The sequence below is a fragment of the Schistocerca americana genome, chromosome 5, assembly GCF_021461395.2.
Source record: "Schistocerca americana isolate TAMUIC-IGC-003095 chromosome 5, iqSchAmer2.1, whole genome shotgun sequence".
NCBI classification, from domain to species: Eukaryota; Metazoa; Arthropoda; class Insecta; order Orthoptera; family Acrididae; genus Schistocerca; species Schistocerca americana.
In genome coordinates, this window is record NC_060123.1 from 687,562,969 (window position 1) to 687,684,864 (window position 121,896).

The following is a 121,896-nucleotide window of genomic DNA, read 5'->3' on the forward strand; positions in this document are numbered from 1 at the left end:
CACACGTTCGGGCCGTGTCAGGGCCGAGCGTCGGACGAGTGACGGTCGTGCTGCGGTCCGTTCCTGCAGCGGCCACACATGACCGGGGCACGTCCGTGTCTCTGTTGTTCCTTGTAGTGACTCGGACGCGGTGATCTGTGCTTCTGTTTGTGAAAGCTGTAAAACATGTTCACTAATTTTCGTAATAGTGAATTAGGACTTATAGCACTTGCTTTAGACGAAGAGGAAAAAGAACGAAGGCAAACAAGAAGAAGAAAATTATGGATCCACAGTGCCTGGAAAACAAGATCAGTACAGAGAGAGTTTCGAACATTATTTTCTCATCTCATAGATGATGAGACTAAGTTTTATGAATATTTTAGGATGACGCAGTACACCTTCTGTGAGCTCTTAAAGAAACTAGGACCAAGACTGAGAAAAAACGACACGTTCTGGAGAGTATCAGTTTCACCCAAAGAACGACTGGCTGTTTTTTTAAGGCGGAACACAAATAAATAAGAAGTTTTAAGGACAGCATTTTTATTTTATTGCTTCAGTAATTGAAAGATAATACATAAGTTAGTAAATAATACAGTTAAATTTCTACTACACTAAGAAAAGCAAATGAGGACTATTCAGTGAATTAGTTTCTGAAGCTGATGAGGATGCAGGGGAACTTGGGGGATGATGGCTTTGGTTATTTATATACGAATTGTGGGAATCCCTTTGCAGATCCAAAAGCTGCTGTGTAGGTTCTGTTGACTCGTTTTCCACAGGTGAAGGGTATGGTGTTGAAACAGATTTTACTGAGGAATTGGAGGATGATGGAGTGAATTGGTGGACTGATAAGTCATTCGTGAGTTGCTTCAGTTCAAAGTCTTGTACAATTGAAAAAATCCTACTTTTAGCTTGATGAAAAAGTAGTGGATGCAACGATTTTAGGGCTGGTGCTATACCAGCCAAAAATAGCATCAACTGGGTTTTGTATTTCTCTCTGTTTTTCAGCTTTTTTCTACCAAAATGTAAGCCATGAGCTGGCTTGATGCAGATTCTTGTGGTTTAACCTCACGCTGAAATTTGCGTTTCAGTGATGGTTTCATAAACGTGTTCTTATATGAAGTGACGGACGAATGAGCTGAGAACGTCTGGGAATGCCGAGTGCGCTCTATCAAATTCTCTGTTTCACTACCCTGGGTTTTAATGATCCATTCTTCATCTGCAATGCCTTCTTGTGTAGACTCTTTATCGTTTTCAACAATAGACTGCTCCTCTTGGGAATCTGTATCTGATTCTTGTTTATGCTCATTATTGTCTTGCGTGTATGGAACATTGGAAACTGTTTCTCGTTCTACCATGTAAGGTAGCAGGAACTTTAAGAGATCTTCACACTTATATTTATGTTGATGAACAGCACCTTGTTCTGAAACAGTTTTCCTTTTCTGCAGGGTCATCCTTAGTTGGTCACGAACAGATGCTCATTTTTTTTTGGCATTCTTCTATTCCACCTGTAGCAAAAATATTTTAAATCGCGTATTTATATTACAAGGTTTAAAATGCTACAAATATTATATAGATTATGCAGTATTTCTCATCTTATACAGTTCAATTCTTTTTCAGGTTCCTTGCTACAGGAGACTCCTTTAAAATTATTTCCTTCAGCTACAGGTTGGGACAAACCACAGTTGGAGCTATCGTCCATGACACCTCTAGAGCAGTTATCGATTTATTGTTAGAAGAGGTGATGCCTGTGCCGAATGAAGAAAAGTAGAATGCTATAGCTGAGGTGTTTTGGACAAAATGCCAGTTTCCAAAATGCATTGGATCTTTAGATGGAAAGCACGTAACAATACAGGGTCCAAACAGCTCAGGAAGTCTCTATTGGGATTACACAAAAAAAAAAAAAAAAAAAAAAAAAAAAAAAAAAAAAAAAAAAAGAACCATATTCCATTGTGCTTCTTGCTCTGGTTGACCCATGTTATAATTTCATTGCAATAGACGTGGGAGCGTACGGAAAAAAACTCTGATGAAGGCATTCTAGTAAATTCAAACCTTGGAAAGTCATTGGAAAACAATACGCTTAGCGTCCGAAAGAGTAAAACTTTACCCGGAACTGATGTTGAACTTCCAATGGTAGTTGTAGGCGATGAAGCTTTTCCTCTCAAAACATACTTGATGCGACCATATCCTGGCAGGAACTTAACAAATGAAAAGTCTATATTTAATTATCGTTTGAGTCGGGCAAGAAGAATATCCGAAAATACATTTGGTATATTGCAACAGAAATTTCGAATATTTAGAAGAATCCTTTTAGGGAGATCCTAATAACCTTACAATGATTGTGACGGCTGCGTGTGTACTGTACAACTTTATTCGAAAAATGGAAGGTTATAGGGTGCCTGAACAGAGGATGGATCAAAAGGAAACTGCTGAGGGATCCGGAAGATCATGAAATCTTTGAAACCTACCTCGAATTCGTGGGAGATCAACAGATGCTGCATTTGCTGTACGAGAACAACTCAAAAAATTCCTGAATTCTCCACAAGGGACTGTGGAATAGCAAGAACATGTCGCCTTGGCGATATAACCATGACATAAACTAAACATCTGTTTGTAAAATAAAAAGTAAATAAATATCTTTCGGGTATTAAAACTTGTATAGTTTTTATCTTACCTTTGGCTTGTAGATCTGTTGCAATTGTCTTCAAAACTCTCTCTTTGTACTCGATATTCCTGTAGTTTTCACTTCCCTGATCGTAAAGAACAGGAAACTTACGAACTTCTTCTATTAGTCGTTCCACATCCATGTTTTGTACACAGAACAGTCTTGCGCAGTTGCACAGCTTACAAGACAATTCTACCGCCAGGCCGTGTCCGTCACGTGAAAAATTAAACACGGCGAATCCCGCCCGGCCCGGCCCTGGCCCGTTGACTTGTCCCTTGCACGGCCGGTCAAGTGGGGCCCTCTACATTTGTTTTAATGATGTATTTCGTTGTCCGGGTGACGGCCGATACTCGGACACGGTCTGGACATGTGTGTCCCGACCTTTATGCGGCCACTTGCGCAAGCCTCCTCCCGGCAGGCTGTGCTGAGGGAGGCGTTCCTGTTTACACGGCGTCTCCTGCCGAGACAGCAGCAGGGGGAGGCAGGGCGCCGCTTGCTGGTCACGTGCTGGGACAATGGGCCGCCCTTCCCCCTCCTCCCACCCGCATCGCTATGGAAATGCGCCTCTGCCGGACAGCGGCCGGCGGTAGAAGTCCAGCGCCCAACTTTACGCCTCCCCTAAAAACTCTGGATTTATTGTTTTCCAGCTGCTCCGAGGCGGAAGCGGGCGCTGCTGTCAATAGCCGTAACCCTTGAGCCTCGCCCCCAACAACTCATTCTGTCCACGCATCCACTGTCACTGTCAACAGACGCTTATCACGTGTCTGGCTTCTCAGTGCAATACGCGTTAATTGTTGTCGTTTATCTTCAATGACTTTAGGCACACGTTTAATAATGGTGAAGAAAAGAGGATACATAATTCCCTGAACCCATTCCCAGGAGAAATAACGGAACAGCCCACTGTTTCCTATCTTTGGTGGCACGGTTGGTACTAAAACGATATAAAAAAATTACCTTCTCAGAGAAAATGACTTTTCTCAATTTAAAAACCACCTGTGACGAACGTACATCATTCTACCTTCACTTTCTCTTACTAAATGTCTTCTAAGAGAAAGGAGAAAGAGAGAAGGGAGCCTGTGAATAATTTGAACACGTCATACTGAAAATTACAGTTTTTGTAAATGCTACAAGCCTTCACCAGAGAAAAGGAGAATCAAAGCATTTGTGATATGGTGTTACGGCAGGATTATCAAAATTAAGCGGATGAGAAGTGAGAAGCTTCTCAACGGAATCGTCAAGTAAAAGAATATGTGGAAATAAAAATTAGAATAAGGAACAAGAATAACAGTACATTTTTAAGACTTTGGTGCATAGCTTCCGTGGTACTAGAGGAAAATGTAGAAGCAAATTATTACAGGGAAAGTCAGATATTAAAATTTACACACTGACTACTGGAAAACACTCTCTCGGCATCTGAAAGCAGAAGGAGTAAAATTGAGGAAACGAAAAGTTATCAACATTTTGTACAGAAACCAGTACGCACTCGTAGGAGCCGAAGGGTATAGTAGGGAATCAGTACCCTAGAAAGTTATTCAGTCCACACATTCACCAAACAGTAAAGTAGACCGTGGAGAAATTTGGTGTTGGAATTAATGTTCTGGGAGAAGGAATAGAAACTTTGAAGGTTTGCTGATGACATAATTTTGCCAGAGGCAGCAAGGGACTTGAAAGATCGGTCGAACATAAAGGAGAGTGATTTGACAAAAGATTTAAGATCAATAAAAGTAAAACAATGACGGTGGAATGTTGTCGAATTAAACATGATGATGCTGATACAACTAGATTATAAAGTGAGACAGTAACGGCGTTCGATGGTCTATGCTATTTGGCAGTTTAACCAGCAAAATAATTAACAATCGGCGTATCTGGCTGTCCTGTTTGCCTGGAGATGTGTACATCATAGAAGTCCGGTGCAGTGGCCGTCACGGCTTCCCCCGCCCCCCCCGCCCCCCACCGCCACCACACCCCTCCCTCCCCCGGCCCCACAGGTTTCACTGCATGACACTTTTCTCTACGTGTGGTCCAATGACGGGAACAGATATTTTGACTCTTGTGCTCTCATTCCGGTACATATGTTATAGAAAGTCCATGATCAATGGGTGAAATGACTTTTCTCAATTTAAAAACCACCTGTGACGAACGTACACCATTCTACCTTTACTTTCTCTTACTAAATGTCTTCTAAGAGAAAAAGGGAAAGAGAGAAGGGAGCCCGTCAAAAATTTGAACACGTCATACTGAAAATTATACTTTTTGTAAATGTTACAAGCCTTTACCAGAGAAAAAGAGAATCAAAGCATTTCTGATATAGTGCTACGGCAGGATTATCAAAATTAAGCGGATGAGAAGTTAGAAGCTTCTCAACGGAATCGTCAAGTAAAAGAATATATGGAAATACAAACTAGAATAAGGAACAAGAATAACAGTACATTTTGAAGACTTTGGTTCATAACTTCCGTGGTACTAGAGGAAAATGCAGAAGCAAATTATTACAGGGAAAGTCAGAAATAAAATTTACACTCTAAATACTGGAACATACTCTTTCAGCATCTGAAAGCAGAAGGAGTAAAGTTGAGGAAGCGAAAAGTTATCTACAATTTGTACAGAAACCAGTATGCATTCGCAGGAGCCGAAGGTTATAGTAGGGAATCAGTACCTAAGAAAGGAGTGAGACGGGGTTGTAGCCTCTGTGTTATCTTATTCAGTCCACACATTCACCAAACAGTAAAGTAAACCGTGGAGAAATTTGGTGAGGGAATTAATGTTCAGGGAGAATGAATAGAAACTTTGAAGGTCTGGTGATGACGTAACTTTGCCAGAGGCAGCAAGGGGCTTGGAATATCGGTCGAACGTAAAGGAGAGTGATTTGACAAACGATTTAAGATCAATAAAAGTAAAACAATGGCAGTGGAATGTTGTCGAATTAAACATGATAATGCTGACACAATTTGATAATAGAGTGAAACAGTAACGGCGTTCGATGTTCTACGCTATTTGGCAGTTTGACCAGGAAATTAATTAACAATGGGCGTATCTGGCTATCCTGTTTGCCTGGAGATGTGTACATCATAGAAGTCTGGTGCAGTGGCCGTCACGGCTTCCCCCCCCCCCCCCCCCTTCTGCTCCGGCCCCACAGATTTCACTGCATGACACATTTCTCTAGTGTGGCCCTGCGACAGTGGCCCTGTCTGCGAGTGAGGAAGATCAGAAAGTGGCATATCTCAGGGAACGGATATTTTGTCGCTTGCGCTCTTATTCCGGTACATGTGTTGTAGAAAGTCCATGAGCATTGGGTGAAGCGGATAATAACAAACCTGCGGCAGCACAACTCACCACTGGGGAACAAACATCCTACCACGGGAAGGACCTGATCAGAGAAAATGGTCACATAGCCCTTGGCAGTAATGCAGAGCAACCAGGGAGCCTGTGGAGTACCACGATATCGCAGCCCAATCATTACAGAACCCCCCCCCCCCCCCCCCCTCCTCATCTTTCACTCGAGGAATATGAACTCAGATAGAAGTTGGAATCACAGTGAAACAAGACACATCGGACAAAATTACTTTCTTCCATTGCTCCATAGTCCAGGTTTTATAGCTTCAGCATTATGTTTTCATGTTACGTTTGCATTATTTATAAGTGTGAAAGGTGGACATTGGAATGGACATTTATTTGCCGATAGTTTCAGAATGAGTGGAAATTTTATGTTACGAAAGCGAAGCAGTCGCGTGTGACATCTCTGGGATAGTTGACTTACGGCAGTAAGAATAGTATCTCTGAACTTGTGTATCTTTAGCTCAGTTGTAGGGCGGAGAGTAGTCGAGTGTCAGACATGGAGTTAGCTGGCAGAACTTTGAGCGTAGTGCATATTGGAGTAAGACTTCTGAAGAAAATTGTTAGAAATTATTAATCTGATGGAAGGACTTACAGACGCCACATTTATGGAACAGGGAGAATGGATTTGCGTAATAGATATGTTTTTAAGGTAATAGTTTTTGCTGACGCGTTGATAATGTCAGCGATTCTTGCAACAGAACAGTCCACATCCCAACCTCAGCTTAAGTCATTTCAGTTTAATTCATTTCAGTTCGCATAATAGTGAAAGTATCGCCTTGTAAGACTTTTGTAAAGAAAGTAAAGTTTTTGGTTTTCTGTGAGTTTTATGCTCTTGTGAAATAAGAGTTTAGTATACAGCATTGTCATTATAATAAACGGATATTTTCGTTGCAAGTAACAAGGTTTTTTTTTTTTTTTTAGTATGAGAAAATCAGCCCAATATTTCTCCCAGTAGTTTAGTTTTACTTCAGCATATTTAAGCTGGCCCGATTTCTTCATGCTGTACTGTTCCTGGTAATTTTGCTATAATTTTTCAAGTCAGATTCTTTTCGTATTTTGCCGGTTCTTTCATTTCTCATATCACATTGCCATTGCTCACATTATAAGCATTTTCCCTGTAATTCAGATTTTTAATGGGCCAGGGAACAGTGTGTGTTTAATAGTGTTGCTACGTAATTTCAGTGTTTCAATTTTTTTGGGCAGTGCACAGTTTGATTGTGCTACTGGTTTTTGCGCAACAGTTTTGAATTAATTTCCTGCACACTGAACACCAGTTAGTTTTGTCTTTATGTGAGTGCCTGCAATGAGATGCGCTGTTCGCAATAACAAATTCAGTTCAACCCTTTTACAACAGAGGACAGTACATTCAGTTTCTAGTAGAAAGCAGGCAAACAGTTTAATGACCATGAATGAACAAACGATCGAGTCAGAGCAAATAGCTTTCACTTGTCAACCGCTGCTTCTGATTGTCCGCCGGCTCTTTTGAAAAGCAGTCAGATAATTTTTTTTTCTTTTGCTATAGCACACAGAACATCTCATGTTCATGTACTAATAATTTCATGTTTATTCACCTGAAATAGAATAAAATTCTGAAAAGAGCGACAGTTGTTAAACTGGACATGAATCGTTAGACGATTTGTAATACAGAAACCGGACCACAAACAGTGATTAACACAGATATGGATATGCAATTCAATAACACAGATACATGTTTTGAATAGTTTGTTTCCGGTAGATCGGACCCTGTCACTATGATGAACAATACGAATTCAGATCGAAACGCAACGTTGATGTTTCAGACGCTACTCGAACAGCTTAAGCAATCGAAACTGCTACAAGAGCGATCAAGCGAACAGATGAAACAGACGCAAGGAAAAAATAATGCACAGTTCCAATAACTGAGAGAAGACGGTAAGGAGTCACAAGATTAAACTAACGTGCAGTTTAAACAGACACAAGAAAAGGTACAAAGCTTGTCGGGCGAACTCCCGGAAGAAATAAAGAAACATTTCCAGCTAATGTTTGACAGTATTATCAACTCATTACAAGTTTTAGAAACCGACACTGAGACAGTTAAAAACGCACAAAAAACCGGCCGCGCAGAAATAATGGGAAAAATTTGCGAGGTCTTCTCCAACGAAGTAGTTACCGAGATAAAAGAGCAGTCAGCATTATTACAAGGGAATGTCAAAGTAATTATCAAAAAATTCGGAACCTTAGACTTACAACCAGAAGTATGGAAAGAACAAATAAGTAACATCTGCGAATGAATAGATGAACTATGCACAAAATGGCGTATTTGCCTGCCAACAGTACTCTCGATTCCGACTACACACTGCCCGTGCACTTCACAGACATAGTCGAATATAAATATTTCAGAGGAAATCGGATAAAAATCAATAAACAACAAAAGAATGGCATGGAAACCGTATAGTCACAACTTCCACGCACTTAAGAAAAACTGAATAATAATAACCGGCGACAAGAGTTTATACCTAGTAACACAGGTCCACAATATAAAAACCTAGACTACAATAGTAACTTACGGCGTTTCGGAGATCACCAACGTGAACCGTCGAGACATGACAGCGCTCTTGGCGATATCGCCAAAACGCTGCGCCAAGGCGCAAAGACACATTTGATTGTAGGCATAGACACTTCGTCACTGTACGAAAGTTCAAAGTTTTTTGAAATTTCACTAACAAAGTTCATCCTAAGGCGTGGCTTTATTAATTTATCTATGCTTTACGAACAAACTGACCCCCTGAACACAAGCTAGAATACATGCGCGGATGACTAGAAAAGAAACCAGCAGTCAGAATGTGGTCGACTATAAGAGACTCTCAGTCACAAGAGGACTTTTACAAGGTATTTGTAACTCCACACTGGTCTCAATCAAAGCAGGATGCAATGAAACACAGTACAATCATGTTGAACGGCTTTGAACAATCGGAATTCTCAAGTCCAGTACAGGATATCGATGACATGATACGGCGGAACGAATACCTGTACCATCCGTCCAACCCACCGGAGTGTAGAATTTGCCTCACGAAATTACATACCAATTTACGTCAAATAATCTTGCAAACAGGTGTAAGGATGATTTAGAAGAATTTTTAAGCCTTTTACAAGAGCTGGTGTTAGGCAGTGATCATGCTCCAATAGGAAAATCAGCTGATCCCAAGTTTGATAATTACGATTGCTCATTCTCAGGACATGACAATGGGAACAACGGTAGATCACGTAATAAATTTCATCGTAAAAACAATCACAAAAGCTGTCATAGACACCATCCTTGCAACGCGTAAGTCTGGCACCAAAACAACTACAAAGATAGGGAGGATTTCAGAAGCCACGATTCGAATTCTTATTCCGGAAATAAACATTCTTTTGGAGACAGTCATAAATAAAACAACAACCACAATAATAATCACGGACATTCATGTAATCAGCAATGTAATTAGTGGGGTCAAACCAACACCTGGCATAACCATGGAAATTCAGGCAACAACAAATATCAGACTAACAGTCAAAAAAGCAAGTCTATATGGCAAAACTCTGGTAAATCGTCACCACAACGACAGGTAGACATGGTCAAAGTTACATCATCGACACTTACTGACAGTCAGCGATAGGGTAAAATGAATAAACGATGACTTCAGGTCCCGGCAGCTGAATGGAAAAGACAGCGAAGAGATAACTCTGTTGCCGTAACTATTAACTTTATGCAATTCGAAGATATTAGGGACATTCTGCTCCAAGAAAACGAAGTAGGACCAAAACAAATTGTAACGTGTGCGAATAATAATTTTAACGCAGTTTTGGACTCAGATTGCGCAATATCAATTATCAGCGAGTCAGCATATAATAAATGTATAGTAACAATACTTTGCCCGACACTCCCTCATTGTAAAATTAAAATACAGGGTGCGATTTCGGGAAAACCTGTTGATGTTAAACATGCGACCTTTCTGTAGTTTTCTTGTCATTGACATAGTTTTGCTATTAACTTCCTCACTGTGCCGTTGCCCTCTACTCAAATAATTTTAGGGATCGATTTCTTTGATCATTACAAAGCAGTAATGAACTTTTATGATGCAGCAATTAATCTAACAATTTTGGATCAACATGTCGTTTTAAAATTTGATGGTAAATCTTACGTTTTCTGTATAATGATTGTTTTCAATGCCCATCCGATTCTGTTAACAGTAAAACAATTTACCATTTTACAAACGACACTTACGATCAGGTAATCAATTCAAGTACACTGAGTCAGCAAAAGAGCGAGGAAGTAGAGAATTGTGATGAAGAAGAAGGGAAAGAACATAGCGGAATTTTACAAGAACATGAGGTAGTGCTAACACATAGACTTAATACGATCCAAAGATTTCAATACCAGTTTCAGGTTAGAGAGCACAACAATTTCTGTGTACAGCATTGAGTGATACCGGTTCATTTCCGAGAAAAGATGAAAGCTGTGATACAGTCGATGTCAGAAAACTGTGTTATTGAGCCAGCTGTCAGCTCCTACAAAAGTCCATTGCGCATCGTTGAAAAAAATAAATGGTTCAGTTAGGTTCGTCTTGGATTCGCGTCAGATCTATACACTCATTCTTTCGGGAACAGACAGGCCCCAAACACTTGACGAATGTTATAAAATTTCTATGGCATACAATTCCAGTTTTTGCTGACTGCAGCAAGTACACAGCTTTTTTTATGTTTTGGGACGTGTTCTGTAACTTGCCTTTTCTTTTAAACATTTCTTCGTGGACTGCACACTATTCTTCCAGACCATCTAACGAGACACATTACAGCGATGATACGTATTTCGACAGCAGAACCAAGATGGCCAGTAAATAACAAAATATTAGACATTTTTTGGATATTTTAGAAGATTCGAGCTTGACAGTAAACATAGGAAAATCACTTTTTGGTAAGACGAGTGTAAAATTTCAACAGAAGGTATTGCACCCGAACCTGAAAAACTAGATGCAATCACAGCAGTCCTATAATCTACTACTGAACGACAAGCCAGAAGCCTTTTAGAAGTAGTAAATATTTACTGCAGTTTTTTGAAATTGAAAATTTTGACTACACCAACATTTTGTCCTTTTACAGGCAAAAGCACCGTTTGGCGCTGGAATCATCAAGCACAATTAGAGTTCGATATGCTGAAAGAGGCAGTGTTAACCGTATCTATTTTAGCTCATCCTGCTCTCTCAAAAGATTTCTGCTTATCTTCAATTTCCTCCAAAACGGAAGTCGGAGCTCATCTTTCCCAAGAGCACATTGAGAATGGAATCATTGTCCAAAAGGGTATTACGTTTGCCAGTTGAGTGTTCAGTGAATCAGGAAGAAATTACTCAATCACAGAACTAGAGGCCTTAGTCATTGTTCTGGCGTTTACGAAATTTATGTGCTATTTATTTGGCAAGCATACAAAAGTTTAGTCAGCCAACAAAGCTTACAGAGTCTAATGAGCGACAAGTTAAACCACAAAGGTTACGTCTTTGGGCACTGACTTTGCAGGAATATAATTTCATTAACTATTACATTCCAGAAAAGGACTACATTATTGTTGATGCTTTATCTCATACTCCATTGGTTTAGCTGATAGCAAAACATATACTTTACAGTACACAAGTTTTAGCTTGCTTCATCTACAAAAAATAGCTTTCGAAAATTTTATCTCAGATTCATTACTGGACATAGCAGAAGAACAAAATAAAAGATCCGGTTTGGAATGACGTTAAAGGAAACTGGAAAGACAGGAGAAATACAGCTATTAGATACTTTCATTTGGTCAGAAACGGTATCCTGTTCAAACGTAGTTCTGTAAATGGTACACTTTCGGTGGTATATATTCCAGAGGAATTTGTCAATAACCTGATATGGTACATCCACTTAAGCGCCGCGCATTTCGTACCATGGAAGTGTTTCTACAAATTACAGACCACGTGCTGTTTTAACACCATGGAGAAAAGCATACGAAAAGTACTTGGGAAGTGTAAAGACTGTCAAAAAGCCAAACATTTCACCATCTCACTTTGTATCCCACTGTTTCCAGTCATACCATCCAAGCTAAAGGAATTACCAGGCATAGATTCACTAAGACCACTAGTTAGATCCAGAAATGGCTTTTCTTGTGTTTGCATCACAGTGGTGTTGACGTCTAAATTTGAATCACTCACCCCATTACCTAAGACTACAGCTGAACCAGTGTCCAAAGATTTCACTATGAAGTTGTAGGACATATTGACAAGGTCATATCAGATAACGGTCCTTAGTTTCGATTCAATGTTTGGTTACGTGAATTAAATTGGAACAAGATCCAGTCAATATTTATTTCATTATAGTCTCCACATTCAGATCCATCAGAACGTATAATGAAAGAGGTTGTGTAGACTATTCCATAGTCGTCAGTTAGCTGGTACTGCAAAACTGAGGCTGTTATTGATACTTCATTTGCTGCAAAGCGAGAACATGGTACATAATTTTGCCACCTGTTGCTTTCTCATGCAAATCAACACCATTGTGTGTAATTTGGTATTCATATTTCTTATTTGAGTTGTTTTAAAACTACATGCAACGCCCTGTAGTTGTTTTTGTTGCGTCCATTGCCTCAGAATAATGACAGCTGACGCGTGAATGCTCAGGTAGCGCCGGCCAGTGTGACCGAGCAGTTCTAGGCACTACAGTCTGGAACCGCGCGACCGCTACTGTCGCAGGTTAGAATCCTGCCTCGGGCGTGGATGTGTGTGATGTCCTTAGGTTAGTTAGGTTTAAGTAGTTCTGAGTTCTAGGGGACTGATGACCTCAGCTGTTAAGTCCCATAGTGCTCAGAGCCATTTGAACTTTTTTTTTTCACATGTAGCACGTTTCTTTCTGGTGACACAGCGCGATCTTTGCATGCAGTGACTCTACAAACTGTGTGAGACTTTTGTCTCTGTTTTCGCGATCACACCACGAATTTGATTTAACAATACTTGTACGTTTATTGACGTCAGTGGTCACAGTTTCGATTAATATTCCGGTAAATTTCTTTACTTCTTCCACAGTGTCTCTCAAATTGACTTGAATCAAAATTGCAAAGTTTACATTGCTCCTCAAGGACTAACACAATGCTACTGCACTTACTTTGATTACTTGTAACTCAGAGTTCACTGACATGGCTTGTGACAAATAAATAAAAAACACCTACAGCCGTCCTTATGATTTTATTTAATTTTGTCGCTACCAGTTTCAGCTCTTCATGCGTCATCTTCAGGCTGTTTTTGACGAGATACAGGTTGATATGATCCCCGTGCATAACACATCAGTTGCCAGCATTACTGGATACGCAGATAATGTGTCAGCACTCCAACCATCAACTGTATGTAGATTTGTCAGATACTGAAGCAGGTTGTGTCTACAGCTGTGTGTAGTCTTCGTTATAGATCTCACTGACATTACTCTGTAGATCAACAACAATGCCAATTTCGGAATCTAACCGATTACTTCGATCTACATTGCCTCATTACAACTGTTTATTAGAAATCTTAGTTTGATTATTTATCTTATCATGCTTTTTATCCTGACATTAGGTGACATTTTCTATCTGCTCTTTCATCTCTGGCGACAGATTTTGGTTTTGTTTTACTACAATATTATTTTACACACTACTGCTCTCATTTTGCAAAGTGTGAACAGATCATCATCGTGGCTTAATCTGTATTACAATCCTCTCGGTTCATTTGAAATGTCGAAGTCACAAAAAAATGTTCAAATGTGTGTTAAATCTTGTGGGACTTAACTGCTAAGGTCATCAGTCCGTAACCTTACACACTACGTAACCTAAATTATCCTAAGGACAAACACACACACCCATGCCCGAGGGAGAACTCGAACTTCCGCCGGGACCAACCGCACAGTCCATGATTGCAGCGCCTCAGACCGCTCGGCTAATCCCTCGCTCGAAGTCACATTCAGCGTATCTGGCGTCGTGATTCAAATCTTCAACACAGTCATTTGCTACAGACCCCGCAGTGCCATGCACATTATCCCAAATTATACAACCGGGGTTTGTAGCTGATGTACGTTACAAATATTACCGAATGGTAACCGCAGGCGAGTGCATAATAAAAGGTGTCCGATGGGTCCATCGTTCGGTTTCGTCCCATATCGGATCTGTCGGGAACACTTCATGTAGATTTCCCTGCTTTTTTTTTTATTTCTGCAAATGCCAGCAGCTGTAGTGTCAAAATTTCGTGGTTAAGCTAAACGTTGCAAAATGGTTCAAATGGCTCTGAGTGCTATGGGACTTAACATCTGAGGTCATCAGTCCCCTAGAAGTCAGACCTACTTAAACCTAAGTAACCTAAAATACAAGATAAAAATGTCGGCACTCGGTGTTGCCATTTCGACATCGATAGATCGTTATGTCAGAGAACGGAATCTGCAGCGTTCATGCCCTGCTGAGTCATGAGCGAACGTCTCGGCTAACTCAGATTTCGAAACCAGAAACCTCATACTAGCTGTTGTTACCACACCAGACGGTCACAGGCAGCGATGTTACGTGACTTCCGAAAACTCCAGCCAAATGTTGATGTGCCAGCATGAGCTCCTACGACAAGCAGGTGGATAACAAACCTCTTCAGTAATCTTTCCTTACAAAAGGAAAGTAGATGGTATCACTAGCATCAACTTCATGTTGCCGCGGCGAAATGGTTATCATTCGTCTAACAAAACATGACGTACGCACGGCGCCAGTTTTGCGTTTTCTGTATGCCGTATTCATGATGTTTCAGTTTTAATATCTCTGTACTTACTGCTCGGACATTTAATCAAGCCCGTACGTTAATGGCGAAAACGGGTCTCTGGACGATTTACCTGAAATTCAAAAACAGATTATAGTTTCAGATTTGTTGAATAACACTTAATAATGTAGGGTCACAAAATGCCAGAGTACACTGGACGTGTACGGTAAACTAAATATTAAGGTTTCGAGAACGAGTGGAGCTACAGTGTTAAACGGCTCACAAAATGGTTCAAATGGCTCTGAGCACTATGGGACTTTTCTAAGGTCATCAGTCCCCTAGAACATAGAACTAATTAAACCTAACTAACCTAAGGACATCACACACATCCATGCCCGAGGCAGGATTCTAACCTGCGACCGTAGCGGTTACGTGGTTCCAGACTGTAGCGCCTAGAACCGCTCGGCCACCCCGGCCGGCAAACGGCTCACACACTGCCTCAGAGATGGTCGACTTTCATTAACGATCTCATAGAACAAGGTAAGGATAATTGATGTAAAGCAGTCGGTAACTGATAAACTACGACAATCACACCATTAGTCGTCCGAGCAGGGCAATTATTTTTGTGTCAAGAATTATACAACAGATCACTCAGTGCATGTGGCGCTTCATCTGACCGACACATACGACTCTTACTGCAAGTACGCTTTATTTGTTCTACTCGTGAAATTGTTTTAATAACAGAGTGCGCAGGCATAGTCAGTCAGTCCATCTACACTGTGAGATGTTAGACCCACTGTCACACGTTCACACCAAGTATTTTACAGACAATCTCATAATATTATTGGCAGTGCTCCAGAATGTCATCGGAAACTGGTTCAAATAAATTAACACAGTTCTTTTTGCCATATCTGCTAACTTATCTACATCAGTCCCAAATGCAGCCTCGCCAAAGATGCGACTGGTGGTGGCAAATGTAACTGTTATCGTGGGCTGTGGTGTGGATCGTCTCAGTTCCTCTTCTTCCCTTTCGGCACAGGGCGAGAGGCCCCCACCAAGCAGGACGATATTTTGCGAATGACGAGGTACAGTACGAGCAGCGCCGCTGCCAGCGTGGCCACCACGAAGGCAGCGACGTCTAGCAGCAGGTACTGGTACCAGGCCAGGTCCAGCGCGGCGGACCTCAGGTGCGGCGCCCCCTGGTGCCTGATGACGTACTCCACCCAGTGGATCGCCTCCTCCAGCGGCGGTCGGGGGCGGTCCCGGAATAGCCGAGACAGCTGCTTGGCGCGCTCGTAATACCTGTAACGACAGGAAGGACAGAGCATAGTTAGAACAACATCTGACAACATAATACGGCGAAGGAATTATCCACTCCCAAGATCCTAAAAACAAAGTGTCCTGACTAAGTAAGATACAATTGCGTAATTGTACGCAGCGGGTAACGATACGCATTCAGTATTTGAAGCTTGCGATACACCAGACAGCTTACGACTACTCCTGAAATTTCTGTTCCGACACTGACAATGTTGAGTGTGTATGGATAAAGTTCAAGGCAATCGTAAAATGCCTTTTAGACGGGTACGTACCGAGTAAAACTGTAAGGAACGGGGAAAACCCACCGTGGTTCAACAACAGAGTTAGGAAATTACTGCGAAAGCAAAGGGAGCTTCACTGCAAATTTAAACGCAGCTAAAACCTCTCAAACAAACAGAAGCTTAACGATGTCAAAGTTAGCGTAAGGAGGGCTATGCGTGAAGTGTTCAGTGAATCAGAAAGTAAAATTCTATGTACCGACTTGACAGAAAATCCTAGGAAGTTCTGGTCTTACGTTAAATCAGTAAGTGGATCGAAACAGCATATCCAGACCGTCTGGGATGATAATGGCATTGAAACAGAGGATGACACGCGTATAGCTGAAATAATAAACACCTTTTTCCATAGCTGTTTCACACAGGAAGACCGCACTGCAGTTCCTTCTGTAAATCCTCGCACAAACGAAAAAATGGCTCACATCGAAATAAGTGTCCAAGGAATAGAAAAGCAACTGAAAACACTCAACAGAGTAAAGTCCACTGGACCTGACGGGATACCAGTTCGATTCTACACAGAGTACGCGAAATAACTTGCCTCCGTTCTAACAGCGGTGTACCGCAACTCTCTAGAGGAACGGAAGGTTCCAAATGATTGGAAAAGAGCACAGGTAGTTACAGTTTCCAAGAAGGGTCGCCGAGCAGATGCGCAAAACTATAGGCCTATATCTCTGACATCGATCTTGGTTCAAATGGGTCTGAGCACTATGGGACTTAACATCTGAGGTCATCAGTCCCCTAGAACTTAGAACTACTTAAACCTAACTAACCTAAGGACACCACACACATCCATGCCCGAGGCAGGATTCGAACCTGCGACCGTAGCAGTCGCGCGGTTCCGCACTGAGCGCCTAGAACCGCGAGACCACCGCGGCCGGCTCTAGGCGCTTCAGTCTGGAACCGCACTGCTGCTACGGTCTCAGGTTCGAATCCTGCCTCGGGCATGGATGTGTGTGCTGTCCTTAGGTTAGTTAGGTTTAAGTAGTTCTAAGTCTAGGGAATTGATGACCTCAGATGTTAAGTCCCATAGTGCTTAGAACCATTTTTGCTGTCGTCGAAGGCAGTCTACACTGAGATGCATGTGGCCTACACCGCCATTGCGATAGAACAGAAGTACCTGCACAACTAGTGGTGGAATGTGTGTACGAAAACATAGTCAGTGAATATATGTGTGAATTACTAAACGAAGAAGCACGTAAATTGTATAGGCAAAAAACATCTCATCGCAATTTCCTGTTTCGTCCCAGAAAGTACTGCTAAGCATATAAGGTGTTGCGCCAATCGTACCGAGTAAACTATTAAAATAAGAAATTCAGAAAGTATGGAATAAGGTAAATAAAAAATAAATGATAAACGATTAACTTTAAATACAAGTCAGCTGCCTATGAAACGTAGGTAAATCTTAAAACAACAATATCAAATCATCGAGTCAAAGTCTAAATTAATTTCACAATGTAGGGACCAGAGGTCTACAAATCGTCCTACCAGCTTGCCTGCCTGCATCTCCGCAGCAGCCATTACAGCTGCTCAGCCTGCCGCAATAGACACACGAGAGTGCACGTGTACCGGAGCACAGTGGCTACAGCACGGCGGCTCGGGTTTCCGCAAGCCTGGCGGGGTTCACGGGACCCGTCCGGCCTGCTCCAGTCCAATGCATGTGTCTGCGTACGTATTTTTACTGCAGATCAATTACCACAATGGTGGGAGCAGCACTGATGAATCAACCTCAAATGAGACTGAGGAGAAATTACTAATTGGGAAATATATACCAGTCACGAAAAAGGGTCCAGCTGGGAAAAAGTTGTGTCTATATCAGTCTGCTTCAAATAAATCAGAAGGTGTTTCGCAATACAAAATGTGTGAAACGCTACTGAACACTCATTCGGGAGCCTCGAATATGTTACGACATATTTGTAAAATTAACCAGCAGTTTGCTTACTCCATATATACACTCCTGGAAATGGAAAAAAGAACACAATGACACCGGTGTGTCAGACCCACCATACTTGCTCCGGACACTGCGAGAGGGCTGTACAAGCAATGATCACACGCATGGCACAGCGGACACACCAGGAACCGCGGTGTTGGCCGTTGAATGGCGCTAGCTGCGCAGCATTTGTGCACCGCCGCCGTCAGTGTCAGCCAGTTTGCCGTGGCATACGGAGCTCCATCGCAGTCTTTAACACTGGTAGCATGCCCCGACAGCGTGGACGTGAACCGTATGTGCAGTTGACGGACTTTGAGCGAGGGCGTATAGTGGGCATGCGGGAGGCCGGGTGGACGTACCGCCGAATTGCTCAACACGTGGGGCGTGAGGTCTCCACAGTACATCGATGTTGTCGCCAGTGGTCGGCGGAAGGTGCACGTGCCCGTAGGATCCTACGCAGTGCCGTAGGGGACCCCACCGCCACTTTCCAGCAAATTAGGGACACTGTTGCTCCTGGGGTATCGGCGAGGACCATTCGCAACCGTCTCCATGAAGCTGGGGTACGGTCCCGCACACCGTTAGGCCGTCTTCCGGTCACGCCCCAACATCGTGCAGCCCGCCTCCAGTGGTGTCGCGACAGGCGTGAATGAAGGGACGAATGGAGACGTGTCGTCTTCAGCGATGAGAGTCGCTTCTGCCTTGGTGCCAATGATGGTCGTATGCGTGTTTGGCGCCGTGCAGGTGAGCGCCACAATCAGGACTGCATACGACCGAGGCACACAGGGCCAACACCCGGCATCATGGTGTGGGAAGCGATCTCCTACACTGGCCGTACACCACTGGTGATCGTCGAGGGGACACTGAATAGCGCACGGTACATCCAAACCGTCATCGAACCCATCGTTCTACCATTCCTAGACCGGCAAGGGAACTTGCTGTTCCAACAGGACAATGCACGTCCGCATGTATCCCGTGCCACCCAACGTGCTCTAGAAGGTGTAAGTCAACTACCCTGGCCAGCAAGATCTCCGGATCTGTCCCCCATTGAGCATGTTTGGGACTGGATGAAGCGTCGTCTCACGCGGTCTGCACGTCCAGCACGGACGCTGGTCCAACTGAGGCGCCAGGTGGAAATGGCATGGCAAGCCGTTCCACAGGACTACATCCAGCATCTCTACGATCGTCTCCATGGGAGAATAGCAGCCTGCATTGCTGCGAAAGGTGGATATACACTGTACTAGTGCCGACATTGTGCATGCTCTGTTGCCTGTGTCTATGTGCCTGTGGTTCTGTCAGTGTGATCATGTGATGTATCTGACCCCAGGAATGTGTCAATAAAGTTTCCCCTTCGTGGGACAATGAATTCACGGTGTTCTTATTTCAATTTCCAGGAGTGTATTATGAAACACTGACAAGTGTGTGGAAATGTGTGCTAAGGACTTTAGGCCATTGAGCAGGATGTAGGCTTTCTAAATTTAGGGGAGACGTTGATTGAGATAAGAATAAAATGTGGCCCAGTGGATATTAAAAACCACATTCTGGTGGTACGCAACGTAGTGTGACGAAAGCTTAGTATGAAATAGAAAGCATATTCTTTCAGAAAAACGCTCTTTAAATTGGTATAATACGAGAAACGAAGTGCCTAAATGCACATTTTACCTAATGTCAGAACAGTGGCGTTGCACGCCCAGTCTTACTGATACTGATGGTTAACTTCTGTTCTTTCATTAATCAGTGTTAGACGATGTCGGTTTAACTCACCTGTACACTAACTTAATTTAAGTACGAAATATTTAGGCACTGCAGCCTTTCTTTCTCTCAGCCATTATGTCTTGCTAAGAATATGTAATTTGACGCAATATACGTGCATGTACACTGTTCCATTGTATATATGGCGTTATACGCAAAATTTAAGAAAAGGTCCTCGGAAACCTAACACTTAGCCTGATACCTTTGTAGCACCACGATTTACGTGTTACATCATGTTATGTTACTACCTGATATTCTGCCAGGCCTACCCAGTTTCTAACTACCCTACGCAATTTTTGTTTATGCTATCTTCATTACTGCTACTAATGCAATGTTAATACAAATTCATCTACTTTTTTTTAGGCGCTGTTGCCTTTGTTGATGCTCAGTCATACTGATGTACTCTCCGGGATATTATACAGGGTGATTCAAAAAGAATACCACAACTTTAGGAATTTAAAACTCTGCAACGACAAAAGGCAGAGCTAAGCACTATCAGTCGGCGAATTAAGGGAGCTATAAAGTTTCATTTAGTTGTACATTTGTTCGCTTGAGGCGCTGTTGACTAGGCGTCAGCGTCAGATGATCCTAAGATGGCGACCGCTCAACAGAAAGCTTTTTGTGTTATTGAGTACGGCAGAAGTGAATCGACGACAGTTGTTCAGCGTGCATTTCGAACGAAGTATGGTGTTAAACCTCCTGAGAGGTGGTGTATTAAACGTTGGTATAAACAGTTTACAGAGAATGGGTGTTTGTGCAAAGGGAAAAGTTCTGGACGGCCGAGAACGAGTGATGAAAATGTAGCACGCATCCAGCAAGCATTTGTTCGCAGGCCAGGAAAATCGACTCGCAGAGCTAGCAGAGAGCTGCAAATTCCACAATCGACTGTATGGAGAGTCCTACGAAAAAGGTCAGTTATGAAACCTTATCGTCTGAAATTGGTTCACGCACTGTCTGCAGCTGATAAGATTAAAAGAATCGATTTCTGTGATTTTATCCTTGCTCAAATGGAAACAGATGAATCTTTCGTTTCAAAGATTGTGTTTAGTGATGAAGCAACTTTCCACACTAACGGGAAAGTCAACCGTCACAATGTCTGTATATGGGGCACTGAGAATCCGCTGGAAACAACTCAGTATGAACGTGACTCGCCTAAGGTGAACGTTTTCTGTGCCATTTCAGCCAATAAAGTTTTTGGTCCCTTTTTCTTCGAAGGTGCTACTGCAACTGGACTACAGTATCTGGAGATGTTAGAGAATTGGCTGTTCAATCAGCTCGAACAAGAAGCACAACAATTCATATTTCAGCAGGATGGAGCGCCACCACATTGGCACTTATCTGTCCGTAACTACCTGAACGTCAACTACCCGAGGCGATGGATCGGCCGCCAGGCAGCCCGTGACAGAGCACTTCATCACTGGCCTCCAAGAAGCCCTGATCTTACCCCCTGCGATTTTTTCTTATGGGGGTATGTTAAGGATATGGTGTTTCGGCCACCTCTCCCAGCCACCATTGATGATTTGAAACGAGAAATAACAGCAGCTATCGAAACTGTTACGCCTGATATGCTACAGAGAGTGTGGAACGAATTGGAGTATCGGGTTGATATTGCTCGAGTGTCTGGAGGGGGCCATGTTGAACATCTCTGAACTTGTTTTTGAGTGAAAAAAAGCCTTTTTAAATACTCTTTGTAATGATGTATAACAGAAGGTTATATTATGTTTCTTTCATTAAATACACATTTTTAAAGTTGTGGTATTCTTTTTGAATCACCCTGTATATCATTCCTGTAAATAGCCGCACATAATTTCATTAATTAACCAGATAAAGATTGAGCAATGTATTCAACATTGAGAAATAATTTTACAGAGTAATAGCTATTCTTTCTCACGGGCTCCGAATCTGTTATAGGGGTATCGGTCTCCTGAGAAGCAAGTTATTTTACATAACACGCCATTAAAGGTTTTAATGGTTATATTAATCCAATTGCTAATGTACAGATAGCTACCGTTCTGTATCTATATTTCCATGCGCGCACGCGCATGGCTTTCAGCAATGCTCGGTACACAGGTGCTCGCCGCGTTTAGTTCCTTGCGCAGCTCTCGCGGCCTACCGACCTCGTCCGCGCAGTGGGGCCTGCTGTTTCTCTTCTGCTAAGTAATGTAGATTTATGACTGGCTACTACGGTGCTACAGTTTTACACTTGACATGGCCAAACTTTGGCATGCAGTAGTTTAGTATCTCTCGCTTCTGAAGAAGGCCAAGTTATTTTGGCTGAAACCTGGGTAAAGTGAGGCTGACGTGTTACATGTTCAATTATCACAGTTGCTGACAGGGCTGCACAATGTTAAAAATACTTATATATATAAAATGAATAGGTAACTCTGTTCTTTACCAATGACAGGCTAATTAAAGACGCATTGGTTTTCACATCATCTATATTCCAGTATATTCCACATTTGGTGGCACGTAGATGCAGCGTCTGTGGCTGTGATTTCAAATCATTTCCGAGTACAGTATATTTCGTTTATTTGAACCAAATAGCTGTTACATCCTCGAACACTCTCGAACATCTGTACTAACGTCGTAATCAAGAAATTTGTGCCCGAGTGAGACTTAGGCCGTCTACAAAAAACAATATAAAAAAAAAGGTTCAAATGCTTCTGAGCACTGTGGGGCTTAACATCTGAGGTCATGTCCCCTAGAACTTAGAACTACTTAAACCTAACTAACCTAAGGACATCACACACATCCATGCCCAAGGCAGGATTCGAACCTGCGACCGTAGGGATCGCGCGGTTCCAGACTGAAGCACCTAGAACCTCTCGGCCACACCGGCAGGCCGGCCGACCGTCTACAGATTGTTAAAGAAGATCTCATGTTTTTACCCAAACCTGCCATCGGCTCCCATAGAGACGCTATGACCGAAAGAACAGAGACGACGCATTCATATGACTGAGTCGCCTCCTTGGGTTATGAATCCACCACCTCCAGTGTGAATGCACAGCCACGTTCAACTGCGGCGGCAGTCTCAAAGTAAACAGCATGGAGGACGTGGACAGGTATTGCGGATAGGTTGCACTGTATGGGAATGTGGGTCCCCGTTGTTTCAATAAACATCGTGTCCGGGTGGCACAGTGGTTAGATCAACTGCCTAGTAAGCAGGAGATCCGGGTTCGAATCCTGGTGTAGCACGCATTTTCGCTCAGCGCCGCTGATTTCGCATACATTCCCGACGCAGCTGACACCATAATTTCCTTCCCTTCCCTTTGTTTCTCCCCCCGCCCACTTCAGATTACATAATAACAAGCACAGCTGTGGATTCTGCGTGATCTCATTTCTTTCAGACATGTTCAAAAGAACAGAGACGGAAAATCAGGCACTCTGATGACCACGTCGGAGCTCTATCGGGTGATCACGCGGGGTGATCGCTGCGTGTCTTCGACCTTACTTTTGAGGCACCACAAGACTTGGTCGTATCTGCCTCTCGATCGTACAGAAAAATCATCAGTCACGTCACAGAAAATTGGCAAACCATCGTGACCTACCACGTCTTAAATGGCATGCCTGAGATCAAACTTAAACGGGCGAAGCACATGCCTTGTTAATTGATGATTGGCCTCGAACTCGTGAGGGCTGTGACCACGAGGGGGGCGTCCAGACGGTTTGCCTCCACAGACACCTGATTCAGACACCTGTAAGATGTGTCGTACTCCTCGTGACGCATTCGCTGCTATTGCAGAGGTATCAGATGCACTGACCCACATTCCTTCAGATCTGCCAGCATTCCCTTGCACTGACGGGACGGCGAGTCCTCAGATTGCTACTCGATCCCCTCAGGAGGCCTTTGGACGCCTTCAGAACCTGAGAAGCAATGTTGCATTAGTGATCGATATTGATTGAGACGTCGTACCAACCTCTGATTTCCTTCTGGTTGGGGCGGCGTCAGATAGTGACTAGTCACACTACAATATGGGATGGGTTTGGAAACAGAAATCACCAACGAAGCGCAAGAAACGCAGTCGTACGCCACCTGGCTATTTTCTCCTCAGCGTGGCAACATGGGGTGGTGAACCGCCGTCAGAAAACGCATCTATGTTGGGCTTGGCTCCTTACCCACCTACGTCAGTGACGTCAGTGGTTTGTGCTGCACTGCCTGTGATGCTTTCTCCTCCACCGCCTGTGACCTCTGTTGACAAGCTGTGTATGGGGGTCGCTCAAATGTGGTGTCGTCTTGATGATTCTACCACTCGACAATGTACTAGTGCTGCTTCTGTTTCTTGAATGGACAACATAAAGGAGCAATTGGAACAGGCTGCGAATATTGTTGGTGGGTACGTTCCACCATCAGTTGTGCCTACCCCCCCCCCCCCCCTCCCTCCACATTGTAGTGACCATCAAGCCTTCGACTGTCTTTTGCGGCCTGCCCCAGCTGGCTGCCACTGGAAGATCCCAAGTCTTCACAGCAGAAGTGCCAGAACAGACGTATCGCCTAGCTATTATCAATGCCAGCGCTATCTGTGTCCCACATAAATTGGCGATGCTCCACGATGCACTTCTAGTGGCAGATTTAGATGTGGCCCTCTTACGAGAAGTGCATATCGATGGTTTTCTAACCGGTCTCGGTGCATTCCTTTTGTCTCCCATGTGTCAGATACTGGTACCAGAGTGGCGATTCGCATCCGTGAAGGATTACCCATTGACAACGTCCAATATCTTCCGGATTTGAGCGAGATGGCTCATGCGATCATTGCTGTCTGAATTATTAACATCTATGTTCCTTCAGGATCAGGGAGGAGAAGGAAACGTTCCACCTTCTTTGTGTAGGTAACCTTATCTCTTTTCGTCAGGCGGCAAAATGCATTGGTGCTGGATGGTGATTTCAATTCCACCATCCACCCCAAAGATCAACCGCTGCATCATTCGCCTTGGGCAGAGCTTGCCGTGATCTTCGACCATCTCCAACTTGTGGACACACGAGAACAAGTTTATGACGACCGCCCCAGATGTACACTGTACACCGTTCCTAGTCGCCTTGATTGCTTTCATATCTCGCGCTCGTTGCTGGAAGTAACCCAACTGGCTCCGATCTGGCCTGTCACTTTTTCCGACCATGCAGCTTATGTCTGCACAGTCACATTTGACCATCAGAGGTGTAGCAAGGATGGGGTGTTTTTAAATGAATGTGGTTCTACTGGCGTCTCCTGACTGTCGGGATCTTATCAAGGTGACTTGGGATTCATGTCGCCACTGCCGTAGCGCTTCTCCATCTATGTCGTCATGGTAGCTGTCTGGTGACAAACATGCCGTCCACTGGGCCTTGATGGTGTATAGCAGAGACTCTGCAGTTTGGAGAAGGCAATCCACGAAAAATTACCAAATACTGCGGGACTGCTCTACGATGCCATTTTCACCTGAAAGAGGTACAATAGGGGACTACATCGAGGCAGAAATTGCCGCCCTCACGTGCCACCACCTTGAATGGATGGTGATGCTAGCCTGCGGTTGTATGCCTTCTAGCAGACAGGTGAAGATGGTGCCAGGCCTTGATTCGAACCACCACTGATGACAATGGCAGGCAGCACCCAGTGGCAATGGATGCAGCCTTCATGTCCATTATGGTACACTGTACACTAACCACCCGCATTCACTGCTGTTTTTGAAGAAGTGTCTCAGCACATGATTGCAGAGCATAAAAAATTCTGGCAGTCCTCTGCCACTACACAGACCTGATCGCCCTCACTGGTACTCTACATCCACCTACAGCTTTGGCATGATTAGCCTTCAGCCCGGCAGTTAACCGGGTCGATCATTCTTTTCTTACAGCTGTCCTCCATCGAGGTGGTCAACGTATCCTGCACAGTGCGACATCCTTGGCGCTGTATAAAGGTTGGTTGATACAACCAATCCTGGTGTGAAGGGGGTCCCCTGTCCACGCGGCTGCACGCCTCCACCCAGAACCATTGTTATGTGGACTATGACTACGTGTGATGGGAACGTCCCTAGGTGGACATCGATGTTGTTGCACCGACTATGCAGACGATTTGGTCCTCTGTGTTTGAAATGCTGACGATACCCGAGTGTTGCCTGCATGGGTGGCGACCTACAGTGAGGTGTCAGGCACCTCCCTCAATGTACATAAACTGTGGGCTATGTTTATTGGTACAGGGCTGCCTGAGAACCGAGCGAGGTGGCGCAGTGGTTAGCAACCTGGACTCGCATTCGGGAGGACGACGGTTCAAGCCCAGGTCCAGCCATCCTGATTAAGGTTTCCCGTGATGCCCCTGGATCACTTCAGGCAAATGGTGGGATGGTTCCTTTGAAAGGGCACGGCCGATTCCATTCCTTCCCTAATCCGAGCTTGTGCTCCGTCTGTAATTACTTCGTTGTCGATGGAAAGTTAAACACTAATCTCCTCCTCCTCCTCCTCCTCCTGCCTGAGAGAAGTGCTGACCCACTCAGTGTGACCAGTACCTTATGCTGTCTTCGCATGGGGTTTATGACTGACATGTGGTGCTCTGGAGCCTTCAGTTGCAGATACCACTGCAACGGATCACGTTTGGACTCACTGAACATCACCTCCATTCCCTTGACTTCCTGCAATGTATGTGCCATGTCACTACCTACATAGCATTGCAGATTCCTCACATGGAGCAAACTCTTCCGGCCATGCACACACTGGCTAGATACAGGTTAACTGTAATGGGTCCCTTTGTTAACCAGGGGATGACCTCCAAGGTTTACTATGAGTTTCTTACACTTCTCCAGGCTTGATGGTGTGTGGATCTTTGCCACGTTCTGGATACAGTTCGGACCTTTTCTCAGTTCACAGTCGACGATATGGTGACGTTGCCTGACATGTCTTACCAGATTACTCTTTGCTGCATATGCGCCAGCCTTGTTGGTTGTTTCAGCGATGTTTCGGACATCCTAGCGCCTTTCTATCACATTGGACTCATTTTTCTGGAACACAGCTACCTAACTGCCTCTCTGCCGCAGGTGTGTTTGTTGTCTTCGAGTCGATCGTTGTGGCCGAGCGGTTCTAGGCGCTTCAAAATGGCTCTGAGCACGATGGGACTTAACATCTGAGGTCATCAGTCCCCTAGAACTTAGAACTACTTAAACCTAACTAACCTAAGGACACCACACACATCCATGCCCGAGGCAGGATTCGAACCTGCGACCGTAGCAGTCGCGCGGTTCCGCACTGAGCGCCTAGAACCGCGAGACCACCGCGGCCGGCTCTAGGCGCTTCAGTCTGGAACCGCACTGCTGCTACGGTTTCAGGTTCGAATCCTGCCTCGGGCATGGATGTGTGTGCTGTCCTTAGGTTAGTTAGGTTTAAGTAGTTCTAAGTCTAGGGAATTGATGACCTCAGATGTTAAGTCCCATAGTGCTTAGAACCATTTTTGCTGTCGTCGAAGGCAGTCTACACTGAGATGCATGTGGCCTACACCGCCATTGCGATAGAACAGAAGTACCTGCACAACTAGTGGTGGAATGTGTGGCGGGCAGTTAGCGCCCCTTTTCTTGCCACTGCAGCACATTCCGCTTAGTATATCACCAACAACTGGAAACAATCGAATCATTCTCATCTCGACCAAGTTCACCTCGCCAACTCCCCACTTTTTGCCACATGTGGGGTGCCTGACACGGAAGATCAACGCTTGTGGCCTGGTAGTAGACATCTGGTGCTTGGTCTATCAAATTCTGGCATTCCTCATACGAGCTACTCCTGGCCGAATAACAAAGGGATCAGTCGTGTTCCTGGACGCCATGATCTACCCACTGATGAAGACCCACTTTGTGAAGCGATGTCTAGATATTTTTGTTTTTAGGATCCAAGTGGCTGTTGCAAATAGTCCCCCACTTTTTATAAGTTGCTTTATACACAAGAAAGCGAGGGAGGAAAAAAAGAGTGTTCTGAAATGACGAAGAAAAGTAAACAGGAGCTCGAGGTTCGAATCCTGGTCTGGCACAAATTTTAAGCTTGCCCCAGTGATTTAAGTCAATGTACACTAGCAGCTAATTTCTCAATTCCTTTTTATCTTGACTCATAGTGACTGCAGAGTCAAAAAATATTGTCTGTTTTTTCGAACATGTCCGAAAGAACGTAGTATGTCACACACTTTTATACAGGGTGAGTCACCTAACATTACCGCTGGATATATTTCGTAAACCACATCAAATACTGACTTATGGATTCCACAGACCGAACGGGAGGAGAGGGGCTAGTGTAATTGGTTAATACAAACCATAAAAAAATGCACGGAAGTATGTTTTTTAAAACAAACCTACGTTTTTTTTTAAATGGAACCCCGTTAGTTTTGTTAGCACATCTGAATATATAAACAAATACGTAATCAGTTCCGTTTGTTTCATTATAAAATGTTGATTACATCCTGAGATATTGTAACCTAAGTTGACGCTTGAGTACCACTCCTCCGCTGTTCGATCGTGTGTATCGGAGAGCACCGAATTACGTAGGGATCCAAAGGGAACGGTGATGGACCTTAGGTACAGAAGAGACTGGAACAGCACATTACGTCCACATGCTAACACCTTTTTATTGGTCTTTTTGACTGACGCATATGTACATTACCATGAGGGGTGAGGTACACGTACACACGTGGTTTCCGTTTTCAATTACGGAGTGAAATAGAGTGTGTCCCGACATGTCAGGCCAATAGATGTTCAATGTGGTGGCCATCATTTGCTGCACACAATTGCAGTCTCTGGCGTAGTGAACGTCGTACACGCCGCAGTACATCTGGTGTAATGTCGCCGCAGGCTGCCACAATACGTTGTATCATATCCTCTGGGGTTGTAGGCACATCACGGTACACATTCTCCTTTAACGTACCCCACAGAAAGAAGTCCAGAGGTGTAAGATCAGGAGAACGGGCTGGCCAATTTATGCGTCCTCCACGTCCTATGAAACGCCCGTCGGTCATCCTGTCAAGGGTCAGCCTAGTGTTATTTGCGGAATGTGCAGGTGCACCATCATGCTGATACCACATACGTCGACGCGTTTCCAGTGGGACATTTTCGAGCAACGTTGGCAGATCATTCTGTAGAAACACGATGTATGTTGCAGCTGTTTGGGCCCCTGCAATGAAGTGAGGACCAATGAGGTGGTCGCCAATGATTCATGATTCATACATTTACAGTCCACGGTCGCTGTCGCTCTACCTGTCTGAGCCAGCGAGGATTGTCCACGGACCTGTAATGCATGTTCCGTAGATTCACTGCCTCGTGGTTTGTGAAACCCGCTTCATCGGTAAACAGGTAGAACTGCAACGCAGTCTCTGTTAATGCCCTGGTGTGGCCGAGCGGTTCTAGGCGCTACAGTCTGGAACCGCACGACCGCTACGGTCGCAGGTTCGAATCCTGCCTCGGGCATGGATGTGTGTGATGTCCTTAGGTTAGTTAGGTTTAACTAGTTCTAAGTTCTAGGGGACTGATGACCTCAGAAGTTAAGTCCCATAGTGCTCAGAGCCATTTGAACCATCTCTTCATGAGGAAAACAACGTAGACCTCCAGGATGGTTGTAAAAAAAAAATTGTCTTTCAAATGTGAATTACACTGCACATCACTCAGTTCGATCTGCTCATGTATGGGGGTGCTTTTAGCTGAAGCAGCATACGGTCTCGAAAACAGCTGGAAGCCTGTTGTAAGATCGGCAGTGTACTCAAAACGTTAAGAAACCAGAATGAATTCGTCAAAGCTCAAATTCTTTAATTCCCGAGAGTTTAGGAAAATGGATGGTCTTTTTGCTCGAATTTGTCCCTTCCAAAATGCGGTTTTCGTTTTAAATACAATCGCACCAAATCAGAAATAACTTGTTTCTCATCTTGCAATGCCTTACTGTGGGCAGTTTGCAGTCAGGTTCACCTCAAACAAGAGGTCTGTAACACATTCCGGATCTTTCAATTTTTGTTTTTGGTCTCCTTTTTCCAATGTGACAAAGGCGGGTTCTAAACCGAAAAATCGTTCCAGGCATGCCCCTCGATTTAATCAGTACACTTCGCAGTAATATGTCAACTCTGTATATTTTACATTCGCTGTCATAGTAAAATGTTGTAGACGGCAGTGGAATAATGTGTGCGATTTCAGAAATCTTACTGTTTACACAATCAATTCCTTCACATGCTTCATGCCTTCAAATTTAGCACAGTGCTTCTTAATGTACAGAGCAATGAATCCTGCCTGTCATTCGTTGTTAACTTTTTGCTCTTTCATCATTACGTAAATCTTAAAATTCTTTTGGCGTGGTGTTTTAATGTAATTCCATAGCAAATTTTCGCCTGTCGATTATGCAACTGTATATCTCACAATAAAAAGACAGAATTCTTAGACTTCTCTTCTGTCACTACTGTTCATTTTTTAAGGTTTGTGACGATAGACAATTTTCTGCAAACAGCCACTGGACCTGTTAACTTCTTTTACACCACGAACAAATACCAAAGAATAAACAACGTTGGCACCACGAAATGCCGAGCTGAAGTAAGGGGGCCGACAGAGAAATGTCGTACCGCGGTGCTAAGTGAAACTTCACGCTGTACTGAAGACCGCTCCGCCAACCTGCACGCAGCCCGCGCATCGGCCTCGCGTGTGGTTGGGCACACAATGACCAATCCTCATCCACTGGATAACGTTGGAGACCTCATAAGGCTGTTCTCTGAGCGGCAGTCAAGCGTGGAGCACCTGTTCCGCTTACTCACTTTCGTTCAGCCATAGGCCCCCGCTTGTACGGGCTACAAATCAGGAGTCTCTTCCGGCTTTGCTTTTATTAAACCATTAGTGAGTACTCACATTGAGGTCTCGCAGCATAGCAAAATGGCACTTGGAAAGTTTAGCATGGCGTCATCCGATAGGAGAATTGTCGTGTCTTCTCGTCGAGGGGGGATGTCGAGCTTGGATGGTGCCATGGGAACGCGGCGGTCTGATTCCGCAGACCCGCAGATAAGTTGCGTGCTGTGTGGAAAACACGACACGGCAGGGTACCAAGGCTCCACATAAAACACACACAGAAGGGAAAGGTTGCTTAGCCCGCCCCCCTCCCCTCCCCCCACACACGAAATCAAGACACCAGCACCCCATCAAACCACACAGAGAGACCAAACAGGACAACACACACAGAAAAAGCTTTGGTAAACCAAGGCCTGACACACCAAGGTCAACATATGTGGAGAACGTGGAGAAATCGAAGCAAGCCCAGTCACCACAACACCAGACACGCACGCAACAACAACGCCGGGAAAAACACAACAATGACCAGATCCACCAAGACAGAGGAAGCACTCAGTCCACCCCTTCGGATCAATTGTTACGCATTATGGTCCAGACCACGAACGTCGTCATGGAAATGATGAAGGAATTCAGGGAGGTCCAGAAGCAGAACACTCACATCCTCGTTGCCCTTCAGGCAGCAGTCCACCCCTTCGGATCAATTGTTACGCATTATGGTCCAGACCACGAACGTCGTCATGGAAATGATGAAGGAATTCAGGGAGGTCCAGAAGCAGAACACTCACATCCTCGTTGCCCTTCAGGCAGCAGTCCAGCAGTCGCTCCCCTCTGCAACTTCCTCAGTAGTTTCAAAACCCCATCATGGATAGACGACCAAATATCCAAGGCCCGACAATGTGCGTCTTTAACGCAGTCAGCATTGTTAATCAAGAGGTCGAGTTCAGAGAACTCATGAAGGGGCTCTCCATCGACATATGCATGACGGGGAAACCCACCTAAAACCGGGAATAAAAGCGACAGTTCCCAATTACGTTAGGTACCATAAGGACGGGCCAACCCAAGGCAGGGGAGTGGCCATATACATAAAAAGAGAGATTGCCACCACCAGGTATTCTTCCCAGCTACCAATAAAATCGAAGCAGTGGCGGTGGAAGTAACCACTGCCACTGGACCCCTAACAATTGTTGCAATCTACCGAGCCCCACAAGACGAGATAGACGAGGGAGACATAGCTGCTCTAGTGCAAATCGAAGGCGATTTCAGTGTCAAACACCCCGATTGGAACTCTAGAGTAATCTCCTGAGTAGGCGCCAAACTGCAGCAAATAGCGTACTATCACCACTTCGAAACACGGGGCCCAGTCAAGCCCACACATTTTCTAAAAGAATGGAGGTAGGTCCGACGTGTTGGACAGTGCCCTCACTAGGAGGAATACGGGATTCTAGAGGTCGATGTCGAAGAATGGGTATCACTCCCACAGTACCAGACGTCTTACAAACGTACAAACTGGGAGCTATACCGAGAAACTATCGCCTCTGATATCGCTCGCGCTCAGCCACCTACTGCCGAAACAGTAGAACAAGTGCTACAAGACCTAACAGGTACCATCTTACAGGCAGCGGAACATGCCACTCCCCCACAACGGGACGGCCCGCCCCCGCGAGTACAACTCCCGGAATATTTGCTAGCTCAAATCCGACAGAAGAACAGAGTGGCAAAAGGGTGGAAGATCGCCAGAAATCAGGTCACCAGGAGGCTGCTCAATCGTCTACAGAGAGAGCTGAAGGTAACGCTCAATGAGAACAGAAACCAGCAGTGGCAAAAGCGCCTCACAGCCCTCGATGACACGCTATGGCAAGCAACCAAGCAATTCACCAAAAGACACATTAGGATGCCGCCACTGCACGGCGAGCGGGGTCTAGCCTACAGCCATACTGAAAAGGCCAACGCCCTCGTCGACACCTTTGAGAAGCAGTTTCAGGCGGCAGAACCCCAGGATAACGAACACGAAGAGCTAGTCCGTCGTCGACTCGCTGTCTTCCTCAATGCTGAGGAGGACCCAGGAGACGAACCCCCAGTTTTCACCCCCGAAGACTTGGCAAAAGTAATTAGGTCCCTCCCCGTAAAAAAAGGCGCCAGGACACGTCAATGTCACCAACCCCGCGAATGTCTTCAACGAGATTATTCGTACCTGCGAGTTCCCAGCTTACTAGAAACATGCGGAACAGGTGGTCGTGATACACAAACCAGGGAAAGACCCTTTATTCCCGCAGCACTACAGGCAGATTAGCCTCTTGCCAACTCTCAGTAAGATCTATGAGCGCCTCCTCCTTATTCCCATACGAGACCACATCACCAACGAGCAACTTCTGCCGGATTTCCAATTCGGATTCCGACAGGAGCACTCCGCCCCACAACAGATCATGAGACTGGTGGAAGCAGCCACAGAGGGCTTCAATCACAGAGGCTATTGCGGGATACTGCTACCTGATGTAGCCAAAGCCTTCGACTCAGTATGCCATAAGGGCTGTTATACAAGTTATATACACAGGGGTTCCGGGGGACCATAGGCTAATCTAAAGCTATCTCAGGAACAGAACTTTCTCTGTCGAGATAGAAACAGCTACCTCCACCAAAAGGCGTATTCGTGCAGGGGGTGCCACAGGGATTGGTCCTGGGGCCCATTTAATACAGTCTGTACACTGTGGACACTCCCACAGTCCCCCTGGTGCACACCACACAGTAAGCTGACGACACAGCCTTTTACACTCGTAATGCGAATAACGTAGGCTACAAAGGGCTTTAGGTAACACAGAAACTTGGGCTCATCGCTGGCGCATCACCATCAACCCTGAAAAGATACAGGCTATGCTGATGACCTGGAGACTCGGAAGACGTGGACCCCCTCAATGTCTCCCCCTTCACCTGCACCTACATGGTTCCCGACTCCCTTGGCCCAAATCTGCCAAGTATCTAGGCGTAACCTTGGACTCGAGACTAACGTAGAAACCCCACAGACGACGTCCACAGGAAGGTCTGTGACAGAATGTCCATCCTATACCCAGTCCTCAACACAACCAGCTCCCTTCCCTGCTCTGTAGGAGTAAATGTCTATCAGGCCCTTATACTCCCCCTAATGGAATATGCGTGCCCTGTCTGGGGACACGTGGCGAAGGAGCATCTGGACAAACTCCAGAGGCTGAAGACCCGCGCCCTCAGGAGGGCACTGCATCTACCCACGGGATTCCGCACCGACTATCTGTACGCCGCATCCTTTTCCCCATCCAGTATCTGGCAAGGGCTTCCTACGAGAGCTCTACCAGATCTGGAAATAACGTCATCCACTCCCTAGGTCGGTATGACATTTCCCGTGATAAGCACAAACGCCCTAAGACGAAGAGAAAAATCCCAAAATCTCCAAGTCCTAATAACAATCCTTAATCCTTAAAATACCCAACATCTCGCCAACCCCAGGCAAGTACAAGACACCACCAGAACACCACCACAATACACAGACAGCCAAAACAATCAAAGATAATCACTCACACACAACACACATTGTGGAGTACAGCCCACAGGCTATAAACTAGTCCTTACACTTCCCCAAGGAGGGGAAAGTAAAAGGTGAGAGAGAGTTCTCTGTATCAACTTTGCCCCTCCAGACGACTGTGGCTTAGCGCCCGAAAACCTCAAACCACACACACACACACACACACACACGACTGTGGCGGGATACAGGAAGACCTGCAGAGCGTTGACAGATGGTGCAAGGACTGCCAACTGACTCTGAAGGTAAATAAATGTACCTTATTGCCCACAAAAAGACGAAGAGATCTTCTGCCGTCCGATTACTCCACCAGCGACGAATCACTGGGAACAGTAACTATAATAGAAATACTGAGGAGTAAGGTTTGGGAGCGATCTGAAGTGAAATGTTTTCTAAAGACAAAAAGTGGTTCAAATGGCTCTGAGGTCATCAGTCCCCTAGAACTTAGAACTACTTAAACCTAACTAACCTAAGGACATAACACATATCCATGACCGAGGCAGGATTCGAACCTGCGACCATAGCGGTCGCCCGATTCCAGACTGTAGCGCCTAGAACCGCTCGGCCACCCCGGCCGGCTTTGTAAAGACGGATGACACGCTAAGGTTCATTGGAAGGATACTGAAGAAAAAGCAGTTTTACCAATGAAGAATTCGCTTACAAAATTCTGTTTCTACCGATTCTTGAGTACTGTTTATCAGTCTTGGAGGCTTAGCATTATTTAAATGCTCAAAGAACTCCGGTGGCAGATGCTACAAGAGAGGGATTGTCTAGTTCGGAGAGTTTTATTATTGAAATTCCGAAAGACTACTACTTCCTCCCACATACGTCTCGTGAAATGATCACGACGTGAAAAATCAGCCAAATTAGATGTCATATAGGACTGTGCCAACAGTCATCCTTCACAAGCAATATTGCCGACTTGTGAACAGGAAAGAGATGAAAAGCGAGCAATAGCAGGAGTGTCCTCCGCCACACACTGTATGGTGGCTTGTGGCGTGTGGACGACTATGTAGATATCCAGATCTCATAATGTTACCGCGCTAGGGAGGATGGTCGTCGTTAAGCCCCAGTTCCGTCACTACCTGTTTCTGTGTTCCATCGGTGTCACTCATTTCGACTTTCGCAACAGGAAACTCGTACACAATTAGAAAACGTTTCGTTACAGAGAAGTGTGAAGGCGTGCCAGATTGGAGGCGGCTCACCTCGGGTCGTTGAGCAGCTGGTTGAGGGCGGCGGCCAGCGTGCCTCGGCTGAGGTCTCGGTAGAGCAGCTTGAGGCCGCTGCCGCCGGCCACGACGCGGTCCGCGTTGAGGAACTGGTCGCCGAACATGGGCATGGCGAGCATGGGCACGCCCGCCGCCACCGCCTCCTGGGTGCCCATCAGGCCGGAGTGCGTGATGAACACGCGCACGTGCGGGTGGTCTGCAAGCGGGAACACGTTCACTGACCAACTGGACCAAGTTACGAGTACTTCTAACAGAGACCCCCTATACAGGGTGTTACAAAAAGGTACGGCCAAACTTTCAGGAAACATTCCTCACACACAAAGAAAGAAAATATGTTATATGGACATGTGTCCAGAAACGCTTACTTTCCATGTTAGAGCTCATTTTTATTACTTCTCCTCAAATCACATTAATCACGGATTGGAACCACACAGCAACAGAACGTACCAGCGTGACTTCAAACACTTTGTTACAGGAAATGTTCAAAATGTCCTCCGTTAGCGAGGATACATGCATCCACCCTCCGTCGCATGGAATCCCTGACGCGCTGATGCAGCCCTGGAGAATGGCGTATTGTATCACAGCCGTCCACAATACGAGCACGAAGAGTCTCTACATTTGGTACCAGGGTTGCGTAGACAAGAGCTTTCAAATGCCCCCATAAATGAAAGTCAAGAGCGTTGAGGTCAGGAGAGCGTGGAGGCCATGGAATTGGTCCGCCTCTACCAATCCATCGGTCACCGAATCTGTTGTTGAGAAGCGTATGAACACTTTGACTGAAATGTGCAGGAGCTCTATCGTGCATGAACCACATATTGTGTCGTACTTGTAAAGGCACATGTTCTAGCAGCACAGGTAGAGTATCCCGTATGAAATCATGATAACGTACTCCATTGAGCGTAGGTGGAATAACATGGGGCCCAATCAAGACATCACCAACAATGCCTGCCCAAACGTTCACAGAAAATCTGTGTTGATGACGTGATTTCACAACTGCGTGCAAATTCTCGCCAGCCCACACATGTTGATTGTGAAAATTTACAATTTGATCACGTTGGAATGAAGCCTCATCCGTAAAGAGAACATTTGCACTGAAATGAGTATTGACATATTGTTGGATGAACCATTCGCAGAAGTGTACACATGGAGGCCAATCAGCTGCTGATAGTGCCTGCACACGCTGTACATGCTACGGAAACAACTGGTTCTCCCGCAGCACTCTCCATACAGTGACGTGGTTGGTTGGTTGGTTGGTTTGGGGAAGGAGACCAGACAGCGTGGTCATCGGTCTCATCGGATTAGGGAAGGATGGGGAAGGAAGTCGGCCGTGCCCTTTCAGAGGAACCATCCCGGCATTTGCCTGGAGTGATTTAGGGAAATCACGGAAAACCTAAATCAAGATGGCCGGACGCGGGATTGAACCGTCGTCCTTCCGAATGCGAGTCCAGTGTGTAACCACTGCGCTACCTCGCTCGGTCACAGTGACGTGGTCAACGTTACCTTGTACAGCAGCAACTTCTCTGACGCTGACATTAGGGTTATTATCAACCGCACGAAGAATTGCCTCGTCCTTTGCAGGTGTCCTCGTCGTTCTAGGTCTTCCCCGGTCGCGAGTCATAGGTTGGAATGTTCCGTGCTCCCTAAGACGCCCATCAATTGCTTCGAACGTCTTCCTGTCGGGACACCTTCGTTATGGAAGTCTGTCTCGATACAATCGTACCGCGCCACGGCTATTGCCCCATGCTAATCCATACATGAAATGTGCATCTGCCAACTCCGCATTTGTAAACATTGCACTGACTGCAAAACCTCGTTCGTGATGAACACTAACCTGTTGATGCTACGTACTGATGTGCTTGATGCTAGTACTGTAGAGCAATGAGTCGCATGTCAACACAAGGACCGAAGTCAACATTACCTGCCTTCAATTGGGCCAACTGGCGGTGAATCGAGGAAGTACAGTAGATACTGACGAAACTAAAATGAGCTCTAACATGGAAATTAAGCGTTTCCGGACACATGTCCACATAACATCTTTTCCTTATGTGTGTGTGAGGAATATTTCCTGAAAGTTTGGCCGTACCTTTGTGTAACGCCCTGCATGTAATAATACAATATGGTTTTGTGTTATAGGAATTATAGGGTGCAGTTGGAGAAGCAAGAGAATGTGTTAAAAATGTCATTCCATAAAGCTTTAAGCACACCAGTATCCTTCACCGAAATTAATAAATCTCTAAAAAACCGAAAGCTCGTGTGATGTTGACAGAATTTCAAACAGAATTATGAAAACTTCTTTGAACTTAATAAATAATGTCATTCATAATATACGAAATGCATCACTGGCAAAAGGAATTTTTCCAGATACCTTAAGTATTCAATAGCGTGTTTTGTCCCATGCATTCATATTGGCCAGGCTGCATCTGAATAGAGTAAAAGGCAGCGTGAATACACTGCTCCAGTGTCTCTACATCTCAGATTGGCTCTGGATACACGATACTTTTGAGACAAAGTATGGTTTAGTAAATGGTCTCTAGCATCGAAGCCATGCATTTCCGGAGATATGTTCATTAGACCTTTTTTGTTCCGTATCGTCTTATCCATCAATCCCTAGGGTTTGTACACCGTGGAGAAAATCACCCTGTATATGTTAATAGTCTTCTACCTAACATTAAATATGTATTTTTTCCAGACGATGCTCGTGCTACGATAAACCCCACTGGAGGGACAGCCACAGTGGAATTATTAACTGGTTCTCAGAAAAGATACTCTCTCCAAATTGAAAAAAAGAAACGCTATATTCAGATGTGTACAGGAAATACAGTCCTACAAAAACTGATGACGCATATGAGAAGAAGTCAGTAAATATGGTAGGACGCTCCAAAATTTTGGGTGTATGTGTTGATTCTAACTTGAACTGGAAGAACTATGTTACTAAGCTTGTGAAATAGTTCAGTTAGCTACTTTTATAGTTTGTACAAAACCTAATCTCGGAAACAAACGAATTAATCTCGTGACATAGCTTGCAAGGTACTGACTGCACAAAAGCGAGCAATAGGAATAATATGTGGTGTTCACCCATAGACATCATGTAGCTATCTTTTCCAGGATCTAAACATTTTAATTGTGGCTTCACAGCACATATATTCCCTAAACATATTCATCATAAATAATCCACCACAATTTAAGACCACCAGTGAGGTACATACCTACAACACTTGATGAAAAATGACCTTTATTATCTGTTACTAAAGATGTCAGTGGTTCAGAAAGTAGCTCAATGTTCAGCAACGAACATCTTTGCCCACTAACATAAAATTTACAAATCTAACCTTAAACCAGGAAAACGCATATTCTATGGATACACTGCTGTTTAAAAACTGGTAGCTTATGTGGATAAATAACTTTAGGATAGAAATCGATCTGGCTGAAGCCGGTCTGAACTCACATCATATAAGAATTTAAAGGTCGATCAGAAATAATCACTGGGCTCTTGCAACCAAAATTATTCTTAATCCAAATTCGAGGCCGTAATCTGTTTTGTCAGTATCAGCTCTTAAAAACAATTAGACTTTTACCCTAAGGTAACTTAATCTTACGATCGTAACTTATTGAAAATGTTAACAAATATAAATCAATTATTTCACAATGAAGAGTTTATTTATATGCTTGCAGTACTAACATTTGGATTGAGTAACCCAAAATTGCTGCTGCCAGTCCCAATCCTGCATAAAGAGGAGGATTGACACCCAAATAAGTCGTAAAAAACAAGCCAGGTCACATCTCAGGGCACCTCTGGGGCTAAGTACCCCAGTTGTAACCCTGTCAACGCTTAGGTGTTGACCCCAACACAAATCATTCGATTCAGCATGACAGCAATTTCGCTTATAGAAAGCACTATCCCAGGTGGTAATCAATCCACAATGACAACGTTAGTGAGATAACTGAATCTGGAGAGCTCCCACCAGCATGTGAGAGACAGAAAAGTAAGAAAGTGTCATACTTTGCTACCTTCAATGACAACTCACTCTTCAAAACTGGAAAACTGAAACATCTTACTGATACTTTGGACAAGCAAAGAATTATTGAAACTGCATTACAAGAAATAAGACATACAGACAAAGCAACATTTGAATCGGAAAGATATCACATTCTGAAGGGAAAACCTGGCAAGCGAGTAATGAAGAATGTACCTCAACTGGTCACAGGTTTTATAATCAATAACCAAATCCTGGGAGCCATCACTGACTTCAGCTCTAGAAACAGCAGACTTTCCAACTTACCTTTAGGGGAGCAAATACAATATATACCATGGTCAATGTACATGCTCCCATAAACGACACTATTAGAAGCGACCCAGAGAAAGTAGAAGAATTTTGGGAAGACCTGGAGGAAACACTATCCAAGATTCGAACTAAGAATGCTATCATACTACTTGGAAATTTCAATGCTCAGCTAGGGAAAGAGAGAAAGTTCAGAAATATAATGGGGAACTATCCATCCCACAACAGGACTAACCGGAATGGCGAACGACTAGTGGAAATTTGTAATACATTCGACATGATAATGAAATCAACGGCGTTTAAACGCCTTTCAAGAAAACAGAAAACATGAGTATCTCCCAATCCATTGCTAGGAGAGTTTCAGCTTGACCACGTAGCGATATCAAGACATGCAGAGTAGGAAATTCAAAATGTCAAAGTCCTCAGGGGTGCAAATTTAGACACAGATCACTTCCTATCCAAAATAAAAATCAAAATTCTACCAAGAGCCCATCAGACTAAAAACACTACCCATATTGTGAAGTATGATACAGAGAAACTTACAATTCGCACAGATTTTAAGGTGAGCTTGAATTAGAAGAACCATCAAGGTTGGGAACAGTTGACAGATGCACTGATCGACAGCACAAAGGAAACAGTTTGCCTGGAGAAGAGGAAGAAACATGCATGGTGCTCGGTAGGAGATAAAGCAATCGAAAAGTGTTGGAAAGCGTGGGTCGGTTGGTACTCTCACAAAACACCACAAAATCTAAAGAAATTCCAAGAAGTAAGGAAAACCATTGCTAAAACTATCAGATGTCTCAAGAAGAAATATTTGCAAGAACGTTTAACTAAAATAGAAGAAGACTGTTGGAAGAACAGCACGTGAGACTTCTATAGAATATTGAAGACCAACTGAAGTAGCTGTGATCCTCCAAACCTCAGCTTTAAGAATAAAGAAGAAAAGACAGTGTATGGAGACATGGAAAAGAGTCAGATCTTGGCCGAATACTTTGAACACCTCCTGAATTGTGAAGCGCCATCCGATACATTCAATTACAATGAGAAAAAACCAAACCATGACGCGGAACCATGAACTATAGAGTAGGTTAAGAACATTATAACAATCTTGAAAAATAACAAAACACCTGGGAATCACATGATTATCGCAGAACTCTTAAAGTATGCAAACCAGAATGTGATCATAGAACTAACACAAACTATACGAAAAATCTGGGAGGTAGAGCAGCTTGTATAACGTTCGATATCGGCACTAATACATCCTAAACACAAGAAAGGCGATAAGACGAACCTGGGAACTACAGGGGAATTTCTTAAATACCTGTGACCTATAAGGTATTCTCAAAATCATTGCTAAACAGAGTGGAAGAACAATGAAACCCACCAATTGATCAGCACCAAGGAGGCTTTAGAAAGGAGAGATCACGCGCAGAACAGATCCTGAATCTAAAACATAATCGCTTGTCCGCAGCTCGTGGTCGTGCGGTAGCGTTCTTGCTTCGCGCGCCCGGGTTCCCGGGTTCGATTCCCGGCGGGGTCAGGGATTTTCTCTACCTCGTGATGACTGGGTGTTGTGTGATGTCCTTAGGTTAGTTAGGTTTAAGTAGTTCTAAGTTCTAGGGGACTGATGACCATAGGTGTTAAGTCCCATAGTGCTCAGAGCCATTTGAACCATTTTGAACCATTTGATAATCGCTTATCAAAAACAGAAGAGCAAAAAGTTAGTGCATACGTTCACAGACTTCAAGAAAGTCTTTGATTCTGTAGACAGACACACACTGTTCCAAATTTTAGGGGAGATGAGTTTGGGTAGAAAATCCAGTGAACTGGTTAAGCAGACCCTAAGCAACACAACATCCAAGGACAAGTTCAGAGGAAAGCTGTCAGAGGCCTTTAAGATTAAAACCAGGGTGAGACAGGGAGACGGACGCTGCCTTTTGCTCTTTAATTGTGTCCTGGATAAGATGATCAGAGAGTGGCGACATGGAATGAAAGGGCTGGGTAAAACACGACTGGGGTGTGATAATAAGGGAGTAAAGGTAGATTGTCTAGCATTCGCAGATGACACTGTGATCTTGTCCGAATCACTAGAAGAGGCAGTTAACCAAATCACAGAACTGCAGAGACAGGCAGCTAAAGCAGGCCTACAGATCTCTATCGAGAAGACCTAATATATGACAAACATCACAACAGCTCCTAGACGGATGACAACAGAAGGAAGGAAAATTAAGAAGGTGGAGGGATTCAGATACCTTCGAGATTGGATAGACATTGGACTGACCGAAAAAGAAACAATGAGAGGACGAATAAACAAAATGAACATAGCATACAAACTATCAAAACCTACAATAAGAAGAATATTTCGACAAACGCAAAACTGAAACATTACCAAACAGTGATCCACTCTGAAGTTCTGTACACAGCAGAAACTGCCAACATCGCAAGAACCAGAGTGATCAAGAGGCTAGAACTGATAGGACGAAAGATTCTCAGGAGAATATTAGGTCCTTGAAGAACAGAAGATGATCAATTTAGAAACCCAGCCAACCAGGAACTGAATACTAAGATAGAAAAAATTGCTGACGTCATCAGGAAAAGAAGGAGCACGTTCTTCGAACACATCCTCAGAATGGACCAGGGGAGGTTAACACGACGAATCACACAATTTCTGATGAACAAGAAAACCAAAGTACGATGGATTCAAAAGACACAAAGAGATCTGGAAGATATCAGAATACAGGAACCAGAGATATACAACAGGGTAATTTTTAAATTAAAAATTCAGGGCTTCTAAGCTTTCGAGGACAGAACGAGACCCAGAACAAAATCATCTTTGACAGAAGAACGAAGGAGGTTGAAAAGTATGAGAATGAAAGAATATTGGGAAAGAAGAAAGACCAGAAGAAACGAAGCTGAAGCGAATTAACGTGGTCCTAAGACTGTCAAAGCGAAAGAAGAAGAAGAACAAGAACAAGAAGAAGAAGAGTTTATTTATTCTTCACCTCAACTCAACAAAACATTATCATTAAATGTAGAAAGACCAAGCAAAAAGTCTATAAAAGTAAAATGTTAAGCTCTATACGATCTTCTCGTCCTAACGATAAATTTTGACTTAAAAGTTAAACTCAAAAATTTATTAAGAGACATTTGATTTCTCATCAAGCCACTGATTAAGAGACTAATCATTATGCTACCTTTGACATGGTAAAAATACAGTGGATGTTTAAAAAATGACTAAGTGAGCAGCCCAGAACTCAAAATATTATCAAGAGGACATGATTTTGGCAAACAGGCAGAAATCAATTTTGCATAGTTCCTTACAACAAGTTAACAGTAGCAAATATTAAATACAAGTAAATATACTAAAATCATCATTGTTACAAACATTTTTAAATTAAATCTAAAATCTTAATTAAACGCCCAAAATTATTATCGAATCAAACTCTAAAATAATGAACTCAAACATAATCTTAAAGATAGCTAGTTTAAAGCTTACTATTATATTCTAAAATAAGTACATTATAGGTTAATAACTTTAAAACTTATCCATTAAAGAATAAATAAGTTAATATTTGAATTTAAAAATTAAGTAAAAATATCTTAACTTTAAAAAGTTAATTTTTTTCTTAAATAACTAGATATCTAAGGAACCGATCAACATATCATTTCTAAAAATAACTTAACAATAATTATGACATATTAACTATAAGTTATTTGTAAATCAACCTTAATCGAGAGAAGCAAAATAATAGCTAAAATTTTTGTAAACCCTGGTACCAAAGTTACAACAAATTAAGTCTACTTTAACACATTTAATTTAATATTTCATAAATCACTTACATCACCAATAAACTATGAGATAAATGAATAATATGACAATGTAACACAAGGAATTTATTTCTGTAAATAACTGAATAAACAAAAACTCAATACAATACAGTCTCGAACCAAAATGTTTTGATCTGCAGAGAAAAATTTTCAGTGTAACTAAAATACTTCACTAATATATTATGTCTTGAACCTCTTCCTAGATACAGTTTCCAATAGATCTACTACATTATAGCTTATCTCATCCAAGTTGAAACTATCTTAAAAAATTCCTATAGAATAATCAATAATGAGAGTGACGGGTGATGTGTAAACACCTCAGAGTCAATATCAATTAAATTAATTAAATTACATTACTACCAAATTCACATGCATTAACAGTATTTTACATTGGATCCATTATAAATAAAAATTTGTATCCTTTTTAAGTGTAATTTTTTTGAGTAGGAACAAAACATAATGTGTTCATTATGTTAAAACAAACCATGCACACATGTCCTGTAAATTGAGTCTTTACACATTGTTTCAACGAAAGAGTCGTTCAAGTCATCTATGAAACATGAAATTAAATAACTAACTAAAATATACTTAAAAGATCTGACGATGCATGATGTGCCTTGCTATATAAAGATGTTGACAGACTTAATTTTGCAGTCTGCAAAGTTGATTTGTACAGAACACAATGTCAGCCCGCAATGGAAGGAGCAGAGCAAAGCATTGCTGTTATGGAAACCAAGGAGCTTCGGTGGATTTCTGCCCTAGAACATCATTACCATATCACTGATGATGAAATCCACGGTATGGAGTTGTACCTATCATTGAAACCAAAGGGAAATTATCTTCATTGCTATCGAGACGCACTTAGGGCAGATCAAGAAACAATAGCAACTATAGGGTTTTCGCTGAAAGACGACTGTAATCGACGTATCGGGAGACGGAAGCAACGTTCCGTAGATACCCTTCATATTGACCTCAGGAGGGCAGGTTTCCAGCCCTAAGAAGCATAAAATGGCACCATGTGGAAACTGAGAACTAGGGGGGCATATCCTGCTACAGTGTGAGAGAAACAATTAAGAAGAATAAATGCAACTTACGAATGTACATGTCTCTAATACCACACATATTTCTATGACACTCTTCACTCTTTCTTTGTATAGCGGGAGAGCTTCGATTCGTAATAACAAAGGTCAACAATGAGAGATATCTTTTGATAAAAGTGACTTACTTGTGAATTTAGCATAATGACACCATGGTAACAGAAGGGTAACGTCATAATGGTGACTTCACATAGTGTCACAGAAAGCACAGATCAATTGTAAGAGCAACTATTCATTTACTGACGCAACAGAAAGAAATGTCTGAAAGTAAAGTTGAGAAATCATCTATCAACCAATAGAGCTAACCAAATGGGAAAACCAGGATGCATGATGTCATTGTTGCCTCACTGTACCAGAGCACACAAGCGCACCCACCATAGACTATTGCTGTCTTGGTGGATTTCTATTCAGCTTTCGTGGTCCAGTCAAGACCAAGGTCCAATCTACATGAGTAGTCACCTTCAAATTACCGTGGAGCACCATGGCATGTTGGAGGGACGTTTTCAGCTGTGAGTTGCAAAGCTGCAGTGACGACTACTGAGCTGCGACTGACGGGATGCTGTGACTGTCACCACCCAGCTGGCCTTCTGTAGGCCTGACCGCTAGGGCCCAGTAGCAGATCGTCATCTGTCATGTTGAGGGTAAGCCACTGCCTCTACTCTACCTGGTGTCTGCAGCAGGCACCAATTCTGCCAGCATCTCTGTCCTAAAGGGAAGCTGTAGCCTTCCCCTGCACAGCTACACACACTCCAAGCAGGGCTAGAGAGTGACACTCTTGGGCATTGATATTTGAATTCAATAAGAATGTTCTGTAGAGCAATTAGCAGAGTTTCAGGCCGCCACCCTGCCTGACTTGGTGGCACTGCTGGGATTGTAGTCCACCTGTGACGCAATAGCATTCTTAATGATTTCTAGTGTCTGACAGATCGTCACCACAATGCCATACAGCACAAGTCTGACGACTGTGGGTAACATGCACCAGCGCTCTACAGCATATAAACGTGCAGGGGTGCAGCAGCAATGTTCACTTTTCTGCAGACAAGTCCATTTCCTAAATCTACGTACACGACATGACTGTACGACCCTAAATGGCCTAGTGAACAACCCATCTGCCCTCTAGTACTTTGCTGGTTTGTATATCTTTACCTATCCATAGGTTTGTGACTTCAATGGGCTGCTTGTCGTGTAACACAGAGAGCATGGAGGCGGCAGCTAGGGTTGTTGTTGCATGGGGAATTGCAGAGTGATAACAAGTGCAGGCTCATCTGTGGCAGGATGTAAAAGAACGTGTGTGTAACAAGTGGGACTATGGCAGTCGATCTGTGACTGACGTGGAAATTTGCAGTGGTTACCATGTCAGTCTATGGAGATTTTGAGTCCCAGCCTTCAGAGTGGAACTAGGCTTGTATATCATGGACGTGGTGGAAGCTGCTTTTCATGCAACGAGGCAGGAACTGACATTATTCATTGCTTGTTTTCACTGTGGTTTACACCAAATGTCATGGGCGGTATAGTTGGTCTTTCCTTGTTCGCTCCCTACGTATAACTCACATAATGGGAGATGCGTTATTGGTGATTGTTTGCCTACTGGGTTAGTGCATGTGCTGTTGTGCGCGTATGAAGTCCACAAAACAGTGATGTGAAAACTAGGTTATAGTGTATTTCTGATATCAAATCATTTTCATCTAACTGTGGAATTTTAACTGTGTCGTGGGACCTCACGCTGATTTTGCTGTATCCTGCTGGGGAGCAGGAACTCTATTGTACAGTATCTACCTGTTATCCGAGTGGACAATAAACAGAAAGGCCCGAACAAGTCACGGCAGCTAGAAAAGTGGAACTGTAACATACGTGATAGAAGATGATCTTTACATTCTATATTAATGTGCTTTTAAATTTATTATTGTATGAAGATGTAGCTTTGAATTTTAATAATACTACCGGTGGTTTCAGATTTTAGTAACGCAATTGCTGGTCTTACGTGAAAATATTCAAATAAGAGTGTAAGGGGCTCCATGTAGAAAATTATAACATGGTGATGTGTGGACATAGAACAACTGCGAGTACCTGAAAGGTTCACATTAAAATATATGTTGGAATAATTCTGACCTGGGTTCGACTTTTAGCCATATTTGTTCTGTCAGTATTAGGTTTTTCTTTTTTACACACATCAAAAAAAGTTTTGCATCACCTCGGTTCTGAGAGTTCCGGAACCTGTACAGAAAATTGGAATACAGACCTACATAAACATCTTTCCCGCTCTTCTTATTGCTCATGAAAACCACACGTTGCATGTTGTACCACCGTACAGTGAAACTTTCAGAGGTCGTGGTCCAGATTAATATGCACACCCGTATGTCTGATACCCAGTAACAAGTCCTGTTGCATTGATGCATGCCTGTATTCGTCGTTTCATACTGTCCCCAACCTCATCAAGGCACTGTTGGTCCAGATTGTCCTATAACTGATCAGCGATTCGGCGCAGGTCGCTTAGAGTGGCTGGCGGGTCACATCGTCCATAACAGCCTTTGTCAATCTATCCCAGACATGTTCGATAGGGTTCATGTCTGGAGAACATGCTGGCCACTCTAGTCGAGCGATGTCGTTATCCTGAAGGAAGTCATTCACAAGATGTATACAATGGGGGCGCGAATTGTCGTCGACGAAGACGAATGCCTTGCCAATATGCTGCCGGTATGGTAGCACTATCGGACGGAGGATAGCATTCACGTATCGTACAGCCGTTACGGCGCCTTCCATAACCACCAGCGGCGTACGTCAGGCCCACATAATGCCACCCGAAAACAGCATGGAATCCAACCTTGCTGCACTCGCTGGACAGTGTGTCTAAGGCGTTCAGCCTGAAAGGGTTGACTCCAAACACGTCTCCGACGATTGTTTGGTTTGGAGGCATATGCGACACTCATCGGTGAAGAGAACGTGATGCCAATTCTGAGCGGTTCGTTCGGCATGTTGCTGGGCCCATCTGTACCGCGGTGCATGGTGTCGTGGTTGCAAAGATAGACCTCACCATGGACGTCGAGAGTGAAGCTGCACATCATGCAGCTTATTTCGCACAGTTTGAGTCGTAACACGACGTCCTGTGGTTGAACGGAAAGCATTATTCAGCATGGTAGCGTTGCTGTCAGGATTCCTCCGACCCATAATCTGTAGGTAGCGGTCATCCAATGCAGTAGTAGCCCTTGGGCGGCCTGAGCGAGGCATGTCATCGACAATTCCTGTCCCTCTGTATCTCCGCCACGTGCGAACCACATCGGTTTAGTTCACTCCGAGACGCCTGGCGCCTGGACGCTTCCCTCGCTGAGAGCCCTTCCTGGCACCAAGTAACAATGCGGACGCGATCGAACCGTGGTATTGACCGTCTAGGCATGGCTGAACTATAGACAACACGACTCTTGTACCTCCTTCCTGGTGGAATGACTGCAACTGATCGGTTATCGGACCCCCTACGTCTAATAGCTGCTGCTCATGCGTGGTTGTTTACATCTTTGGGCGGGTTTACTGACATCTCTGAACAGTCAAAGGATTAGTGTCTGTGATATAACATACACAGCCAACGTCTATCTTCAGGAGTAATGGAAACAGGGGTGATGCAAAAGTTTTATTGATGTGTGTATTATCGCTGTGAAACGTGGGATATGTTATATATCTGCAATTAATGTTAGGGAACCCGTGTGGTATTGCTTTCGAAGTGAAGTGGGGCTCAATCACCACGACCTTTCTGTAACAGCTTATTGCCTATAAATTGATCATGCTCTGTAACCTAATCGTGTCATTTTTTCTATGAAGGTTATGCTATGGGGATTTTGGTAACATACAACAAAGTTGTAATGTTAATGTTTTAATAGATGTGACTCTGCAGGCTTTTTTCCGAGTTCAGTTTGAATAACTCAAGTTCCACGGCACAGTACGCAAGTCTCGTAGGGTCGTTATGTTCCTACTTGGCGTTGAGTATGGTCCTACTTATCATCGATTTAACGTTTTGTAACTACGATTCCAAAAACGCTGCTAAGTCAGACCGTATTAATCAGTACAACAGCCCTGTGAGCAAATAGTCATCGTCAGGTCATCTGTAAGTAAACGGTACATAATTCCGGTACAATATTTCTAATATTACACGTAAATAATAACTATAAAACATTACTATGCCATTTGTTACATACTTGATATGGCTGTGACATCAATACGTTATAGTGGTTACGTCACTGTGTCTTTATTTTAATTACAATCTATTTGTGTTCTTGGAGTAATAACGGTTGGTTGCACTAAATCTGACTTGTCATCAGATAGAATTTTCAAATTGCCTTTCCTTTCTTTAGAGCAACTATTTTGTAATAGTTTATTTGACAGATGTATGGTTTCCATCAGTTTCGCTTATCAAGCTGTAATTTCGGTTGTGTTTGCGAGTGGTATCGTTGGTGCACAGACATACATTAGTAGGCTGCCAATGGAGCATCTTTTACTGAAACCTCAAGTTTTTTTTAAGTAAGAGCGCGCCATCAGGAAGTTTGTTTGTGGTACTACTACTATTTTCTGAAATGAAATTACGATGTGAGCTTTACGAGGCGATCTAAATAAATTCTACAATTGAGTAAATATCTGCGTAACAGTTGATTTTCTTAACACGATTTTGCAATGTATGTGTTAAACTCAAGTTACACGTTCACAGGTTTAAATCACACAATAGTTTTCGTAAGAACACTCAAATGAATGAACACACTTGCTATCAACGACAAATAGCACGCTCTGCTTATAGAAGACTGCCATAACAAGCATACTATTCGAAGAATAGCCGAAGTTAATCAGAACTGGTTAAGAACATATCAATGAGCTACGTTTCTTAAAATCCGTTAAAAATGTATAAATTATTTCAACATTGCCGGTATTTCGGATAAGACAAACTGTATTATAATTGTGTTACTTCTGCCAGTACCTCGTCTCCTACCTTCCAAACTTAACAGAAGCTATCCTGCAAACCTTCCAGAACTAGCACTCCTGAAAGGCAAAGGTCTCGAGTTCGAGTCTCGGTCTGGCACACAGTTTTAATCTGCCAGGAAGTTTCGTATCAGCGCACACTCCGCTGCAGTGTGAAAATTCTCCTTCTGTATTACAATTATTTATGGTTACATACAATACAAAAACAAAAATATGGAACTTGTTTCTAGTTATGCTTACATTGAGACAAGTTCCTTCTTTGGTGTCATCCGTCTGCTGTACGAAAAATTACAGCCAAACACGACGCATTTTTCTAGATGTTATGAAACTCGAAAAATGGTTCAAATCGCTCTCAGCGCTATGGGACTTGACATCTGAGGCCATCAGTCCCCTAGACTTAGAGCTACTTAAACCTAACTAACCTAAGGACATTACGCACATCCATGCCCGAGGCAGGATTCGAACCTGCGACAGTAGCAGCAGCGCGGTTCCGGACTGAAGCGCCTAGAACCGCTCTGTCGCATCGGCCGACGACGAAACTCGAAACGTAACGTAGTTTTATCAGTTTGTCCCCATTTTGACGACTGTTTTATCAGTAAATAAACAGCCGCTTACACGTCCTTTGTATTGGCCTTCACACGGCAATTCTTCGGTGACACCAGTGGTACTGTATAGGGTTAAGCCTGTATAGTAATGTATGTCTGTGCGTTGGTGGTCTTGCGTAATCTCTGATTGTTTCGTAATATTTTGTGTCTCTATCCGTTTTATTGACTCATAATTTCAGTGAAGCAATATCGCGGAACGATAGATCGTTATCTCAACAGGACCACTTGCTACCACTGCGAAATTCGGACACGTGCTGCTTTACGCATCTCCTTCATACACGAGACGTAACACGAGCTTCTAGCAAGCAAACGACAATCAAAGGGCCTTTCTGAACACGAAAACCGCTGCGTAATGTTCCCTTATATGCCAAATGTAGTCAGTGTCACTCGCACCTACTGCGTGCAGTTACTAATCATTTGCATATCAAAACATATAGTACACAAGGTGGTGCCAGTTCGACTTTTCTTGCATGACTCTTTTGTGCTGTAGCAACTGTCTTTGCTAGCTGTGCATACAGAGGTAGGGAAGGAGGGGAGAGGGAGAGATGGAGGGAGGGAGAGAGAGAGAGAAAGAGAGAGAGAGAGAGAGAGTTAGGCGGGAGGGAGGGGGGAAGAGAGAGAGGGATAGAAGTTCTGAAAGAATACTATATGATGATGAATATTAAACACATGTTAGTACTGACCTCCTAATGTACCAGTTAATACGAAAATGACACAGAAATAGAATGGAACTGAGCTTTCAACAGTGAAAAGAGTGTGTTGAACATAAATCTTCATTCTGTCGGTTTTACTAGGGCAGTGGTCGCCAAACTGCGGCTGGCTAGCCACGTGTAGCTCTCTGGTCCACGGAGAGTGGGTCTTCTACGTGAGGGCGTGCGGCTGAAACTTGGTGGCCCATGTGCATCTACTTTTGCCCATGTGCAAAAGTAGATTTTTCGGCCTGAGCGAGTCCATTTACTTCGTTGTAGACGTTACGTCTAATCTAAACCAGCTTAATAGTAACCCACAGGAGAAAGTAAACACAATTCTGTTGGCTTCTGTCTCGGGCTCTTCGGCCGACGTTTGTTTGACGATTTTTCTTACACTTCGTCTGCAAGAGTGGCTCGCATTTTTAAATTCCACCCGCCATTGCTGGCGAAGAGTGGCTGGCGTTGGTAAAACTTCACCTCCATTGCTGGTGGTGGGCTAGCGTCGAGCTCGCGGCCGCAGATTGTGCCAACGCCCAAGGGCTTTTCAGTGGGCATTACTGCTGCGGTTCTCCCCCTCCTACCGTCAACGTTCGTTCGTTGCAGCACTGGAATTCAGGTTCTGTTTACCCTGAAGATTTCTTCTTTCTTGTTTGAGGTATTGTCGTGTTTGTGTTTTTGCATAGCTTCCCTGAGCAAACAGGTGTGACAGCTCTTTTCTACACGAGGAAATTCCTTGTCGGCGAATTTTACTATGTGGCCAGCCTCACACAGCGTGTGCCCCGCTACAGCCGATTTGGCCACCACCTGCAATGCCGCTTACCTGAGGTGATGACTGATCGTCCAGTCATACCAACACAGATTTTTCCACATGTACATGGTATGCGGGATATTCCCGACATCGCAAGTGGGGTCTTCTCTCTTCCCAATCTGAGACACTCTTTGAATTTGTTTATAAATAGCCTTTACGCTGTGTTTCCACAATACATATCCGATTCTGTCGGTCACCCTGGGAATGTACGACAGAAAGGCTGTACCCGACATGTCTTTTTCCGATGTGTCACGTAGCCCAGTTCTTGATTTTATGACGCTTTTTATGTAACGAGTGGTACTCACAGAATTAAACAGGGAAGCAATGCAGATACACAAGCATGACAGTAGCTTCAAGAAGAAGGGAGAAAGCCTCAGGGTGAACGGATCATGGATTCCCACGCTACAGCAAACGTAGCAAGGGGAAACCCGCAGTAGTAATGACTACGGAATAGCCCTTGCACTTTGGCGTGCTAGGTACATACAGTCTGCAGCCGCGAGCTCGACTTCAGTCTACCACCAGCTATGGAGGGTGAAACTTTGACAATGGCAGCCATTAGTGCTGGCGAAACGTCAGGAAAATCTCATCAGACCATCGTCTGCCGAAGAACCCGTGACAAAAGCCAACTGGTAGTTCGTTAACAGGTGGCCACGAATTGTAATTTTGTTGATGTTAGAAATTATTTCATTTGAAAATAAATTATGTCTTTTTGTTTAAGGTTTAGAAAGAGAAACTTTGATTCACTTTCTAATTATTTCAGAAGGTCTCCTAGAAAATAATTCTGATACTGAGATTTGCTAATTGAAGCAACACTTTTAACTATGAGTGAAACTTTTCTCATCAACTTTCAAAAATTCAAAATCAGCAAAGTGACGTTAGTCTTTGTTTAAAAACCGATTGATAGTACTGTACCAATATTAAATTTTTATTTCTGTGAAATTGACACTGGAACTTTGAAATGCAGTTGCTGGATTAAAAAAAAAAAAAAGAATAGCTCTGAGCACTATGGGACTCAACTGCTGTGGTCATAAGTCCCCTAGAACTTAGAACTAACCTAAGGACGTCACACACATCCATGCCCGAGGCCGGCCGCGGTGGTCTAGCGGTTCTAGGCGTTCAGTCCGGAACCGCGCGACTGCTACGGTCGCAGGTTCGAATCCTGCCTCGGGCATGGACGTGTGTGATGTCCTTAGGTTAGTTAGGTTTAAGTACTTCTAAGTTCTAGGGGACTGATGACCACAGATGTTAAGTCCCATAGTGCTCAGAGCCATTTGAACCATTTGAACCATGCCCGAGGCAGGATTCGAACATGCGACCGTAGCGGTCGTGCGGTTCCAGACTGTAGCGCCTTTAACCGCTCGGCCGCTCCGGCCGGCTGTTCTTTCCTCATTCCAAACTGCACGTTCATCTGAAGAATCATTTTCAACCATAAACCTAATCATGAGTAAATTGAGAAATCGTATTACGCATGAGGTCCTGGAACCGTACATAAATTTAAAACCGACAACACTCGATTTAACTTACCCGAAGGAGGAATTTTTAAATTTCACGCTCAAGAAATCTTCAAGCAGGAGAACCGTACAAACATATCGACATTTGACCGTCGGGTACGCTCCCGTATGAACGACACAGGAATAAGCGTAACTGCCGTAGAGAAGCAACTTAAAGATTTGAAAATAAATAAATCAGCAGGTCCGGATGGAATCCCAGTCCGATTTTACAAAGAGCGACACTGGCCTCATACCTGGCCTGCATTTATCGTGAATCTCTCGCCCTGCATAAGAGGAAAAGCCTTTGGTCTTAGAAGAAATTTCAGTCCTTGTACTGTTGATATTTGGCGCTGTTAACAAACGAATTTGTAGGACAATGGGCTAAGCCAGCACTATCACGGTAACGATTTACTCTTGGACTTTTCATTCTGATCAAGCAACAAATCTGTAGATTACCATCCACGTCGCCGGAAAGACATGGCACGTGTGTGAGACACTGGAGTTGCAGTCGTGCGGGCGGGGGTTCAAATTCACTCCCGGCTATCCAGATTTATATTTTCTGCGATTTCTGTAAATCGCTTAAGGCTAGCCCCTAGGCAGAGTTTCCTTCACACGTATCCCGAGCCCGAGCTAGTGTTCCGTCTATAATGACATCATTGTTGACGTCACGTTTAACGTTAAACTTCTTCCGTTTTCACCAAGTACGTCATACACGTTGCTGATTTACCTGTAACAGAGAAAAACTACCCTCGCTTCGCAGATTAAAGACTAAAAAAAAAAAAGCTTCTAATAGTGCTGAAACTCTCATCAACCTCTAAATTCGCACACAAAATCGGGAAGTTTCCCGTTTACCGTCTACACAAACCGCTGAAAAATATTGGTACTAGACCATGAAAATGGGATACTCATTGAGAGATACGTTCGTGGACATAGATAACTTTACAAGATATTTGTCATTAACTATTTTGAAAGACCCCACGAACCATGGGGCGTGCCAAGTTGAGGTGACTTGCGCACTTCAACCATACGCAAGTACACTGAGATGACGAAAGTCATGGGATAGCGATACGCACGTATACAGACGGCAGTAGCATTGCGTACACAAGATGTAGAAAAGTAGTGCATTTGCGGAGCTATCATTTGTATTCAGGTGATTCATGTGAAAACATTTCCGGCGTGCTTATGGTTGTACTATGGAAATTAACAGACGTTGAACGTGGAGTGGTAGGTCGAGCTAGATGCCTGGGACATTCGATTTTGGAAATCGGTAGGAAATTCAATATTCCGGGATCCACAGTTTCAAGAGTGTGCCAAGAAAACCAAATTTCAGACATTACCTCTCACCACGGACAACACAGTGGCCGAGGGCAGCGACGTTGGCGTAGAATTGTCAGTGCTAACAGACTAGCAACACTGCCTGTAATTACTGCAAATAACAATGTGGAACGTACAACGAACGTATCCGTCAGGAATGTGCGCCGAAATAAGGGCTATTGCAGCAGACGACCGACGCGAGTGCCTTTGCTAACAGCATTATGTCGCCTGCAGCGCCTCTCCTGCATTCGTGACCATATCGGTTGGACCCTAGACGACTGGAAAACCGTGGCCTGGTCAGATGAATCCCGACTTTGTACGATAAGAACTGATGGTTGGGTTCGAGTATGGCGAAGAACCGACGGAGCCAAGTTGTCGACAAGGCACTGAGGGAGCTGGTGGTGGGTCCAGAATGCTGTGAGCTGTGTTTGCATGGAATGGACTGGATCCTCCGGTCCAAATCATCTCCCTGATTGGAAACGGTTATGTGTGGTTAATAGGAGACCATTTGCAGCCATTCACGGGGTTCATATTCCCAAACGACTATGGAATTCTTACGGATGACAGTGTGGCATGTTACCGGGCCACTACTGTTCGCGATTGGTTTGGGGAACATTCTGGATAGTTCGAGCGGATGATTTGGCCACCCAAAACGCCTGACATGAATCCCACAGAACAACCACAGAATCCCACGTGTACAACGACGACATATCTGTGGAGAGGCAGACATTGACGTGTTTCCTGAACAGGGGAAGCAACCTTTTTAGCAACTGCAGAGGCAACGGCCTCGATGATAGACTGATCTGGCCTTGAAAGATTGGCCGAGAAGGTTTCGCTGTGCCGGTACTGCGAATGGCGGAAACCAACGGGAAACTTCCCAAGAGCATGCAGCTCTACTATATGGCTAAATGTATTTGGTTCTCAGAACGTCGTTACCAGGAAAGATATTTCTCTGGAGTGTAGCGTTGTATGGCAGTGAAACGCGAACAATAAGCAGTTCAGTCAAGAGAGAACAGAAGATTTTGAAATGTGGGGCTGCAGAAGAATGATGAAGGTTAAATGGGTACACCGAATTAAATGGGAAAAAAATCAATTTATGGCACATATTGACTATAAAGACGGATTTGTTGACAGGACACATCCTGAGACATCAATGAATTGTCAGTTTGGTAATGGAGGATATCAAATGTTAGCTCCACGCCTGAAGGACTGTGACCTTGCGGACGGGGAGCATTACAAACGTGCATACCTCCAAGGCGTCGACTCCCAGCACTTCTACATCTACATCTACATTTATACTCCGCAAACCACCCAACGGTGTGTGGCGGAGGGTACTTTACGTGCCCTTTCCTGTTCCAGGAGTATAGTTCGCGGGAAGAACGACTGCCGGAAAGCCTCCGCGCGCGCTAGAATCTCTCTAATTTTACACCCCTAATCTCCTCGGGAGGTATAAGTAGGGGGAAGCAATATATTCGATACCTCATCCAGAAACGCACCCTCTCGAAACCTGGACAGCAAGCTACACCGCGATGCAGAGCGCCTCTCTTGAGTTTGCTAAACATCCCCGTAACGCTATCACACTTACCAAATAACACTGTGACGAAACGCGCCGCTCTTCTTTGGATCTTCTCTATCTCCTCTGTCAACCCGACCTGGTACGGATCCCACACTAATGAGCAATACTCAAGTATAGGTCGAACGAATGTTTTGTAAGCCAGCTCCTTTGTTGATGGACTACATTTTCTAAGGACTCTCCCAATGAATCTCAACCTCGCACCCGCCTTACCAACAATTAATTTTATATGATGATTCCACTTCAAATCGTTCCACACGCATACTCCCAGATATTTTACACAAGTAACTGCTACTAGTGTTTGTTCCGCTATCATATAATCATACAATAAAGGATCCTTCTTTCTATGTATTCGCAATACATTACATTTGTCTATGTTAACGGTCAGTTGCCACTCCCTGTGCCAAGTGCCTATCCGCTGCAGATCTACCTGCATTTCGTTGCAATTTTCTAATGCTTCAACTTCTCTGTATACTACAGCATCATCCGCGAAAAGCCGTATGGAACTTCCGACACTATCTACTAGGTCATTTATATATATTGTGAAAAGCAATGGTCCCATAACACCCCCCTGTGGCACGCCAGAGGTTACTTTAACGTCTGTAGACGTCTCTCCATTGAGAACAACATGCTGTGTTCTGTTTGCTGAAAACTCTTCAATCCAGCCACACAGCTGGTCTGATATTCCGTAGCCTCTTACTTTGTTTATCAGGCTACAGTCCGGAACTGTATCGGACGCCTTCCGGAAGTCAAGGAAAATGGCGTCTACCTGGGAGGCTGATCTAATATCTTCTGGGTGTCATGAACAAATAAAGCGAGTTGGGTCTCACACGATCGCTGTTTCCGGAATCCATGTTGATTCCTATAGAGTAGATTCTGGGTTTCCAGAAATGACATGATACGCGAGCAGAAAACATGTTGTAAAATTTTACAACAGATCGATGTCAGAGATATAGGTCTATAGTTTTTCGCATCTGCTCGACGACCCTTCTTGAAGACTGGGATTACCTGTGGTCTTTTCCAATCATTTGGAACCTTCCGTTCCTCTAGAGACTTGCGGTACACGGCTGTTAGAAGGGGGGCCAGTTCTTTCGCGTACTCTGTGTAGAATCGAATTGGTATCCCGTCAGGTGCAGTGGACTTTCCTCTGTTGAGTCATTTCCGTTGCTTTTCTATTCCTTGGACACTTATTTCGATGTCAGCCATTTTTTCGTTTGTGCGAGAATTTAGAAAAGGAACTGCAGTCCGGTCTTCCTCTGTGAAACAGCTTTGGAAAAAGGAGTTTAGTATTTCAGCTTTACGCGTGTCATCCTCTGTTTCAATGCCACCATCATCCCAGAGTGTCTGGATATGCTGTTTCGCGCCACTTACTGATTTAACGTAAGACCAGAACTTCCTAGGATTTTATGTCAAGTCGGTACATAGAATTTTACTTTCGAATTCACTGAACGCTTCACGCATAGCCCTCCTTACGCTAACTTTGACATCGTTTAGCTTCTGTTTGTCTGACAGGTTTTGGCTGCGTTTGAACTTGCAGTAGTTTCCTAACTTTGTGTCTGGATATGCTGTTTCGCGCCACTTACTGATTTAACGTAAGACCAGAACTTCCTAGGATTTTATGTCAAGTCGGTACATAGAATTTTACTTTCGAATTCACTGAACGCTTCACGCATAGCCCTCCTTACGCTAACTTTGACGTCGTTTAGCTTCTGTTTGTCTGACAGGTTTTGGGTGCGTTTGAACTTGCAGTAGTTTCCTAACTTTGTTGTTGAACCACGGTGGGTTTTTCCCGTCCCTCACAGTTTTATCGCCACGTACCTGTCTAAAACGCATTTTACGATTGCCTTGAACTTTTTCATAAACACTCAACATTGTCAGTGTCTATTACTGTTGCTAAACAGATAAACCTTCCTCCCTTTTTTTATATTCCTATTTACTTCCATACCAGGGATGCTGCAACGGCCTCATGATCACTGATTCCCTGTTCTGTACATACAGAATCGAAAAGTTCGGGTCTGTTTGTTATCAGTAGGTCCAAGATGTTATCCCCACGAGTCGGTTCTCTGTTTCTACCACCCGTCCTAAACATCTGAGTGTCCCCGTCTATATCTGGTAAATTGAAATCTCCACCTAAGACTATAACATGCTGAGAAAATTTATGTGAAATGTATTCCAGATTTTATCTGAGTTGTTCTGCCACTAATGCTGCTGAGTCGGGAGGTCGGTAAAAGGAGCCAATTATTAACTTAGCTCGGTTGTTGAGTATAACCCCCACCCATAATAATTCACAGTAACTATACACTTCTACTTCACTACAGGATAAACTACTACTAACAGCGACAAACACGCCACCACCGGTTGCATGCATCCTTTCTAAACACCGTCTGTGCCTTTGTAAAAATTTCGGCAGAATTTATCTCTGGCTTCAGCCAGCTTTCCGTACCTATAACGATTTCAGCTTCGGTGCTTTCTATCAGCGCTTGAAGTTCCGGTACTTTACCAACGCAGCTTCGACAGTTTACAATTACAATACCGATTGCTGCTTGTTCCCTGCATGTCCTGACTTTCCCCCGCACCCTTTGAGGCTGTTGCCCTTTCTGTACTTGCCCGAGGCCATCTAACCTAAAAAACCGCCCAGTCCACGCCACACAAGCCCTGCAAACCGTGTAGCCGCTTGTTGCGTGTAGTGGACTCCTGACCTATCCAGCGGAATCCGAAACCCCACCATCCTTTGGCGTAAGTCGAGAAATCTGCTGCCTACACGGTAGCACAACCGTCTGAGCCTCTGATTCAGACCCTCCACTCACCTCTGTACCAAAGGTCCGCAGTCAGTCCTGTCGACGATGCTGCAGATGGTGAGCTCTGCTATCATCCCGCTAGCGAGACTGGCAGTCTTCACCAAATCAGATAGCCGCCGGAAGCCAGAGAGTATTTTCTCCGATCCATAGCGACACGCATCATTGGTACCGACATGAGCGACCACCTGCAGATGGGTGCACCCCGTACCCTCCATGGCATCCGGAAGGACCCTTTACACGTCTGGAATGATTCTCCCCGGTATGCACACGGAGGGTCTCATCGCAACCAGAGGTCCTGCTCTCAGCGGATCCATTTGACGATTTCTTAGTGGAGCAGAATAAGCTTTCTGGGCCTGCGCCCATGCAATGGCTGCTGCAGTTCTATAACAACTGTCTTCCTAAAATCTGGAAGAGGAGAACGATCATTGCCACACTGAAACCCGGCAAGCAGCTGCTATGCCAAGATCTTTCGCCCTATAATGTTCGGAAGAATATTACTTAATCGTCTCGGCCGTGTCGCCGAACCACAACTGATCCCACAATAATCTGAGTTTGGTGCTATAAAAATTGCACAAAATGATTTAGAGCGCCGTTTGGTCACAAGAGCAGTGTTTGTGGATCCGTCCGCAGCTTACGGTACTGTGCAGCACAATACCGTGTTCCAAGAACTATATCAATTAATAACGATTTTTGGTACCTGTAACACTTGAAAATCCTCTAAGACCGAAATCTAGATTGTGGAATAAAACCTGTTGTACAGTCAAACGACGGTTAAACCTTTCAAAGAATTAACGAGAGATTTTGAACTTACCGAATTCATGGGGTCTGTCCTTTAGGACCGTAGATTCTACGTCGAACTAGATGGCGAGGAATGTAGATGGAGAATACAAAAATGCGTTCTGCACCAAAGTAGCGTCATAGTACTATCCTTGTCTGAGATGTAAGAGTAATGATTAACCACAACTTTATAACACAAAAATCTTCAGTTATGTTGCCGATCTGGCGCTAATGCCTCCAGTCAAATATTCCGACTTCACACTCTCGCAGGGAGACTACTAAAATAAATACGCGAAACCGGCTAAAACTAAAGTATGCGCTTTTCATCTACGAAAAAAAGACGAAAATAGAAAATTAAAAGATGTATGGGATGGCATGGAGCTGGAGCACTGTCATAATCCAAAATACCTGGGGGTGGCTCTGGACCGTGCGCTGACGTTCAGGCAGCAGTGTCCAAACTTTAAACAAAAACTATGCGCCCGCAATAACATAATCAGTAAGTTCACAAGCAATGGATGAAGTGGCCAACCGACAGTACTCAGAACATCGGACTTGCATTACGTTACTTTGCCGCTGAATACCCCTGCCGTCTTTGGTACAGTTGTACCATCTGGATGTTGCCATCAAGGAGACACATAGAATGACATCAGAATGCTTGAGGGCCGCTGCTACCTGCAAACTCAGCAGTCTGGTGGGTATAGCCTCGCCAGATATAAAGACGGTAAGTTACCGCTAACACAGAGAGATGCAAAGTGGAACTGAAAGCTGCTCACCCATTGCGTGGACACCAATTTCCGCTAAGCAGGCTGAAATCTAGGAAGAGCTTACAAGAAACTTCAGTCCACGAGAGAGCATCACCGTCAATGGCACGACAAAACCTGTGGTCAACCAGAAACGCAGATATCGCATCATGAATCATAGCTTCGGAGGCCCTACCCTCAGTAGAAAATCTGCAACGTAAAACGTGGAAGTCCCTCAACAGACTGAGAAGAGAGGTGTGTAGAACAAAGGATAATATGGCCAAATGGAACGAAATTGGGGTGCATAGAACACAGGATAATATGGCCAAATGGAACTATCTTGGGGACCTGTCAAACCACCTATCCCCTCTGCAGCTGTGGCAACTTTCCTCTTGGCTGGAGGATTTACTGTGGGCCAGAGACAATGCCGTCGAAGTCGCTAATTTTTGGTCTGACTACATTTAGAGTTTGTAATGTATTTATTTACAACTATTATTATATGGCTCTAATTGTCTCAAAGTATATATATATATATATATATATATATATATATATATATATATATATATATATAGGGCTATTACAAATGATTGAAGCGATTTCATAAATTCACTGTAGCTCCATTCATTGACGTATGATCACGACACACTACAGATACGTAGAAAAACTCATAAAGTTTTGTTCGGCTGAAGCCGGACTTCAGGTTTCTGCCGCCAGAGCGCTCGAGAGCGCAGTGAGACAAAATGGCGATAGGAGCCGAGAAAGCGTATGTCGTGCTTGAAATGCACTCACATCAGTCAGTAATAACAGTGCAACGACACTTCAGGACGAAGTTCAGCAAAGATCCACTAACTGCTAACTCCATTCGGCGATGGTATGCGCAGTTTAAAGCTTCTGGATGTCTCTGTAAGGGGAAATCAACGGGTCGGCTTGCAGTGAGCGAAGAAACGGTTGAACGCGTGCGGGCAAGTTTCACGCGTAGCCCGCGGAAGTCGACGAATAAAGCAAGCAGGGAGCTAAACGTACCACAGCCGACGGTTTGGAAAATCTTACGGAAAAGGCTAAAGTAGAAGCCTGACCGTTTACAATTGCTACAAGCCCTGACACCCGATGACAAAGTCAAACGCTTTGAATTTTCGGCGCGGTTGCAACAGCTCATGGAAGAGGATGCGTTCAGTGCGAAACTTGTTTTCAGTGATGAAGCAACATTTTTTCTTAATGGTGAAGTGAACAGACACAATGTGTGAATCTGGGCGGTAGAGAATCCTCACGCATTCGTGCAGCAAATTCGCAATTCACCAAAAGTTAACGTGTTTTGTGCAATCTTAAGGTTTAAAGTTTACGGCCCCTTTTTCTTCTGCGAAAAAAACGTTACAGCACACGTGTATCTGGACATGCTGGAAAATTGGCTCATGCCACAACTGGAGACCGACAGCGCCGACTTCATCTTTCAACAGGATGGTGCTCCACCGCACTTCCATCATGATGTTCGGCATTTCTTAAACAGGAGATTGGAAAACGATGGATCGGTCGTGGTGGAGATCATGATCAGCAATTCATGTCATTGCCTCCACGCTCTCCCGACTTAACCCCATGCGATTTCTTTCTGTGGGGTTATGTGAAAGATTCAGTGTTTAAACCTCCTCTAACATGAAACGTGCCAGAACTGCGAGCTCGCATCAACGATGCTGTAGAACTCATTGATGGGGACATGCTGCGCCGAGTGTGGGAGGAACTTGATTATCGGCTTGATGTCTGCCGAATCACTAAAGCGGCACATATCGAACATTTGTGAATGCCTAAAAAAACTTTTTGAGTTTTTGTATGTGTGTGCAAAGCATTGTGAAAATATCTCAAATAAGAAAGTTATTGTAGAGCTGTGAAATCGCTTCAATCATTTGCAATAACCCTATATATATATATATATATATATATATATATATATATATATTAATTTATGTATTAATTTTATATATTTAGTCTCTTTTTCTCTTTCTGTCTATTTGGTATGCAACGCTTTTGACACGAATAAATAAATAACTTCCCTCTGCCGTGGAAACAGCTCCACAGCAGTATAGCTACAAGCACGGGCTATTTATAGCGGCGCAGCTACACCCATTGGCAGATTTCCGCCTATGCTATGGGCCAACTAATGTGCCGGCTAATCGTAACCCTTCCGTCAGGGGCCGGTAGGAGCCACCGACACAGGACTTTGCACCTATCCAACGTCACCTCTGGGAAGTATCATCGGCCAGTTGCTGCCGAGTACACTCTCCTTCCTTCCAGTGAGGAACTTCGTTGAATTAGTCTTTACTTTCTTAATCTTAACTAACTTTAAGTCATACATGAATGACTGACATTGATTGCGAGTGGGTGTTGATGTAAATCAATGGGGGAAAGATGAAAATGTGTGCCAGACCAGGATTCGAGACCGGGTCTCGTGCTTACCAGACAGTTGCTCTGACCAATAAGCCATCCGGTCACAGTGGTTAGTGCATCTGCACGGCCTACCCTGGTACTCCTCCCGTCAGACCCAAATTTTCAACTTATCCACACACTACGAATACAGTTCCCATTGCCCACCATCCTTATTACTCATGCCATTTCCCTGATTCTCGTAATAGTTGGAGCCTGGTTTGCATCCGAACCGAAGAGATCATTGTCCGTTTCGTCTTAATTATATATATGTTTCGCCTATCCGAAAGAACAGCCACTAAATATATTTAAGTAACTTTTTAGTTTTCCAGGCGAACGCCTGATACAAGTCTGTGAGAGGTCGGTATTGAGTATTGTAAGCAAATTTTTTTGTTTAGCTGATATCCTATTGTGTTGTAATAAACATTCCTCTAGTTGACTTGGAACGTGTAGTTTCTCAGGCATCTAACTACGTGAGATTTACCAGACAAAAGTGTGGAGAATACATCAGAGTGGGTCCAAGGCTTGGGGACAGAAAGCAGATTCAAATGGATGTTGGTTGCGACAGTTACGCAGAGGTGAACGGGGTTGCGCAGGACAGAGCAGCACAGAGAACTGCATCAAACTAGTCCTCGGTCTAAAAACCACAACCAAATTTTCAAGGAAGTGGACTACTACTGCAAACCAGCGTTTCTCACGACTGAAAAAGATTTTCCAAAAGGGTGAAGCGTATAGCAGCGTAGCAGCTTTCACCGCCCATGGAAGCGGAGTTGAGACAAGCAGGAACGTACTGAGGACGTCGTTCTGCGGCATCCACTTGCTGGCCATCACGTTGGGCGGCAGGCGCGGCACCTTGCCGGGGTCCACCTTCCAGAGCACCCTCTGCGGCAGCTCGGCGAAGACGTCCAGCAGCGCCTGGAGCTTCTCCGGCGCGAACGTGTCTGGCCGCACCATGGTGCCCAGGCTGAAGTACACCACGCCCTGCGGGCTGCTGTCCAGGAACTGCTGCAGCTCCTGTAAAGGAGTACCAGCCACGAAGGTGAGTAGGGAAGGCGCCAGAGTACAGTGGGTGTTGGCACTTTAGTGGGTCAGTGGTGACTTCATATAAATTACTAACGAACAAAGTGGGCGAGCTAAAAAGGTCCCGGAAAGTATATCATGTACCTTAAGAGAGGCAACCCAACGTACATAATCTGCTCTGGGTTCGGATGATGTCGGTTGGGTTGCCTGTCTTAAGCTGCGTGAAATACACTCCTGGAAATGGAAAAAAGAACACATTGACACCGGTGTGTCAGACCCACCATACTTGCTCCGGACACTGCGAGAGGGCTGTACAAGCAATGATCACACGCACGGCACAGCGGACACACCAGGAACCGCGGTGTTGGCTGTCGAATGGCGCTAGCTGCGCAGCATTTGTGCACCGCCGCCGTCAGTGTCAGCCAGTTTGCCGTGGCATACGGAGCTCCATCGCAGTCTTTAACACTGGTAGCATGCCGCGACAGCGTGGACGTGAACCGTATGTGCAGTTGACGGACTTTGAGCGAGGGCGTATAGTGGGCATGCGGGAGGCCGGGTGGACGTACCGCCGAATTGCTCAACACGTGGGGCGTGAGGTCTCCACAGTACATCGATGTTGTCGCCAGTGGTCGGCGGAAGGTGCACGTGCCCGTCGACCTGGGACCGGACCGCAGCGACGCACGGATGCACGCCAAGACCGTAGGATCCTACGCAGTGCCGTAGGGGACCGCACCGCCACTTTCCAGCAAATTAGGGACACTGTTGCTCCTGGGGTATCGGCGAGGACCATTCGCAACCGTCTCCATGAAGCTGGGCTACGGTCCCGCACACCGTTAGGCCGTCTTCCGCTCACGCCCCAACATCGTGCAGCCCGCCTCCAGTGGTGTCGCGACAGGCGTGAATGGAGGGACGATTGGAGACGTGTCGTCTTCAGCGATGAGAGTCGCTTCTGCCTTGGTGCCAATGATGGTCGTATGCGTGTTTGGCGCCGTGCAGGTGAGCGCCACAATCAGGACTGCATACGACCGAGGCACACAGGGCCAACACCCGGCATCATGGTGTGGGGAGCGATCTCCTACACTGGCCGTACACCACTGGTGATCGTCGAGGGGACACTGAATAGTGCACGGTACATCCAAATCGTCATCGAACCCATCGTTCTACCATTCCTAGACCGGCAAGGGAACTTGCTGTTCCAACAGGACAATGCACGTCCGCATGTATCCCGTGCCACCCAACGTGCTCTAGAAGGTGTAAGTCAACTACCCTGGCCAGCAAGATCTCCGGATCTGTCCCCCATTGAGCATGTTTGGGACTGGACAAAGCGTCGTCTCACGCGGTCTGCACGTCCAGCACGAACGCTGGTCCAACTGAGGCGCCAGGTGGAAATGGCATGGCAAGCCGTTCCACAGGACTACATCCAGCATCTCTATGATCGTCTCCATGGGAGAATAGCAGCCTGCATTGCTGCGAAAGGTGGATATACACTGTACTAGTGCCGACATTGTGCATGCTCTGTTGCCTGTGTCTATGTGCCTGTGGTTCTGTCAGTGTGATCATGTGATGTATCTGACCCCAGGAATGTGTCAATAAAGTTTCCCCTTCCTGGGACAATGAATTCACGGTGTTCTTATTTCAATTTCCAGGAGTGTATGTTCCGGGACATTTTTATTTTGAGCACCCTGTACAAAAAACATATTACAGTGCCAAACATAGTGTCATTTAACCAGCTTTGCATTTGAGTTGAACTGAAATATTTGCTTCACGATGATACCATCTGTGTCACATTAGCATGTCACATTGCTTCAGTTTGACTAAATTAAAATCGTAATTTCTCATTTCTCTCTCCGATACAACTAAAATTCTACGATACATATTTATTCCGGGCTTGTCTGCAGTAAAGACGGTTTACAAGAAATTCTGTTTTCAAACAGTCTCCACATCGAGAATCTCTCTCTCTCTCACTCTCTCTCTGTCTCTCTCTCTCTCTCTCTCACTATTGTGAATTTGAGCAGGTTCAAAAAATGTTCAAATGTGTGTGATGTCTTATGGGACTTAACTGCTAAGGTCATCAGTTCCCAAGCTTATACACCACTTAACCTAAATTATCCTAAGGACGAGGATACGCCCATGCCCGAGGGAGGACTCGAATCTCCGCCGGGACCAGCCGCACAGTCCATAACTGCAGCGCCACAGACCGCTCGGCTAATCCCGCGCGGCATTTGAGTAGGTTTTCTATCTACTTGATGTAATGCATGCAATTACAACAAGTAAGTTTAATCCCCTTTTATGTCTGTATGACTTAGCATATTGCACCATACCGCATGTTCTACATCTACACCACACTCCGCCAAGGCACCTAATGGTGTGTGGCGGAGAGAATTTTCGGTACCACTATCTGATCCCTCCACACCTGTTCCACTCGCGGATAGTGCGTGGGAAGTATGATTGTCGGTAAGCCTCTGCATTGGCTGTAACATCTCAAATTTTCTCCTCGTGGTCAATACGCGAGATGTATGTGGGGGGAAGTAATATGTTGTCTGACTCCTCCTGAAGAGTGCTGTCAAGAAATTTCACTAGTAAATCTCTTCGTGATGGACAACGCCTCTGTTGTAACGTCTGCCAGTGGAGTTTGTTTAGCGTCTCCGTAACGCTCTCTCGCTAGCTAAACGATCCCGTGACGAAACGCGCCGCTCTTCGTTGGATCTTCTCTATCTCCTCTATCAGTCCTACCTGATGGGGATCGCAGATAGATGGACAATACTCAAGAGTCGGGTGAGCAAGCGCCTTATAAGCCACTTCTTTCGTGGAGGAGTTACATTTCCTTAAGATTCATTCTATGAATCTGAGTCTGGCCTCTGCTTTTCCCACTACTTGTTTTGTATGCTGATTCCACTTAAGGTCACTCTGGATAGTTACGTCTACATATTTTACGGCAGACGTTGTCTAGAGCTGTTTGTGATGAATAATGTAGCTGTACAGTTGTGGATTTGTTGTCCTATGTATGCGCAATATTTTACATTTATTTTATCGCTAGTAAGTTCTCAGTCAGCTTTGTTTTCGAAATATTCCACGTAAAATTTGACAAGTGAACAGTTAAAGTTTTGTATTAGTCTACAAGCAAATACAAGAACTAATTACTTCAGTTAAAAGTCATCCATACTAAAATCGCTATTCAGTATTAAAAGTAACTGAATAAAACAGTGATCATAAAAAGTGTTTGTACGACATTAAGTTTAAAGGCCCATATGATTAATGACCTGTATCACATGTACATAAAAGTGTTTATTTTCATATATTTGTGTTTAAAAAGTGTTTCCATATTCTGTCTAGCCGGCCGGAGTGGCCGAGCGGTTCTACGCGCCACAGTCTGGAACCGCGCGACCGCGACTGTCACAGGTTCGAATCCTGCCTCGGGCATGGATGTGTGTGGTGTCCTTAGGTTAGTTAGGTTTAAGTAGTTCTAAGTTCTAGGGGACAGATGACCTCAGGAGTTAAGTCCCATAGTGCTTAGAGCCATTTGAACCCTTATTCTGTCTTTTCAGAAGTGTTAAGTTCCGATCTCAGTCAACTGATATAGTTTCTGGGTCGCCATACTAAGTACTTAGGAAGTGCAGCAGTTATTTTAACAGCTTTTGTGATATTAAAAGATGTACTGCCCAAGACTGTTCAGTCTGTAACAGATTCAGGCACCTCATGTTTCACTTAATCTCTCTTTAACGCAAAGAAGTATATTGTACCAAACGTAACATATAGTGATCGTATCAGTTGACATACCAGTTTAAGGGTCTGTTACTTGTCACTGTTTTCGCAGAGTTACTAGGCAAAAGCAATTCATGTCCATATTAGTTATGCTGCTCCCTTGTTGAATGATTTTGTGTAACGAGCCTCAGCTTGTTTGAGTTGAATATAGAAAGCAGACGTTAAGGAGAGCCAGTGTATTGCCAGAACCTTTTCAGTTTCAGTCTGTGCTGCTCATAGAAAAATTAGTGTTACAAGAATTGCTAGATTGTGGTACTGTTTCGCCTCCTACTTGCAAAACAGACTCTAGTGCCAAGTAAAGCCGTGCACAATGGTCAATTTTCTTAATGAACAGTATAATTTCATGGTACCATTTTGTCTAATTAAGCTGGGAGCCATTTTTCTTTCCCTTAGCTACAGTTTACTTTATGACCACCAGAACCTTGGTTCAATTCCCATTACTTCAAATATGTCTCGCTGTCGAAACATAACCTTTTGTATAACGAAGCATAGTCCGATACCTTAACCATCGGCACAGTTACATGGTAATGGGAGTAACATTATTTGTGAATTGCTGTAATAGTAGTAGCCAGCTGTGATATACTGGGTGATCAAAAAGTCAGTATAAATTTGAAAACGTAAGAAATCACGGAATAATGTAGAGAGGTAAAAATTGACACACATGCTTGGAATGACATGGGGTTTTATTAGAACAAAAAAGTATTGCTAGCTCTCTTGCGCGCGTCGAGTGATGATGATCGAGTGCTCAGCCGCCACTTTCGTCATGCTTGGCCTCCCAGGTCCCCAGACCTCAGTCCGTGCGATTATTGGCTTTGTTACCTGAGGTCGCAAGTGTATCGTAATCGACCGACATCTCTAGGTGTGCTGAAAGACAACATCCGACGCCAATGCCTCACCATAGCTCCGGACATGCTTTATAGTGCTGTTCACAACATTATTCCTCGACTACAGCTATTGTTGAGGATTGATGGTGGGCATATTGGGCATTTGCTGTAAAGGACAGCATCTTTGCTTTGTCTTACTTTGTTATGTTAATTATTGCTATTCTGATTAGATGAAGCGCCATCTGTCAGACATTTTTTTAACTTTTGTATATTTTTTTTGTTCTAATAAAACACCATGTCATTCCAAGCATGTGTGTCAATTTTTACCTCTCTATCTACATTATTCCGTGATTTATTCAGTTTTCAAATTTATACTGATTTTTTGATCACCCAGTATATTTTCTCATATAATAATTTTTATACACAATTATCATTGATTTATGACCTATCAGAGGTTAAAAAGAAAAGAAGAAACTGCCCTCGTGTATTGGAGCACCCACTAAAATGTGTGCTCTTTCAATTACACAATTAGGAGTATGAGGAAGGAGGGAGGAACATAGGTGCATGTACTTCCCATCATGTTACTACTTCAGGTAATATGTGGAACAAGGAGAATAAAGTTTAATATACAGGTGATATTGGCGAAAAGGTTGCCTTTGGCCGACAATGTCCACAATAGATGCGTTCTTTATCGTCCATTTTCAATATTGCATCAGTGATGTAGCCCACTATGCTATATTTTTAACATATGATTAGTTTTGGTTTTATAAGATTTCCTTGTGATGGTGTGTGGTTCGATTTGTTTTGCCATGGTAAATACTTCGTTTCTGTGACTGTCTTTTCTTCGGTACTCTAGTGAGAAACGCCGGCCGCGGTGGTCTCGCGGATCTAGGCGCGAATCCGGAACCGTGCGACTGTTACGGTCGCAGGTTCGAATCCTGCCTCGGGCATGGATGTGTGTGATGTCCTTAGGTTAGTTAGGTTTAAGTAGTTCTAAGTTATAGGGGACTGATAACCACAGCAGTTGAGTCCCGTAGTGCTCAGAGCCATTTGAACCATTTAGTGAGAAACTATTGACATTGGACATCGATATTAGTCGAATTGTTGATCACAGTGCAATATGACTGTTTGTTGACATGTTAGCAGTAGCTTACATGTTATGCAATATATGAGTGTTGATCTCAGTTGTCAAGCTGCCATTCGCCTGCGGCACGGTGGCCATTCACAGCGGAGCCCCCACCATACCGCCGTCCCCTCCCCTACTGCACTGCCTGTGCCTGTATGCGCCAAGATATTTTGCGCGCCCCATACCTGTGGCAGCGGCTTCGGCTCCTTGACGTGCAGGCCGCCCACCTCGACGAGCCCCGGCACCGTGGGCACAGGGTGGCCGGCGCTCCAGTGGCTGTTGACGAGCAGCAGGCTCGTGTTGCGCACTATGTCCCTGATCGGGGGCACCGCATCGCCGAACACCTCTCCCAGCAGCTGGTCCATCCCTCGCTCTGCGAACCACCAGTCGCAGAAGCGGGCCGCCACGTGCAGGAACGAGTTTTTCACCCTCTGCCAGAAGGTGAAGGGCGCCGAGTTGGGAGAGAAGTACGAGTCCATGTAGGCAGGATGGTCTGGGTTTCCCATCTGTAGCAGAGTAAAAAAAAAGGTTGTAAAATGTATTTCTTTTCATTATTTAAATTAACGTTTACAGTACAAGAAAGGGACTCATTACATCTGATAATCTACTGGCATCTAATCTAGTCCAGATTCACAATACTGTTCGTTGCATGATGTAACAACATGTATCATGTTGCGACATCTGCATCACAGAGTCTGCACCGTTTTGATGCTTTAGTTCATGGGTTTTCTTTGAACAGAGGTCGCAAGGTGATCATTAAGCCAAAGAAATAGTTATTTCTCCATATACAGCCAAAGTGCTGCTTTAAAACATGGTTATGCTGCAACTAGCTTCAACTATTACATCATACGGCAGACTTTAAGCTCACAGTGGTATGCTACTAGTACTACTACTACTACTACTACTACTACTACTACCACCACGTGATCAGGCCCAGGGGACCGCATGCATCTACAAGTTTCCTCCTCCACTGTATTCTGTCCATTGCAACTATCCGCCATCCACTCACATCTATTGACACTTGGTTTAAATCTTCATGGAGTCAATCCCTCCAACGCTTCTTGGGTCTCCCTGGCGGTCTCTTTCCTGTAGGTGTGAAATCCAGGAGCTTCCGAGGCCATCTGTGATCCTCCATCCGGGCCACATGGCTGGCTCACTGCATTCGTTAGGCTTTGACAGTTCCTGCTATGTTGGGCTGCTGGTATAGTACCTCAAGCTCTTGGTTGTATCTGATCCTCCATTCCCCTGTATCTGCATCTTCTGAAGCATGCATCTGTTAATATATGTATCATGCATCATGTGTTAATAACTCAAATAACTAACACAGCGCTTTCTTTCTGGGCCAGTTTCCGTTGAAAAAAAGGCGGAATTTGCCGTGGGACATCCATCGTGGAATATAACCAGTTGACCGACTATACATTCATGAAGTCCCCGTACGTGGCAGCACTATATGTAGCCTTCAAAATGGCGTCTGTAACGAAGGTGCATTCCAAGCAGACAGCTGTCACTGAGTTCCTTTTGGCGGAAAACCAGAGCATCACAGACAATAATAGAATGTCTACAGAGACCTCACAGTGAAGAAAAGCATGGTTAGTCGTTGGACGAGACAGCTGTCATCATCGCGAGGAGGTCCCGTACACTTGTCCAGTCTCCCGTGTGCTGGCCAGCCGCACACTGCTGTGACTCCTGAAATGTTGGAGCGTGCGGACACTCTCATCTGAGATGACCTACAGATAAAAATCAAACACTTCGCTGCTCAGTTGGACGACTCTGCTGCTAGCACTGACACTCTTCCACCTGTTGGGGTACTGAAAGGTGTCTGCTCGCTGGATTCCTCGCCGCAGACCATAAACAGCAGCGAAGGACCATCTTTGAGGAGTTGCTTGCACGTGTCAAGGCAAATCGTGACAATTTTTTGTCGAATATCTTTACAGGCCATGAAACATGGGTTCATCATTCCGAAACAGAAACAAAACAGCAATCCACATAGTGGTGCCAACTCTCTTCCGAAGAAGGTCAAAGCCGTACCCTCAGCTTGTAAAGTCATGGTGACGGTCTTCTGTGACTACAAAGGGGTCATTCTGTTTTATGTCCTCGTTCATATTGTAATGATCAACTTTGAATTGTACTGTCCTACCCTTAGGAAATCGAAGAAACGATTTCAGCATGTTCGTCGGCACAAAATTGCGAACGAACTTCTCCTTCTGATTGACAACACGATTTCTCACACACGTCTGAGCACCTTATAGGACCTCACAAAACTTCATTGGACTGTTCTTCTTCATCCACCCTACAGCCCAGATCTCGCACCCTTCGACTTCCATGTGTTTGGCCCAATGGCGAATGCACTGCGCGGGAAGTAGTACGTGAACGATGGGGAGGTTACTGATGCACCAAGACGTTGGCTCTAGCGTCGATCAGTACAGTGGTACGACGCGGGCAGAGATTGTTTTGAAGAATCGGATTTTGTAACCAAAAGACTGGGGAATTTTGTGGTATATTGGAATCCTGAATGAAACCAACCTTCTTTTAAAGAAATGTGTTGCTTCACTTATTGTACGCCTCTAGTACGTTAAATTTATCGTTAATGCAATGGAAGTGGTCTAGTCTGCGTCATGATCAAGTTCGCATAAAAAATTGCACAAAAAAGATATAAATGTACCTGAGTGATCACTGCTCTGAGCCAACAAGAACCAGCTACAAAGAACCTAAAACATTCATTCTAAAAGCCCAAGCCTCACTTAAATTTGCTTCTATGTTCCCGTGAAAATATAGAAAAAAATGGTTCAAATGGTTCTGAGCACTATGGGACTTAACATCTGAGGTCATCAGTCCCCTAGAACTTAGAACTACTTAAACCTAACTAACCTAAGAACATCACACACAGCCATGCCCGAGGCAGGATTCGAACCTGCGACCGTAGCAGTCGCGCGGTTCCGGACTGAAGTGCCTAGAACCGCTCGGCCACAGCGGCCGGCTAAAATATAGAAATACATCCAGTTCATTTGTGTAGCTCAGTGATTTGTACAACACTAGCGACATACAAGGCAAAAGGGCAAGTAGGGGTAGATGAAGATGGATAGGAAGGAGGAAGGGAGAGAGAGCATAAAGCTGTTTATTAATGGACAGGGTCCTTACCAGAGGAGTGCCTTCGTGACTTCATCTGGTCGAGTTACTGATATAAGTTAATCCACAGCCCAACAGGTGGCTTCACCGACTGTAGCCGAAGTGGAGAGGATACTAAATTCAGACTGGCAATAGTAATATAATTGAATAAAACGATTTCGGTTTTCAAGCCATCGTCGTCAGGAGTTCACTGACTACCGGGGCTGCTATGGTTACTCGCTTATATAGGCATGATGACATCATCAGCAGCCAATCAGGTAGACTCAATGTGACGCGCGCGCGTAAGTCGACCCAGTAAGCTAGCGGAGCTATTGCCCGCGGCAGCACCGGTGACGTCAGGTGGCGGTAGGGGCAGGCGCCACGTTTGAAACTGCCGCTCCCGCGTCGCGGATCTGTCTTTGCTTTCTTTCGATGTCCAACGCCCGCTGAGTGTGTACCCCTACGTTGAAATTGTTGTTGTTCAAAAGAAATCTCGGCCGCTTCCTTTATAACTGTGTCCCAAGATCTAGATGCATGAGCCAACATTTTTGTACTTTGGAATTTTTTTTATGTCCGTTTTCGAGGCAGTGCTTCGCTATGGCCGACTTGTCAGGCTCCCTTTGTTTTATATGGCGCTTGTGCTCAGCACAACGCTCAGCAAACGCGCGAATTGTTTGTACGATATACATGCTGCCACATTCACAAGGTACACCGTACACGCCAGACACTGGAACAACAATGTCGTCTTTAACAGGGCGCAACACATCTCGTATATTGGGGGAGGGCCGGAACACTGGTCTCATCCCATGTTTGTGCAGCACACGTCCTGACTTGCTGCTAGTTGCTCCACAGTGCAGACACACTAATTCGACATGATCGACGGCTCACGATCAAACACCTTGTTGTTCAACTCGCCGTCTCTGCTGCCAATGTTGACACACTCTTCCACCTGCTGGGGTACTCAATGATGAAGTAACTACTTCAATGTTGGAACGTGCGGACACTCTCACTTGAGGTGATAGACGGCTCACGAGCAAAGAACTTGTTGCTCAACTTGCCGTCTCTGCTGGTAGTGTTGATACACTTTACCCACCAGATGGGGTACTGAGAGGTATACGCCCGCTGAGTTCCTCGCAGCATAACACCAGACTATGAAGAGCAATGTGCGTTACAAAGCAAAACGTGACAATTTTTTGTCGAATATCTTCACAGGCTATGAGGCGTGGGTTCATCAGTCAAAAACAGAAGCAAAACCGCAATCCAGTGAATGGTGCCACGGAACCTCTCCTCCGAAGGAAAAGTTCAAAGCTGCACCGTCAGCCGGTATTCTATTTTATGTGCTCCCTCATGGTGCCACGATCAGCTCAGAAGTGTACATCAAGAAACTGATGAAACGATTTGAGCGTGTTCGTCGACACAAAAATGCAAATTAATTTCTCAGTTTCCGTGACACCGGAAGGCCTCGCACAAGTGCGCACACACCCGAGAGGAGCTTGTTCTTCCTATAGACTGGATATCGCACCTTCCGAATTCTATGTTTTTGGCGCTATGAAGAATGCACTCCATGGCAATCAGTACCTGACTGTTGGGCAGGTTATTAACGCAGCAAGACTTTGGCTCCAATGTCGACCTGCGAGCGTAAAGGGTCTCCCAGTAAGGTGACGAATTGTCGTCGTATTGAACGGAGATTATGTTCACAAATACGGTTTTGTAGCCAGATGAATGGCGAATGAAAACAACCTGCTTTCAGGGAAAGATTGCTGCATTACTTTTTGACCGACCTCCGTATTTAAGCGCAAGTCATTCAGTTTCATCTCCCTCCTATTCATCCTTCACCAGTTTTACCTTCGTGTTTAAATGGAACGTTTCCAACGGCTTTCTCACTGGCATATCTTCTGCACTTCCACGTTAGGTGCAAGAGCTTCTCTGTAACTGGTTACACAATTAAACCACGGTTAACGATATATGAAGTAGAGCTCCGCGTGCTAGCCCTGTTGGGCCATTCGGTACCGACCGACCGACTGTAGTGTCATCCTCTGATAAATGCGGCATAGAGGGGCGAGGGTTCAGCACACCGCCCTACCGGCCGCTGTCTACTCTCTTGGCCCTGGAGAAGCTACTTCTCAATCAATTTCTTCCTTAGTCGTCAACACGGTGCTCACTCCGCGCCGTTCCTGTCCTCTCACAAGGAAAAATCCCTGGTAATACTAGGATTCGAACCGGGTCTGCCACATAACGGCAGTGCTGATCATTGAGCTGCTACTGAGTTGGACAATAGGGTACGCAGTTGTAAGGTGGCTATTATTTCGCACCTTACAAGCACTCATCTACATACTTTGCCGTGATTTACAACCGCAGTTAGGTATCATTTGATAGGTTATATATCGTATATATGAATATTTAAAGAAGACTGACATTGTCCCGCACAGCTTGTAAATAGTTGTTAACGCTTATTGCACGAAAGCTGATGGAGTGTCTTTATTATCAAAACGGTGTCGTGAATAATTGCCTGTACTAGTAGAGGTTGGAACGCCAGTAGAAATGAAATGGCAGGCGTAACTCAAGCTGTGGGTGGAAAATCCCGCACAGGTGTGTCGGTCCTGCTTCACACAGGAAGTTCCAAGACGGACGGTCTGGGCACCTGGGCGCGGAAGCACAATACAGCGGCGGCCATCTGGTTTTGTAGTAGGGGCGGAAGGATAACTGGATAATACTTCAGAAACTCTGAAAATCTTGGACGCAGCAGAGAGCAACGAGGAAACGTTACCCACCACACTGTGTTATTTCCGAGGATTTTTTACTCTGAGAAGTGTACCATTGTATGAGTATAGGTATTTCCTCGTAAACTTTCCGCGCTCGACGACAAAAGATTAAAATATGGTTGGTCGGCGTTCGAAAGAATCTGTAGAGGGAGAATAATCCGTGGTTTCGAGAATATGATTCGTCTTCTGAATTACGCGAGAAGGGAGCCGAGCTTTGATGGGAAGCCAGCAGTGGAGAGAAGTGGTCTTACGTTTGGAGCAGACGGGTTTGACGGTCGCTCAGTATCAGCTTTTGTTGGTACAGAGGGACTTGTTGTCTTTGCTCTCAGGAGATTTTAGAGTTAGAACGATTAGGCACTGTACTGTTGCGAACTTATACGATTCTGGACTTCGCCTCCTGGTAGGCAGTCGTCGTTGAATAGGCAGCGTTCAGTGATTGAGAGCACTTATTCTGCCTATACTCACGTTGACGCGTTACCTGAACTCCATCCTTGTGTCTGGGAGTTCGCGTTCCTCGTTTCTCGAACACCGAGACGAGAAGACATTATTAGATTATACTAATCAGAGGATCGTCTTCTGCCGTCGTAGTGTTTGAATGAGCGTTTTTGATATTCTGTGGCTGTGGTTCTTCTGCTGTAGCAGAGGTGTACGAGAACCATCACTCCAATGCACCGGACGCATACAGTTAATTGCTTCGGCTTATACGGGCTTTAAACCTAGACAGCTATGATCACGTAAATTATATTTCGACGGAGGTTGCACGCCACTGCAGTTTATCTTACGAAAGTAGGGTCTTCTAGTGTTTGGTATGTAGATGATGTCAGTCATCTCGGGTTATTTATATTAAATCGCGTAGCCATAAAAAGGGGCAGATTTGGGCAATTGATCAATCATATTAGTTACGAAATTCATTTGCATCTCTCTTTATGTCCATTGGACATTGATATATAGACATTTGCAATAAAGGGGTCTTAATGTACAATAGTCCGCCTCCGTAGCGTAGCGGTAGCGTTACCGTCTACCACATAGGAGACCCGGGTTCGATTTCCGGCAGGGGACTGAGTGTTGTGTGTCCTTCATCATCATCTTCATCATCATTGACCCGCAAGTCAACGGAGTGGCGTCGCCTGAAAAGGATCTGCAATAGGTCGGCCGGACTCCCCCGAATGGGGCCTCCCGGCCAATAATGCCATACGATCATTTCATTGCCGGCCGGAGTGTCCGAGCGGTTCTAGGTGCATCTGGAACCGCGCGATCGCTACAGTCGCAGGTTCGAACGCAGCCTCGGGCATGGATGTATGTGGTGTCCTTAGGTTAGTTAGGTTTAAGTAGTTCTAAGTTCTAGGGGACTGATGACCTCAGATGTTAAGCCCCATAGTGCTCAGAGCCACTTGAACCACTACTTCATTTCATTTCAATCTACAATAAATGTATAAGCAGAAACAGCGTTTATCATTTGCCAGTTGCTAGTGCCCTTAATCATTGATTTATGTTTATGTTGTAATTGATATCTTGAAGAGCAAGACGGAGATAATCACCATTAAGGGGTAGTCAAACAGGGCCAAATCTTCATTTTTGCGTTCTTGTTTCCGTTGCGCACATACATTTTACACCTGCCTGGAGTAGCATCTCGGATAGTCTAAGCTTATTTGTACACCACATTTCAAATATCTTATTGCTGCTATCCCATTGCAATGCTCCTCTTGAGGTAACAAGCAGGATCCGACTCCTCCTGACCTTCGCTGACTACTTGTCGTACACAGCCCTACATGTACATGGAATAATCGGCCTTACAATTTCCTTTTCTTCTTCGATATCTGTGATTACTTGAATGACTAACCTGCTACTGTTACTTTATATCTCTTTGTCGTATCCCCGACATATTTTTCTTGATTCGGTAGTGCAGCTACCAAGTCGCTACAAGTTGAAACGATGCGCCATCGCCGGCCGAAGTGGCCGTGCGGTTAAAGGCGCTGCAGTCTGGAACCGCAAGACCGCTACGGTCGCAGGTTCCAATCCTGCCTCGGGCATGGATGTTTGTGATGTCCTTAGGTTAGTTAGGTTTAACTAGTTCTAAGTTCTAGGGGACTAATGACCTCAGCAGTTGAGTCCCATAGTGCTCAGAGCCATTTTTTTTTTTTTTTTTTTTGATGCGCGATCGATAGTTCGCGCCACGTCTCCTGGAACACTGTCTTTTGCGTGAAGGGGGCGTGGCAGGTTTGCTCCGTATGCCGCTGAGGCTGCTTTCCTTGACAGACAGTCAGTGAAGCAGCGCAGACAGCGAAGGTCTGCGGGGCAACGGGCCGGCTGTTTGTTGTACCGCACGTGTCATTTCCAAGCTGGTCTGGCTGAGCATTTTCCGGACATGAGGGACGTGCACCGGAAACGAAAGTGGACACACTATTCCTTTGAACGACCACGTCTGGAGGCAAGAGGTCGGTCGCCGTCATCCCCGCATCTCCTGGTAGCTCCAAGTTTTTCCACTGTTTTTCACCGCACAGCGGCTCTGTGTGATCGGTGATCTACTTTTAGTTCATTGCTTCAGTTCTGAGATCACGTAACATTCATAGAGACTCATCTTGCTCATTACTGTGAGCGTGATAATTATGACTGGTTCACTTCCTGCGCGTGTTTGTGCCCTGATGTTTCTATATCAGACTCAGTTCAGCTACCTGTTGTTGTTGTTGTTGTTCCCTATCACTACGTCTGGCCAGACAATTTGAGAATTACGTTACTCGTATCAAAACACCGTGGTAACTGCTATAGAGTTCTCATTTGATTACGTGTTTCAAATTATCTGCGCTTTCTAAATTCCCTTTATGTTCAAAGTGTCATTATTCATGACATCCAAATTATTCTTATTTTGCATGGTACACTGTGCATTAAATTGCCAAGTCGCTGTCTTTAGTCTTTTAGAGCCACCAAGCTTACGTGCCTTACGGGGGAAAATCCTGTTGCATGCATTTTGCGGGTTATACTTCCAAGCCAAGCTTCCGTTTACGTAGGCGAGGTTCATTAGCCAACTGTTCGCGTCGTGCTTCCTCATATGTTTTCCGTCCCGCGCAACGTTTAAGTACTTGCCGTTTCCGCCTCGGGTCGTGACTTGAAGCCGAATCTTGGCTGCTGTACATCTACATCTACATCTACATCTAAATCCATACTCCACAAGCCACCTGACGGTGTGGCGGAGGGTTCCTTGACCACCTCTATCGGTTCTCCCTTCTATTCCAGTCCATTGTTCATGGAAAGAACTATTGTCTGTATGCCTCTGTGTGGGCTCTAATCTCTCTGATTTTATCCTCATCGTCTCTTCGCGAGATATACGTAGGAGGGAGCAATAGACTGCTTGACTCCTCGGTGAAGGTATGTTCTCGAAACTTCAACAAAAGCCTGTACCAAGCTACTGAGTGTCTCTCTTGCAGAGTCTTCCACTGGAGTTTATCTATCACCTCCGTAACGCTTTCGCGATTACTAAATGATCCTGTAACGAAGCGCGCTGCTCTCCGTTGGATTTTCTCTATCTCTTCTATCAACCCTATCTGGTACAGATCCCACACCAGTGAGCAGTATTCAAGCAGTGGGTGAAAAAGTGTACTGTAACCTACTTCCTTTGTTTTCGGACTGCATTTCCTTAGGAACCTTCCAATGAATCTCAGTCTGGTGCCTGCTTTACCGACGACTAATTTTATATGGTCATTCCATTTTAAATCACTCCCAATGCCTACTCTTAGATAATTTATGGAATTAACTGCTTCCAGTTGCTGACCTACTATATTGTAGCTAAATGATAAAGGATCTTTCTTTCTGTGTATTCGCAGCACTTTACACTTGTCTACATTGAGATTCAATTGCCATTCCCTTCACCATGCGTCAATTCGTTGCAGATTCTCCTGCATTTCAGTGCAATTTTCCATTGTTAACAACCTCTCGATATACTACAGCATCATTACTACAGCATCATCCGTAAAAAGCCTCAGTGAACTTCCGATGTCATCCACGAGGTCATTTATGTATATTGTGAATAGAAACGGTCCTACGACACTCCCCTGCGGCACACCTGAAATCACTCTTATTTCGGAACACTTCTCTCCATTGAGAATGACATGCTGCGTTCTGATATCTAGGAACTCTTCAATCCAATCACACAGTTGGTCTGATAGTCCATATGCTCTTACTTTGTTCATTAAACGACTGTGGGGAACTGTATCGAACGCCTTGCGGAAGTCAAGAAACACGGCATCTACCTATGAACCCGTGTCTATGTCCCTCTGAGTCTCGTGGACGAATAGCGCGAGCTGGGTTTCACACGACTGTCTTTTTCGAAACCCATGCTGATTCCTACAGTGTAGATTTCTAGTCTCCAGAAAAGTCATTATACTCGAACATAATACGTGTTCCAAAATTCTACAACTGATCGACGTTAGAGATATAGGTCTATAGTTCTGCACATCTGTTCGACGTCCATTCTTGAAAACGGCGATGACCTGTGCCCTTTTGCAATCTTTTGGAACGCTACGCTCTTCTAGAGACCTACGGTACACAGCTGCAAGAAGGGGCGTAGTCTGTGTAAAATCGAACTCGTATCTCATCAGGTCCAGCGGCCTTTCCTCTTTTGAGCGATTTTAATTGTTTATCTATCCCTCTGTCATCTATTTCGATATCTACAATTTTGTCATCTGTGCGACAATCTAGAGAAGGAACTACAGTGCAGCCTTCCTCTGTGAAACAGCTTTGGGAAAAGACATTTAGTATTTCGGCCTTTAGTCTGTCATACTCTGTTTCAGAACCATTTTGGTCTCACAGCGTCTGGACATTTTGTTTGGATCCACCTACAGCTTTGACGTAAGACCAAAATTTCTTAGGATTTTCTGCCAAGTCAGTACATAGAACTTTACTTTCGAATTCGTTGAACGCCTCTCGCATAGCCCTCCTCACACTACATTTAGATTCGTGTAATTTTTGTTTGTCTGCAAGGCTTTGGCTATGTTTATGTTTGCTGTGAAGTTCCCTTTGCTTCCATAGCAGTTTTCTAACTCGGTTGTTGTACCACGGTGGCTCTTTTCCGTCTCTTACGATCTTGCTTGGCACATACCCATCTAATGCATATGGTACGATGGCTATGAACTTTGTCCACTGATCCTCAACACTATCTGTACTTTAGACAAAACTTTTGTGTTGAGCCGTCAAGTACTCTGAAATCTGCCTTTTGTAACTTTCACTAAACAGAAAAATCTTCCTACCTTTTTTAATATTTCTATTTACGGCTGAAATCATCGAAGCTGTAATCGCTTTATGATCGCTGATTCCCTGTTCTGCGTCAACTGTTTCAAATAGTCATGGTCTGTTTGTCACCAGAAGATCTAATATGTTATCGCCACGAGTCGGTTCTCTGTTTAACTGTTCAAGGTAGTTTTCAGATAACGCACTTAAAAAAATTTCACTGGATTCTTTGTCCCTGCCACCCGTTATAAACGTTTGAGTCTCCCAGTCTATGGTAAATTAAAATCTCCACCCAAAACTATAACATGGTCTGGAAACCTACTCGAAATATTTTCCAAATTTTTCTTCAGGTGCTCTGCCACAACAGCTGCTGAGCCATGGCCCATAGAGACATCCAATTACCATGTCTGAGCCTGCTTTAACTGTGTCGGGCCTAGGGAGGGAATTCTCTAATCGAAAACACCCACATGTGCACTCCACACGTACGACGCTACCCTTGTAGCCGCTTCCTGCGTGTAGTGCACGCCTGATCTATTCAGGGAGACCCTACATTTCTCCACCCGATTTCGGAGGTCGAGAAATTTGCTCCTCAGATCTCCGCAGAATCGTCTGAGCCTCTGGTTTAAGCCTTCCACTCGGCTCCAAACCAGAGGACCGCGATCTGTTCTGGGTTCGACACTACAAATAGTTAGCTCAGATTCCACCCCGAGAGCGACGCTTTCCGGCTTCACCAACTCCTCCAACCGCCTGTATGAACTGAGGATGACCTCTGAACCCAGACGGTAGGAGTCATTGGTGCCAACATGAGCAAAAATTTGTAGTCGGGTCACGCAGTGCTCTCTATCACCGCCGGCAGGGCCTTCTCCACATCTCGGATGAGACCCTCTTGGCTAGCAGACAGAGTGAACACTGGCTTCCTTCCCCGGCCTTACCGCTATTTCCCTAAGGGGCTCCATCATCCGCCTAACGCTGGAGTTCCCAATCACCCAATCACTAATAAACCCTCGCCCCCCCCTCCCCCCCCCCCCCCCCCCCCCCGTGTGCCTGCTCGGACCTTGCTGTAAGTGGAGGTGGTTATCTTTTAGCAGCTCTTCACAAAGTAATCTGATTTGTTAAGTTTTTAATCGTCTTACTTAAAAATTACTTCTCTGTTCATCAGGCTATCACTGTTTGTTTGTGTCCTGGGGCAAGTTCCCATTGGTTGCCTAGAAAGGAAGGAGTATATAGTGTGCATTGTATCGGGACGACCTAAGTAATTTCTAGTCCATTCGACTGGTCCACACTGCCCAACACACAGTGGTTTCATATCAAGCAGTTTTAATTGTTTTTGCATCCTTTTAATGAATTTAAGGTAAGCCTCAATTATTTTTTGTGTTTTACTCAAACACATTCTTGGATGTTTGTGGACTGCCTCTTTTGAGGACTGTTTCCTTAGAACCTTTGAAGTGACAATTAGTGAAATATTATCTTGATTCTCTTATTGAAATTTGCTGTAAATATTTCAGCAAAAGAAAACAGTGGCATACTAAGTTTTTATATTTTTGGAAAGAGAATAACATTTGTTGTAAACTTAAACTTTCATACTTTATGGTCCTATGAATGACTTTTGGAGAGTTTTGAGCAAGTATTTGAATTAATACTATAACCTTTTTGTTATTTGGTCTCACTTAAATATTTGGTAACATTGTTGATCGATCGTCAGTAATTGCTCTTCCACGATTCAATCTAACTGCGTAGTTTTATCTTAATGTGTCAAGGTCCTGTAGACCAAAATTGGTAAATTTATTTTTCCTGAGGAGTTTTAATAAAGATCTTGATACAAATGATGTTCAGTCCTTATTTTGCCCAGCCTTCCTAGACAACCTTACGCGAGTTATGCATACCACAAGTAATATCTAATACGTTCTTATTTTATACCTTAGACATATGTACATGGTGTAAAGGGCATATATGCAGAAATTTTTATATGTGGTACCTTAATATGTATATATGTTAGTGTGTTAAAAGTTGTTTCGCTGTATCAAGCTGTCTTCCCACAAATACAACACAAACTTTATGACGTGGTATTTTCTGCACAGTCGTAAATGTACCACAAAGTGAACTACACCTGTCAGTATCGATTAACCGTTTCACGTCTGTGCTTCCACACTTCAACATCTGACCTGCTACCCACGGGAAAATAAACATTAATGGCTTGCTCCTGCCACGTGTGCTTGGAGGTACTAACCAACCTAAAAGCATACTACTCCTAACAGATATGATACTGGTTTAATATTGTTCAGTACACTGACTCCAGTCCCCAATAGAAACATCTGCATTTACACTGTTACACACTGTATAAACCATTTAAGCTACTCATACATAGAAATTTGGGAGTGGTAAGTGGTACTTCTATGCTGCTATTTCCAGCGTGAATGTTAACAAACCTTCAGAATCAGATAACACATCGTCACAGCCTGATTCACATATAAAATAAAAGAAAAATATCGGTTTGACGTGCCTCAGAGATAGAGGGAAGCAACTCATGTGTACTGATACTGCTTCTGATCATTTTCTGGGTAATTATGTCTCTCATTATAAGTAGACTAGAGAGAGATGTAAGGCGCCTTGTTGGAAAGTAGCAGGCGTAATTCCATAATACCGGAAAATGTCTCAGAATTTTATCAGTTTATGCAGTACTGTACCCTGTCGTAGGCGGCTGGAAAGGCCATGCTAGTAACGATGCCAACAAGAGGAGCGCGGAACTTGTGCGCGAACACGGCCATGCAGTCGACGTAGAAGATCTCCGCGATCACCAGGTCGTAGTGGTCTTGGGAGTGGACCAGCTTCTCCACTTCTGGGTGTTCGTAGACGGTGCGGCAAGCGTCCATACAGAACTGCCAGTTGTACAGGAGCCCAAACACACCGGACACCATCTCCACAAGGTCCATAGTGAGCTAAGACGGCAAAAAAAAAAAAAAAAAAAAAAAAAAAAACATCGCTATAAAATCGCAGAAACTTCATTGCATCATTATTTCTTTCAGAGTTACGAATAAATCTATTCGACGTGACGAACAAAAACACAGTGCGTGTTTCTCAAGTGAACATGAAAGTAGAGTGTTCCATACTGGAATCCAGTTTGCATGTGCCACACATCTATCACCAGTTTGTTCTCCCCAAGTACCTATAGGACTCTCCCATGTGGGTAAAAAAATGAGATATATGAGTAGCCACTACAGGAGTTCAACGAAAATGTAGGGAGTATGAACAAAATTCGTAATCTGGCAGGCCCCTCATGTAAAACGGCTGTACTTTAGTGAAAGTGAAACAGAAACGTGCTATCCAGACGGTAATTAGAAACTGATGCATTGAGTTTTAAGGATGACATAAAGGATCTCCAGAAAGGCATACAACATGAATGCTGCTATCAGTCGATATATATCTCGATTCTGAAGAGTCAGATGAGCCTGGTACATTTTTTTTTTTATTTTTTTTTTTTGTCATCAGTCTACTGACTGGTTTGATTCGGCCCGCCACGAATTCCTTTCCTGTGCTAACCTCTTCATCTCAGAGTAGCACTTGCAACCTACGTCCTCAATTATTTGCCTGACGTGTTCCAATCTCTGTCTTCCTCTACAGTTTTTGCCCTCTACAGCTCCCTCTAGTACCATGGAAGTCATTTCCTCATGTCTTAGCAGGTGTCCTATCATCCTGTCCCTTCTCCTTATCAGTGTTTTCCACATATTCCTTTCCTCTCCGATTCTGCATAGAACCTCCTCATTCCTTACCTTATCAGTCCACCTAATTTTCAACATTCGTCTATAACACCACATCTCAAATGCTTCGATTCTCTTCTGTTCCGGTTTTCCCACAGTCCATGTTTCACTACCATACAATGCTGTACTCCAGACGTACATCCTCAGAAATTTCTTCCTCAAATTAAGGCCGGTATTTGATATTAGTAGACTTCTCTTGGCCAGAAATGCCTTTTTTGCCATAGCGAGTCTGCTTTTGATGTCCTCCTTGCTCCGTCCGTCATTGGTTATTTTGCTGCCTAGGTAGCAGAATTCCTTAACTTCATTGACTTCGTGACCATCAATCCTGATGTTAGGTTTCTCGCTGTTCTCATTTCTACTACTTCTCATTACCTTCGTCTTTCTCCGATTTACTCTCAAACCATACTGTGTACTCATTAGACTGTTCATTCCGTTCAGCAGATCATTTAATTCTTCTTCACTTTCACTCAGGATAGCAATGTCATCAGCGAATCGTATCATTGATATCCTTTCACCTTGTATTTTAATTCCACTCCTGAACCTTTCTTTTATTCCCATCATTGCTTCCTCGATGTACAGATTGAAGAGTAGGGGCGAAAGGCTACAGCCTTGTCTTACACCCTTCTTAATACGAGCACTTCGTTCTTGATCGCCCACTCTTATTATTCCCTCTTGGTTGTCGTACATATTGTATATAACCCGTCTCTCCCTATAGCTTACACCTACTGTTTTGAGAAACACGAACAGTTTGCACCATTTTATATTGTCGAACGCTTTTTCCAGGTCGACAAATCCTATGAAAGTGTCTTGATTTTTCTTTAGCCTTGCTTCCATTATTAGCCGTAACGTCAGAATTGCCTCTCTTGTCCCTTTACTTTTCCTAAAGCCAAACTGATCGTCACCTAGCGCATTCTCAATTTTCTTTTCCATTCTTCTGTATATTATTCTTGTAAGCAGCTTCGATGCATGAGCTGTTAAGCTGATTGTGCGATAATTCTCGCACTTGTCAGCTCTTGCCGTCTTCGGAATTGTGTGGGTGATGCTTTTCCGAAAGTCAGATGGTATATCGCCAGACTCATATATTCTACACACCAACGTGAATAGTCGTTTTGTTGCCACTTCCCCCAATGATTTTAGAAATTCTGATGGAATGTTATCTATTCCTTCTGCCTTATTTGACCGTAAGTCCTCCAAAGCTCTTTTAAATTCCGATTCTAATACTGGATCCCCTATCTCTTCTAAATCGACTACTGTTTCTTCTTCTATCACATCAGACAAATCTTCACCCTCATAAAGGCTTTCAATGTATTCTTTCCACCTATCTGCTCTCTCCTCTGTATTTAACAGTGGAATTCCCGTTGCACTCGTAATGTTACCACCGTTGCTTTTAATGTCACCAAAGGTTGTTTTGACTTTCCTGTATGCTAAGTCTGTCCTTCCGACAATCATATCTTTTTCGATGTCTTCACATTTTTCCTGCAGCCATTTCGTCTTAGCTTCCCTGTACTTCCTATTTATTTCATTCCTCAGCGACTTGTATTTCTGTATTCCTGATTTTCCCGGAACATGTTTGTACTTCGTCCTTTCATCAATCAACTGACGTGTTTCTTCTGTTACCCATGGTTTCTTCGCAGCTACCTTCTTTGTACCTATGTTTTCCTTCCCAACTTCTGTGATGGCCCTTTTTAGAGATGTCCATTCCTCTTCAACTGTACTGCCTACTGCGCTATTCCTTATTGCTGTATCTATAGCGTTAGAGAACTTCAAACGTATCTCGTCATTCCTTAGTACTTCCGTACCCCACTTCTTTGCGTATTGATTCTTCCCGACTAATGTCTTGAACTTCAGCCTACTCTTCATCACTACTATATTGTGACCTGAGTCTATATTTGCTCCTGGGTACGCCTTACAGTCCAGTATCTGATTTCGGAATCTCTGTCTGACCATGATGTAATCTAATTGAAATCTTCCCGTATCTCCCGGCCTTTTCCAAGTATACCTCCTCCTCTTGTGATTCTTGAACAGGGTATTCGCTATTACTAGCTGAAACTTGTTACAGAACTCAATTAGTCTTTCTCCTCTTTTACTCCTTGTCCCAAGCCCATATTCTCCTGTAAGCTTTTCTTCTACTCCTTCCCCTACAACTGCATTCCAGTCGCCCATGACTATTAGATTTTCGTCCCCCTTTACATACTGCATTACCCTTTCAATATCCTCATACACTTTCTCTATCTGTTCATCTTCAGCTTGCGACGTCGGCATGTATACCTGTACTATCGTAGTCGGTGTTGGTCTGCTGTCGATTCCGATTAGAACAACCCGGTCACTGAACTGTTCACAGTAACACACCCTCTGCCCTACCTTCCTATTCATAACGAATCCTACACCTGTTATACCATTTTCTGCTGCTGTTGATATTACCCGATGCTCATCTGACCAGAAATCCTTGTCTTCCTTCCACTTCACTTCACTGACCCCTACTACATCTAGTTTGAGCCTTTGCATTTCCCTTTTCAGATTTTCTAGTTTCCCTACCACGTTCAAGCTTCTGACATTCCACGCCCCGACTCGTAGAACGTTATCCTTTCGTTGATTATTCAATCTTTTTCTCATGGTAACATCCCCCTTGGCAGTCCCCTCCCTGAGATCTGAATAGGGGACTATTCCGTAATCTTTTGCCAATGGAGAGATCATCATGACACTTCTTCAATTACAGGCCACATGTCCTGTGGATACACGTTACGTGTCTTTAATGCAGTGGTTTCCATTGCCTTCTGCATCCTCATGTCGTTGATCATTGCTGATTCTTCCGCCTTTAGTGGCAATTTCCCACCCCAAGGACAAGAGAGTGCCCTGAACCTCTATCCGCTCCTCCGACCTCTTTGACAAGATCCTTGGCAGAATGTGGCTGACTTCTTATGCCGGAAGTGTTCGGCCGCCAATGCTGATTACTTATAAAAATTTAGGCAGTGGTGGGGATTGAACCCAGGACCGAAGTCGTTTTGATTATGAATCAAAGACGCTACCCCTTTTTTTTGTTCACTTTTTGTTCGTTGCATCTGCTCGGGGTGGACGTCGTAAGAAATCCGTTTAAGTTCGTTGTTGATCGATTAACTCAGTTTTTTTTTTTATTACAGAGGGCAGCTAACCCTCTGACCGAACACGCTGAGCTACCATGCCGACTATCCCTAGACCACGAGTATGGTACATTACTAAGCTTCGTTTAAGCGCCGTTCTCGCAGAGACGATGCGCTACAGGACAGATTTTATTATTATTATTATTATTATTATTATTATTATTATTTTCGATTATTCCCATTTAAGAGCGCGTTTGAACTTGAATTCCTTTATGATGATTGTTTATGTTTCTTCTGAACCCAAATTTTCTTCATATGTTCACTGTGTTGTCTCTTTCGCTCCGCTGTCCATTTGCATCCTGGTCTCTTCTGTGTTGTGGTGTCAAATTTATGATTTTTGATGATGTTCCTGAATTCAGTTCTATTTTCTGCATCATTAACTGTTATGTGTACTTGTCTGAGGTCCTCTTCAACTTCTTTTATCCATTTTGTTTTTCCCCTGCCTGAGTTGATGACTTTGAGAATTCGCTTTGAAATTCTGTTTTCATTCATCCAGTGGATATGTCTGTAGAACTGCAATCTTCTTTTCCTTATTGTATCAGTAATCTTGTCTGTGTATTTATATAATTCTGATGTTGCTCTCTTCTTCCAGATTCCTTGCTCTTGTATCGGGCCAAAAATTTTCCTGAGAGTTTTCCTTTCTTGTTTCTCTATTTCTTTGATTTTAGTTTGCCCACTTATTTGTGTTGTTTCTGATGCATACAGTGCCTCCGGAAGTACGTCAGTGTTGCAGTGCCTCAATTTTGCGTTAATGGATATGGGCTTTTTGTTATAATAGTTCCACGTGAGTTTATATGCTTTCTGTAGTTTTTTTATTCTTTCCTCACTGGCCTTTAGGTTGATTCCTGATGGCTGGATGATTTCTCCCAGGTACTTAAAATGTGGTACTTGTACGATTTTCCCATGGGTTGTCACAATAGGCAATTTGTCTTGTGGCACTCTATCTATGTACTGGGTTTTCTCATATGAGATTACGTCTTTATTATTATTATTATTATTTTATTATTATTATCGGTCTTGTGATTGTTTTGATGTGGCCCGCTATGGAATCGTCTCCTCTGCCAAATTTTTCATCTCAGAGCAGCACTTGCAAGCTACATCCGTAATTATTTGCTGGATGTATTCCAGTCTCTGCCTTCCTCTACCTATTTACCCTCTACATTTTCCTTTACTACCATGGAAGCTGCTCCCTGATGTCGTAACAGATGTCTTATCATCCTGTCACCTCATCAGCGCAATCCATACATTGATATCCTCGCCGATCCTGCTGAGAACCACCTCATTCGTTACCCTATCAGTTACCCAATTTTCAACCTACGTCTGTAACACCACTTCTCAGATGCTTAGATTCTCATGTATTCCGGTATGCCCACAGTCCATGTTGCACTGCCATATGATGCTGTGCTACAAACGTACATTCTCAGAAATTTCCTCTTCAAATTAAAGCCTACGTTTGATACCACTGGGCTTCTCTTGACCAGGAATGTCCTTTGTGCCAGTACTAGACCGCTTTTTATGTCCTCATTGCATCGTCCATCATGGGTTATTTTACTGCTTGGGTAGGGGAATTACTTAATTTATTTAACTTCTTGATCCTCAGATTTGATGTTAAGTTTCTCGCTGTTCTCTTTTCTGCTACTTCGCATTGCTCTCGTCTTTCTTCGGTTTACTCTAAATCCATATCCTGCACTCATTAGACTGCTTATTTCTTAAAAAACACATCCTGTAATTCTTTTTCACTTTCACTGAGGATAGCAATATCATCGGCGAACCTTTTAATTGATGTCCTTTCGCCTTGAATTTTAATTTCACTCCTGAATCTTTCTTTGATTTATGTCATTGCTTCTTTGCTATATAGACTGAAAAGTATGGGTAACGGCTACATCACTGTGTTATACCCTTTTTAATCAGTGCACTTCGGTATTTTTGACCTTCCAGTCTTGGTGTTGCTTCTCGGATCTTGTATATATTCTTCGTCACCCGCCTTTTCCTACAGCTTACCACTAATTTCCTAAGAATTTCGAACCTCTCGTAGCTTTCTACATTGTCTAACGACTTTTGCAGGTCAGCAGATCCTGTGAGAGTGTTACGATTGCTTTCACCGTCAACCACGACGTCAGAACTTCGTCTCTCTTGCCTTTACCTTCCCTAAAGCCAAACTGATCGCCCTCTAACAGACCCCTAATTTTCTTTTCCATTCTTGTGTTTCTTGTCATTAACTTGCATACATGAGCTGTTAAGCTGATTGCACGATGGTTCTCGAACTTGTCGGCTCTTGTTAACTTCGGAATAGTGTGGATAATATTAATCTGAAAGTTTTATGGTATATTTCCAGTCCCATACACTCTAGAGACCAACGTAAATAGTCACTTTGTTGTCCCTTCCCCAGTGAATCTGGAAATGTCGCGTGCTTGTTACTCATCCCTTCTTCCTTCTTTGATCTTACACCGTCCAAAGCTCATTTACTTTCTGTGTCTATTGCTTGATCTTCTATCTCTTCCTTGTCGAATCGAGTATCTCCTTCCATCACGACATCACACAACTACTCCCTCACAAAGAGGCCTTCAATGTACTCTTTCCCACCGTCCCCCTTCTCCTTCGCATTCAACAGAGGAATTCCCATTGCATTATTAAGAAGAGGTTACGAGGAATTTAGCTGAACAGGAAAATAATAAATGCACCATTCCAATTGTATAGCTGCACGTATTCAGCTCCCTTTTTTCTTTAATTATCACAGACACGAAGCTACTTTGTTTCTCTCAATTAAATTTTACGGCTGAGAAGTAGATTATATTAAGCTTTATTTTCTCATAACAAAACAAAAGAAGACAAACTGAAATGAAAGAAGGCAGTTCTTAAAGAACAAGCGACATTGCCAAACAAATGAAAGCAGCAATATATTATCTTGGAATGAACTAAATTATGCGGAAATGCGGAAATGTCTGTGATAGGAACGGAATTAAACTATTTGGGAATGTTTTTGATTGGATATGAGAAGATGCAGTGAAAATTTAATAAGAGAAACAATTATGAACAGTGAAAATATTCAAAAATTAAAGCTTAAAATTAATAATGTTTTAATAGTTGCTGTTAGCCATCCTCAGTTGGTACTTCAATTAAGTCTGTTAAACAGATAGCACAAAACTATTCATTTCTTTTTTATCTGAAAGTTAATTTTGCTTTTAGAAAACTTAGTTGCCTGTCCCATATTAAACGCCCTTGGAGATATAATAATTTAACAACACATAAATTACTTTATTTTTTTTCGGCAAGGAACAATAGCGGTAATGGTGATTATAGTGGTACGTTTATAGAGAGCTTCAATAGAGATGTAGTAAGTACTCGTGAGAAAATGAATATTTATGTACACGTTCATATGGGAATCAAAATATTGCTGTAGTTAAGTCATTTCGCATACAGTTCTTCGTTAACTTTCGTAGGCCGTTAACGTCTTGCGTGGTATCCATCATAAACTCATGATCAAAAGTATCCGGACAGCCCCAAAACATACTTTTTCCATATTAGGGGCACCGTGCTGCCACCTACTGCCAGGTACTCCACATCAGTGACCTCAGTAGACATTGTGAGAGAGCAGAATGGGACGGTCAGCGGAGCTCACGGACTTCGAACGTGGTCAGGTGATTGGGTGTCACTTGTGTCATACGTCTGTCGCGAGATTTCCACACTCCTAAACATCCCTAGGTCCACTGTGATAGTGAAGTGGAAACAGGAAGGGACACATACAGCGCAAAAGCATACAGGCCGACCTCGTCTGTTGTCTGAGAGAGACTGCCGACAGTTGAAGACGGTCGTAATGTATAATAGGCAGACATCTATCCAGACCATCACACAGGAGTTCCAAACTGCATCAGGATCCACTGCAAGTACTATGACAGTTAGGTGGGAGGTGACAAAAACTTGGATTTCATGGTCGAGTGGCTGCTCATACACCATACATCAAGCCGGTAAATGCCAAACGGCACCTCGCTTGCTGTATGGAGTGCAAACACAACGATTGAACAGTAGAAAAGCATTGTGTGCAGTGACGAATCTCGCTACATAATGTGGCGATCCTATGGCAGGGTGTGGGTATGGCGAATGCTCGGTGAACGTCATCTGCCAGCATGTGTAGTGCCAGCGGTAAAATTCGGAAGCGGTAGTGTTATGGTGTGGTCGTGGAGGCTTGCACCCCTTGCTGTTTTGCGTGGCACTATCACAGCATAGCCCTACATTGATGTTTTAAACACCTTCTTGCTTCCCTCTATTGAAGAGCAATTCAGGGATGGCGACTGCATCTTTCAACATGGTCGAGCACCTGTTCATAACGCACGGCCTGTGGCGGAGTGTTTACACGACAATAACATCCCTGTAATGGATTGGCCTGCACAGACTCCTGACCTGAATCTTATAGAACACCTTTGCGATGTCTTGAAACATCGACTTCTTGCCAGGCATCACCGACCGACATCGATACTTCTCCTCAGTGCAGCACTACGTGAAGAATGGCCTGCCATTCCCCAAGAAACCTTCCAGCGACTGACTGAAGGTATGCCTGCAAGTGTGGAAGCTGTGATCAAGGCTAAGGGTAGACCAACACCATTCTGAATTCAAGCATTACCGACGGAGGGCGCCACGAACTTGTAAGTCATTTTCAGCCAGGTGTACGGATACGTTTGATCACTTGTATAATGCAGACTTACACAAAGTACATTTATTGATGTCACTTATCGCCACGAACACTTTATTTTTAATAATGTTACCAGAAAACACATCTCATTAACATTCTGAAATAATTTTTGACGTAAAACACGCGTATGTCACCATAGATATAGGCAATTCATCCTAAATAATGAAAAGTGTGAGGTCGTCCACATGAATGCTAAAAGAAATCCGTTAAACTTCTGTTACACGATAAATCAGTCAAATCTAAAGGCTGTAAATTCAAATGAATACCCAGGGGTTATAGTTACGAGCAACTTAAATTGAAAGGCACACATACAAACTCTTCTGGGGCAGGCTAACCAAAGACTGCGTTTTATGGGCAGGACACTTATAAAATGTAACAGATCTACTAAAGAGACTGCCTACACTAGGCCTGTCCGTCCTGTTTTGGAGTACTGCTACGCTGTCTGGGATACTTACCAGATTGGATTAGCGGAGTACATCGAAAAAGTTCAAAGAGGATCAGCACGTCCTGTATTATCGAGAAATAGGGGAGATAGTGTCACTGACATGATACAGGTTTTGAGGTGGACATCATTAAAAGAAAGGCGTTTTTCGTTGCGGCGGAATCTTCTCACGAAATTTCAAATATCAGCTTTCTCCTTTAAATGCAAAAATATTTTGTTGACGTCGAGCTACATAGAGGGAAATGATCATCATCATAACATGAGGGAAATCAGAGCTCGCACGGAAAAATACGGGTGTTCGTTTTTACGCTCGCCCTTCGAGATTGAAATGATAGAGAATTATTATGAAGGTGGTACGATGAACCCTTTGCCAGGTACTTAAGAGTGATGGGCAGAGTATCCTTGTAGATGCAAATGAGGTAGGAATTCGGAAACGTCAACAGCTGCAGTGCTGTTGTTATTGTGGTTTTCAGTCCTGAGACTGGCTTGATGCAGCTCTTCATGCTACTATATCCTGTGCAAGCTTCTTCATCTCCCAGTACCTACAGCAACCTACATCCTACTGAATCTGCTTAATGTGTTCATCTCTTGGTCTCCCTCTACGATTTTTACCCTCCGCGCCGCCCTCCAACACTAAATTGGTGATCCCTTGATGCCTCAGAACATGTCTCAGCAACCGATCCCTTCTTCTAGTCAAGTTGTGCCACAAATTTCTCTTCTCCCCAATTCTATTCAATACCCCCTCATTAGTTACGTGATCTACGCATTTAATCTTCTGCATTCATTTGAAGCACAACGTTTCGAAAGCTTCTATTCTCTTCTTGTCCAAAATATTTATCGTCCATGTTTCACTTCCATACATGGCTACACGGCATACAAATACTTTCAGAAACGCCTTCCTGAAACTTAAATCTATACTCGATGTTAGCAAATTTCTCTTCTTCAGGAACTCTTTCCTTGCCATTTCCAATCTGAATTTTATATGCTCTCTATTTCGACCATCATGTTATTTTGCTCCCCAAATAGCAAAACTCATCTACTATTTTAAGTGTCTCATTTCCTAAACTTATTTCCTCAGCATCACCCGACTTAATTCGACTACATTCCGTTATCCTCGTTTTGCTTTTGTTGATATTCATCTTATATCCTCCTTTCAAGACACTGTCCATTCCGTTCAACTGCTCATCCACGTCATTTGCTGTCTCTGATAGAATTACAATGTCACCGGCGAACCTCAAAGTTTTTATTTCTTCTCCGTTGATTTTAATTCCTACTATGAATTTTTCTTTTGTTTCCTTTACTGCTTGCTCAATATACAGACTGAATAACATCGGGGATAAGCTACAACCCTGTCTCACTCCCTTCCCAACCACTACTCCCCTTTCATGCCCTTCGACTCAGTGCTATGGAGTGAAAAAGAAATACAATTTTTACGATCAGGTAAGTATTTCTGGCCCTTCAGCGATACAGAAGTATTCTGCAATCCGTACATCAAATTTAGGAAATACCAGTATGATTATCGTTATTACTGTTGGTTCCTTCTGAAGAAAAATGCTTCGCTGTAGCGATACAGATGTGTGTTCGGTGGGTAGAAAACAATGATGAGAGTCCAATGCAGTATGGGGAGACTTACGAGGGAATGGTCCAATTCGATATATAAAAATATACCCTGAATTTTTTTGTATGGGAAGAATATACCTTAAGAAAGACCATGTCAAAATTTTAGCTGCTAAGACGCACTGCAATTTTCTGAAAAGAATGTTGAAAATTGCCAAATTCATAGCTAGCCAGCCAGCTAGAGGAATGTACACCCCTACCGGAGCTGTATAAAACTGCACACGGCAGGCGCATATCCTTGGTTAACAGCTAACAGGACGCGGCGCGATCGTAATTTGCAAAGCGAATTTCAGTTTTTGTTAATAATTTCTCTGATCCAATTGTCCATAGTTAATGTTAGTTCATATTTTCAACACATTTAATGTCCAAAAGAATTAGCACTTGTTTTTGTGGTAGTATAAGCGTTAACAATGGAGGTAAAACTGAATTAACAGATTTGTGCATAAATTCGTAGCGTTTATGTTTCACATGTGGTATCCCGGTTGCGATGGGTTTATTTATCAACTGTCATTTTTTATTTGTAGTTAACTGTTGCTATTTCAGTTTACACATTGTCATTTTATCATATGGAGATAACGAGTTGAACTGAGGGCGCTAGAAAATGGAGTTCCCAGTGAGGAAATTGGGAAAATTTCCGACATTGTGCTCTGTTTGAGTTCAGTAGAGGGGTGACAGCAGCGGAGGCAGCCAGAAACATTTGCACCGTGCATGGGGATAATGCCACTGGAAAGAGCACGGCAAGAAAATAGCTTTCTCGTTTTAAGGAAGCTCGTTTTGACATTAGTGACTCTCCATATTCAGGATGACCTTCGGGGTTTGGTAAAGATCGTTTAACCGCATTAATCCACAGTCATCCACGTCAGCACACTCGAGAGTTGGCAAATGTTATGAATTGCGGTGATTCCACCAATGTGCGATATTTACCTGTAATGTGCGAAGTTCAAAAGTCGGATGCATGGGCACCACGTGCTCTAAGCCAAAATCGCAAAAATCGGCAGGTGGCCGCTTTGTAACAACAACGACTCTGTACTATTGTACATATGAGTAGTTCTTTTCACCTGATTTTACGATAAATTTGTGTAATTGATGTTCTGATTTAATTTCTTTTTGTCTCATGCCATTATGTTAACAAAACTGTAAATAAGTTTCAATGTGAATATTAATGTTTATGTCAAATGTCAAGTAATGTTGTAATACAATTGAAATGTAACAAATGTTGAAACTGTTGTAAGTTGTTTAAAATTGGAACTGTGCGTCTGGTCCATACGCAGGCAATGTGTTAGGATATGTAGAATGCAAAACCTCGGGTGAATACCCGATCTGTCAGGGAGCGGTAAAAGGTGGATGGCAGGCGAGAGCGGGAAAATGCGCGCGGGCACTGCACGGCACAACGGGCACAGTAGCAGTTGGAGTTTGGCACTGGTTTGAGCAACACCTTCTCGAGCGAGGAGGCTCTCCTCGAAGACATAGCTTCACTGAGCCTCGGGTATGCCGTTCCAACGCCCACACAGCATGGTAAAATTCCATAGGCACTAAATGGAAAAGTATTGCGACGCTAAGAAGAATTAAAGTACCGATACGTCAAGAGCCATAGCAGTGGTTGTATGTGTGCTCTGTGCCTCGCCATCTTGCCACCCGCCAACCGCAGCATCGATACTAGCAGATTGAAACTTTTAGTACTATATTCGTATGTATCAGAGAGTGAACTGTTTGTTTGGTGCAATAATAACCTAAATTTTACCAGAACTTTTCTATCCTTTAATTATCCTCACAACTAACCTAGACAGGGCTCTTTCCAAACGTTGTGCAATCCGAGTGTCCAGAAATGAAAATTAAAAATTGTTTTAATAATAATTATTTGCAGAACTAGCTATATTAGAACGGTGTTTAAAGAAATGTTTTGTTAATGAACCAGTAAATGAATAGCGAAGGTCTAACGAAGTCGAAAGATAACTTTAGTACTGATATAGTAATGAAGTTTATTATTTCGAGACAGATTTAAAGGCATTTAAATGAGCAGTAAATGAGACGAAAAGAGTAGTAACTTATATACTGGAAATCGTAAATGATTAATAAACTCAGTAATCATTTTTTTTAAATACAGCGATCATAACAGTTTCAGGGTCCCCCCTACATTCATTTGAATTCTGAAGTGTTCTAAATTGGTTTGACCAGCAAAAGTTAAAGTCAATATAAAAGTCAAAATTTATCAGTGTTTTATCTTTATCATAATTGACATTTTGTATGTGGCATGAAAGAACAATTCCTAGGTTAACCTGTGCCCGATTTTAATCAGATTAATAGGCAGTATAAAATTTTGTAGTAAACATTATAGTATAGTGTTATGTATTGATGATTTTCCATATCAGTACAGAACGTGAAACTATCAGTTCAATAGATTTTCTGGTTCTAAAATTCTACTATATTATACAGTGTTACAACTTGTTGTCTTGCATGAATATATACCAACTTGTACTGGGAAGAAAGTTAATGCCTATTTAGGCTGGCGACCGTATTATTGTCACATTGGTAGCATCCTCTGGTTTGATTTTGATCCATCGTGACGTGTGATTACATTTCGAACTTACTTGACGGATCATTGTTATTACAGAGTGGATGTAAGTCTGATTTGCCACCATTCAGGTACACGCGGTCGATCTCTGTGCGAAAATTCTTTCTCATAAGGTGAATCCCGCTCACTTACCATGGCACAGGCTTTAACGAGTACTGTGTCAGGGATTACAACTTGTGCATATCTTCATGCCCGTCATCTGTTGGCTTGTGAGCAGCACCGTCCACTCGTATCCTGTACCGTTACTGATGACTAGAAATGGTGTCTTTATGGTAACGTGAGAGAAAAAAAGGAATGATTGAGGCCAAACGAAGCCACAACTCCCCATACAAAGACTTGCGAGCATCTACAAAACATAATGTTATGCATCTGGTGGAACAGCCACGGTGTGGTGTACTATGAATTGCTTCGTCGGGATGTAACCATCACTGCTGACATGAGTTGTCAACGACTGAGACGTATTGCAGACGCAATTCAAGGACAACGAACAGGAAGACTGCGTGAAGTGGTGCTGCTCCACTGGAAAGTTACTCTTTCCTGAAGAAAAGGTGCTCAAAAATGGCTCGACGGGCTCGTCGCCTCAAAACCACGTGATTTCTACAGCCGCGGGATCCGAAAGCCACCCCAGGGTTGGCAACCCGTTACAAATTGTGGTTTTCTTTTCCACTCCTCTCCACGTTATTCTTGTAGGAAACTTGGATGCATGAGCTGCTAAGCTGATTGTGCGATGTTTCTCGCACATTTCAGCTCTTGCGATCCTCGGAATTGTGTGGATGGTGTTTTTCCGCAAATCGCCAGAATGGTAAATTCTACACACCAATGTGAATAGCCCTTTTGTTGTCACTTTCCCAAAGGATTTTAGAAATTCTAATGAAACGTAATCAATGCTTCTGCCTTATTTGATTTTAAACCGCCCAAAGCTCCTTTGAATTCTCATTATAATACTGGTTCCCCTACCTCTTCCATATCGACTGCTGTTTCTACTTCAGACAAGTCTTACACCTCATAGAGGCCTTCAGTACACTCTTTCCACCTGTCTGGTCTGTCCTCACCATTTAACAGCGGAATTCCCTTTGCACTCTTCATATTACCACCCTTGCTTTTAAAATCGCCGAAAGTGATTCCGACTTTTCCATACGCTCACTCAGTCCTTCGAATATCATTTCTTTTTTTTTCACAGTTTTATGCAGCCATTTCGCCTTAGCTTCCCTGATCTTCTTATTTATTTCATTTCTACGTTAATTGTAGCGCTGCATTACTGAATTTCACTGAACATTTTTGTGCTTTCTTATTTCATCAACCCACTGAAGTATCCCATCTCTTACCTACCGTTACTCCGCAGTTACCTTCTTTGTATCTATGGTTTCCTTTCCAACTTCTGTGACTGCCGTTTCTCGAGATGTCAGTTTCTCTTTAACTGATCTGCCTACTGAGCTTTCCGTTATAGCAGTATATATAGCCATAGAGAACTTGAAGAGTATCTCTTCATTCCTAAGTACTTCTGTATCCCACTACTTTGCACACACATTCTTCCTGCTTAGTTTCTTAAACTTTAGCCTACTCTTCATCACTGCTAAACTGTGAGCTGAGTCCACATCTGCTCTTGGGTACGCCTTAAATCCAGTACCAGATTTCAGATCTCTGCCTGACTATGATGTAATCTAACTGAAATTTTCCGTTATCTCCCGGGAGGCCTTCTCCAAGTATACCTCTTCCTTTTGTGATTCTTCAACAGAGTGTTCGGCATTACGAACTGAAATCTATTGCAAAACTCAATTAGTCTTTCTTCTCTCTCATTCGTAGTACCAAGCCCACACATTCCTATAAGTCTTTCTGCTATTCCTTCCCTTGCAAGAGCAATCCATGCCCCATGACTGTTAGATTTTCATCTCCCTTTGCCTACTCGATTACCCGTTCAATATCCTCATATACTTTCTCTGTCTCTTCATCTTCAGCTTGTGGCGTCGGCAAGTATGCTGAACCATCGTTGGCTTGATTTGTTGCCGATTCATGAGAACAACCCTACCAGTGAACTGTTCACAGTAACACACTCTTTGCCATACCTTGCTATTCATAACGAATCCAACCCCTCTTACGCAATTTTCTGCTGCTGTTTATATTACCCCAAACTCATCAATATTACCCCATACATATCTGACCATAAATCCTTGTCTTCTCTTTATTTCACTTCACTGGCCCCCACTATATCTAGATTGAACATTAGCATTTCCCTTTTCAAATTTTCTAGCCCCAGCACCAAGTTCAACTTTCTGAGATTCCACGCACCATTTCGTAGAACGTCACCGTATTTCTCATGGTCACCTCCACAGTCTTTTTATGGTCACCCATCACTTGGCAGTCCTCTCTTGGATATCCGATTGGGGGACTAGCAGGGAACGTTTCGCCACTGGGGAGATCATCATGACACATTTTTCAACTACAGGCCACATTTCCTCTGGATGCACATTATACGTCTTTAACACAGTGGTTTCCGTTGCCGTCTGCATCCTCATGCCGTTGCTCATTGCTTATGCTTTTTCCCCACGCCAAGGGCAAGGGAGTGATCTAAACATTGGTCCGCTCTTCCACCCTCTTTGACAAGGCTCTTGGATGAATGAGGGTGTGTCTTCTCATGCCGAAAGTCTTCGATCAGCATTGCTGGTGATTTTTGTTCAAAATTTAAGCGGACTTCGGCTTCGAACCCGACACTGAGGATGTTTTGATTACTAATCGAAGACACTACCCCATTCTTAGTATATTAATTTATGTTCATTTTATTTACATGCAGGCAGGACGCCAGTAACGACGGAAGCACAAAGGTGATTCTTTTAATGGCAAATTTAAATCACAATACAGAAACAGAAAGAAATGAGGCAAGACTGGCGGTGTAGACGTAAAGTCGAGCGTTAGAGTCCACTACATCCTCAGTTATATACTTACGAATACTCTAAATTTAGGAGTACTTCATAATTCTCATCGTCCTACTAAACTAATTTACCACGAATTAAAATTCATGAAAGGACAGGATTCGAACACCCCACCTGCAGAGTCCCTCTCTCTCTCTCTCTCTCTCTCTCTCTCTCTCTGTTTACTTGTCTCTCTCTCTCTCTCTCTTTTTCTCTCTACTTCTCTCTCTCTCTCTCTCTCTCTCTCATTCTCTCTCATTCTCTCTCTAAACCTCTTCCACTTTCGGTGTTGGCTCCTAACACCCACACTACCCCAAAAATCTATCTAACCTACAAATACCCCCGCCACTTTCAGCCTAAAAGATAACTAGAAGAGATTTTTGCCACCATTTCAGGTTCTGGTCGTGAACACAAACGAAATATGCCTCAGATTGTTGTGTTAAAAATAAGGAGTGATCGTCGAGGCTTAAACACCGTATAACTACCGTTGATACCTCAAGTCCATACCCTGCTAGATCTTCAATCTCTTCTCACAGCTGGTAATCCCCAATGCTGTGGAGGATGCGTAAACAGTGATACCAAATAATTTACAAGGAGCGAACCATACGACGCCCTTTGCATAAAAGCGTGTAGTTGCCCGTTAAGTTGTGCCAAATCTGTAACAGTTCTGTAACGCCCCCACTAGAAAGGTATGAGAACGCCACACCTTTAACCCACACCTTGACAATGTGTGGAATAGCAGGGAAGTAAGCGACCTAAGGCTGAATCAGTTTGGTGGTCTCTACGGACTGCGCTGTCCGATGCAATAACAACGCCACAACGGCAACGCTCGGCGTGTGCTGCCAATTGCCGACAGCCGTATCACAAACGAAACAGTGCATGTCGGAGCCGACAAAGGCGCGTGTGGGACAGAGAGTGTCCTCGGCAAGATTTACTGTGTAGTGTACGAAAGTTGGTAGGTGGGGTATTTTTCAGTCGCTAGCACATATCACAACTCCCTCGTTGCAGTTGAAGGAAAGGTTAGTGTATGTTACTTCACACACGCTTCCAACCAACCGCCCTACGTCGGCGTACAGTCACATAAGCAGGCAATGTCTGTTGAAAGCAACGCTGGAAGTCCCCAGTTCTAGGCGCAAGTGTGATCGGTTTCACATCCAACATACAGCTCGACCAAATAAGTGCGAATGTGACATAGTGACAGTGCGATATGTCCACCAGGAACTGGAGGCCTGAGGGACTGAAGTGCCGCCTCTACGCTTAGTGTGCTGGTGAGGGGGCCCTTGTCCAAAACATGTAGATGATGCATCATCAGCAGAAACAGAGCACATATATCATACCAACGCCGCCCGCATGTGTGGGCAACGTCAGTGTGTCTTAATGGGTATTGAACACCCAACCATCGCTTAATAATGACCAAAGGTCGCCCGGTAGTTGGCAGCCACCGTTGCATCACTCCCAAACGTCTCATCATTGGTACCTTATTGAGGACACTGGCATGCTGATGATCAGTGCTCTGGCCATGTCCACGCAGTGCGACTACTGCAGGACGATATGGCTGCTCGCCACCTTGTCGAAGCTCCAAGCCACGCGATTGCCGTACGTACGTCTCCTGCTTATCTTGTCAAGAAAACTATATTGTCAGTGTAGGCGCAATAAGTAAAACGCAAGTTGCGGAGGCAAATGCCCTCCAAACGCTGGCACAGACCATGAAGTGCAGGCTCGATAGCGACGGCGAATAGATAGGCTGACAGTGGGCAGCCTTGTCTCACTCAGCACTCAATAGTAAGTGGAAACAAGTGGTGGCTATTGAACAGGACCGTCAAAGGGGTCCCACAGATGAGACAGAGAACTACACCAGCTGATACCTGGGACACACTCATCTTCTCTAACGCAGCCCGCCAGAAACCGTGCTCAACTTGGATGAGTGCGTGATCTAGGTCGGCCGCCACGAGGGTATCTTCCAAACGACATGCAGACTTGAGCGCCACCACATCTCTACAACAACTAAACGCAGCTTGTATTTTACTGTCACTTCCCAGACATGTTTCATCAGCGTGAATACCATCCTTGACAGTAGTGAGGAGGTGAGCACGAAGAATGCATGCAAACTGCCTGTAATCCAAATTCATTTACGATAGCGGATGGCGGTCTTGCGGTGTGCTCCTTACTTTTGGTTTTGAACATGGATTACCGTGCCCTCCAAAAATTCGCATGGGAAGCGAATGTACAGACCAAGAAGTTCGCAGCACATCTGTCGCCAAACTTCCACTGGCAGTTCAGACAAGGTGCTATCCTTTCTTTCAGGAGTGCTAGTTCTGCAAGTTTCGCAGGAGAGCTTCTGTAAAGTTTGGAACGTAGGAGACGAGGTACTGGCAGAAGTAAAGCTGTGAGTACCGGGCGTGAGTCGTGCTTCGGTAGCTCAGTTGGTAGAGCACTTGCCCGCGAAAGGCAAAGGTCCCGAGTTCGAGTCTCGGTCGGGCACACAGTTTTAATCTGCCAGGAAGTTTCATATCAGCGCACACTCCGCTGCAGAGTGAAAATCTCATTCAAGGTGCTATGAAATTCAAGCGGAAGACCATCAGTTCCAGAAGACTTGCTTCTCGCACCGTGTAACAGGGCGACACACAACGTATCCAGTGTGACGGCCTCCAAGCATGTATCGTCTTGTAGTGCCCTTCCCAAAGGCGAAAGGTCGGGAAGGACGTTCTCAACGTCACTGGCCCGCCAGATAGAGGGCGCAGTGATAGTATGTGACAAGGGAGATGGCGAGCTCTGTCTCTGCAAGTTGCCTGCCCACCTCAGTAACCGCTGTGATGAGTCACGTTTCACGATGTCTCCGTTCCTTGACGACGTGATGCAGCCCGCTCCAACTTGCATTCCTTCCAATCTGGCTGCCGTGATATGCAGGAGCTGCGCCTGTGTCTGGTGGACGGCCGTTTGGCGCTCCAACAATGCTGGTTGCGACACTAATTCCCTCCGGAACTCAGAGGTCGACCGTCGTCAAGGCTCTCTGTCACGCCCACATAGCATGAGCAAATAGTTGGTTCGGCACAATAAGTTCACCACCGTATCGCAGAGTCATAGGTATGACATCGTCCTTCACATTTGTGCCAGGTATTGGTGACGGCTACCCGACAAGCCTCTTCCCGGAGAATGTTGGTGTTAAGAGTCCGTGATCCTCTACTACAGCTTGTCCTTTGTCGAGGCAGGGCCATGGCGCAGATGGTGGCCTGATGGTCAGTGAATGCAGTGGACACTGACAGTCCCTGCCTGAAGACCTCGAGAAACGTAACTGTTGTCCAAAGTGCTGGTTAAGTGCAAATACCCGCGTCATTCACCATGGATGAGAGTTCTTGTATGGTGCAATGCGAGATTTCCGACCATCGCTTGAAGAACCGGACACGGGACATAGTGATGGAGCTCTTCCTCAGGGCGTAACAAGCTGTTAAATTCCCCGCCCGCCACTGAATGTTCCGTGGAACCGTGAAAAAACAGAGCCACCTCGGTGAACAGGCTGTTCACACTCTACGCACTGTCGTCGGTTGCGTTGTAGCGTCAGCACGAGGTATCTGGACGAGGCATCTCTGCAGGCATTCCAAGTGAACATGCCCGCAAGCCGAGCAAGTCCGCCATTGATCGTCATTAATAGCCATCGCTCGACAGCCATTACCGCGACCGCCATCCATCAGGGGATGTGTTCGCACTGTTCAATTCGCTCCTGACGCACTCTATTCAGAACAGGATACATCTCGAACGTGCGCCACTTGACTTAATATCTCCACATAAGGACCTAGTGCACAACAAGTGATGGTGAAACTTCAAACGGCAGCTAGAAGATTCGTATGCTCCGAATCTCGAGTCCTGTGTAATCGACAGTCACTACACCGAAATTGTCATCCGAGTGACAAAAATGATACTATCGAATACGCCGTTCGCACACGGCTTCAGCGACGAATTTCAGGTAAACAGTGCTGCAGACGATGGAGATACGTATTCCGAGGGGTTCCTGTGGATCGACGTGCATTACTTCGCTCAGAAGTAACTCTACTTCGTATGCCTTAGGTCGTGCGTACCGGACATGGAGCGTTACTTTTATCGTGGTCTTTCTGTGCGAAAGCGACATCGTCGGTCGAGGTGATCTATCGAAATTACCGTACCACTGTTCGCGCTAGTAAACAACGGCCTGTACAGAGCCCCGCACCCATCCGCCTCGGAACACGTCTGAGAACCGACTGTCCCCCAGACCACGGCTAGAGACTGCCTCTCATTCTAAACATCAGTGATACATCGCATTAGGTGTATGGTTTAAGTTCAGAGAATTGGCTTGTGTCAATTCGGATGTTAGCACTACACAGTGGTGCACTCTCTTGTCACGGGTGACAGAGCAATTGGCAGAAGGCCTTTAAAAAACGCTGTAAAGAGCGGTTGTTTGTGCGACAAAAACCAGTAACTTCAACAATTTTTAAAAAATAATTGGAGTGGTACTTAGCATCTAAAACTTAGACAGTGGATTTATCTCGTTCTGTTCTCCCTTCACGAAAAATTTCAAGGTGGGTTTCGACATATAGACATATAGATTTGAACCGTGTGAGACCTTAACTTTTCCCGGCGAATCGAATGTTCAAATAACTTATGGGTTTGCTGCCGGTTGACGTCGTCGGACACCGCGGTGTTCGACAACGTCACCCGGCAGCAAACCTGTAAGTTATTTGAACAGTAGATGTGAACCGTCCCCTTGTTAGTCTCCCATCTTAGCTAGTTCCTCTTGTCACCGTTGCTCAACGGAAGGTGCCTTCACACGGCATCCAATAGGGAGGTGAAAGTTTCAGCCTCGATTTGTCCTAAACGCCGGAAAAGCACATCGTATTGAATTAGCATTTGGTACATCTAAGTTTGGGGTATAATCGTGTGAAATGGGGTAAAAATCAGTTACGTTTTACACGTACGCATCTCTTCTTAAGCCTTCTTTGCACCGGAGCGAATGGAAGCGAACACTAGTGAACGAGAATCCGCAGAAAACTGATCAGTGTCCACTACGCCGGCCGCGGTCGTCTAGCGGTTCTAGGCGCTGCAGTCTGGAGTCGAGCGACCGCTATGGTCGCAGGTTCGAATCCTGCCTCGGGCATGGATGTGTGTGATGCCCTTAGGTTTAAGTAGTTCTAAGTCTAGGGGACTGATGACCTCAGATGTTAAGTCCCATAGTGCTCAGAACCATTTGAACCATTTTTTTGCTAATCGTGGAGCTCCGCCGAACCCAATTCTGATGACCTCACCCACCGTGCCCAGCGACTAACTGTACTTCTGTCGACAGCATATGCTCCATAGACTTTGCACAAGCGTTTGTGAACATTCCCTACAGTTTCTCTGCAGTGAGAAATTCAATGACGGCACGATGTTTGTTACGTACATCATATACAGACCCCAATTTGAAACTGTCCTGCAGCTACGCTAACTGTCGGAAGTGACAAAAATATATCATTATGCGATACATAATTCAGAAGATATGACGTCATACACTGAGATGACAGAAAAACTGCCGCATTTCGTTTTAATTCTAGTAATTCTATTAGCAATACTATTCGCACACAGTATCCACATACGCTGCTAAATATACCTACAAAAGTATATCACTGTACGACACGGGAGATATGACGTCACAAACGGTGAGATGTGTGAGAAACTGCCGCCGCATGGAGAACATTTTCATTTATTACTTCTTCAATACTTATTCAATCCACGACACATTTCGCAGACAATAGACACATACAGCACTAGATGTACCTGCGAAGTTCTATCACTGTACAGCACATGTTGAGAGGGTACGTCGTCATAAACATTGTGCTACGTGAAAATGAAACTACAGGACGAAATTCGCTAGACATACGATGAAATATGTGTACAGTACTCCTGAAGTATTTTAAATATGTGTGAAAATACAGTTGACACGTGCCTATGTGGAAGAGGCCACGGGTAAAAAGCTCATCTAAGCCCCTGCAACGATTTCAATCAAATTTGGACAGATACTAGTCACATTTTGGAAAGAAGTACTGTAGGAGTAAGAACTTCTAGCCTCCTATTGCGGTGAATGTGACAGCTTGGAGAGAGACAGATAGGCGATGGGGAGGAGGAAATAGAGACAGACGGGAGGAGTTGGGGAGACATGTTAATGGAGGGGACAATGGACAGAGAAGGGAGGTAGAGAACGAAGGAGTTGGACAGAGACAGGTGGAAGAAGAGATAGGCAGGGACATGGAGGGGGGAAGATGACTGGACAGAAGGGGGGAAGCAAATGGAAAGACAAAGAGATGAGGACGAAATGGACATAGAGTTGGAAGAGAGGGAGATGGACAAGGAAAGGCGAGGAGATGGAAAGCGAGAGGGGGAGGAAGAGACAGACAGAGAGAGGTGGAGAAGAAAACTGACAAAGAGAGGGGGAAGAGGATATTGAGAAAGAGAGGAGGAGGAGATGTACAGAGGTGGAAGGAGCAGGCAGGAGGAGATGGACAGGGAATGGGGGGTGGAAGGCCTAGACACGGAGAGGGAGTTGTCGAGACGGACAAAAAGAGGGGAAAGGAGGAGATGGACGAATAGAAGATTGGAGTAAATATATACCCGGACAACGCCGAGTGCTCAGTTAGTAGAGAAATAAAAACAACTCTAAGTGTCCACTACAGTGGGCTACGCACCTTGTCGGCGTAAGAGGGCAGACTACCGGCGATGCTGATGTCGGTGTAGTTGGGCTGGGGCGACTGCCGCGGGAAGTGGCTCAGCACGGTGACGTTGTGGCCCCTGGCGGCCAGCTCCGAGAACAGCCGGCCCAGCATGACGAAGTGGCTGGGCGAGACGAACCAGACCGGGGCCAGGATGTTGGCGGCGCCGGCGACCGGTGCGTTCTGCAGCAGCAGCAGTGGCAGCAGCAGCAGCAGCGCGGCCCACAGTGGGCCACCGGCCTTCATGGTTGCAGGACGCTGGCCTGGTCCGCGAGCGAGTGCGGCTTCTGAGAGAGACAGGCAGAGGTTGCCGACTCCAGAGATAACCTACCGAGATAAGCTCTCCCGCCTCTTATATCGTTGTCAGTGCGATAAGCTGTCCCGAGGCGCAGACGGTCCCATATCGAGCGTAAAGGCAGTGTACCGTTACAACAATACCTACATCCTCCATCTGTGGTACATTGCGTCTCCCTGACATATGCTGCGGAACCTTTTACTTAAAACACCCTACAAGCTAACCGTTGTGTTGCGACTCTGACCTTAATGTTTATTTAAGATTTTGAAACTCCTTGCTAATCATAATGTAGAACTGTACTGGATCTGAAAAGGTCAGTTTCAAAAAGGCATACAGCCCGCGAAAAATGACTTTACTACTCAAATTGCTCACTTGACGAGTTTCAACGCCGGCCGGTGTGGCCGTGCGGTTAAAGGCGCTTCAGTCTGGAACCGGGTGACCGCTACGGTCGCAGGTTCGAATCCTGCCTCGGGCATGGATGTGTGTGATGTCCTTAGGTTAGTTAGGTTTAATTAGTTCTAAGTTATAGGCGACTGATGACCTCAGAAGTTAAATCGCATAGTGCTCAGAGCCATTTGAACCATTTTTTGACGAGTTTCGGATTTATTTCCAAAAAATTCAAATAGTTCAAATGGGTCTGAGCTCTACGGGACTTAGCCGGCCGAAGTGGCCGTGCGGTTCTAGGCGCTGCAGGTTTAACTAGTTCTAAGTTCTAGGGGACTAATGACCTCAGAAGTTGAGTCCCATAGTGTTCAGAGCCATTTTTTGAACTACGGGACTAAACATCTCTGGTCATCACTCCCCTACAACCTAGAACTACTTAAACCTAACTAACCTAAGGACATCACACACATCCATGCCCGAGGCAGGATTCGTACCTGCGACCGTAGGGGTCACGCGATTCCAGACTGAAGCGCCTAGAACCGCACGGCCACTCCGGCCGGCATTTATTTCCATCACCAGACATCTAAACTGTAAGATGTCAACAAATTTGTACATGGAATATGAAAAATGTAACAGACATTAACGAAGTGCAAAATGCATACATGGAAACCTACTCAATTGGACAGAGGGTCACGGGGTACCAGCGTTTCTAGACGTATGTGTAGCATAAGCTGACAGATTGCTAGTTCTCGTAGAGACACGGAGGGGGAAGGAGGACATGGTTGGCTATTAGACCGCAGGAGAAACAAGATGGCGCCATGAGGGTAATATCTGTGTTTTCGTATGCAAACATTTCAAACTGTTTCTCTTTCAAAGGTTAAAACTATATTGTAACTATAAGCATGAAATGTACAAATATCAACTGAAAACTTCGTGACTGTTAAGCCGTATAATCATACATAACAATCGCGAAGAAATGTTACGGTCCATGTCGTAAGGCTGAAGGAGAGTGTAAACCTATACTATACAGAAAAATAAGCGGTGGCAAATATTGTAAAGACGACTGTGATTCATTAGTAACTGATATCTATAATCATTACGAGGTAACTGGTTCACAAAAATAAACAAGGAAAAAAAACAAGACTTGATATGCACAGAAGCTCTATCTGAACAGGCCGCATATTTTTAGTAACAATACTTAAATTATACTTACGTGGACAACACGCATGGAGTAGAATAACATAGTGAAATCCAATGAAATGGAATGACTTAACTAAAAATTTATTGTGAGAGGTGAAGGTCTTGTGATGTTATGGCGTGCAGGTAAGAAATAGGGTGGTATGAGACTCAGGACGGGGGTGGGGCGGGGGGGGGGGGGGGGGGGGAGGTGGGACGTGATTGCGCAAAGAGGGCCGGGGAGAGATAGCAGAAACCGGATTCAGTGAACGTCGAAGCGACCTATTTGGCTCCATGGTAACCTGTTTTCTACGAGATTTCATGTCTCTACCAACTAACCTTTGTAACCAATGGACCGACATGAACCAAACTTCGAACACATATGACTTATTGTCTGAAAAGAACCGCTGTGAGGTAAGAACAACTTACCTATGAAAGCAGTAAGTGGTGGAGGCGGAAAATAAGTGTATCACACGACCTGTGAATATCCAGACTTTATACGAGTATTTGTGAATGAGACCAGTTAGCGATTTGCAAGGAAGTTTATACATAAGTACAAACCGCTAAGAAACGTTTTCTTGTTGACAAAATACATTTTCGATGTTTATGCAGTCAAACTGTTGCATCAGGATTGACATTTTAATTTATTAGTTCTTAACTAAGAATTTTTTTTTTTTTTTTTTTAGTCTCCCATAAGTCCAACCCCTCGTCCAAGTCGTGGGAGATGGGCAACGGCACAAAGTAGGGGACTGCCTATAGGGGCGATGTACAGCGGGGACTTCGTGTGCCCCAGGACCGCTACGGTAGCTGGGAAGGCCCTATGGGAACCCTGAAACGTGACGGCTAACGGGGCTCTGGTGAAGCTGCGATAGGCCTAGCAAGCCAGTAGTGGATAAATCAACTGCTTTTAAAAAGGGAACATGCCTCGGATCACGGAACGGATTTAAAGGAAACCGACCAAGCAATGGAAAAGGATTACGAGATGGTTTACGACTGGGCACCTTAAACGTAAGGACTCTAACTGGGAAGTTAGAAGAAATTGTAGAAATGATGGAAAGGAGGAAATTGGACATCTTGGGACTTGCTGAGACTAGGTGGAGAGGAGTTGGTGAAAAACCACTAAGTAAAGGATGTAAACTGTACTGGATAGGGAATGAGAGGGGAAGAAATGGAGTGGCAATAGTGGTCAGAGAGGGTCTGCAGGAGGAGGTGGAAGGTATCAATGATCGAATGATAAAAGCCAGAGTACGAGTGAAAGGAAAAAGCATTGAAATCATCCAAGCATATGCCCCACAGGTGGGGTGTACAAAAAAGGAGAAGGAGGAATTTGAAGATGACATGCAAAAGCAGCTAAATGGAGGTAATCAGACTATAATAGGGGACCTCAATGCACATGTTGGTACAGACAGGAAAGGATTCGAAGAGAAAATGGGACCAGAGGGCTGGGGGAACCGAAATAGAGAAGGAAAGTTGTTGCTGGAATTCTGCAAGAGGAATGGGCTGGCGATCGCAAATTCCTGGTACAAGAAGAGAAGTAGCCACAAAATAACTTGGTACAGTGGAGACTGGTCCCAAACTTCAGTAGTAGACTATGTACTAGTGGATAGGCAGATGATGAGCAGCCTCACAGATGTTAAGGTCATTCCATCTGAGGCCTTAGACAGTGACCATCGGCTGTTGGTAGCCACCCTGAGAGAGAAAAAAGATAGGAGGGCAACAGATATACAGGAGAAAAGGTTGAAGACATGGATGCTGAAAGAGGATGAACGGAGGACCCAGTACCAGACACTGATCAGGAAGAAGCTGCCAAAGGAAGATCAGAGAACAGTGGAAGAAGAATGGGGAGATTTTTAAGAGGGCTCTAGTTGAGGCAGCTAAGACTGTGTGCGGAAGAACTAGCACAAAGAGGAGAAATAAGGAAACCCCATGGTGGAACAACATATGTAAAGAGGCAGTACTTCGAAAGAACAAAGCCTTCAGAGAATGGTTCCAGACCCGAACAGAGGAAGCTAGGGTAAAATATAAGGAAAGCAAGAAAGCGGCACAGACCATAGTAAGGGCGGAGAAGAAGAAGTGGATGGAAAAATGGACAAGAATGTTAGAAGAGGACAGTGAAGGGAACAAAAAAGTACTTTACACCATGGTAAGAAATAAGAGGAACGACAGAAGCGAGTGCCTGAGGATCATGGATAATAATGGAAGAGTTGTGGAGGAAATGCATGAGCTCAAAAAGATTTGGAAGGAGTACTTTGAAGATCTGTTGAATGCCGCCAAGCGGGTAACTAACAGCGATGGAGAGCCTAAGGCAGCAGACGATTATAATAGTGGGGAAATTGATGATCTAACTTGGAATGAAGTGGAAGAAGCCATAAAGAGGATGAAAGGGGGCATGGCACCAGGTTGGGACGAAGTAACAGTGGATATGATACGAGCAGCAGGAGAAGTAGGAACCCAGTGGCTATACAGAGTGCTGAGGGTGGTGTGGAAGGAGAACAGAATTCCTGAGGATTGGAAGAAAGGAATTATAGTCCCGATCTTCAAGAAAGGGGATAAAAGGAGATGTGAGAACTACAGAGGCTATGCCACTGTGGAAAAATCTATGAAAAGGTCCTGGAGAAGAGAATAAGAAGCAGTATTGAAAGTAGACTGCAAGAGGAGCAGTACGGTTTCAGACCGGGAAGATCAACAACGGACCTCATATTTGCGGTAACGCAACTGCAGGAAAGGCACTATGAGTACGGGAAGGACTTAATCATGGCCTTTTTAGATATTGAGAAGGCGTATAACATTATCTGTAGGGACAAGCTCTGGGATGTGCTGAACGCAAAAGGGATAGATGAAGAGATAACACGAAAAGTCAGAAAAATGTATGAGGGAAGTGAGAGTTGTGTGAAAGTGGGGAGGGAACGTACTGCATGGTTCAAGCTGGAAAATGGGCTGCGACAGGAAAGTGCACTTTCGCCTTTATTGTTTATTATTGTTATGGATGAAATCCTACAGCAAGTATCAGATGCAATTGGAGATCATAAAATGAAAGCAGTGATTTTTGCCGATGACCTGATGTTATGGGGAAATCGCGAGAAGGAGGTGCAAGAGCAGTTAGATGTATGGGAGGCAACGGCAGCACAATATGGAATGCATTTCTCTGCAAAGAAAAGTGAAATAATTGTCACAACAAGGAAGAAGAATAGGCCAAATGTGGATATAACTTGTGGAGGGGAAAAACTACAAGTGGCAGAGAACTTCAAGTACCTGGGAAGCATGATTGAAAGTAAGGGGGAAACGCAATGGAAATAAATGAAAGTTGCAGAAAAGCAGGGCAGTTCTACAAATGCATTAGAGGGCTTATTTGGAGCAAGGAGGTGCCACAGAAATCCAAGGGAATTATATACCGAACCTACTCTGTCCCCATATTGGCATACGGAAGTGAGACATGGGTAATGCACAAAAGCGACAAAAGTAGAATACAGGCTAGTGAAATGAAGTTCCAGAGGAGCAGGTTGAGTGTAACAAGACGAGACAGATTGCGAAATGTGTATGTGAGGGAAAGACTAAAGGAGGAACCAGTACAGGACAGGATAGAAAAATCAAGACTGCAGTGGTATGGACACATGAAGAGAATGGATGAGGGAAGAATTCCAAAGAGGATGTTTGATCTGCAACTGGAGGGGAAGAGGCCCAGAGGAAGACCAAGAGATAGATGGGTGAAGGGAGTGAAGGAATGTGTGACGAGAAGAGAAGAGAACTGGACGAAGGTGGAAGAGGGGGGAATGGTGGAAAGACAGAACACGATGGAGAGGCTTGTGTTCCCGACAGACCCAGCCAGTGGCTGGAAACTGTCCAAGATGATGATGATGATGACTACGAATTTTACTAGTTTCGTATTTCGCAGACAGGATCCACGTATGCCGCTGAATTTACGTACAAAATAATAACATTGTACGACACATAGCTCAGGAAGTATGACGTCATAAAGATAGAACTGCTTGAAAATTAAACTGCAGGGCAAAATTCGCTGAAGATTCAGGTGAAATGTGTGTACAGAAATGTGTGAGATACGCTAAATATTTGTGAAATACAGGGCTATTACAAATGATTGAAGCGATTTCATAAATTCACTGTAGCTCCATTCATTGACATATGGTCACGACACACTACAGATACGTAGAAAAACTCATAAAGTTTTGTTCGGCTGAAGCTGCACTTCAGGTTTCTGCCGCCAGAGCGCTCGAGAGCGCAGTGAGACAAAATGGCGACAGGAGCCGAGAAAGCGTATGTCGTGCTTGAAATGCACTCACATCAGTCAGTCATAACAGTGCAACGACACTTCAGGACGAATTTCAACAAAGATCCACCAACTGCTAACTCCATTCGGCGATGGTATGCGCAGTTTAAAGCTTCTGGATGCCTCTGTAAGGGGTAATCAACGGGTCGGCCTGCAGTGAGCGAAGAAACGGTTGAACGCGTGCGGGCAAGTTTCACGCGTAGCCCGCGGAAGTCGACGAATAAAGCAAGCAGGGAGCTAAACGTACCACAGCCGACGGTTTGAAAAATCTTACGGAAAAGGCTAAAGCAGAAGCCTTGCCGTTTACAATTGCTACAAGCCCTGACACCCGATGACAAAGTCAAACGCTTTGAATTTTCGGCGCGGTTGCAACAGCTCATGGAAGAGGATGCGTTCAGTGCGGAATTTGTTTTCAGTGATGAAGCAACATTTTTTCTTAATGGTGAAGTGAACAGACCCATTGTGCGAATCTGGGCGGTAGAGAATCCTCACGCATTCGTGCAGCAAATTCGCAATTCACCAAAAGTTAACGTGTTTTGTGCAATCTCACGGTTTAAAGTTTATGGCCCCTTTTTCTTCTGCGAAAAAAACGTTACAGGACTCATGTATCTGGACATGCTGGAAAATTGGCTCATTGATGGGGACATGTTGCGCTGAGTGTGGGAGGAACTTGATTATTGGCTTGATGTCTGCTGAATCACTAAAGGGGCACATATCGAACATTTGTGAATGCCTAAAAAAACTTATTGAGTTTTTGTATGTGTGCGCAAAGCATTGTGAAAATACCTCAAATAATAAAGTTATTGCAGAGCTGTGAAATCGCTTCAATCATTTGTAATAACCCTGTATATGTGATATCTGCATACTCTGTCAGACCCATCGGAAAACTGTTCCTCCTAAACCTTTGAATCGATCTCAACCAATCTTGGTACACTTATTACTCAATGTTTTCCTGTGGAGGTAAGAATCACCATCCTGCAGTTATGGTGGGGATGGTAACTTGGAGACGGAAAGAGGAGATGTGGGGGAGGAGAGAAACAGAGCAGGCAGAGATGCACACAGATAAGGGGAGGGGGAGGTGAACAGAGGAGGAGGACAAAATGGACAGAGAAAGGGAAAAGGATGAGATGAATGGAGAGAATAGGTGGAAGACAAGGACAGAGATAGTGGGAAATACGGACAGAGAGAGGGGGGAAGAGGAGATTGCCAAAGGGGGGAGATGGACAAAGAGGGAGGAGGGAGGAGATTGACAAACGGGGAAGGACGAAGTGGACTGACAGGAGACTGGAACAAAAACGTGCTCCGTCAGCGCCGTGTACTATGCCCGTTAGTTAATACTAACAAGGAAGATTTGCAAAGGTAATAGATTCTTAATGCAAAGACGTTCATCTTACAAACACTCGTACAGTGCATATGTATGTCTCAACTAGCACTTAAATCAAAATTACTCGCCAGAAAAATATTAACCTGTAACTTCTAGTGACCTTCGACAAACTTATTTGGAGATCTGATCTGAAAAACAGAGCTGTTGACGGAACTGCATTCATCTACAAAGTAAAACACATATAATTACTGAAAGACTGAAGGGCTGCGTAAATCAAGGCAGTGACGTGTGGCACAAAGAGAGGAGTGTATCGCTTGTTTAAACAGAGCTGATAGGCAAACAGGAAAAGAAGTCAATATATGACCAAAGATGGTGGTGAACACGATTAGCCACTTGTTTGTTCCAAGAACAAAGGAAGTTTCAACGCAGTAAACAGACGAATGTCTACACTGTTGTTAAATCAGTCTAGTGTTTCCTATTCGAGATACATAATAAGTAACTCTCGACAGGAAACTACATCCAGTCTCAGATAGTACACAAAAGAGCATCGTTTACCACGTTTAACCATAAATTAACTCACCAAATCTGTTTGCTCCGTATTACTCAATGAGATAGATACCGTAAGCTACGAATGCTCACGGATGAATGAAGAACCACTTTATACCATTATCCACGTTCCCACACAACTCTGTACTTCACACAAAGGAGAGCTAAGTTCTATTTCAGTTTGAATAGGTACGCTGCACAAAAATTTACTTCAGTTAACCATGATATCGAGAAACGAATCCTTTTACGTGCATGCGCAAGGACACCCGTCAAAAGCGGGCTTAATAAAAAACTACGTTCCGATTTCACCCAGCACGTATAATGTAGCATGGTAAAGACCAAACTCAGCAACCACACCTCACAGGAGGGAATTATGCACGAGATAGGTCCGATCGAACAAGAAGTAAGGGTTCTACCGCAATGGCGTACAACGGCATTCATTGATCTAATTACAATTTTGTCGGACAGGTGGTCATTAACCAAGATACGTGATGTGGCATTGGAAATGACGTGCTGCAATGGTTTGACGAATTGTTGGCCGAAACCGGTCTTCATTGGTACCTTAATCGGATATTCATGGTTTATGCGATCTAAGTTTAAAAATAGTAGCGCGCCGGGTCTTTATTGTCCGCCAGTGTACAGATGACACCCCTTAGATCACAGTAGATCGCAGGCAGCTGATATTACAATGCGTCCAGGTACCGCAAGATATTAGTGTTTTGCTAGTATTTTTATGTAATACCGGTTCCATTCGCTGCTTCACAGTACGTGTTATGATTTTAAAGTCTGTGTTAAGTAAGGTGATAGGGCGCATTTCATGTATCCTTTTACAGTTTCCTTCTTTGAGTTCCTCTGATACAGATTCAGGCTGCCACAATTCATTAGTAAGTTGACTTAATGCTGGGGCCAAGATATTCCGGCAGTATTGATAAAATTTCGCACGCAGACCGTCGGGTCCAGGAGATTTCCGCTTCGTGGCGCTGAACATGGCCTGTTTTACATCGTCTTCACTGAACTGTGCCTCAAGCGTATCATTGTCGTCACTAGACAATATGGAAACTATTTCATTGAGTAATTCGGTTCAAAGAGCGTCACTGATCTCCTACCAGTAGTGAAGTTCTGTGTAGTAGTTACACGCTTCTGACAAGATATCGCGTTGTAACGACAGCCCCTGTTCCATCAACAACTTCTTCAATTACTGTCACATACTGCCGCCGCACTGTTCGTAAAGTCTGACACAGTGAGGCTTTTTCCTCTGACGTGAAGTCTTTTGGTTGGGATCGTGTTATCGTGCCTTCCATTTGTTTGCGATTCAGATTTGTAATTTTCGCCTAATACTTCTTTACACAGCGATAAGCATCATCAGCTGTGATGTCGGTGGCGTGGTATAGTTCACGGAGACTTGAGAAATAAAATTTTATTATTTGTCTGTCCTAATAGACTAATAACTTCTTACTGTTTTTCTAAGTTTCTGTTCGGCTCTATGTAGCCACCATTTAATAGTCGATCTGTACTGGGTTTTGGAGCGCTTTACTTGCTCCGATGACCGTTGGATGTCTGCACCCAGTTGTTTGTCTTGCAACAGGCTGATGTTCATTCTCCGGTAGTCTCTTCCGTGAATCACTTCTGGCCGTTGGAGGTTCATGTAGCATTGATGGGCACTGTAATGAGAAAATCCAACTGGAGCAATACCGCTCTTCACTATATTACGGCCGACAGCGGCAGAGACGTATATGCGGTCTGTTCGGCTGGCCGAATTGCAGGCTATATGTGTGTGAATGCGACGCGGTTCCCGTGTATTTTTTGTCAGGTGTCAAGTAGTTTCAATCCATAGACGAGGTGGTCGAGATTTTCCCATTTATTGAAGTTCAGTGTTCGATTTTTTGCTGAGATAATACAGTTACAACCTCCGCTTATGATACAATTGGCGGCATACTCATTAATCAAAAAAGGCACGTCATTTTTATAAAAATAAGAACGTTCCTCTCGGGGGTTACTGCCGGATGCTGCGTATAAGCTGACAACATGAATGCAATTGGCTCGACAGGATATGCCCCGTCCATTTGTCAGCCGTATTATGTTCGAGTGATGGATACCGCCTCGTAGTAGGATTGATGTTCCTATTTAGTTTTGCTGATGTTCGTTCTGTTCTACGCAGACATCTTGTAAGAGAGCGTCGTCTACATATGTGACGTATACGAAGTCTGTATGCGCTCTGAATATTACTTCACTCTGAATTCAGTTAATGTTAATCATTGTTATGATGTACGTGAAAGTATCGGTCATTGAGAAGGAAATATAGCCGAACCACTAAATGCCGCTCTGTCCACACATTGACATTAGCACATACAGTTCAACATAAAAATACGGTTGCCGGCCGGAGTGGCCGTGCGGTTCTGGGCGCTACAGTCTGGAGCCGAGCGACCGCTACGGTCGGAGGTTCGAATCCTGCCTCGGGCATGGATGTGTGTGATGTCCTTAGGTTAGTTAGGTTTAATTAGTTCTAAGTTCTAGGCGACTGAGGACCTCAGAAGTTAAGTCGCATAGTGCTCAGAGCCATTTGAACCATCTGAGAAATACGGTTGGCCCTCATTTCTGTCCGCTTCACCGTCCATCCTCCAAGAATCACCCGGTGGTATGCTTCGATTGTCGTCGGAGTCCTTGGGTTCCCAGGTGGCAGTTGCGGAAGTTGCCTTAGTTTAAGTTTGGCTGTTTTTCAGTTTTTCGGTCACTTGTTGGGCTACCGGCGTTAGTTGTTCTGCTGCCTGAGTTGTTCTTCCGCGAGCAATGTGAAGTATCTTTTTGTCAGGCGAGGAAATCTTTCTCGGACTCGGATATGGGCTTTTTACAATTTTTTGAAGTAGGAACTGCTTGTTCGGTGACACTCGAAAGTTCGTGACACGTCAGAGTGTGATCTGTGCCATTGTCTGTAACCTGTGGTGTCATTTGTCGGTCGTTGTCGTTTGTGGTGTTACATTTATTCAAAGAGTCGGTTGCAGGAGCGTTGGATGTGACAGCAGTGTTGTGCGACGGTGCACAAGATGTGGCTTCTTCCCGTGCAACAGATTCTTTCGAAACTGAATCATCTATGAAGCATGAGGTCGGACTGACTAAGATCAGGAACATTAGATTGCGAGGTTATTGAAATGCTTGCTTGAACGTAGGACAAAAAAAATGGTTCAAATGGCTCTGAGCACTATGGGACCTAACATCTGTGGTCACCAGTCCCCTAGAACTTAGAACTACTTAAACCTAACTAACCTAAGGACATCACACACATCCATGCCCGAGCAGGATTCGAACGTAGGACATTTCCACGTCAGCGCTCACAGGGAGTGCACTGGTTTGCGACACAGTTACGAGAGCTTTGAAACCACACATATTGATAAAGGATGGTATGTGAGATTGTAAATCGTTTTCAACAGTTCTCACACCATTATCCACTTTTTAGTGCGTGTTACCGCCCCACCGGTCGGCAGTTACCATGTACACTACTAAATTTAGAAAGGGCCTGTTTAGTGTGCGCCAGGCCTAGTTCTGACCGTAACCCAGCGTAACCAATGGTAACGTGACTCACCTCGCCTGTGCTTGTACTCGGCATCCCCATTCGCCATTTTCATAATCCTCTGGCAGTATTCATCGTTCCTCAATTTCGCGGTGTATACATTACTCAGAAAATCCTGTGCCATTCCAAAAACGTCTTCTACATCTACATTTATACTCCGCATGCCACCCAACGGTGTGTGGCGGAGGGCACTTTATGTTCCACTGTCATTACCTCCCTTTCCTGTTCCAGTCGCGTATGGTTCGCGGGAAGAACGACTCGCGGGAAGCCTCTGTGCGCGCTCTAATCTCTCTAGTTTTACATTCGTGATCTCCTCTGGAGGTATAAATAGGGGGAAGCACTATATTCGATACCTCATCCAGAAACGCACCCTCTCGAAACCTGGGGAGCAAGCTACACCGCGATGCAGAGCGGCTCTCTTGCAGAGTCTATCACTTGAGTTTGCTAAACATCTCCATAACGCAATCACGCTTACCAAATAACCCTGTGACAAAACGGGCCGCTCTTCTTTGGATCTTCCCTATCTCCTCCGTCAACCGACCTGGTACGGATCCCACACTGATGAGCAATACTCAAGTATAGGTCGAACGAGTGTTTTGTAAGCCACCTCCTTTGTTGATGGACTACATTTTCTAAGCACTCTCCCAATGAATCTCAACCTGGCACCCGCTTTACCAACAATTAATTTTATATGACCATTGCACTTCAAATCGTTCCGCCCGCATACTCCCAGATATTTTACAGACGTAACTGCTACCAGTGTTTGTTCCGCTATCATATGATCATACAATAAAGGATCCTTCTTTCTATGTATTCGCAATACATTACATTTGTCTATGTTAACGGTCAGTTGCCACTCCCTGCACCAAGTGCCTATCCGCTGCAGATCTACCTGCATTTCGCTGCAATTTTCTAATGCTGCAACTTCTCTGTATACTACAGCATCATCCGCGAAAAGCCGCATGGAACTTGCGACACTATCTTCTAAGTCACTTATATACATTGTGAAAAGCAATGGTCCCATAACACTCCCCTGTGGCACGCCAGAGGTTACTTTAACGTCTGTAGACGTCTCTCCATTGAGAACAACATGCTGTGTTCTGTTTGCTAAAAACTCTTCAGTCCAGCCAAACAGCTTCTTGCGGTACTGGAACTTCAATGTGTACTTTCGCATTTGAGATTCCATTTCAAATCAGATGGTAAATATCAAAACACGTGCAGAAATAAACGCCATTCAGCAGCGGTGGCGGGAGCGCTGTGGCCACACAGCCAAAAGGTACGGCGGCGCGACCGCGGCTAGGGGCTATAAAGAGTTTATTTCGTGATTCAGCAAATTATTTATTTTCCCACGGTTGGGCCTTATCATGTTACATCAGAGTAAAAAAAAATGGTTCAAATGGCTCTGAGCACTATGCGACTTAACTTCTGGGGTCATCAGTCGCCTAGAACTTAGAACTAATTAAATCTAAGGACATCACGCACATCCACGCCCGAGGCAGGATTCGAACCTGCGACCGTAGCGGTCGGTCGGTTCCAGACTACAGCGCCTAGAACCGCACGACATCAGAGTAATAACTGTCACGGTCAATGGTACATAAAACGTAAGAACGAAATAAGCTTAGCATCATGTGTCACTGCCAAGTAACATACAGTAGTTCAAATGAAACATCGACGATTCATAGACAGAAGTGCCACTGTGCAGTATAGAAGGTAAAAGGAAGAAATACGCAGTGAGACGAATGACACTTTTATTCAAAGACGGTAATCACAGTGAAGTCACTGGAATTTATGATGGTCCCCCTGCACATTAGGAAAAGTGGGACGTGGTTTTCAATAGGGCTTGTGATCATCACGGTCGGCAATAATGAGCTCCCACGCTCGCCACTAGGTTCGTGAGGAGTTCATGAGGTTTGGTGTTCCATCCTCCAACAGCGCAATTGACATCTGTTGGATGAACGTTGGCGCATATGGAAGTGCAGCAATACGTCTCTGCAACGCAACCCGCACGTGCTCGATGGCGTTTAGGTCTGGGGAAAGCGCGGGCCAGTCAATTCGACGAATATCTTCTGGTTGCGAGAACTACTCCACAGTTCGACACGGCCGCGCTTTGTCAGCCATAAATGCACCCGTGAAAAGACGTACGTGGGGAAGTTGTACAGTATCACAATAACGCTGACCGGTGAGTGTAGCGTGTTCAAAAACAGGAGGTCAGTACCCCTATGCAACATTATGCCACCCCACACCATGACACCTGGACCACCAAGACGATAACGCTCGACAGTGTTACTGGGTGTATCACCTGTTCCCACCTCTCGCCATATGAGGGTACGTCCAGCATTTATGTTTCAAAACATACAAGCACATCGAAAATGTTCAAAGCATGTTGTTTTGTGAGACTGCTTTTCACATTTGTATGTTATCTTTTACTGCATTATGCACGATACTTACTGAAATATATAGCATTATAGTGTCTCTTAATTGTTGATTTCATGGTTTATTTCATTTTATTTTAGGATGGAGGAATCTCTTTGACGGTCTTTTGATCAACTGGCTTGGTTCAAATGGTTCAAATGGCTCTGAGCACTATGGGACTTAACATCTGAGGTCATCAGTCCCCTAGAACTTAGAACTACTTAAACCTAAGGACGTCACACACATCCATGCCCGAGGCAGGATTCGAACCTGCGACCGTAGCAGTCGCGCATTTCCAGACTGAAGCGCCTAGAGCCGCTAGGCCACACCACCCGGTGTTCAACTGGCCTGTGGCATATTATGCACATCTCACGGGGCTATACAAAACTTTTTGCTCTACCTACAACTTTTGTATTTTACGTTAATCGACAAACTGCACTTTTCCGGGCCCAGAGTAGTGTGGGTTCTAGCAACACTTTGTTGTTAATTATGCAGCCTGTGATAGCTGTGTTTGTAACATTCGAATTTTGTGATATTCTTTTCTGACTAGACCTAAGGACGATCTGCATTGTCCCCCCGGCTTTCAGTCTGCTCTGCCACCAGACCATCTGGTTATAGGTTGAAGAGTTCCGGTCTCTAAAGTCCGTTGCACCTCGAACCCACTCAGTGAAACGTGTTTTTAGCATTGTCTTGTATACTTACGGGGTAACCGCCTCGTGGAAGGCGACAGGCGTAGTCACGAATAGCTCGAATCAGCCCAGCACTTGCAGCTGCCCGCTCAGCACAGGTCTCGGAGAGCACTGCGCAGGCGCGGTCTCTGGGAGCCCCACACGGCTCACTGCCCCTCCCTTCACGGCGCTGCCACCGTCCGGGGACGGCACTCATTTAATCAGTGGCTGAGTTCCTCGATTAGCGTATGCACGCACACACACACACACAAACGATCTACGCTTCTATGGCGCGACTCCCATTGGTAAGGGCTCTGTGTGCAATTTTTGCGCAGCCACAGGTCTGACGTAAAAATTAAGCTGACATTGGTGAGATGGTGTTCGTTCTGAGACAATTCCTTAGTCTGAGTTACATACATTCAGGGGCAAACTTAATTGATTTGTGACTCCCTGGGGAAAATCCGTCCTTCTAAGAAACCCCTCCCCCTCCCCCTCACCCTACACATCCCTCACCCCCTCAGAAATAACTTGCCGATACAATAACACCTTCGATATCAAATTAATTGACTATTTAATTAAATCGAAAAATTAACTAACCCCTTCCCCTCTGGTAAACGCTAACGCCCTTGCTGCAGTGTTAATACCGGTTCCCGTCAGATTACCGAAGTTAAGCGCTGTCGGGCTGAGCTAGTACTTGGATGGGTGACCATCCAGTCTG

At 44.3% G+C, this 121,896-nt stretch overlaps 1 protein-coding gene across 1 annotated transcript; it reads right to left on the bottom strand.

Moving 5' to 3' along the window:
* Positions 1-15,402: 15,402 nt before the first annotated feature.
* Positions 15,403-121,329, bottom strand: LOC124616010 (UDP-glycosyltransferase UGT5-like). The gene is made up of 7 exons (XM_047144226.1): positions 121,213-121,329; positions 106,500-106,810; positions 83,382-83,633; positions 69,796-70,116; positions 63,670-63,892; positions 35,485-35,704; positions 15,403-16,014 (listed from the first exon to the last, which is right to left on the bottom strand). Exons 2-7 carry the CDS (start codon positions 106,767-106,769, stop codon positions 15,723-15,725), a joined length of 1,578 nt encoding a protein of 525 aa, XP_047000182.1. The 5' UTR covers positions 106,770-106,810; positions 121,213-121,329; the 3' UTR covers positions 15,403-15,722.
* Positions 121,330-121,896: the final 567 nt, after the last annotated feature.

Coding starts and splice junctions, on each gene's coding strand:
- LOC124616010 (XM_047144226.1), bottom strand. CDS start 106,769: ATGAAGGCCGGTGGCCCACTGTGGGCCGCGCTGCTGCTGCTGCTGCCA. Junction 63,893..69,795: donor AGCCGAAGCCGCTGCCACAG/GTATGGGGCGCG, acceptor ACTCCTTTACAG/GAGCTGCAGCAGTTCCTGGA. Junction 35,705..63,669: donor GCCGCAGAACGACGTCCTCA/GTACGTTCCTGC, acceptor TCCCGCTTGCAG/ACCACCCGCACGTGCGCGTG.